General features: G+C 37.7%; 4 protein-coding genes across 4 annotated transcripts; 1 reads left to right on the forward strand and 3 right to left on the reverse strand.

The window, feature by feature from the left end:
• Positions 1–30,727: 30,727 nt before the first annotated feature.
• On the reverse strand, positions 30,728–35,197 carry LOC124161600 (E3 ubiquitin-protein ligase RING1). The gene is made up of 2 exons (XM_046537989.1): positions 33,880–35,197; positions 30,728–31,917 (listed from the first exon to the last, which is right to left on the reverse strand). The coding sequence occupies exons 1-2, from the start codon at positions 34,976–34,978 to the stop codon at positions 31,706–31,708; spliced, it is 1,311 nt and encodes a 436-aa protein (XP_046393945.1). The 5' UTR covers positions 34,979–35,197; the 3' UTR covers positions 30,728–31,705.
• Positions 35,198–35,225: 28 nt separating this feature from the next.
• LOC124161582 (zinc finger protein 271-like) lies at positions 35,226–50,621 on the forward strand. The gene is made up of 14 exons (XM_046537965.1): positions 35,226–35,305; positions 35,498–35,654; positions 35,731–35,929; positions 36,031–36,210; positions 36,294–36,420; positions 38,346–38,494; positions 40,305–40,793; positions 42,155–42,271; positions 43,440–43,547; positions 43,816–43,939; positions 46,904–47,121; positions 47,868–48,033; positions 48,985–49,140; positions 50,291–50,621. The coding sequence occupies exons 1-14, from the start codon at positions 35,275–35,277 to the stop codon at positions 50,440–50,442; spliced, it is 2,373 nt and encodes a 790-aa protein (XP_046393921.1). The 5' UTR covers positions 35,226–35,274; the 3' UTR covers positions 50,443–50,621.
• A 1,547-nt stretch (positions 50,622–52,168) lies between these two features.
• LOC124161592 (sodium-independent sulfate anion transporter-like) lies at positions 52,169–69,290 on the reverse strand. The gene is made up of 12 exons (XM_046537977.1): positions 69,102–69,290; positions 63,076–63,334; positions 61,588–61,783; positions 60,641–60,861; positions 58,695–58,857; positions 58,297–58,461; positions 57,539–57,700; positions 56,757–56,897; positions 56,510–56,655; positions 56,005–56,202; positions 54,590–54,743; positions 52,169–52,902 (listed from the first exon to the last, which is right to left on the reverse strand). Exons 2-12 carry the CDS (start codon positions 63,310–63,312, stop codon positions 52,805–52,807), a joined length of 1,881 nt encoding a protein of 626 aa, XP_046393933.1. The 5' UTR covers positions 63,313–63,334; positions 69,102–69,290; the 3' UTR covers positions 52,169–52,804.
• Positions 69,291–77,575: 8,285 nt separating this feature from the next.
• Positions 77,576–108,488, reverse strand: LOC124161608 (protein rhomboid). Its single transcript, XM_046538000.1, has 10 exons — positions 108,370–108,488; positions 102,304–102,327; positions 100,714–100,878; positions 83,854–83,966; positions 81,871–81,988; positions 81,497–81,639; positions 80,521–80,633; positions 79,301–79,401; positions 78,940–78,994; positions 77,576–78,229 (listed from the first exon to the last, which is right to left on the reverse strand). The coding sequence occupies exons 4-10, from the start codon at positions 83,964–83,966 to the stop codon at positions 77,994–77,996; spliced, it is 879 nt and encodes a 292-aa protein (XP_046393956.1). The 5' UTR covers positions 100,714–100,878; positions 102,304–102,327; positions 108,370–108,488; the 3' UTR covers positions 77,576–77,993.
• Between the last annotated feature and the right edge of the window lie 5,974 nt (positions 108,489–114,462).

Genomic DNA, 114,462 nt, shown 5'->3' on the forward strand with positions numbered 1-114,462 from the left:
TAGTTATCAATTGAAAAATCCTGCCCCAATTTGCCACCCCGCCTCTCCCATCAAGTTACGTGCATTAATGTCCAACCGCCCGACGCGGTGGTTAGATGCTAACCTTTGTTCAGACTTAGCTTTAATGGACGATAATTCGCCAAAAGTGAGGCAAAATTACATTTGTCTACTCTTATATACTCTGTATACATTTAGTATGCCATATTAGTCGTATTTTTCCAATTTTTCCAAGGTCACATTACGATTTCCTTCATAAGTCATATAATGGACTCAACGATTGCGCCGACAAGTCAGATTCTTGTCCCGGGAAGCGGGCGGCTGCAAAGAATTATATATTAATTCTTGGAAAGACCAATTCTCAACACTAAACACTTGCATATTCTGCTATCCGTACTCTTCTCGACCTTTTATAACTCCCATCAGCTCAAACACTGGAAAGGGCACACGTGTGGCGGAGCGCCGCCCGCGCAGTGGCGGCGGGCACTACCCTGCCGACCACGTTAATCCCTATTGTACCCGAAAACCCAACCACCGTGTTATGATTCTTATCTGGCGTTAAAGAAGTTCTGTACCCGTTTCATAACTGTCCCTTTGTAGAAATGCCGCTTATTGCTTTATTGCCTCGATCTATGAAAGGGTTATTGCACTTTTGAGGATCGCTTCCCTTCGCACGGGGTTTTCCACAAATGCTTCTCTCCAATTGGTTGAAAACTATTCTCTTCCACAATTTTACCGAGAAAATTAGTCAGTTTGTCTTCGTGAGTGCGAAAGAATGTGCGTGCTTGTGCTATGGAAGCGAAGAACGAGGATTTTTTCCCCTCTATCGTGAAATTTCAGCGTTGAGGCCGAACTACCACTAGTGAAGGATATCTCGGAACGATATAAAGGTACGTTTTCCAAGAAAAATATCTCTGTGATCGTGTGTATTATTTAGGGAAATATGTTCTAATTTCGCTTTCCTTACGCGGTGATTTAGATTGTTAATATTTCGGATGAGAGAAAATGGAGCGCATGAAAGTAACCCGCAAAGAAATACATGACGTTATTGTTAATGAAAGTGGAAATTCGCTGTCGTCAAAACGTGAATTGGCCCTTCAATATCTTTAAGATAAGTTAAAATTGGGAAAAGACGAAAAGACAAAGGAAATCTTGAAGAATGTCATGGATTAATACGTTTTCAATGGGTATATCCAGATATGGAAAGAATGCAAGAGAACCAGTGTCAGGTTTGTAGTAAAATTTCGATGTTGTCTAGAGAAGGATATACCGCTCCCAACAGATATGCATGAATCTCTTCTTGAGACTCCTTGTCAAAGCATGGTCAAGGCACGACTAATGATGGGAACATTGCCCGACATTTTTTTCTGAACCTAAGCTAACATCAGAAATTACCGGTATGTTTACCATCAAAAAGTCATATTATATAGATTTTTATTTATTAATTCCAAAATTTGTTATGAATATTTAAAATTTTTTGGAAGAAGGATTTGGTGAGGACTTTTTTTTTCTTTTTTTAAATAGGCATTAGCGAGGAACTCATCTCAAGGTTTGCCTTTGTTTTAAAAGCTCTGACATCTGGACTTGAGATAGATTACGCCAATTTCAGCGAGTGCTGCTCAGAAACTGCATCCCTTTTTGTGGATATGTATCCGTGATACTACATGCCTCCCACGGTGCACAAAGTGCTGTTTCATGGAGCGTCGATTGCCAAGGTAGCAGTGCTTCCAATTGGCCAATTTTCTTACGAGGGCTTTGGAATCTCTCCACAAAGATATCAGAAGATTCGGAGCGTACCACACGCGAAAAATTTTGCGCTTAGAAGAAATGGGAGATCTTTTCCGAAGGCTCCTCCTTACTTCGGATTATCTAATATCCAATAGTTATGTATGTACAAATGCTAAAAGAAATGTTTCAAACGATATACGAAACTTACTTGTATTAGAGGAGCCAACTTCTGATGAGGACAGTGACGGCTGGGAATCCGATGAAAACTGGTAGTGGGCTGGTAAATTTATCCCTAATGTTTTCTTATGTTTTATATATTTATGTTAATATATTATGGTTCATAAATAATTTTATGTGGCATTTTGGTTTATGGTATAAATTTTTTGCCAGGTGATTTCTTATGTGTGTCCTTTCAAAGTGTTAACGCAAAATTAGTTGACTAAATCATTAATAATGTTTAAAAAAATAATGTATGTATTTTATATGAACATTTTTATTTAAATTATTAAATTTCATGTTAAACTACTTACATTTTTATTCCTAACTATTAATTTCAATTAAAAGTTCCCTCTTAACTGAAGCCGTCCAAATAGTCGAGTTTTGGTTTTTTTCCGTCTCCACGAATTTGTTTAAACATTTTCCCAGGATCAATTTTTCGGCAAAATGTCTTTATATTCATGTTATATAACCCAAATATGAATAGTAGGAAAAATTTCGTCGAGCTAATTACAAAAATATGGAAGATATGATTTTTGGCCAGCTTTTTTCGATTTCAGCCCACTGCGCGCCCTGGGACGCGTCCCAGGCATAACTCTGATCAAGGGCGTACCCAGGATCATAACTAGGGGGGGGGGCAAGCCATGGGATTTATGAGATTATTTCCTTGAAAAAATAGTTTTATTTTAGTTACATATCTTATATTAATACATAAATATCATTTTTTGTGGGTTAAAAGAAAATTTGTTGAATAGTTTCGTTTCAATTCAGTACTGATTTTGCTTAAAGACTTAAGCAATTTTTGCTTCTAGGGGGGGCAGCTGCCCCCACCTGCCCCTCGCTGGCTACGTCCATGACTCTGATCTTTGAAAATTTTTATTGTAGATCATGTTTCACCACTTGATTGCGTAATAATGTTTATCATAGTGAGTGGTCTTATCGGCGTTTTCTATCGTAAGACGTAATCGCCGTTTAATCGGCATAAATCACGGAGGACATTTTTATCACTTTCACACAATTGAATGATAGCACCTCATTCACTGAACGCCATGCTCCATACAGACGTTGAAGCTATATTTTCTCACTTTCTACCACTTGGCTCTCGAGCCTTGATTCTGACAGGGGTGTTCTGAGGTGAATGGGGGCCCTCGGCTGGAGCTTATGATGGGGCCCTTCCCCGGCAAAATTTTAGGATATTCTATGCCGGGAAAGGGATTTTGACGCTCTTCTGGATCTTAAAAACTAGATAAAAGCTAATCAAAATTGCAGTTTCGTCGGAGGAAAATACTATAAAAATTTCACAGCTTATAAATTTGGTAGAACAAGTCTAAAAACCCTCTAAGATAAGCTTTTCGAATAACCCTTTCAAAAATAATCAGGTTGTCTTTATTTTTGTGACTTCTTTATTTTATTTATTTATACAGGCCCTTTTTACACTGAGTATGTTGTAAATTAAGAAAATTAATGAAAACTTATAATTTTATAATAGCAAAAAAATTGGTTCAAGTAATTTGAGTCTTTCCTTACTACACCACTCATATACTCTTCACCGTAGACGCAAGCGTTGCGGGGCCCCCCTAAGCTCTGGGCCCTCTGCGTTCGCCGACCTGGCCCCTCCCTGGGATCTGAACAGAATTAATGCATGTAATCTTACTAATTTTTCACTCCGATTTGATCATCATCAACAGTCATCAATCGTAAGATTGGTTTGACATAGCTCTCCTCTCAGTTCTCCAATCAGCCCAACTTTTGGCACTAACGCAATTCTTCTGCTTTACACCCTTCATCGACTGCTCCATGCATCTAATCCGTGACCTGCCTTTGCCGTTCCCCCATTCCACCTGTCTTTCAATGATAATTTTCATCCAACTCTCGTGTCTCATTATATGGCCGATTAAACTGGTCCATCTTCTGCCCAAGATTTTCAAAAGACTTCTCCTCGCGCCGTTTTACACGGGGCACCTAATAGGGTGGTTTCCTATTATTTTTTTATTACCTAAATCGAAAGATTATTGCTCCTGGAGTACGTATTTCACGCTTTTAAATTTTTAAATGACGATCTATTTTTCGCTATTAAATGAAAAGTGAAAATTTTCAAGCGCGCAAAAACGCGACGGCTAAGTATGAATGCTGGGAAAAGCCGTATTTCTGGTTCCCGCTGCCGTCGTGTGAGGTGACCTTGGGACGAGGCTTTGAGAGCCGCTACGATGCAGGATGCTAGCAGGTAGCAGACTATCCAGCTAGCAGGTGTAAGCGCTTGGCCTAAATAAGGATTATTATTACCCTATCAAACGGAGGAAACTTTCCGACCTTAGGCAATTTTAATAGGGGATTATTAAGAGATGTTTCCCTGAGCTCTGTGACTCATGCATGCATTGGTAATCTCAGACGATGTAAAACTCCTATCAACTCGTATAGAAACTAGGTCCCTGTGACGTCACGTGGAGTGGAATCGCATGGGCACCAATCTGGCCTTTTTCAAATGAGGTTAAAATTGACCATTGCCATTCGGCTAAACTGTGATTTCTAAAACCAAATAATGTGTATATTATGAATACACTAATTGTGGGTAACGAATCGCAATCAATGCCTTTCGTTTCCTTTGATGAAGGAAACTACCCTATTGGGCCTCCTCTATGCAATCTGACGTATGAACGAGGGCGCAATCAAAACTGCGTCGTGTAAAGCGGCGAATTGCTAAAACGCATGCGAGATGGCAAAAAAGCCCCTGCTGTAATTCCGAATCCGCAATATCGCAATTTCAAAAAACGTTTACAGCGCTAACCTGCGCAATCACATGCTCTGTGTAAAACGGCCCATAAGGACTTTACGGCCGTTGTACATGGGGAACCTAATTGCGCAATCTAACGAATGTACGAAGGCGCAATCAGAAATGCGTCGTGTGAAGAGGTAAATTGCTACAACACATGCGTGGATGCGAGACGGCAATATAGCCCCCGCTCTAATTCCAAGCTAGCATTCTCGCATTTTCAACATATTTTAAGTGCTAACCTGAGCAAAGAAGTGTCTCATGTAAAAGGGTCTTTAGAACCTCTACATTACTCACACGATCTTCATCGTTCTTTTATAACACCACATTTCGAAAACTTTCAAACCTGATATCTCCTCTGCTGTCATCGCCCATGTCTCATTTCCATAAAGAAGCATTTTTCAAGTATAAAGGCCGTTTTACACGGGGCACGTAATTTCGCAGGTTAGAGCTGCATTACTTTCTAAAATGGCGTGGAATTGCGCGAATGCATGAACGAAATTAGAACAGGGGCTATTTTGCCGTCTCGCATCCACGCATTCTCGCATGTGTGCTAGCAATTCACCGCTTTACACGACGCAATTTTGATTGCGCCTTCGCACGTACGTCAGATTGCGCAATTCCGTGTACCGTGTAAAACGGCCTTAAGTCCTAATAAATTGCTTCCTAACTTCTATGCTTATATTTTCAGTAGTTTCCACTAACTATTTCCTTCTGGCTTCGTCCATCGTTGATCGTTCGGATTCCCTGGTTCCCTTCACCTCCTAAATTTTATGGTTTCCTAACTAGGAACTAGTTTCTAGACGAAATAGAAAAGAGGGAAAGACCAACCTGAAACTAGTTTCAGATTGGTCCTTCCTTCTTTTCTTTTACTGCATACCAATACTTTTGTTTTCTTTGCATTGAGTCTCAAATTATATATAGGTAGTCATTATGTTTTCCATAGTTAATGCAATTCTCTTCAGGTCTCTCTCACTCTCTCTCTCTCCTATGACTGCTATGTCAACGGCAAATCGTAGCATGCTAATTTTTCCACATGGATTTTCACTCCTGGCGCTTTCTCTTTCAAATTGTTGATAGCTTTCTCAAAGAACACATTGAAGATTACAGGATGCAGAGCACAACCTTGTCTCACTCCTATCCTTATTCTTACTTCCTTGCAGCTGGATCCAGATTTCATCACTGCTACTTGGTTTGTTTGTAGATTGGGTATAATTATAAAATTCATTAAAAAACACTCATTTATTTCAGGTTTGAGAGTATTTAATTCCAACCTACGTTATCAAAAGCCATTTCTAAGTCCACAAACACGATGAATATATATTTTTATTTTCCATGCTCTTCTCTACGCGCCAATTTGGCCTCTTACTTCCTTATCTTTATAGGTTTCAGGAATAGTGAAAAATCGGTATCACGGTTATTTCCACGGCATTTTCCGTCCTTTTCATCACACCGCTCGCCATATTTAACGCCAAAAAGCTTTCTTAAATTTTCCCTGATTTTATAAAGGCACCATTTACGGAAACGGATTGAGGGATAAGTGCTCCAAATAAAGATGGAGGTATAGAAATCTAGGATACAGTCACTATCTCTGAATTAATCAAATCGATCAATCATTCATGTGGGCTATTATTTGAGACACTATCCCTGACAAGTAGCAAAAGGTTATGTGATTCCGGTACAATATAAGACCGTAATTTTGTGAGTTATCAAACCATTTTTAGATAAAGTTCATGCGGTTAATATTGCAATTACAAATATGATTATTGCTGGGCTTGTCTATGCGAATGAAATCTCACTTATCCTGTGAGTGTATGCAACCGCAATAGTCTTATAGTGTTTCGCTTTGTTTATCAGTTCGGATAGAAGCCATGAAGTGGAGAAGATTGAGTTCGAAAAAGTCTCATTGATGTCCTTTCTTCAGGTCTCTGCACTTGGATAAGCCTCCGACAGTGCCTCGCGGTTGTGACATTCCTGATTGTGAGACAAAATTTCATAGTTTTTTAACCACGCAACCCGCTCGACGCTAATGTAGCAAGCTATCCTCTAACTTCCCCTGTTCTTCACTCTGACTAGAGCGCGGAAAAAAGTCCTTAATTTTGCCAAAAAAAGTAACCTCAAAAGAAGCAGTTATTTTTAAAAATTCTCTCCCACGTGTCTCAAAACTCTTCAAGTTTTTTTGTCTGAATGTTGCTAGTTGTAAGTAGAACTTAATTGACGGAAAAGAAAGAGCCCAGAGACACGGGTTCTTCGGTTTTTGATGTTTCTATGACCTTGATTATAGGAAAAATCGTTACATGCTGTTAATTTTTTAATTCTACTACTGATGAAAATATTATCTGGGAAAGTCCATGGAAGAGTTAACCTCCGACGTAAATTTTGTTGCCTCAAATTACTAAATAAATTATATATTTTTACAATCTATCACCCGATTTTAATAAATGGTATATATTCTGTGATTGGCATTTAAACCTTAGAGTCCTTTTTTCACTTTCCGAGAGCTTTTGCGACGAAACAGCCTTTCCTGTTGTAGATGCTCACCGTAATAATTATCCAATTTATCGTGATGTTTATAGCTAGTATATGCGCCAAATTAGTAGTTTATGTGATTTTAAAATTTATACACATCTTAGTTATTTCAACAGATAAGGTCTAAGTTATGTTACTAAATTTTCTACGCCCGTAAACAAAACTGTTTTATAAGGAAGCAAAAAATTTCATTGCTAAAAATTCATTTTCAAAGACACTCAATGCACAGAATTTTAGGGGGCTTTAGTACGAGTGAAAACTAACCTCCAAAAGTTTCTTGCAATTCTGGTATAGAGAGTATACTTTTTAAAATTTCAGTAGTATCGTTAGTCCTCAATTATGCATGGCTACAGCAAGAAAAGCGGAGGGAGAGAATTGAACGTGGTCGGAATTGATGAAATGTTCTGTTGGTGAAGCAGTTGATTATGGAACATTTTTCAAAAGGAAGCTTTTGCAGCAAATAGCGTATTCTTAATCCTTCATGTAGATTTACCGATTGTGTACTCAGCTAGAATATCTAAATTTTACTCATCACAAGATTACTTAATGCACGAAAGCCAAAAAAGTCTCGTCATTAACCATACCAATTCCAAATCAATTAGTCAGCGGATTCAAATTTAATTGTAGGTGTCAAACATATGAATTTGAAAACAAAATTTGGAGGTAATCACGGTAAACAGTATTGATGGAATAGATTTTTATGAGATTTCAGCATCTTTTATCAAAATGAAAAACTGCTGCTGGGTTAGAAACATGGGGTTGAGGGCGGGGTCGTAGGGATCATGGCCACCCTCTACTCTCTTGTGATAGCCGAGGGATAGTGTAGTGTATAGGACATAGAGTATCCTTTCTAGACATACTTAATCCACTTGAGAATTATAAGAAAGGTAGTCCTATGCACTATTCAGGGACGCAGCTAAGAATTAAGGCTAGGTTTTATGCGCAACTAATATTTAAGTGTGTGGGGGTATTGCATGCCCTCCAGGGGAAGCGGGAGTTGCGGGGTCTTTTCCCCGAAAAATTTAAGATTAATGGTTCAAAATGGCGAGTTTTACGGCTTACTGAGGAATATCTGATTAATACTAAAACTATTCTATAATTAATACTAATCCAATTAAGCATAATGGATTAAACTTGAAAATTTCTCTGAGCTCTGGGGGGGGGTTATCCCCCAAAACCCCCCTCGCTGCGCCACTGGTCCTATGCGTGTTCACACTAGAACTGAGGGAGTAACGTTTTTCCTATTCGAAAATTCTTTGAAATTAAAAAAGTGTTCTATCACCTTCAATATTGTTTGTAGGAGGATGAGACGAGGTGAATATTAATTAATATCGGGCTACTCCCTTAGCGGAACAAAAAAGTTATGATTGAGCTGTATAAAAAAAGAAATAGATACAAATAAACCTGCGGATGGGGCATGCGGCGACAGTTCATAAGATATTATATTTGCCTCTATATTTGCTGATTTTTATCTCAAAATTGGCTCATTATTTTTAGTGCAAGTTTTTAATTAAATTATGTTTTTTAACGCTATTTATGTCCTACGCTGCCAAAACGTAGGTATTACGAATGCGTTTACTGTTATAAATAGCTGAACATTTAATATCGAGGTAGCATTTACACTGAAATATGTATCAGCATATCCTGATGATTTATTCATAAAAACAAGCCTACTAGGTGAGATCTCCCAGTTGGTTATAATTGGCATTTTTCACGGTGTGTGACTCGGTGTGAAGTCGGGAGGGTTGTGAACGCTAAATGTTTTGAATTTCGTGTTGTGAATCACATCTTGGTCACTAATAATGTCTAGCCTATTGCTTTTGGAGACACCAGAAATCATTCTTCTCTTGCGATATCCGATGGGCAGCCATAAATCATGGAAAATCAACCTAAAAACATGGTTGAAAAAGAATTTTAGTGATTTATAAATTTTCCACCGCACCGAAATGCAAACAAACATGTGCCTTTGCGGTCATGCAACCCGCACTGCAACCACAATTTCACCCATTTTTATTGCTTTCGTGGAGCTTTACAAGTAACCATCAGCTTTCTTATCAATCACATTCATCCCCTCGATCAGAGCCGAAGTAACTAATATTTTCCTGGTCCGCAGACGTAGTTGTGGAAAAAGGAGAGATTGTTTCTCCGCAACGCAACAACTTAGAAAAAGAGGATAAAAGAGAGGGTTTGGCCATTTCCTTGTTTCAGTCTCACAACCATTTCGCATGAGATGATTGGCCCGGGGGGTGCGTTTTGTTTCATATAACGGTGGTTACCACACCAAATATTAACTTATATAACGATAAAATAAGGAGTTCAAGAAAAGCCTTTTTATCAGATAGGCACGCCGAAAAAGTTCCTTAAAAAATTTGTCATGAATAGTTCATTGTTGAAATTGATTAGCATAAAAGCCTCACTTTAACTGATGGCCGAAAGACTTTTTACGTACAGTGAATATCAGTACGGAACCAATGCGAACATTTCGCGATAGCCGAATTTCTTGCTAAACGGATTTCTTGCTGTGAGTCCTTACCGCTTTCAATGAGGAAGGAGTATTATAAACTTTCCTTTACGCTGAAAAATATCTCACTAGTACGTTTTTAGTAAAAATAATGTTTTATTATCAACTTTACTCTTTTTCCCGAAAATTTTTACAAAGAAATTATCGTTAGAAATCAAATATTTTATTAAGTCTTACATTAACACGATAATATTTTTTGTGCTGAATACGACAATTCATTTTTCTAATTTTTGATGAAATTATTCGTAATTTTTTACGAGCGAATATGGGATTATGGGAAAATATTTTGTAATGGGGCGGACCCAAAAAACCTGCATGCTACCTTTGTTTCCTGTTTAAGCTATTCCGGACAAAACGAATTATATTTCCTTTTGAATCATAAAATTAAGAACGAATTTGCTTTAGAGTTCCCAATAACTGACATTTCGTGCTGTTTTCGTGTTAAATGATAGCGGCGGTATTTGCTCATGCCTGTATAAAGTTATTGTAAATCAATATTAAACAGACTCTCCTTAACATTATAATGTGACTCTTTCACAATCTCATAAGCCAATATCCTGATGATGAAAATTCCCGAGGCAATAAAAAAATATCCTCCTCGAGAATGGAAAATGATCGACCATCAGATTTATGTGCATCATAAATGTTGTGTGGTCGGAGCATACGGAAGAGACTGAGAGAAGTTGAGTATAAGCCTGTCCGAGAAACTTGCTTGTGATAAAAGCAATTGATTGAATTACTCTTTGTTCTGCATTTATCCCAGACATGACATCACTGAAAATAGTTTCTGTTGTATTCGGCGCTTAGTAGTATTTTTCATCGCTTCGTGGAATGTTATAGTGCGCAGGAAACCATGAGAATTGAGCGTGAAACTGCTTTCGCGAAAATGAGAAAGTGGTTCTTTCACATTTTTATCGGTGTTTCTGTGGGTTTAACTGTTCATGCGATGTTCATTCACCTGGAAATCTATTAGTATTTTTAATGGGGCGTTGTTTTCAAATGGACGAGAAATAGGAATTTTACTATCAGCCATTTTTAAGACAGACGAAAGGCTTACGTGCACCTCTTGCTAAGAACAGGATTTCTGGGCTTAGCTAGGGAGCGGTATGGTGGAATTACTGCCTTCTTCCCTCGAGAACGGATTTTGACGAAGAGCCACATTCCCAATGTGCCATTTAATGCGGATGTCCTTCCCCAGCACCTTGCCATATTCGCTTGAATTCATTTTTTTAGCCTAGGAGCGAATATTCCGCAGAGGAATAAACCATCTGCTAAGACTCGAGCGGAGATCCTCCGCTTACGCGTCGATTGCTCCAACATATTAAGCTACCATGGATGCCGACTCTAAAGAGTATTTTGTTAAGCTAACTTCTGGCTGTTCCCTCATTTTTTGTAAAATCTTATTTCCTTACGAGAAATTTTCATTATCGAATGAATTAACGTACATACATTGATTGAATCCGCGAATAAATACTTCTAAACCGTATCAGTGAAAGATAGGAGACCGCAGCAGGTTTTCCACGGTGCTCAATAGTGGTGTCATGACAAAATTAGAAGAGCCGGAATGCACTTTCCTTAACTTTTTTAGAAGTGAAATATAACTCTGTGTGTTTTTTTACAAGTTGCCATTTACATTTTATCACGTATTTTTTGTTACGAATGCATAGGGGAGACCGGGGTAATACCGTACAGCGGGGCAATACATTTAACTATAATTTTAGATCCGCTGGAGAAGTTATGTAGTGAGCCCTGGAAATGCTGCTGGGAGCTTCTGCCTTTATGCACGTGCATATGACGAATGTTTTTCTGTTTTTTCAACTTTTCTTTTGATTTTAGAGACTGACTCGAACTGAGGTAAGTGAAACATGTTTTAAGTGACTATATTCAAGCAAGTCAGTGGCGGATACAGATGGGGGGCGCAGGGGGCGCGCGCCCCCCCCCCCCTTGCGGGTCCGCCTGTATTACCGAAAATTGCAAGACCACAATTGTAACTTTTTTATATGATAAGATGGCATTGTCTTTTACGTGTTAATAATCACTTTAAATAAAATTTTCATATACTTTGCCTGTGACTTGATCATCTTTCATTACGATAAAAGTAAAGACAACTCAAGATATGTTGTGCCCCCCCTTGAGTTTTTTCTGTATCCGCCACTGAAACAAGTGGTTATGAATAGCCCATATGTCTTTTGTTAACCAGTGCCGGAACGGCTATCCGTCGCGTTCCGGCACCATGACACCACTGGTGCTCAATGAAAATGGAAAATATAGGACTAATCAAATTTCATTTGAAAAACATACGTATTTAGAAATGTGAGAGGAATGTAAATCAATCTACTTTAACTTACTTAAGTCTAAATTGATAAAATTAAACGTGCTTACGTCGCTTACAGGTCGTTCATATAATGACAAAATAAATATACGATCAGCATATTCAGGGAGAGTTAGCAACCCCAGACATCAGGCAGTAGCGGATAGAGAAAAAAATCAAGGGGTGGGGGCGCAAAAGATATCTTGAGCTACCTTTAATTAAGTAGTAATGACAAATAATTAAGTCACATGAAAAGTCTGAGAAAGTTTTATTTAAACTGATAATACTCATAACAAGACAATGCTATCTTGTGATATAAAAACAGTTACTATTGTGGTTCTGCAATGTTAGGCAATGCGTGCGCCCCAGCAAGGGGGGTTCGCCCCCATATGTATTCGCAACTGACATCAGGCAGGTGTCCAAGATATTTTGTGGTACTCATGGTACCGCGGGAGAATTGTCATCATCATGTGATGGTGGACGTGATATTGTTCAAGTATGGCCTCGCCTCGTATTCTCAACATCCGACGCAGTGCGTGGGCAGTGGGAGTGGTCAAGGGGGAGTGGTCATGTGACCCAGCGGACGACGGCTTTCCTCTGCGGTGAGGCCTGCCTGCGGCCTTTTATTTTATATTTTTATTTTCCCTCCGGTGAACCTATTACTCTCGCACACTTGCCGATGCATTTCAGGGAGAGCTTTCCACCAATGAGAGACTTGAGCGCTCAGTGCTGAGGGGTTGGGAAGACGCTGTTAATGTAATATATATGTGGAGGGAAAGCCCCTAGCGTCTCAGTTGACAGGAGGAAATACGGACATTCTAGAGCGTCTTCCAGTTCTTCAATCCACGTGAGTTTTATTTATTCATTTTTGGGGTTCGTTAATTTAATGTATTCTGGCTGTATATTCTGTATTTATAATCTATACTCAATTCTTATGGCAGATTGAGTTGTTTAAAACTTGTGGATTTCTCACTCGGGCAATAGTGTTTACCCTTGAAAAGGATCATTTTTATAATTTCATTCTACGCAAGTCGAAATGTGTCATTATCTATCACCGTATATTTCTATACCGAGTTCGTATATTTTTCTTTTTCTGTGGGCGTGTGATGTCGATATAAGACCTATTCATAGTAATATCAATCTCGTTAATCACCAAAAAGTATATTTTTCACAATACGTCGCATAAAGTGTCGAGCCAAATTCTGAGATATGATCAATTTCTTTCGCGTTTTACAAAAGGAATGATGGATTTTTTTTAACATTCTTTGAAATGATTATTCACTTTTACTGCAGTAAATACGAGATATAGCAAAGACTGTGTGTTTTTTATTCGAGCGACATATCATCATTAAAAGGTGAATCGACTAAGGAAAAAACAGAAAAGAAATAACCCCGAAGGAACAATTCATAGTTTACTAAATGCGAAAATGAATAATATATTTCTCTTAGTTAATTATAAAATCAACTATCGCATAAGCTAAGATATAATTTCATAAAATATAGCAAATCATAATTTAGACCTCTAATATCAAATATGAATATAAATACACAAATGATTAGTGATATTTATTTATTATTTTAGAAATTTCAAGATTCAAAATGTAATTCATAATGCAATAATTAATGATGAATTAAAATTGATGCTTATTCATCATTTTATTTTCTTTCACCTTTTTAAATAGGTAGGAGGGTTTTAGTGGATTTTTTTGGGATTGCATTTTTATGTTTCCGGTAATTTATCCCAGAAATTACATTATATTGCCGAGAATGATTTTTGAAAAAAAATTGTATTTTGCGGCGGTAAATATAGGTTTTCATTAAATCTTATTTTTCTCAATTGGATTGCTTTCGTTTGCGTATTATTAGCGTATAAGATAGGTATGTAAAAAATTGTAAAACAAGTCTACCCTCCAGAGATAATTTGCAGCATAAGGACATATAATTTTTATAAAATTTATTTTTTTACTTTTAGGTGACTATGATTAATAGCTGATTAGCGTAATTATTAGACTTATAATGATGTATTTATACAGTTTTACCATTTAAAACGGTTCAATATTTATTATTTCGACAATTTTAATACATAGCTCCGACATACAAGTTTTCTTTGACGGTGAATCGCCAAAATGACGAATGATTAATCGTAGAATTCATGCATGCATATCAATATCGATTTCGTTTTCCATTTGTACGTGTTAGTTCAGGCGACGGCTCGTGATAAAAATTTCTACGAATGGAGATAACTGTTGGGAGTACTTGAAGGAGCGCGAGGTCACTCACAAATCAACCTTAATGTCAATTACCGTTGAGACAATTGTCTCATCCGGTTACCTCCGTCTCTTCCCAATTGACAACCGACCAAGCCTTTGTTTCCGTACGGAGAGTCCAGGAGAAAACCATACAAGGACCTTCCTACTTTACCAGGGCCGAACCCTTGCTGGTGACCATGCTCTGCGTGGCCCCAGGGCTGAGGGCCTAGGACGGTCCCCATTTTTTCACATTCTAACTCATTGGTTTCAGCACATTAAAAATATTAATCTGCTTATTCTAATGTTTCGCATCCACACGACTCTCCTTACACAGCATTTCACCATTCTCTTCTTCAGCTCTAGGTTCATGCTGCTACCATGCTCTGCGTGGCCCCAGGGCTGAGGGCCTAGGACGGTCCCCATTTTTTCACATTCTAACTCATTGGTTTCAGCACATTAAAAATATTAATCTGCTTATTCTAATGTTTCGCATCCGCATCTGTTAGTTCAGGCGACGGCTCGTGATAAAAATTTCTACGAATGGAGATAACTGTTGGGAGTACTTGAAGGAGCGCGAGGTCACTCACAAATCAACCTTAATGTCAATTAACGTTGAGGCAATTGTCTCATCCGGTTACCTCCGTCTCTTCCCAATTGACAACCGACCAAGCCTTTGTTTCCGTACGGAGAGTCCAGGAGAAAACCATACAAGGACCTTCCTACTTTACCAGGGCCGAACCCTTGCTGGTGACCATGCTCTGCGTGGCCCCAGGGCTGAGGGCCTAGGACGGTCCCCATTTTTTCACATTCTAACTCATTGGTTTCAGCACATTAAAAATATTAATCTGCTTATTCTAATGTTTCGCATCCACACGACTCTCCTTACACAGCATTTCACCATTCTCTTCTTCAGCTCTAGGTTCATGCTGCTACCATGCTCTGCGTGGCCCCAGGGCTGAGGGCCTAGGACGGTCCCCATTTTTTCACATTCTAACTCATTGGTTTCAGCACATTAAAAATATTAATCTGCTTATTCTAATGTTTCGCATCCGCATCTGTTAGTTCAGGCGACGGCTCGTGATAAAAATTTCTACGAATGGAGATAACTGTTGGGAGTACTTGAAGGAGCGCGAGGTCACTCACAAATCAACCTTAATGTCAATTAACGTTGAGGCAATTGTCTCATCCGGTTACCTCCGTCTCTTCCCAATTGACAACCGACCAAGCCTTTGTTTCCGTACGGAGAGTCCAGGAGAAAACCATACAAGGACCTTCCTACTTTACCAGGGCCGAACCCTTGCTGGTGACCATGCTCTGCGTGGCCCCAGGGCTGAGGGCCTAGGACGGTCCCCATTTTTTCACATTCTAACTCATTGGTTTCAGCACATTAAAAATATTAATCTGCTTATTCTAATGTTTCGCATCCACACGACTCTCCTTACACAGCATTTCACCATTCTCTTCTTCAGCTCTAGGTTCATGCTGCTACTTAATGCCTTTCTCTTCTTATTTAATGCTTCCTTCCCCAAAGCTATTCTTGTCTTTATCTCTGTATCACTCCTCCAGTTTTCAATCAGCAAGCTTCCTAAATATCTATACTTTCTAACTTGCTCTATCTTTTCTCGATTGATCATAACATCACATTTCCGCCGTCATTTTCTCTCATAACTTTCGTTTTTACTACATTTACTTTCATTCCATAGTCTTTCATTCCTTCCTCGAAACTTTTTATCATTCTTTGAAGTGCCCGGTCGTCATCGGTAAGAATCACTATGTCATCGGCAAACCTGATGCATTTTATCTCGTGTCCTCCAATCCCTATTTCACTTTTTATGGGTGGAAGGTTGAAATTGGAGTGGGTGAAGGGCAGCAGCCCTGTCTTTCACCCACTTCTTTCAGTCAATGATGATATTAACATCTTCCTTTGTTATAAATTAATACTGTCCGCCCCGTGTACCCAAGTGTTTTGTAAGCGAGTGTTCTCAACTCCAAATTATAAAATCCAGGTTGCGCAGGACATTGTCACAAGAAAATTTTGAGATCCTAGTTTTTATGAGCAATGACAGACTTCCAGCTATTAAGGTAGATAAAATATAATTATTCCCATAATTGCTTATACGTCAGAAGAACCGGAAAGACTTGCATTTAATTCTAAATTGAATTGTGTTTAAACATTTTAGTTATAATAAAAACACGCTTACCTAAATGTGTTCGCTCACTTTTTTTTAGGGAGGGAGGATTTTCCCGTTCGCTCCTATTATCACGTTGCCGCCGAGGCCCTTAGACAATCCCCCCTGAACATTACCTTTACATGCCTCGCCGTTCTCTAAATAATAATTTTGTTTGTCCTTGTAGATTTTTTCCCAATATTTACATGTATACTAAAATCGGCAGATATAATAGACCGGTAATAAAATTTATACTCCTTTAATTCCTATTAGAATTTACTTTTTTAACTTGTATCCATCAATGCCCGTAAGTAACAGGTGCTCACAGAAATCCTACCGGAACCGCTCGTGGAATTACCGTCCATATAGTAGCTTGGGACTTGTAAAGCAGGATTGAGGGGTCCTCAAAGTTGATTTTTTTAATATATAAAAATTAAGAATCCTATTTCAGTTAGTTATGCATTTAATTCATGATTATTGCTATCACATTTCATATTCTCCGTGATCTTGGGAAATATTTTAGCCCAGTTTCTAATATCGCTGGGTAAGTAATCAATTAATTGGCTTAGGCTGAAAATTTTTCCTATACAATGCTGTCCCTGTTTTTTTAGATAATTTTGTTCCGATAACATATTGAAAATATGGTAACAGCGTGGTTTTTTGGCATGGAATTTTTTCTGTGAAGCACTCCATGGCTGGTATAACCTTCAACGGGTTTAATTTGGTTCATTTGCTGCTTTTCTTACTCCCATATATTTTATGACAATGAGTCGACAATGCAGTCGTGAAGCGAAATTGATGAGGTTTAATCTGAGAAGCATCTTCGCTTTGAGTCTTTCCTCAACAAAGATGGAGTCGATCAGTTTTATCCGACAGATTATTTTGTATGAAGCAAGATGAAAATGTTATTTACAGGTCCAATATTTTTTGTGATTCGCGGCTGACGCGGATGTATGATTGGCTACTACATATAAAAGTATAAAAAAATGCACTCTGATGATGGCTGAGGGAACTTTTTCGTAAAGGCTTTTGGGGGCAAGAGAGCTCTGCAAGCCTTCATGCGTTGCGCTAAAAGTTGGAATTCCTGGAGATAAGGAAGATGTGCCAAAAGTGACTACATGTACGGTTTGAATAAGATGCCAATAGCTAATCTAGGTTCTGCGATAGAAGCCTCTGGTTAAATTTTTAGGGTATAGAAAAATAAATTAAGAAATTGCATCGCATCCTTCTGCGGTAAATTTCAGTTTGAATGATTATGAAAGTATATATAAGTCTGAGACTTTCGTTTCAATTTTAGTCAGTAATAATATAGTCATTAGATCTGATGAGGTTAATCCATCATTTGCATTCGCCAGGATTTTGGCAATAACCTATACTTTTGCATTACGATTTATTACAATGAACGCAAATGCAATGATCAAGGTGTCACGATATTCACGGGCAAGGGTTTAAGATTTAAATTTACCAGTGAATGGGTGATTTTGCACTTACTTTTTCGCCGAAAATTTGCCTTTCCATCTACCATGAAATGTAAGATATGGAGTTGATATAAAAACCGATATTTTTTCAAACCAATAATTTTAAAAACTAACAAAGCTTTGTCATAATTTTCTTAAAATTTTGGTTTCATTACATTTTTATGCGCTAAAATGTTACTTCTTGAACGACCACTGTTTCCCCCCTCCCTAATTTTGATCCTGGGTACGCCCCTGCCCCAAACAAAGAGTATTCTATTCATATTTATTAGCACTTTGATAGCCTCCGTTGTGATAGTTGTCTCACAAATTCTGCGTGTATCAATTACATGTAACTGGAGTGATGTTCGAGGATATGCGAAAGACTGTGAAGATTAGTGAGAGTTCTGAAGCAAAAAATTGAGAGTTCATAACCAAAAATGTATCACCTTTCTATGCAGTGACTTAATGCAACGATAAGTGAAGGATTTCATTATTGATCCAGTCAAAGCGTTTTCGTGAATAGGGTAGTTTCCTTCATCAAAAAAACGAAATGCATTGATTGCGATTCCTTACTCACCATTAGTGTAATCATAATGTACAAATTATTTGGTTTTAGAAATCCCAGTTTAGGCGAATGGCAATGGTCAATTTTAACCGCATTTCAAAAAGGCCAGATCGGCGCCCATGCGACTCCACGTGACGTCACAGGGGCCTAGTTTCTATACGAGTAGATAGGAGCTGAGATTACCAATGCATGCATGAGGCACAGAGCTCAGGGAAACATTTCTTAATAATCACCCATTAAAATTACTTAAGTTCGGAAAGTTTCCTTCGTTTGATAGGTTATTATTAATCCTTATTTAAGCCAAGCGCTACCTGCTAGCAGGGTACTCTGCTACCTGCTGGCAGCCTGCGTTGTATAGCGCTCAAAGCCTCGCCCCAAGGTCACCTCCCACGGCGACAGCTGGATCAAGAATGACGTCACACGAGGTTTTCCCAGCATTCATACTTAGCTGTCGCGTTTTCAAGCGCTTGAAAATTTTCACTTTTCGTTTAATCGTGAAAAATCGACATCGTTATTCGAAAATGTAAGAGCGTGAAATGCGTACTCCAGGAGTAATAATATTTCGATTTGGGTAATAAAAAAATAATAATAGGAAACCACCCAATTTTCCTAGATATACCGTGCTCGCTAAAACGCAATTTTAATTTTTTTTCCAGGTGATATCCGATCACGGCAAAATATGCAGAAGTCTGACTGTCGTCACGGCCAGGAGGGTCGCCAGCACAACCACTGCTGGAACAAGGACAAGGATGGCAAAGGAGATTCGCAAGGATCGAAATGCCAGTGGTCGAAGGACTCGTCTGAGAAGAAGTCGGGCTGGGGATCCTCCTCGCACGGCCATCACCACGAGCATAGCCACCATCACCAACACGGCCATAATCACGGCAACGAGCACAAGTCCCACGAACACCAGTGCAGCCACGTCTCGAAAAAGAACTGAGCGCCTCCCTTGGGGGACGAAGTTCATCCTTCCCACCCACTCACAGAATTGCTGAAAATATGTTTCCATTCATTTTGTACTCTTTTCCGCTCATGCTAATCGTTTGAAATAAAAATCATCTTTCCATGCCTTAAATTTGAGATTAGAGAATTTATTCATCCATAATAGGGTGGTTTCCTTCATCAAAAAAAAAAACGAAAGGCATTGATTGCGATTCGTTACCCACCATTAGTGTATTCATAATATACAAATTATTTGGTTTTAGAAATCCCAGTTTAGATGAATTTTAATGGTCAATTTTAACCTCTTTTGAAAAAGGTAAGATTGGCGTCCATGCGATTCCACTCCACGTGACGTCACAGGGACCTAGTTTCTATACGAGTAGATAGGAGTTTTACATCGTCTGAGATGACCAATGCATGCATGAGTCACAGAGCTCAGGGAAACATGTCTTAATAATCACCTATTAAAACTGGCTAATGTCGGAAAGTTTTCTTCGTTTTATAAGGTATTAATAATCCTTATTTAAGCCAAGCGCTATCTGCTAGCAGGGTACTCTGCTACCTGCTAGCATCCTGCATCGTAGCGTCTCTCGAAGCCTCTCCCCAAGGTCACCTCACACGACGGCAGCGGGAACCAAAATGACGTCACACGGGATTTTTCCAAGCATTCACACTTAGCCGCCGTCTTTTCGCGCGCTTGAAAATTTTCACTTACCATTTAATCGCGAAAATAGATATCGTCGTTTAAAAATCTAAAAGCGTGAAATGCGTACTCTAGGAGTCATAACCTTTCGATTTAGGCAATAAATAATAATAGGAAACATCCTATTGCGTGCCTTTTTGTGTTCATTTCAATATCATTTCGAGGGAAAAAAATTTTAAGAAATAATTCTATCGCGTGTCACCTGCGGCAGTCATAAAATATTAATTTTACTCATTTTAGTTCTTAAATACGTTCATATCTCGAGGAAAATTTGTTTCAAATTATATTCCTCAGTAAAGACAAAACGTCCCCTAGACTTTATTTCATTTTTATGGAATCAAAACTTTTTCCGTAACTAATGGCAAATTTTGAGTCGGCATTTAACATTTCCAAGAAATGTGTCAGGGTCGGGCGGGGAGCTAGGGGTCAGGTCCGGGGCAAGGATGCCGTCACGAAGTCTGAATCGCGTTAAATGGAAAAACAGTTATCGATATTTTTTATTTCCATAATATTGGATAATTTTATCAATATTCAATAGCTAAACTAATTATCAATTGTAATTCATGGTGCGTCCTTTTCAATTTTACTTAATTATCGAATCATTTTATGTATAGCGTGAAATATTTTTTCTCCAAATCTTCGGAATAGTACGGAGGTCTACATTCCCTCTTACCTCTACCTATTACCTATAATGGAATTTCATCAGATCTCGAGATGTAGATTCTTTTGAGCAAAGTAGGTAATTACAATGCATATTGTTGTCAGAATCGGTGACGTCATGGCAAAATTAGCAGTGCCGGAACGCACTTACCTTAACTTTTCTTACTAGTGAAATATTACTCTGTGTGTTCTTTTATTACAAGTTATTATTTAAATTTTATTGTTTTTTGTTTTGGTTACGAATGTACATATTAGAAATTTTGAGGCAACAAAATTGATAAAAGTGTTATTTGACTATTATGTATTTTGTTAACCATGACACCACTGGTCACGACCTTTCCATACATTTGGTTAAAGCCCAAGTTGGAATATAGGAAGCTATTTTGATTGACCTCTTTGCATACAGAATGACTGATGAGTGTAGTGGATACATTTATGTTACATGTGTAACGATTGATAGAGACAAGGCTAACAGTAGTTCATTAAATATTCATAAACTGATTCGTCTTGACAGATAATTGGAAGGGTAAGTTGCATTCAGCGCAGGGGTATGAAAATCTTTGCTTCATTTATATTTGTGATCGATGCCCCCCCTTTGACGCTTAAAAAATAGACAAGATTTTTAATACTGTTATTATTACGTTCGTTTTATTTTAATTACGGAGCCTCAATCAGTTATTTTAATATTAATAACCTTCACATCAAAATAAAGAGAATATTTTCGACAGTATTTTGGTTTTAATCTCAAATATGAAAAGACCTGTCAGACCCTTGTGCCCCCCAGAAAAAATCCTGGATTTGCCACTGAATTCTAATGCGTGCCCCCGCCTATTGCGGCGGCTTGCGTGGTAGTATGTAGATGTGCCATTCATCGAAATTAACCGCCGAAACAGCCCGATTCCAGCAACGAGTGGAAGAGATTAATGGGCTGGTGTTGGTAAAAAAAACGTAGATAATGAACCTAGAACGATTAACCGCATTATCCTGGGCCCAAAGTATTTCAATTTTTTAGACAGAAAAGAGTATCGAAAAATTTCTAGACGTCAACTACTATTGCTTTTCGTTCCCGTATCGAGGTCCACACGATAGTTAATCCCGTTTGATCATGTTAGGGACTGACAGAAAGAAGCCCTAAGCATGACGCTGTCTGCTCACACTGCATGCTCCTCCAGGCTGAGGGAAGAATCGCTGGAAAAGCGGACGTGTCGCGTTGGGGCAATAGGGTGCAGGGGCGAAGCTAGGAATTAAGTCTAGGGGGGTTTTAGGTGCAACTAATATTCAAGGGGGTGGTATACCCGCTAGGGTAAGCGAGAGGTGCGGGGGCCCTCACTCAGAAAATTGTTAAGATAAATGGTTCAAAATGGTGAAATTTACGGCTTTCTAAGGGATATTTTATTAATACTTACACTCTACTATAAGTAATATTAATAAAATTAAGTAAATTGAATTAAAATTAAGAGTTTCTCTGAGCTCTGGGAGGGAGGGGGGTTATCCCCCAAACCCCACCCCCTCGCTGCGCCACTGATAGGGTGGTTACCTATTTTTTTAATTGCCTAAATCGAAAGATTATTACTCCTAGAGTACTACTACTCCTGACTTCTCGTATAGCATCTAGGCCCCTGTGACGTCACGTGGAGTGGCATCGCATGTGCGTAAATCTGGCCTTTTTCAAATGAGGTTAAAATTGACCATTAACATTCGTCTTAACTGGGATTTCTAAAACCAAATAATTTATATGCATGTTATGATTACACTATAGGTGGGTAACGAATCGCAATCAATGGCTTTCGTTTTATTTGATGAAGGGAACTACCCAATTGGGTTAGAGGGTAAAATCTACCAACGAGCTCCCACACTTGGTAATTCGGATAACCAAATTAACCCGATGGAGTGAAACGAAAAATTTGTATTTTTTAGATAAAAATTAAAATTGAGTAGGATTTAAGCATGGCTCCTGTAAACACTACGCAACAGCGACACAGCGTGTTGCTTCGATCGGTGCTTGAATTTGGCGCCCTCCGTGCCGCCAACGTCGCCGGTACGTCGTCCAGCACGCAAGCCTTATCCTCTCTGGCCTCATTTAGGCAACATAAATTACCATAACGTATCCGGGCAAGCAGGGTTCATGGGACCATAATGCTTGCTCGTATATTCCTTTATTATTACTCACTTCTCCAGTGGCGTAACTAGGAATATTATTTGGGGGGATGGGATGGATTAGGGTGGCTACCCTCCCCCCATGCAACAGGGTTTCAGGGAAAATGGCATGCCTGGTAATACATTTTATATCATTTTGGCAGTGAAAATTTAAGCAGATGAATTTATAATGTGTCAAAACTAGACAATATATTGATTTTTTATTTTATCTGAGGCTTTGGGGGGAGGGGGGATTTATCCCCTCATCCCCCCCGTAGTTACGCCACAGCACCTCTCTCTTTGACTGAATTGCGTTAATACTCTCCCTAAAAATATTGGCTAATCATAATGCTTTTTTGATCTACTAATTCTTACTTTTAAAATAAGTTTAACAATTATTTACGAAATAATTACGAGTTCCGCTTTTCATTAAAAGTTTTAAGGCTAAATAAATTTGCCCTTCGGCCGAATTCATTGACTGATAGTATAACCGTTTCATTTCCGATAGATCCATGTCCGCATGTATCAGGACCTCAGTTGCACGTTCTACGTTTTCACTTGTAGCATAATGTTTCCAGAATTTACTCTCCGATTCGTATGCATACGACACACAGAAACCAGTCATAGAAAACGCTTAGGCCCGGCCCCCTCACTTCAGCCTAGCTTCGCGATTTTTCGCCTTGCAAATTAGTTCGACTCTGCGGCTTCAACACTGATAAACAGAGACGTTAAATCATCATTTTCCCTTGAATGTCATTCAAAAATCCATACATATGCTCACAGAGCAAAGGCCCCAGTCACAAGACAATTTATTTTCAGGGGAATAGGGACTGGCTAGGTTTTCAATTTTTCTCGGATTTTCGATTTCAACCTCTTAAAATTTCTTGTCGGGAGTGGAAAAAAAATTCGCAAAAAATCCATATTTTCAATTTACCTAACCGATCTAATCAATCGATCAATAATCATTAGGTCAAAATTTTATTTATAAGGGTAAACCCGCAATAGCACGGCCAAGACCACATGGAGTGATGTGGAGCAACCCGCACTAGTCAGACGCACGACCACAGCTGTACGCTCTGGCCGCACAGACCGAGCGCCAGACCCGCTTATCGTTGCGGCAGGCTGCCTTCAGCTACTATGGAACAAAGCGCACATCTACGGCGAGTCTGCGACCACCAGTGGCGCAGCGAGGGGGGGGTTTTGGGGGATAAACCCCCCCCAGAGCTTAAAAAATATTTAAGTTCAATCTATTTTACTTAATTAGATTGATATTACTAATAGAAAGCGTAAGGATTAATAAAATATCCCTCAGAAAGCCGTAAAACTCACCATTTTGAACCATTTAACTCATAATTCCGCAATTTACTGATCTCGCACCTACCGCTTATCCTGGTGGGTATACCATACCCCCACACACCCCAGTATTACCTGAACCTCCCCCAGCCTTAATTCCTAGCAGCGCCCCTGGCGACCACGAATGGTAGCCGAGGTTGTGCCGCGTGATTGACTTGCCTGTGGTTTGTGAAAAAGTGTAATAGACAATGCTGAAAAATTGTAGCCGAACCAATGTTTGATTACGGGAGGTAAAATTTAGGCCTTGTTAGTGAGATGTCGTCAGATGATTACGCCAATAAAATGATCAAGAAGCATAAATGGAAAGAAATTACGTTGCTGACTGTAGTTTTCCTCGACATCCATACTGTCTTGGTCGTGCTAGAGGGCATTTAGGGTAAGAGGTTGCTCATGGAAACAGGCCATCGTCTCAGAGGGCTGGAGGACTATTATTTCCCGCAGTGCCTTGTTGGTATGCAATACCTATAAGCGTTAATACGTCAGATGTATCATATGCGAGGACAAGCAGCTTTCAGGTATTTAGCGTTAGTTGTTAGGTATTGTTTGTTAAGTTGGTTAGTTAAAACTTTAAATAGATTACCACCTTAGAGATTACCAAATATTGAAGATTATTGTTTAAATTTCTCCAAAAACTACGAGAGGGCCTCCCTCGACTTATCCACCACTGGTCACTCAGGAGTCCTAAATACACATAATTTTCCCAAATCGACGAGATATGTTTGCCAAATTAAGGAGATGTAATCCTCAATTTTATTTTGGACAAGGAAGATGGCAGGAGAAGTCCACATCTTACACCTACCACACCATGAACTCTGGCAATAAATCCAACATAAGTTATCCATCCTTGTTGAGAGAGAAGAGTAAAACTAGGCAAAATCTTGCTTGAATTTTTCCTATCTTCTTATTTGTTACAGTCAATTATGTGAGGCATTCAGGAATGAGGGGAAGAAGGGATCTCATGTGGGGGAGGAGTTTACTCTTCCATAATAACATTTTTTCCCTCAATAAATAACTGCAAAATTGCAATAAAACAAGGTAAATTAAGCAAACCATCATCTAAATTATTTTCATTCACTTCTTGTGGTTGTTCATTCAAATTTGCCATTAATTCAGATAATTAGAGTTCATCCTTGGAACCGAGTATCGAGAACCAATGGGGGAGAACCAGACCGGTACCAAGAAAATTTAAGAACCGACTCAACCTTAAATTATGGAATTCCTTTACCCTAGTCAGCAATACACAGTTTGGAAAAGAAAATGAATCTTTGCTTAATAGTATCAAAAAATCTGTGCAACTTCCCATGTGTGAGGTCCTGAAGCAAATAGGCGTAAAGACTAATATCAAGTTGTCATTCTTTGTACATAAATAGTGACACAGGGAGGAACATTATTACAGCCATGGGAATATTATTTAACTCAAGGTGTATATTGACAACTGATGTGAAGGACTTAAACACAATTGTTGCTAATGTCCTCATATAATCATCAACAGAAACTCAAGAACTTTTTGGCTATTCTGTACTGAAGCATTCTGTTAGATCAGTTCAGGAAGAAGGAAAAGAATTTTTATTACTTCCAATGATTCTTGCCCTTTAAAATAATTTTCCCCGTTTTGTAGAAAATTGCGTGAAAACCCTGTGGATACCTGCGGCAAATGTAGATGCAGAAAGAGGTTTTTCCATGCATGGAAATATAAATAAGAGAACCACTGAACTTCCAAAAAATGTAGAATTAAAGTGTTTGACCAATGGATCTCAATTCAAGTAAAAGATGGATTCAGCCAATTCTAAATTCCAGTGTGAATAATTTCAGAAATTTTATAGATAGTAGATAAATACATACTTGCATGTGTTGATATTATATTTTTTGTGTAATACCTTAAAGACTTTTGTTATCAATGTGTTAAGTGAAAACTATACGTTTTTTACATCATGCAGGCTAATGAGACAGTGAAATTTAGACAATTCAAAAATATTCCCCACCTGTACAACTCCCGCATTCGTCTATCGTTATGAGGTTGAAATACGTATATAGCAAACAGTGTTTATGGTATGTGTATCTTAAAAATGCTTAACTTATTCCTTTAGCATTTGCTTTGACCCTTCTTTATCAAGATTAATAAAAATACATTTAATTTGATAATAAGCATTTTTATATGTTAAATTATTGTTCTTGGGATAAAAAATAATATTTGTGACAAGTGAACTTTTATGACGAAACTATTTTTTATGACAAAATTGCAATTTTATGACGAAATTTTAAACCGAAATTGACAGATTTTTATGACAAAATTCAGTTTTTATTCACCGATAATCTTTGCCTCTATACATTACCTACCATTCCATATAAAAAGAACAACAGAAAAAAATAATAGAGGATTGGAGCACAAAATTGAGTCAAAAAATCAACTAGCGTAATAAATGAGGGGAGCGAGGATGAACAATAGGCAGGGGGGAATGCACCCCCCTTTCAGACATTTATAAAACAGATAAGATTTTTAATACGGTCCCGTTATCATTAAATTCGTTTTGTTTTGCGTATTCAGTAGTAGAGTAAAATGTAGAGGGCACTTGAAACGCTTTTCTTTCACACGTAGTCAGGTATCAAAATTTATATCCCTAGTAGAATAAAAAATGAAGTTAGTGAACCGAGATGGTACGACTCAAAAGTCAGAAAAATCATTCAGGCCACCGAGAGTTACCATGCAAAGATGAAAATAATCTGTACTGATTCATACGCTTTGATTGCGAGTTAATAAAAAAATATAAGCAGTCTGAAGGACACATGACAGAAAACTGAAGAAAACAGTAGTTATTATATATTTCATATTAATAACTTTTATATTAAAATAAAAAGTATACTTTACACAGTAACTGTTTTATGTTTTTTGTAATCCCAAATATAAGACCTCTAGCCTGTCAAACCCTTGAGCCCCCTCCAGAAAAAAAATCCTGGATTCACCCTTGGATGCACACCCACACAACCAAAGTAGTGGCTTAATAGTCATTTATAATCCAAAGGGATGAAATTTGTCTCCTAAAAACTGGAGCTTGGCAATATCTATTGAACAAAGATATCAAACTAGGCATTTTGCTATTTTCTACCCCACTCCTCATAAATACTAAAAGCACAATGGTCAGGGGGTTGATCCATTGGCCACAAATTTTATTCAACCTTACACTGAGTCAATTTCAAAACTTTTTCACGTGGGACAAGTTTGTCCAAAAAAATATGATTTTCTGACCCTAAATTGTAGGGTAAATATATACAGGGATTATTAAAGAGGGCAATATACTAGAATGGCCACATATGTGCAAAAAAATTGGTAATTGGCAAGAACAGTTCACAAATGTTTTCTCTAATAATATTAAACTGATCCATAAATTTTGTTCCTTAAAAGAAGAAATTGCTTCACAGAGAGTCTTACTTAAGGGCATGGTTTACATATAAAAAGCCGGATATAGGTAGAGGCATGCAAGCAGGCACAAGCAGACATAAATTATTCTGAAGTACCCTGACAGGTTAACTCTTGCCACTGGGAACAGATAATAGAAAACAATGCATTCTCACTATCTTCATGGCTAAGTAAGCATGCTGCAGACTGAGCAATCAGAAGGCAGTCATTTGGAAAGTGAGTACAATCAGTCAAGCCCCTGCAGTGCCTGGACCTGGGCATAGCCTCTTCTGAGCAGCAACTTAGAAGGGAGTGTGAGCCCATAAGGCAAGCACTTGATTAATTGCCTCAATGTAGAGGTCATGGAATGCAGTTGAAGAATAGATGGAGAAGAAATAACCAGGATGGAGTACATTGTAAACAACGCATTGCTCGACCACAAGTAAATAGGTCCTGTGATGGCAATGGCAGCTGTTTACAGTACGTAACTATTGATGGCACCTATTATTTGATTCACCTAAAGGTACAGAGCTATATAAGTTACAGAGCCATCAATGGCAAAGATAAAAATTTGAATGTCCAAAAGTGGCCTGACAATGGGTAGCCAATGAATGGATAGGGAATGCTTACCCTAAGAAAGGATGTAAAAAATGCACAAAGAGGATGAAAAAACAAACAACTTGGCCCAATACAAGTCACAGCATCCAACGATTGCTAAGCACAACTTGACGCGACCCAAAAATGTACCCTTTGACTGAAGTGCTGTCCAATCAGCCCCCAGTTAAAGGACGGCCAGTATGGAGGCGAAAAATCAAGACTTCTCACCTTCGACCCGAAGACGTTTGCATGATGGTTTTTGAAACTGTTATCAATCACAAACGACAAGCGCAGCAAGAGAACCCCAAATTTGGAAGTTATCATGAGCATCTCCGTGGAAACCTACACACCAATTTCACCATCCTCTACGGGGAGGAGATTCTCAGGAAGTCCAAGAGATTTGAGAATTTAAGGAAGAAGAAAGGGAAGTTCTTCTCCTCATTTTCCTTCCTCCTACGCTGCCGTGACACCAACTCATAACCATTGTGTGTAGAAGTGAAGCACCACGTAAACACCTATGCAGCCAAGAAAATACTTTGCTGCACTAGCAAAGCACCCTTGAGGGAATGAACCCAACACAAGAGGCTGGACCTTCACCGATTATCCGAGTTACTCTACCAAATTCACTTGAAACTTGCAGCTTCTACACTTACTGCTAGAGATTGGGTGAAAATTGAGAAGCTATGTTACAAGTCATCGTGGGCCTTGGAAACGGCTCACAGGGAAATGCAGATAAAGCAGTGCGAGAAATTTTACTCTCACCAGCATCCAGAATTCGAAAATGACCCTGAAAAGGATTGCTCCATTGTCAACCTAACTCATATAGTACTCGATGAGTTCACCACGGCAGTGCTAGCTGAAGGATGGAATGAAGGCAAGCAACCCAAGCTTTGGTTGAGGTATGCCAATGACACTTTCATCATGTGGCCACATGGTGCAGAAGAATTGGAAAATTTCTGACACACCTAAACAGCCATAGAATTCACCTGGCATTACCCTTCTCTACCAGCTCCTCATATGAATAAAAACTGATCTTTATGGAATCCCAAAAATTTATCCCGTGAATTTCCATCTTCTGCACGTTCGCTGTGATGTGACCCACCATTAGGATACAACAGGATTCCTCATCGCTTGATGGCAACTATTTTTCTTCATTTGTGGCTGTTGCTACTTCGCAAAATTAGAAGCTGGAGAAATAAAAATTGGTTTGTCTACACTATGTATGGTAACCTATGTCGTGCAACTGGGAGTGAAGTATGATCCAATGATGGGTCACACACTCACCATGCACTAAATGGCCAACCATATGCAACTAGACCCACTACTTAGGATCATAACAAACATGTCAGCTAGCTATTTAAGGTGAAACACATACATTCACTGTGTAACACAACCCTACTGATTGAAATGACCTCTGAATGGAGTTTTGCAGCCAAGTTGAAAGAAATGAGATAGGCATCAACTGTGTGGCACTTCCAGGCGGGTAGCTGGGTGGAACACCTTTCAGTGGCTTTAGTTCAACCCCACGGTAGCAAACGCACGGAAATTAGGAATACCAAGTCCCAGTAGTGGGCATATCCCAAATTCTAAAGGCACAGTGCTAGGAGGGCCTCACAATGAAGGACCTATAGTGTAGTCCTTAGGTGAAGCGGGCCCGAACGGTGGCAGCCCTTTGTTCCTCTCCTCCTCCAGCTTCCATTGGCAGTGGCGTAGCCAGGGGTGGAGTCCAGGGGGTCCAGAGCCCCACAAAATATAAAAACACAATTATTTTCCTTCATAGAAGAAAACAATATACCTACATATTGAAAAATCATGAATTTACAAAATATTTCTTTAACAAATGAAGTTTTTCCAATTACAAAAAATCTTTAAATTATGTAGGTTAAAACCCTCTACTTAGTACCATGTATTTCAAAATATTTCACCCCTAGTTTTGGACCCCCCTGAATGAAATTCCTGGCTACGCTACTGCCCATTGGTTGTAGGCCACTGGGTGCAGCGCCTCCAGGTAATGGCTAGAAGATGAACCTAAGTATGACCCACCGGTGGGTCCAGCAACAGTCTGAACCTTCAATAGTATCAAAGATAGAGATTAAAATATGCAACAGTATTTTTTCTATTTTCTATTTCATGAAATTTATTCACTTTGTATGAATACCAGCAACTTCCTACAAATAAATGTGGTTTATACTTCACAAGCCAAACTAGAGAAGATACCATTTGCCATTGGAAAAAGGGCATAAATATTTTGAATAAATCTGATTATTTTACACATGTATAAAATTTAAATAAGCAAAAACAAGAATGAATAATTGATGCATCAGAAAAACCAATTGAACTCTCTTGGTCCGTAAAAAAGTAACCTTAAACTTTTACTACACCAGACCATAGTATCACAAAGTCAGAAACTGAAAATAACAACTAAGAATCATACATCTGACACCTGGATTTAATCATTTTCTGACATATGTATATACAGCACCATTGTACGCACTTATCCATGTTTGGTATTACTGCTGGAGATAAAAGCCAGATACTTATTTGCTCTGAACCATCAACTTTTCAACCACTAGCATCCCTCTGGTACTAACGGTTTCACTTCCAAGATATATATTTACATGTTCTTTTCGAGTATGGAAAATAATGCTATTTCATTTTAACAAACAACCGTTTTTTTAGGAATAACAATTTTCCCATATTAATCATACATTCATACTGTAGAATTACATTGATACATGACACAAGGCCTATAATATATTGCAGTCAACTTATGAATGTATTTTCAATCCAAGAAATCAATGTTATGAGGCATAATGGTGGAAACACAGAAATATGTTGAATACTAAAACTTTCATACATTTTTTCATAATTTAGGATATATTTCATACATCCTCAACTATGAAAAATTCTAAGCACAAAAAAGCATGAAATAGCTAATTCAGCAATCGTAATTATATTCATTTGGAAAGAAAAAATTGAACAAAGAAATGGAAAAATTAATTCAAAAGAGAAACGCAATCTAAAAGAACCATTCATATTCCTTACACACAGTAAAAAAATATCAAACAGCAGTAATACCAGAGATTCTTCGACATCTTCTCAACTTCTATATATGTACACTTAAGCATGCTCCATGGGTAGCTCAAAGTACAAAATTAGGTTTAACACTATAAGCTTTGGTCCTGGAAAAGAGATACTGTATATTTGTATTACCAAAAATTCATTGGTCCATTCTTTTACATAGCTCATGATTGCAAAATACTTTCCGGCAAAAAAAAATTTGATAGCTCAAGACACCGTCATCTCACAATTCCCATGTCGGAGAGTCAATTCAGAAGAAAATATGAATCTTGAGCTAATCACATTTTGATGAATTTCCAGATGCGGCCCGCTGGGGGCCAGCCCTTCCCTAGGTTTTCTTCCATGAGTAGTACATTTCCAAAGGTTTATTTACCTTCCAAAATTTTTCATTTACTTGTCTAAGAGTTTGGTTTCCATTCAGCACAACATACTGCCCTGGGGTTGGAGCAATGTATATGCAAAAGTTGAGTGGACTGTTAGGTATTTCAGAGTCCAGATCCAAGGTCAAACGGACGGCCAAATACTTGCTCAGATGGTCAACTGCATAAAAAAAGCAACACTAATTAGAAACATCATGATTTAAGACCTACTTTCCCAAATAATATATTTGCACTCATCTGGGGCAGCATTTCCTTTCCTTCCAGAGTTAAAAGGAAAATTGAGCATAAAAGTTTATGGATAAGAAGTAAAGATTTTTCCTCTTAATTGGTGATTAACAATTAATATACAAGTAGTCACAACTTTTAGAACAAAAAAACAAATAAAAAAATGAGTTTCAAAGGATTCCATTATTTCTTAATACCATCATTTATCAAAATTATATTGTCCATTTGTTGAATCCTAAAAATGGGCAGGTCTGTCTTGAGTTATGAATATACATCATGAGAAATGACATCTCAATGACAACCAAAAATTAACCTATGTAATTCCAAATAAAATCACCAGTATCAACACCGATATATCCTCAAGTAATAAACAGGATATTTCCTCCCACTTAAACAAATACCTACCTAAATCAAGAATTATATTGGGATACTAAGTTGATAAAAGCAACCAACCATTTTCCCAAACATCTCTGGAATACTTTCCAACTGAGAGATACGAAGGTAAAACAAATGGGGTATAGGTAAATTAAAATGACTCCATTATTTAAAGAGAAAAGAGTTTTTCAAGGATGATGGAAAAATGGTCACGTACAAATCCAAATGTAAGCGAAAGGAATTTTTTGAAAGGACCGTCCCAGATTTAAGCACCAAAATATTCAAAAGATATTATGACTGTGATCAACTTCCATTTTTGTCTACGTAATTTAGTGATTTTATTTACTTGAATTATACAGTAGAGTACATTATAAAGCCGTCAAAAGCATTCAGTGGTTGAGGAACCTTGAGACATTGATGTTACAATGAAAGCACTGTACGCACAATAGCATGATTGACTGATACTACCTCCTCATATCCCTGAATGGAGATGGAAGGGATTAATAACATTTTTGATAAACATTTCGATTGAATTGACAAAAAAATTAAAAAATCACAGAACAAATGGATGAAAAAGCTACTTACCTCCGTTATACATTTCTACAGAGTTAATAATTTCATGAAAAAATAATTTTTATAACTGTGCGATACTAAACAGGTTTAAAATAGTCAAGTTTTAGAAAGATACCATTAGGTAAGAGGACCTTCAAGCCTTTTCAATAATCATATTCAGAAAAAACATTACGTATGCAAAATTATTTTTTTCTTTTATATATTATAACATAAGTTTTTTTCAATTAGTACATAAGTACTTTTGTGCATATATTGCCTAATGACTTATGCAACGCAAAAATAGCCGTAGAACAGTCGTAGTAGACTGCTCAAGCAGTCAATGGTTTGACGAATATGGGTTTTTCAAGGAATGAAATAAGAAAATTGTGCATTCTGATGAGCAGCGCAGGATCGAAGGGGGGGGGGCATCAGACCAGGGCAACCCACCAAGAGCCTTCCGTCAATATTTACTTATTTCCACACCTCCGAAAACAGAACTATTCCGCCTTTACATCGTTTTTTTATGACATTTAGCAATTTAACGTTCACAAACATCCATGCCCTGGATAAGGGTAGCTTACCCAGGCGGGACTCGAACCCAGACCTTTGGTTTGGCAGTCGAGGACTGTACCCCGTCGCCACCGAGGCCGGCAATATACAAGAGGTATATATATATTTTTAGAGGTAAATCCCATAAAACAGGAAAACAGAAAAAAACATAATGATTTATGAGTTGATTCGAAGTGAAGTTGGGTTGTTTTTTACCATGTGGTCCTCTACATTGCAGAAAAGCTGATCGAATGCTGATTACTGAAAATTATGTAACTTGTATATCCTTTTATTACTTTACAAATTGCAACACCTTGGAACAGGGAGCCTCCCGGCCTACCACCAAAATGGGCCCCGGGCCCATATGCTAAATCTGGCCCTGCTTACAATTAGACATAAGAAGGTAAAAAAGGCTACTTACCAGTAGCATTAGCTGTTGTCTTGATGTATCGAATAGAATTCTCTTTCAATGCTTTAATGAGGGAGTTGTCTCCAGCCATTTCCGTGGGGTGGGGCTTGAACACAAGCTCTATATCCTCTCTAGCCGGTTCTGAAGGCCCTTCTTCTGGGGAATCATGATCCACTTCAGCGCTTGAACCGGACTCGTTCTCTGAGTTATGAGAAAGCTTCATCCGTTTGGCTTTGGGTTGTCCCAGGCTTTGATGATGACTAGACGGCACTGGCGATGGAGTTTGAGTCGAAGAAGACGGTGTGGATGGTTGGTGAGAACTGCTTTGATGAGGAGATTGCAGCGATGTCTGACTTTGAGATTGAGCGGGGGACTGCAAAGATGACTGAATAGGTGTTTGAATGGGAGTCGTGGCAGAGCTTTGGCCTGTTTGTGTATTAAGTGAAGGGGTCTGATTTCCTCCTTGTACATTATTTTGAACCACACCAGTAAGCGGTGTAGATGCTACTGATTGTGATGAGACTGCGTTTTGACCTGGAGTTTGAATTAAGTTTTGTGAATCATTTTGCATCGGTGTGGGTGTAGATGGAGCACTTACATTCGGTGTATTATAAGGAGTTGTTTCCGCATCGGTTATTGCTTTCCTCGACCTTTGAGGCCTGTTTTGGGATTGAAGTTTAATACCCTCTGTAATCGAGTTCACTAAAGCTGCCTGGCTATGACTTTTGTTGAGTTTTGCCAAAACCCTTTCCTGGTGGGCTTCATATTCATCGCGGCTTGGATAAATTTTCGAAATCAGCAAATCGAAATTCGGATCAGGCCGCAAAGATCGCTTGGATACTAACTTTTTCCGGCACGTAGGGCACTCCTTATTTCCAGAGCGTAAAGCTGTGATGATACAATCAGAACAAAACCTGTGCAAACACTCTTTCGTAGTCATTGTTTTCTTGAGCATATCAAGGCATATTGGGCACATCAATTCACTGTGAAGGCTCCGTGGAGATACAGCGATTTCTGTGTTGTCCGTAACCGCATCTTGAGGCGTCCGGTGAAGTTCATACAAAGACAATTCCCATGTCTTATTCAACCCTGCTTGATCGGTCGAAGCCATCTTTGTTGTGTACAAATAGTCCCCGCTTCCTCGGACTTAGGGCAACTACCATTGGAATTATACTCGGTATAACTGCCTTCACCTACATTGGTACACACAGAAAATTAACTAACTTCACCACAAAACCTTAAAATAACTTCAACGCCCTTGTTTACGATTTTACTAACACCACAATGCTTGAACGCCAAACGACACCAACGACACACGCGAAGGAAAAGTATTTTGATACGCGTCATGAAATCCGCATTCTAACAAAAGAATAGCGATTTGCGTTACAAGAAGAAAATATTTGAGTTATGGCGAATTTTTCAAGTGTGTTGCTTGGCAGTAAGTTTTATGATGATGATTAATCGCAATTCAATGGTCTTGGAAGCGTTATTTATCGTGAATTCTCCCATAATATGCTAAATGAACAATTTTTACTCATTAATGTGGATGGATGATCCTTCTAATTATGTTGAAACGTATGCAGTACAGTAAGTACAAACTCATCAACGAAATACCTGTTATTAATTTCAGGCGTGAAATTTTCTCTTGATTATCATCGTTGTGGCAAATGTATGACTGAGTATGAGTCATTGGAAGATTTCATTTGCCATAAAGTCACTGTCGAAAGATGTAGTCTGGTGTTGTCCGAATCAAAGAAATTACTGGGAATCCAGTTGAAAATACCAAGGTAGAAGAGTGATGATCTATGGAATACAATGAGATGTATAATTTAGTTCTATTTTGAAGTGGTTTTTCTATTTTAGTTTCATTGAAAGTGAAGAAACTGGGCAACGTTTCGAGGACAATGCATTGCCGACCGCAGATAGAGAGAAGGGGAACGACAGTGACAATAAATTAACCTTGAAAAGGCGGAAAGGAAGACCGCGAAAAAACGATAGAGTTGCCCCCAAAATAGCTGATAATTTAATCCACCCATCTCCCGGAGATTGGAATAGATATTCGGTCAGTATATCATCTTCCCTAGGTCTTAAAAATGTGTCATTCACGCTTTTATTACTATTTTAAAATGGAGCTATATTTTCACCATTTTTATTTGATTCTAGTGTAAAAATCTGAGTGAGATTACTGAGAAGAACCATTACAACGATCTCCCTGCCCGCGTTAGACCTGATCGTAATGGTAAATTGATTATTACCGAAAGTGAATTAATGACTCAATTGAGGAAACCCGATGAACAATCGAATGAGTGTACTTGCCCTAAATGCGGGAATAAATACAAAGATGTGAGATTCTGTGTGACGTAATTCGTTAATTTTTCCGTGAACTCAAATACTTATTAATGTATTTTTTGTCCCTTGCATTTCAGGCTATAGTGTTAAAAACTCACATAAGAACTGTTCATTGTGACTTGAGGCCTTTCAAGTGCAAGTTCGACTGTTCCCTTTCATTTAAAACGAAAGGATCTCTAATGCGTCACATGAGACGACACACTGGTAAGATTTTCTGTTTCAGGTAAAATGGTGTACGAAGTGGTCTAAATTGTATGCTACTCATGGTTTTGGCTCTACCATAAAGATTCACATCAAATGATCTTGACTACCTTTGTTCTGATATGTTATCAAATCCCAAGATATATTAAAGTGTAAAGTTGCATTTGCAACCGATCCCTGTGATTAATTTTCAAAGAAGCTCTCTTGTTGTGAAGCCACTTTCAGACCAGAAAGTCATCGTTCTCATTTTCCAAGGTCCTCTGGTTATACACACTGTCCCTTTACTTATTCAAGTGTCTAATTTTGGTACGTCTTGGCAAACAGGCACAGCCCAGTTGTCATAATGAGTTCCTTTTTGCTATTATTAGCCTTTGGCATTATATTTAAACCATCCGTGTCTAGCCTTCCCTTTATCTTGTGTCCATATTTTTATTCCTTTGTTTGACACATCAATTGGTGCCATTCGTTGCACTGTCATAACAACTCTCTTGTCTCTCAGTATCTTTCAGATATCATCTCTATTGCTAAAATTATTGGCTAATGTACATACACCAATCTTCCTTCAGTCGTTAATCAAATTATGCTATCCTGCCAATGTGATCTCTTGAAACTCTCTCAGGTCTCGGAATAAGATTTCTTCACTGATCCTCTCATTCTTCCTGAAGGGCATTTGTGTGTCTGAATGTAGTGAAACTTCTCTCTTCTTCTCCTCCTATTCACAGTTTCCAACCTTAGGTATTGGACATACAAATCCTTCCAATCTGTCGTCATTCATCTCCTAGACATCCCTGCAAAACCTCCAGAAGAGGTGTTAGTAAACCTTCATCTACCCTTATTACTCCAGAGGAGCCAGCTGCCTCTCCTCATCATAGGAGTTTATCACCTTCACCCCTAAATGAACCCATTCACATCCTCAATGAATCAAAGCAACATTTTAGTTAATGTATGTATTTTAAAAAATTTACAGCATTCTTTTATATTTTCTCATAGCCTTTTTAATCATTTTGAATCATCATAATGAACATGCCATTTACCCTAATGATAATCAGTTGTATATACAAGAGATTGTATGTATTAGCCCAGTGATTGAAGCTTAAAATCAGCTGTAACCTCAGAATTCTTTGAAACCAATTGACTTGGAATTTTGTACATAGTGATAGAATGTGCTAATAAACATTAGTGAAGTAATGCAGATTGATGCTTCCACCCTGGGGTGGTTGCCACTCTTTTTCAGGGGTTGACATATTATCACAAAGTAATTACAGTGAAACCTCTATTTTACACTTTTGAATGGACCACTTACAAAAAGTGCAAAATTGAGAATATTGTAAAATAGAGTATCATTTTCTAAAGGCAGTATTGTTTGGGACCTGATAAAAACTGTGCAAAATCAGGGAAAATGTATAATGGGGGAATGTAAAATCGAGGTTTCACTGTAGTGGTATCCATTTCTAGGGTTATTTTGAGATAAAAATGTATACCTCTGTGAAGGGGTGGGCACCACGACTAGTGTGGAAGTGTCAATCTGCACTATGTCAATTATAATGTATGTTGTCACATTCGCTAGTTTTGTACAAATCCTAAAGTCAATGAGTTTTGTTCAAAATAATGCAGAGGTGAAAAGCTTCAATGGCTGACTATTTAGGCATAAAAATATATTGATGAAGATGGAAGAAAAATGATGCAAGCTCTAAGGGGTGAAACGTACATTATTACCCGCATTGAAGGTGCATAGTGTTTTCACTGTTCATAAATACCTTTTGCCAATATTGAGGTTTTTTTTTTCTTTTCAAGTTTGGAATTCCAATTTGATTTCTCTTTGAGCCATTCTTTAGGAATCTGTTTTCAATTAGCTATCTCATCTGAAAAGATACATCACTGCAATTTTACCTCAATCCTCAAAATATTGTTTTTTTCTATTATCACAGGGGAAAGACCATTCAAGTGTAAGCAATGCAACCGGTCATTTAGAGAGTCTGGAGCCCTCACTCGTCACCTTAAATCTCGCTTTCCCTGTTCCACAAAATCAGACAATGATCTGGGTCGATATGGGAAAACTGTTGGAATTAATGAATATGTAAGTATGTTCATTATTTCTACTTAGTTTTACTGTTTGTGGAATCTGCAAATGATTCTGGAACAAGTGGATGTCACTAATACCTTTTTACATGGAGAATTCATGGTGGAGAGGGTATGGTTTACTAGTTGCAGGAGGCTCTCTATGATCTGAAGTAGACACCACTAGCATGTAATCAATCTGTTCTCTTATTTCTATTGGCTTCATTCAGTCAGAAGGAGATAAATTCCTTTATGTTCTGGTGTTAAAAGAGATTATCATTTACCTTGTCCTCTATGTTGATAATATTTTGATAGAAGGTATATAGAGAAAATAGCTGGTTTTGCCATGAGAATATCTGTCTAATGAAACTTAAATCAAAACTTTAGAGTCAGTGAGGAAGTTCTTTTAGCCTGTGGAGGACATAACTTTGATAGTATTTTTTCCAAATTTATTGATAACTTCTGTTTGAAATTACTGCTATTCTGTTTTGAAATTCGGACAGAAAACGATAAAATTGTCATTAATTCAGTATGCTACCCATAACACAAGATCTACCTCTCTAAATGTACAGTTGAGGACCTACAATCCAGAAATCTGGAAAACCAGAATGTTTCAAAATTCCTCTGCATAATGCTTCCACTTGCCTCCTCGTGGCACAACTCTCCGAGCCTTGTTCTGGGAAGAGTAGAAAGTTAGCAGACGCTATGAACACATGGGGATCTCAAACATCGACCACAAGAGCCTGAATGCATTCAAAAATTAATGTATTAACAAAATAAAGAAGCATTTGCTCAGATTTACTGTCCGACTATCTACTGATTCGATCGATAGATTTTTCTTCCTCATAGGAAAATCTACTAGAATTGGTAGAATATTAATTGCATATGCTTGGTTTCGCTAATAGTAGGGCCCTCCCCCCTTGTGACGGTGCGGGACTCCTTGTCCCTTCCCTTCCTTCCCCGTCCTTTCCCTGGAGGTATCGTCGGGCTCTCATCACGGCGATGCCTCCAAACCCTTTTCCTTTCTGTCCGCCCCCTTCTGGGTGCAAAGGTGAAAAGCTCGCGCTTATAGACCCTGCCCCAGGAGTGTAACCTGCGAGCCCGCCCCAAGGGTTTCGTTTACACTGTCCGACTAAGGAAGGTATTGATAGATATCACAATGTCTGCTAGAGAATGCTATCAATGAGAGCTATTGAGCATGAAGAAAAAATGTATTTATTGCTCGTTCTCATCCAGTATTAAGCACATATAGTTTATGCTGCGGTGGCTACAGTTGTGATTTGACGACTTAATTTGGCAAGTTTTTTGACTTCTTCATTTTTCTGAGTTATGATTTTATTGTATTAAAATTCTCAAAAACAAGTGTACCACTTTTTACACAAGCTGAAGACCAGAAATACAGAAACCCTTTGGTCCAAAGCTTTCTGGATTTGAGGTCCTCAACTGTATTTATTTCTGTGGCATAAAACTGGCGATGGCATGTTTTCCAGTTGATTCTGCAGAAACCAGTGAAATTTTTTTAAATAAATAAAATCAGAGAGGTTGGGATTTATGGCTGAGCCTTTATTAGCCAATAACTTGAATGGCAATTATTTTCAGAAATTTAAAATTTTCCTCGTGAATTTACTGGAACTTTTGAAATATTCTTGGACTCACAAAAAGTAAACCACCCATCATTAGTTTCTCGACTAAAGTTTGCTAACAGTTTAGGAAAATTAGTAAAGGAGGTATTTCTGAGTTTTTTTTTAATTTGTTCATATTTATTCTATATTTAACAGGTTTTGCATCATCAACATCATTAACTCTTAATTCATGGTATTTCATTTCAGGATTCAGTTAAAAGTAAATCTACTTGCCATTTACCTGGAAATATTTCAACCCTTAAGGTCATAATAACTGATATTTCCAACCAGTCTAGAGACAGTTTTACTGAGGGGCAAGACGTCTCCTATTCATCAGATGTAGAATGTGGTTCGATTATAAATGACATTACTCCTGAGGAAAATAGTAATTACCTTGTTAGGCTGAATGGGGAAGAAATGAATGAAACCACGAAGCAAAATTTAAACAGTTGCTCCAAATTTGAAAGGAAACAAGACATCTTGATCAGTTTTGGTGATCAAAGCCATGACTTTGGCTCAAATGAGCTATCATGTAAAGCTAGAGCTTGCAACTCAGGAGGTGTGGAAGGCGTTCAGGCCAGTGAAAAATCAAATGTCAATGTGGATGATGAACTCCTGTGTGGCAATGAAGAACTCAAGTGCCTAGCTTGCTTGGAAAATTTTACAAGTAAGCCAGATCTAAAAAGTCATCTAATGGTGAGCATTTCATATTTAATAATGCTTATTATATGCATTAATATTTTAAATTATTTTTCCAACTTAATTGTTGTTTACTGATCTTTTGTAAAAATAAGCATTGGAAATGATTCAAACTATAGTTAAGTACCAATTATCCAATGTAGGTAACTAATTGACCTGTAAAATAAATGGACTCATGCAAGCTATTGATGGTATTTTTTATATTTTCATTAATATTCACTCCAATGATTTAACAAGTTTTATATTCATAATCAGCGTACTATAAAAGATAACTGTAAATAAATGAAATATTCTGACATGCATTTTTTCAGTTCATTTCTGTTGAATAGGCATTGGAGTTGTGGTACTAATCATGATTGTCTCTGAATAGATGAATGTAATAATTTAATAGCTGGAAAAATGGGAAAATTATTTTAATCAAGCAATTCGAGATTGTTTAAGGCATTACATTTTTTGATATTTTAAATAAAATTTAGTATTGGAGCCCAATATCTACATTAGGAGAAAAGGTGTTTGACCCATATCTCCTTCTTAGTCATTAGTAAATGTAATTCCCTGTATAATTTTTACATTTTTCTGCACATGTGCATATTTTCTCATCATTATTTAAATTGAAATTAAAACTTTCCTCGCTACTAAAGTTAACAGAATAACAATTAATCTAGTCCGGAATTACTTATTAACTTGTATGTAATGAAGTAGAGGAGAATGACGTACTATTTCATTATAAACTGGATTTTATGTATCGCATCGAAATCTTGAGGCAGTTTTACACGATGAATAATCATGCACAAAATTATGCGCATGAACATCATTTGCTGCGCAAAATGGAAAATTCAGCGAACAAAGCCTTAATAAATAACCATTGCCTCACAGAAATCTTTCCAATAGGTAGTGCAGCTCCTAATGAATTCAATTTTTAGACACTTTTTCATCTTTCATATAGTAACTCACTAATATGCTCCTAAGTACCTATGTATGTAACCTTATAAATTAAAAAAAATATTTTATCACTTGAGCCCTTTGGTGTATTGGTTTTTTTAATAAAGTGGAAACAGAAATTTAGAGGTAGGAGAGAGGGAGGGAACGTCATTGGTGTCTAAAGGTTGAAAAATGCCTATGAAGAAGAAAAATTACATTTTTGAGAAAATTGTTATTGCATTTTTAGAGTTAAATCATTGGGCTGATTTTTAAATATCAATTCATAACCCATCGAGTATTATTAGAAGTTTACATAGAAATTCCGAAAAAAATATGATGTAAAACTAATAGCATGTTCTGACAGTCCAAACAGCTTAAATTCACTCAAATAAGCATAAAAATAAGTGTATAGCTTCCTTTACCATTTCCTGTTACAGAGTCATGTGGAAAGATTGCCCTTTAGATGTATCCAGTGCTGTTTCATTTGTCAAACAAAACAGCAGCTTGTGAAACACCAAAGGAAAAAGCATGGGATTCTTGCAGAGTGTACAGTGGTAAGTAGTAACTTTTGTCCATCAAATTAAACTTCTTTCATCAGCAGACTTGGTATGAGACTTTTGTACAGTTTTTGAACCCAAAATGCTTTTCCCTGTTGGGCATAAGTACAAAAAGAGAGAAGAATATTTTGTCTACAAATTGAAAGCTATAAAAAGTAAACTCAGGACTGAAGGAGTGATCTTTTGTGGTTATGCATTCAGAAAAAAATTTGTATTGTGATACTTAATAAAAACACTATTTGAATTCTGATTAGAAGTTATGTTAAATATCTTATGAGTTACCCATCATTATTTCATCTCCCATTTATGGGAAAGAAGTCATGTGTCAGTTGAATTGATTATTAATTTAGTGTGTGTTACAACTCTCTCTCAAGTATTCTCAAAATTAATTATTTTTTTTCGGAAAAGAGTAAGAATGATAACCATTCATAGGTTTCACCCTGTTTAGCATTTTACTGTGCAATTATCTCTGAGAACAACCATTATAATGAATTATATCTTAGCATTAAACCTCTTAGTGTGGGATTTATTAGTTTGGTATTTAATTGACACATTGCAAATAGGCTAATGACATGGTGGCTAGTAACAAGCAACTAATATGGTAAACTCTTAGAATGCTTAGGAGTGTAAAAAACACATTCAAAAAGAGTAAAGTAATCCTACACCCATCAAGTGTAGCAAATCCAAAGTGAACATACAAACAAGGAAAAAAATATTGGGCGAAAGAAAATAGCAAAAAGTAAGTAATTGACTGTTACCCTAAATTTAACTAATGACAGTGTGGTCTTTTGAGCTCCTCAAATTTATGTGCTGTCTTCAGATAAGGATTAAAGGATAAGGTGGTCTCTATTCTCTTTTCCAATTTCATCCAGGCTCTCATGTTTGCACTCAATAGATATCATGTACTCCTTATAAATGCTGCTTAAACTAGTAACTCACCTACAAGTCTTTAGTGTCTCTGAGCCTAGACCTTTCATGATTTTGTTAATCCAGGAAACTTAGGGGTGATGGAAATGAGTGTATAGTGAAGATAACTTTGATTGAAACTAAATGCCTGCTTAAGAACAAGCCTCTCACAGAAATTCAGGTCTGGAATGAAGAAGTTTGTAGCTTTAAACATCTATACTTGATGCCTCAATAATTCCCTTTTTTCTTTGATATTAAGGAAAAGAATAGTGAATATTTAATTCGCTCAATGGCAGAGCTGGAGGAAGAAGACATTAACATTCAAGATGTTGTGAAACAGCTGTTCAGGACCCAAAACAGTATTGAGGTTAGGAAAATGAGATCATTTAGGTGTAGCTATTTGGTTTTATTGCCTCATACTGCTATGAGTGTGCCATTATTATTATACATTGCTGCAAGTAGACTATTGCATTGTTGTTAGTTATTGCATTTGCACATGTTAGTAAAATAGACTGTGAAACAAGTAGATTTAATGCATAATGAAATTAATTATGATGTGAACTGTATTCAAATGGATGATAAATATTCCTCCATTTATTTGTAGTTATATATTATCATTGACCTATCTTTTTCAGGCAGAAGAGTTAGAATTTTCTGGGCTCATTAAGAAACCAGCCAAACATTCTTCCAGGTGTCATATATGTTTAAAGAGATTTAGTTGCAGTTTGTATTTAGGATGTCATATGGGAACACATACAGGTTTGTCTTGCACTCAGCATATTACTTCACATCTGCATTGTTGTTGGTATTTTTAAAGTGATAAAATAATCAATATCGCATTGTTTAAAAGCTGTGGTTTGTGTAATAATATTGCAAATATCAAATATCGTTATTCAAATCTCTGCAGAATGAGAAATGCTGTTGAGTAGAGATGCTGTCCTCCTAAAATAAATAATATATTTTGAAGCATACTAAAAAAACATCAGAATTACAGTTAGTTTTTGAAAACACATTTTTGATTTAAAATTTTTTGGAAGGAATTGATGTACATAAAAAGATGCTTGATGGCTTCTTTTATGCTACATTTATAGAGAAATACTAAATTTTGATTGTTTTCACCTCTAAAGTATGCAATTTCTCCATCCAAAAGTCCCTTGGCAAGAAAACTAAGCTGAAAAGGTGTTTGCAAAGATCAATATGGCTAAGTTTGGCCATGGCTGCAAACCTTGACGTCTTGTATGTTAGTAGGGAGTATATTTTAAACAATACATTCATGATTACAATAATTGGCTGATGTAATATAACTTGCCTCTTCCAGCATCAGGTGATGGTGATCTAGGTTTGTTACTTCTTATTAGGCTATTTTATAAATTTCAGTTATTTGCATTTGGTATGAGTGAAACATAATTGTCTTTGGGGTACTAGAAATGCTCGGCTTATCTTAGGGAATTATATGTTTATTTGATTCAGAAATGCACTGGATGCTTAGGAGGTTTCCCCCATCAAATTTTTTTTCAAGTAACTTGTGATTTCAGGCTTTATAATGTATAAGAAACTAGCTGACCCGGCGAACTTCGTACCGCCTAACATTCAATGAACTTATAGTTTAGTTGCACCATTTATAAATAAAGAGCGGCTGTATCGTTTTAATCATATTTGATTTATTGTAAATTAAATGAGAAAATATTGATGAAGTAAAAATTATACGCATTCAGTTGTTGGCTATTTGTGTTATTAACTGCAAAAAAATGTTTTTACGTCTAAGTCCGTAGCGTAAACTTGGCTCGTTCACGGGGCAGGTTAACTCATCGCTAGACCGACGCTTGACTGATGCTCAAAATAGTGTATGAAAAGCCCCTATTAAGCAACATTCGTATCAAATGACTTTAGGTGCGCCAGTTATAGTATCTCTGTTTGGAAAAAATGTACTGCGTAAACGTGCTGCATGCGTAAACGCACCACGGTGTCCCTACACATTCGGGTTTAATGAATTGCGTCAAGCGCCTTTTGATAAACGACAGTTTTTGTTTTCTTATCAGGCGCAAGATAAAGCGAATGAAGCTAAATAAAAATAGCGAAGCGAAGCAGGGACGCAGCGAGGGGGGTTTTTGGGGGTTAAACCCCCCCCCCCAAAAAAGCTCAGGAAATCTTTTTATAAAACATTTGGTTATTAATATTAGGGGGACGGAGGAGTCACAAAGTATTTAACTGTTCACACAGCCGCAAAACCTACCATTTTGAACCTTTTATCCTAAAAAATGTCTGGGGAGGGCCCCCACACCTCTCGCTTACCTTGGCGAGTTTTCTATACCCTACAGACCCGCCAGTATTAGCTGCGCCTATCCTTAATTCCTAGATGCGCCCTTGAAGCGAAGGAAGAAATACAGCGGATGGTTTACCGACTCGTTAACATACCACATATTATTTACCATGAGAAAATCATGGGTTTTCACTGACACATGAGAACAAACATCACAAAATCTGAAAGACTGACCATGCGATTTGTTAATCGTTATCACGAATGCAACACGAATTGGAAATTGAATACGTTTAAGCTCAAAAGGGCATATAAGTTGGGATCATGGAATCTTTGGATTGAGAACTTCCTCATCCCTGAATTTTCCTTTGAGTATAGTGGCGTGAATCACTTTCATTATCAGTTTTTTTAATAACCATACACGTTCCGTTGGATAGTTTTGGTTGGTTTAGGTTTCGAAAGATCATGAACACAGAGCCTACCTTTAGCTGTAAATCGTGCCGTGGTAAGCCAGGTGCGTCCAAGGACTTTAAATATTCATATAGATAGTTGGTGACTTCGTCTTCGTTTATTACAAAGTTAAAAGATTTGAATTCATGCCGAGTACACGGACATTACTGATAATCAACAATTGCTTGGAGATTTGTTTACACACACGGTAGATATGTGTTTATTGACAACTCAATTCGAGCTGAGCTTACCTCTAATTCAATTATTTAAATACTATTTTAATATTACTTTTATATTTTTAACATGTTTGAACATTTAAATTCTTTTAATATTGTTAAAAAGATCAGTCAATACATCAGCAAAAACGAAAAAAATCTTATTTTTTTGACCGTCTTAACAATCAACTCCTAAAAAAATATCTCTAAAGATAAAGTTGAATTTTTTTTTGTGAACTTTTCCTATTTTTAATGTCCTATATGTTATCCGGGGCTGAGACGAATCCAAAGAGCCTAATGTCACTAAAATCGGTGCAGCCGTTCTCGAGTTATAAGTGTTCTAACTAACACGATTTTCGACTTTCTTTTATATATATAGATTATGTGTGATGTTATGAGTAGGAATTAATTTTTGAGAATTGATTGAGAAGAGGAAGCTGATATGTCATTGATTGGGTTGGTTTGGGTTCTCTCGATTGCCCTACCAACTTCGATTACCTGTAGGCAGCGAGGGGTGGATGAGAAGAAATTTGATGAGGGTAAATTATGTATAGGGTCATAACATATGGTACAAAATTTCCAGAAATTGGTTTTACATATTACGTTGCTAAAAAATGGAGTATAAGTAAAATATCCTAAGCAAATTAATAAAAGTTTTAAACACAGCATTTATTATTAAATTACATTAGTATAATCGTATGTGAAACCAGTGCCCAAGTCCATGAAATTAATGGCATCATGAATGCAGTGATCTTCTATTTTCAGTAATGTAAATTCATGCAATGTTCCATTTTTTAATAGGAGATAAGCCATACACATGTGACATATGCAAGAAAAGTTTTTTCCTGAAAGACTCCCTGAAGAAGCACTCAGTGTGCCACTCAGATGAAAGGAGATATCGGTGTGGAGAATGCTACAAATCGTTTAAGCGATTGTCTCATGCGAGGGATCACTTAAGGATTCACTCATCTTCCTATCCATACCAATGTACAAAGTGTGGAAAAGCTTTCAGGTGGCAGGTATGTCAAGTGATGTCTTTAATTTTTAATGGGATGAGATAATTAATTTGCACTATGGATGTCAAGAACACAAAACTTAGCTATTTTTCGCCAATGTGTTAGAGTATTCCTTCATCATTGGTTATAATAAAAACATTAAAATCATTTAAACTTTGCATCACAAAATAGATTAGGTATCATTGTTTCAGAAAACTCATCCCATTTATGCTTGAGATGAGGTAATTTATGTGACATAAATGAAACTTTGTGCAATTTCTGTGAATTAGTTCACTGTTTTAGGCTACAGTTAATGAAAAACTGAAAAACCCTGGATGTATGCAATCTTTCAATTTTTTATGTTTTAATTATTGCAAGTTTTTGTTATCATTTGGGTGAATTGGGGCTGCATGTAATATGTCTCATTGACAGCCCTCAGTAGTATGTTTAAGGGCACGATTGGTAGATGAAAAAATCATTGTGTACTTTTTTTTATGAAATCTGTTGAAAGGAAATTGCTAGCACAAAATTCATGGGACCAGTGATGAATAAAAGGGCTTGCAGATCAGCATATAGAGTCCTTTGAGGTGATCTGAGATAGTACATCATTGGCTTGTATAGTATAGCAGAGTACAGTATTTCTATGTATCATATATGTCAGTCTGCTCAATAAATTTTGTATTTATGCAAACTGAGCCGAAACATTCTCATATTCTTTTGATGAATTGAATCCAAGGAAGTTTCTTTATTGTACTTAAATTTTATTCTAGGCCACTCTCAAATCTCATGAATTAAGCCATGGAGGACCTGCTTTAAGGCTGCATCATTGTGATACATGTGGAAGGAGATTTCCATCCAAGTGGTCCCTTGTGAGACACCAGCGCCTCCATTCATCTGAAGCTTCTGGAGCTACTCAAAGTTGTGTGGCAAAATTTGGTGGGTTATAAATAGCTTCTGATAGATAGAAACAAATTCTTGTGTATGAAATATTTACTAATTGTACATCATTTTGGCACTCAAGCCAAAGCATTGTTTAATATATATTTTTTCTTAAATCAAGTTCAATCTTTACAAAAACCAGCCATTCACTTTTTCACATTATGGCCCTCAGAATGCCATAGTTTTTCCATAAAATAAATATGTAGTCATGTCTGCCATTTACGATCAGGTTTATAAAAATGTAATTCGGATTAAATCATTTTTGTGATCATATCCTCCACCATATAACTCCATATCTGCACCACCTCACAGGAATGTTGGGTCCCCATTCAGGTGCCCAATGATGGGAAGTAAGAATTCAAAGTGTTAAAAGTTAAAGCAAAGTCAAAACGTTGTGATTCAGGAAAAACAGAAAAAATAGCATTATTAGCTACCATGAGTGCTATGGAGAGATGAATATCTTCATTTTACTTTATCACTGCTCACTCCTGTGCATAGAGTAAGATTTTGCTGAATTGTTTTGAAAGAAAAGACATTAGGGAACCTTCACATTCACCTTTAGATTTTAATTTAATAAAACGTTGAGTACCATACAGTTAGTATTATAGGTTTATGATCATATACTCTACCTAACCACTCACTGTATTTTTTTCTGTTAAATCTTTTGGTCTCAAACCAAGCATATCTGGATTGTGTAAAAGCGTTATGAAATTCCTTCTCTTGAATGTTTGCTGAATTTAGAAGCAGTGTGTTGAAAAAGTCATCAGGTCTAACCATATGGGTGTACTGAAATATGAAAAGATGCATGTATTTGATATGGATGAAATTTTGCGACAATATTTTATAGATGGCAGACTTTAGATACCCAAATTTGCTTTAATGTAATGCCATGATGCCCAAAGTGGTACATGTTTGTCTTTTGAATGATTAAGCTCTTTTATATTTCAGGTGCATCCAGTTTGAGTTTGGGTGAGTTTTCTCGAAATGAGGAAAAAGATTTGGCTTGCATATCAGATCAAAAAGTTATAAATCTGGCTGAAAATGCATTTCTAGATCAGAAGCAAGGCAGTATCACTTTTGAAGATCAAGTGTCATCAATTTCAGGTGAGAGAATTTAATAAATGAATGGAAAACTTTGCCAATGAGATACCTATTCCTCAGCATAATTTCAGTTAACTTATGCCTTAGATGGTACATTACAGCCTTTGAGGAATCTGACATGTGATGAGTATGTATCTTGCAAGGGATGGGGATAGGGCATGATTAAGTTACCAGCCATGCGTGTAGCTCATATGAAGCCTTACTTTTTGGGGAGGCATGAACTGCTAGGGAAATATCCCTTCAGTGATTTTTAAAATTTTAGATCATAATAAGATTTTTGGAAGAATTTTTAGCCTTAAAGAGCAACTGTAGGTATGTCGGATAGAAAAACCCAAAGCAGAATAGTAATGCATATGTACGTCCACTTAATTTTTGTTTTCGTTTGGAGAATAGTTTTTGACCAACCATTAAATACAAACATTCATTCTCCATGGCCATCATTCAAAGTATATGTGTACTTACTGGTTTACAACTTAACATACAGTAATATGTGGAAATCATTCAGGGCTAAGGCACTGACAATTGTATTAGAAACCAAATTTTTATTATATTGTTTTGGGACATGGGCATACAGCTGCACCCCCCTAGAAGCAAAAATCGCAAATGTCTTTAAGGAAAGTAATATTTTTTCAAGCAAATAATTTTAAGAGCTGTTACTGTTTCCTTAAAATGTTGATTTCATTCACCTTTTCCATACTTAAATGTTACCTACAACTTGAACAACCCTGGCTTGCTCCCTCGAGTTTTGATCCTGGGTACACCCTTGTTTTAGGACACTAATCGTTAACCTGAATATGTACGAAAACATACATTCAGATGTGCGTTGGAAAGGTTTGTGACCAGCAGTAAAATATGTACATATATGTATTTTGAGTGTAGATATGAAATTACTCTTTTTTACGCTTTTCTTAACTCTCTGCTCTTTGGGTAAACTGATGGTAAAAGAGAATATTTATTCATAATTTATTGTTGATTCGTATAGGAATAAGCTACTTTTGAGTGCTGTTAGAATTCAATATTTAAAAAAATAGACACCCCTGACAGCCCTTAATCATCAAGTTCTCTTTATTTGTGTGGCATTACGTGCATAATCTAAAGGGAGATGTAAGTCCATTATATGTAACTATGTACATCATTTGTTCTCTCTTCTCAGTCACTTCTGATAACCTGGCTCCTGCTGGCCAGACTTACGTCTTGATCACTCAAGAGGATGGGTCTTCTTGTCTTGTTCCCACTGTTGCTATTGTTGAAGAACTTCATGAAGAAACCTCTGCTGTCAATAACATTGAAGGTAGTTTCCAATAATATCCTAGGAACTTTTGTTGATGCATAGTTGCAATGAAGTGTTATTATGCCAGGAGGATAATGCATTATCTTTACTTATACCTTTTTGTGACTAAACTGTACCTGAAGTGAAATGTGGTTGGTATTCAAAGTATTTATGGAACTGATTTATATTGTATAATAAATTAAATTTTATAATATTTAGATTTGTTATATTTTTTAAGCTATACCAGACAAACATTTTCTTTGGAATTATTCATGTTTTGCTAATAGTATATGCATCATGTGTTCAAATAGTTACGTAGCTCTCTTCAGAATGTGGCCCCTATATTGTTGATGTAAGGGTTTTTTTTTCTTCTAAGAATAGTCATAGAGTGTTGGCTATAGTACAAAAATACACTGAAACCGCTAACTTACGGACAATAATGGTCCTATAAAATATGCCCATAAGTGAGAGGTGTATGTAAGTTGGATGTGCCCCAAAGATAATCTCTTTTTTACACTTTCTTTTAGTAGAATATATTATTCCATAGTAATTCAAGGCACTTGGAAGAAATCCTTTATTTTAAATACCACTTCTGAATAACTAAAATTCATCGGAAATAATAAAGCTAAGTAAAACCTTTATCCACGTGTGTACTTGTAATTAAAATTCTTGAAGCATTAAAACATTTTAATGAAAATACACACAAAAAATAGCTTACTTAGGTGTAAAGAAATCCCTGATTTTGGTTTGGTTATTTCTTTTTGTGACAAAGTATTAAAAAAATTTAATTGTACATCAGTTAAACTACTTATTGCCTTGCTGCTGTCTTTTGAAATGCAAGAATTTTTAACTTCCCTTTGATGCTCTGCTTTGGTATATGATACCATAAGCATCTCATCCGGTTTAGGTTCAGTCTCGCTTTCTTCACTTTCACTGATGTCATCATCTCCTTCAGCAAGAGTACTTCTAATAAATTTTTCTATGTCTAACTTATCTGTTGACAGTACAGTGAAACATAAACTATTTCATCTGTCGTGAAGAATAATATGAATGAACTGGACTTTAAATCACAGACATATCAAGCAGTGGAAATGAGTAATCAGGTCAGGCTCGTGGGGTGTCACTCCTGAGGATTGGGTCTGCAAGTCCGAAACTTTTCACCTGCACACCTCAAGAGGGGAAGGACAGAGGAACCAAATAGGATAGGAAGTGCCACCATGATGAGAGTCCGACAACACCTCTAGAGAAATGATAGCGATGGAAGGAGTAGGATAGGGACCCCAACACCATCATTAGGGTGGCGTGAGTCACTACTAGCGAAACCATAATTTAATGTTTCTACGGAAGGGAAAGATTTTTCTATGGAGAAGAGAAACCCTGCAATTTTCCGTAGATAGACATATCAAGCAGTGCAAAAATTCATTAGAATGAATGGTCTGAAATTTTGATGCAAAAGCAGTTGAAAATATCAAAAATTAAATTGAATGAAAATGGCTCACACATTACATAACCTTAGCAAAAATTTCTTATATCATAAGATATCAAAAAGGTGCTGCTACCGCGTGATGGAAACAAACTGATGGGAGTGAAAACTTGCCATAATTCATTATTGAGTATTGGTTGGTGGAAGACTTGGTAAATAAGCCACTGCTAGCTCTCACTACCATAAGAAGTATTCCGAAAGCTGTGGAATTATTTTTCCATAGAATTTACCTGCAGCATAAAGCTTAAAGTTAAAGTTCATTCAGAATATTGCACAAGTTGCATGAGTAAATAACTATTTATTCAATAAGAAAATTCATAAAAAAAGATCACCAAGGACATTACATGAGTTCTTTCCACCAATAAATGGTGTGATAAAGTATGAATGAATTTTCTTATATTTTCAAATTATCCGATTCATATTTCATTTTCATTCCTGATGAGCGATGAGATAATGGAAAAATGCTTCAAAACACAATTTTCTATTGGGATATATGAATTTGTATTTAATAACAAAGCCAAACTTTATTCAAATACGCCGCCACAGTAGGTATCTAAGAATTTCATTGGATATAATTTTCAAAAAAGCAAACTTAGAAGGAACTTTTGGGGATGATTTTGTGAAAAATACAATACCTACACCTGTGAAAATTGAGCTAAAAATGAAAGCCACAGTTTGAAAAGGTCACTGGGGGTGCTCATGTAAGTGATGATTTGTCAACTTCTGGTGAGTCATGAAAAAGACCAAAGTCAACACAGGAACATTCGATCAGGGATTTTGGTCACACATTTCATAAATATAGATTGAGCACTCATTAGTTCAAAGATGAAGTTCTGATCGATCAATCACTTCACTGATTCATGTGCAGGTATTTCACCAGATACCATTAAAAAGACACCTGAATCACTCAACAATCAAACACCACTGTCTTTTATTGAAACCACTGAATGCCGCTTCACTGTTTCCATTTCCAGTTTTGTATCCACTGATATTCTTTTTCCAACAGCAACACCTGATATAGTAAAGAAAATTGAAGTAATTTATAATTATGTACTATAAATATATATGTATTCTTGAATGTATGCAGAAATGTATCAAAAAGTTTTTGACTCTTGTAGAGTCTATGAAATTTAATCAGTACTGGAAATAAGTATTATCCCACTCTTCAATTGCAATCACTTAAAACTTAACTTCTTGTGATATTTAACAATACCATGTCACTAATTTACAGCAACATCTCAGATTGTCTCACCGAATCCTCATAATGCTGGATTCTCACATCTCCTGCTAAGAGATTCTATGAAACTCTATTAACCACTTGATAATAGTCAGTCACCTCCTCCAATTTATATGATAATGTTAAGACAGTGCCATCAAAACTTTGTTGTAGTTCAGTGATGTGACCTTGTAGAAAACTAGGGCATGTTTATTTTCATTTGATTCAAATTTTGTCTTATTCTCTGTCCTCCTTCCAGTTCTATTCTTGGAAAACTGGGAAATTTTACGGTTACAATCTATATCTATTGGCACTGCCCCAAGCCCACGACATATAACCTCCTTCCACAAGTATTCCATGAAAATATTAGACTCCTTCAAAATAATACATACATCGGATTGTCACTCACTTTGTAATCCTTTCACTGAGTCCTTCAATTTCCCATGGCTTTATTAATGCTCATGACACAGCCTATTTTGGTGGATATTTATTTCTATGAATTATAAATTTAATTTTTGCAGGAAAAACACTCTCAAAGCCATTACATAAAAGAAACCAAAATAATTTATTGAGCATGTCTTTTGAGGTGACTGTTTTCATATGAAGTTTTGTTGTGTTGTTTCAGGTAGGTTTTGATTACCAACAACTGAAGTTAGCAGCAGATAATGGACCCTGAGGCTTTTTGTATGAGCATGTCCTGATCAGATGAAATTTCCTGTCCTGATGAGTCCTGATAAAAGTTTTTCCCTCTTCTCTTCTATATCCCCACCTCTAACAATTCATGTGCTTTTATTGCCCCCACGGACATAGAGAGTGGGGAGGTATAGGATTTATAACCCCCCGCAGTGGTTCAAAGATACCATTTACAGTTTTATGCACACCCCCTCCAATGGGACCCCTGCCATGTACCCCATCCAAAGGTGAACACCCTAAAACTTTTTATGAATACATAATGCCTTCACTCCTCCCTTCAAGCGTGAACCCAGTACTGACTTCAAGCTAGAGTTTGACAGAAATTGGTGACCAGATCTGAATGGACCCTCTGCTATTAGTCATTACCATGAACCATAGAGAGCTATAGACCTTGTGCTCAGGTCGGCTTAGGTTGAAATCCTGATGGTAACAGAGATTCGTCATAGGTATTTTATTCCTGCTGGAGTTCCATGTTTAGGGCAATTCAGGTTTTTCAGCAATCCATTCCTCAGGTGAGGCATAAAACCATGGTCCTCTTGGTGTCTTTTTTTAAAGGGCAGACTGATGCCAGGTTTCCCTCCACTCTACCTTCCCTACCCGTATCTCAAATTACCATAGCCGTCTGTCACCTTATCTACATAATCGTATTCAATAATAAAGGCCCACCACTTATCATTAAATTACCTAATTAAAATACTTTCTAAGTCTCAAACATTTTGTTATATTTGTTAGTTTTCAATCCTGTCACAGCTAGCATAAGTATGTGCAGTAAAAAAAATTATCCACTTACCTCTTAAAATATGATGCAAGTCAGAATCAGTAGTGCAAGTCACAAAATCAGGATGAGAGATATTATCAAGAATCTTCATTACAGAGGGATTCAGATTGTGGAAAATCAAATTTCTTCCATTTTTCCTAAAGTCGACAATAAGGGCCTCAATTCCCTGTAATAAAATAATAATGTCTGTAAGAAAACACTTTTGTGTGATACTTCAAATTAGGAATGCTCTGAAAACCTTTGTGTGACTATTTTTTTATTATAATTTTTTATTCAGTCAGCAAATGAGTTGTATATTATGTAAGAAATTTAAGGTCCTCATTTCTGCCTGATAATTCAATATTATTCTTCAGCGGTAATCTACCATAAGATCGGTGGAAATGGAACCAAGTTTAATCATAACAGTGTACACTCTGTTAGCCATCCCTTTTCCTCTGAACTGTATCATTCTTTGTGATACACGTATCCATTCTCTCCTTATCCCATTCATAAGGCCTATACTCTATTTTCCACTCATTCTTACCTTACAACCTTCAAATTATCAGAGAACATATATGTAATATATTGGATTTCTCAGGCCTCTTCAGCACCTATTCCAGAGACAGAATTTCTTTTCTTTTCATCTCCTCACATACTCTTCTCTCCTCACTCTTGAATGATAATTCATTCTTTTCTTCCTTACCAATTTTACTCATTATCCTACACAGATGCATCACGAACAACAGCCGGCTATTCTAATTTCCCTATTCAAAGTTCATGTTCATTCACCACAAAATTTATACTGTAATTAAGACTTTTTGCCCACATACAGTTCACATTCTAATCCAGAAATTTTCCTAGAACGCTTCTAGCCTTCCTCTAATAGCTTAAAAAATGCTTTTCACATTCTGAAAGTACAAATGCTGCAATACTAAAAATGGCTGTTTTCCATCAAATTACTACCCATCATTAGATTCATTAAATCAGTTAATTTTTCAGACAATTGCTTTTATGCTTGATATCTAGGTCTTTGCCTTAGAAAACTTCAAAGCAATTAGAAGCCACTCACAACTGAATACACTAGGCATCCAAATCTGTCGTACAGATGGTGTCTAGAATTAACTGAAGTTATCCATCACAATTGTGGGCTGCTACAGTATTTATTAATGAGGGTAAGTTGGACCTAAGTAAATCTGGACTCTGCTGGAATAATTTCTCTTAAAAAGGGTACCCAAATGTTAGATAGCCTTCAACCCATCTGGTCCAACCAATGAATCACTAATGGTCATGATGAGAATAAAATTGAACGAAATACCACAATCCCTATCATTTCCCACTAAAAACTCTTCTAGCCTAATTTCCCAGGATTTTTATGTGCATTGAGGTACTCCACCAATATTTCAAATGATAAAAATGAAGTATTTATCTCTGCTTATAGTAAAACTAACCTCTTTTACTGTGTAATCTGCTAAAGAAATGTGTTTGCAGTCGACAACCACTGGTATTGACATGAGATCAGCTTTGGACATCATTTTCTTTCCCTTGATTTCAGTGCGGGAAACAACATCACGAATAAAGTCGATAGCAGGAAAGAGAAGACCTGCACTTGGAACTATGAGAATGTGATCCGGTGTTCCATGGCTATCCTGAAATAAGCATAAATTTAAAAATTAAGCAAACTGTAAATAAAATTTATGACTTCTGATTTGCATGGAAAAGAGGCCCACAAAATCAATACTTTTGAAAATATAATTTTTTGAAATTTCTCAATTTTTAATGGCAGCTGAAAATGTTTTAATGTCTTCCAAATTCTATGATAAATTAGAACAGGAATAAAATAAAAATAATATCATGCTTATCAGAGATTTTTTTGCAAATATTTACAGCATAAAGAATGTGTAAGGAATCATAGGATGGTCCACACAGACACTGTTATCATTATATAATACTCACAGGAATAATTTCAACCAACACTTTTGGCCTGGCATTACTGTAGAGAAGGAATGACATATCAACAGCTATGCCAACCAATATTCCATATTCCACTCCAATAAGCAGACAGGCAACAAAAGTCACCAGAGCTGAGAGCAAATCTCTTTCTGGAAGTAAAATTTTGAGATATTACATAATTGACAATCAAATCTGAGACCCTTATTTCATTATAAAAATAAGAATTGCAAATTTTTAATGAGAAACTTACTATTTGTCCTCCACATGGGTTTAATTTTGTCAACTTCAACCATGAATATCACAGCACAAATGATAACCGATGCCAACGTAGCCTTGGGTATATAGTAGAAGTATGGTGTCAAAAAGCTAAGAGCTAGTAGTACCATTACACCTGGAAAAGGTAAAAATGATAAATAGTGAATTATAAGGAATGAAAAGTTTATGTTAGAGAAAGAACACTTCAGTGTCATTGTAATTAAATTATCCCTGAAATCATCCCTATACAATTAGATGGACATCTCATTACACATATCGATGACTAAGTTCTAACAACATGTATTTCAAAAATAGCAACTTTTCAGGAGAGCAAAAAAAAAAACGATTTACTTTTTAAATTTCATATAATTTTAATTGAAATTAAAAACCAAAAATACATAAAACTCAAAAAGAAGCATACATTTGTAGCATTTTGAAGCATTACAAAGAATTGTTTTTTGCTTCAATTTTACTTTTTATTAACAGTATTAGCAATACATATTAACTCAGACCGGCCAAATTTTGAGAAATGTGTTGATAGAACTTAGCCATAGATATACATTTCAGTTATGATGACTTAAATGTCAGAAGTATATGGAATTTGTTATCAAACCAAAAGCAAGGTAAACTTCATATGTAATGATGATGATTTTTTTTTAACTTTAACTTATCTGATTTGCAAAATTTTACTAAGTAAATGCAAAGCACTTACGATAGAAATTTTAATTGAAATTGATATTTCAATGGATTTTCATGAAAGTACATATTAAGATTTACCTGTGTAGAGACCAGCTAAAGGTGTCCTAACTCCACTGGCATTACTTACAGCACTTCGTGAAAATGATCCATTCACAGGCATTGAACGGAAGAATGAGCCAAAAATGTTACAGAAACCTAAAGCTACCATTTCTTGCGTGGCTTCCACCACTTTACCGTTTGCTGAAAATACAAGACACTAGGCATAAGCATTACAAGTTAGCAAAACCAAAGTGAGTTTAAGGCATCACTAAAAATTCTCTTTGGCATTAAAGAAAATTGGGTTAAAAACAGGGTGAAATTAATGCTTGTATTACATCCAATCATGAATTGCAACAAATATCCCAAAATGACCATGTAACTTGATTGATAAATTTATTTATCAAGCATTTCTGAAATGAAGTTATACAATTCACATTTTTTTTGGACTCAGAAGTATTATTTCAGAATATTTACACTTCAGTTAGATTTTCAATTGTACTTTAATTTGCTCAAATCTATTGTTAACCATGATCTGACAGCCATACCATTTAAATAAAAATATGGATTTTCATTTTCTAAATGATAAAAAAATTTGTAATTGTGATTATTTTCGTTTGAGGATGAGATATAGAATTGAAGTACAACTTTGATCCAGTGATTCTTCTCCATTCAAGAATTTTTTAATATGTGGCTGGAATAATATACAAGCATTCGTCGACTTAAGTTTATAAAGAGCATGCGCAAATACCTGATTAAAACTAAATAAGGTAATTTGTAAGGAATTAGAAAGGACATACCAAAAGCCTTCGCTATCGCAACATTTCCAATTATACCAATGATGGGCGTAACAAGGATACCACTTCCAAGATATTGGCACATTTCAATAAATCCGTAAGTGGTATTTCCAAAGTGTGTTGAAAATGGAGGTGGGCCAACAGGTGGAATGCCAACATCAATTTCACCTAAAATAGACAAAACGATTAATTACTATAAAGCTATTTCCAAACCACAAGATCTATGAATATTTCATATGATATTCTTCCATTGCTTTCCAAAAAGCTTTCATTTCTCCACCTGAAAAAATTAAATAAGATGAAACCATCTTTCATAAGTTCCCATATTTATTTTCTAAATTTATTTTACTTTAAAAATATTGATAGAGCATATTACAAAAGCAGGCCATCATGTTACTCACCAGTTAAAACAAATGGAGCAGAGCCGTTAGCTTGGAAAACTTTGGCAAGGCAGGCACATACTACAACCACCAAAGCATTTCGTGCATTGGAAAGATACCAATAAAACTTTCCGAGAAATCTTCCTCGAGGAGTATTCTCATCTGTTTTCACTTCCTTGAGACGCTAAATAAAGGTAAACGTTTTTGAAAATTAGAAAAAAGTGCATTTCTTATTACTCAAAAAATAATTTACGCTAACTAGTAATCGCATACTATGGTTTCGTGATCGTTAATTGTTACATCATCACTCTATAGCAGTGGTTCCCAACCCTTTATGTCTAGCGACCCACCTTTTAATTTTTTCCGTTTTCGCGACCCACCCCTACCCCACCCATGATTACACACACACGCACATAAAAATACGTATGTATGCATTTTGTACACTTAATTGGTATTTATATACATTTATATACGCAATTGTTTTCGTTTCAATGTAATAGGCAAGCATTGCACCAAGATTTTTTATTTTAAAAAAATAATAAAAATGACTCATACATAAAATTAAAATTATCTGGTGAATCATTTAAATTTGGTACATTTTCAAGAGCCCCGCCGCGACCCACTTAAATTCCGCCCGCGACCTACTAGTGGGTCGCGACCCACTGGTTGGGAAACGCTGCTCTATAGCCATCTTTTTCGTGTTTCCGTGTACATACTCAGAAAAAAAGAGCGCCTGTTTTTCCTAACTTACGCAACATGTACACCATTTATGTATCTATGGGAAGGCTACTTTCAAGGGGCAAGCATCGTTTATGCTTGAATGGCTGAAGTCTACTGGATTATCGTATTGACTATCCTTGGGCAGTTGACTGATATTTTCGAAGCTGAAAGCGCCGAAGGGCTTCAGCAGCGAACGCGTAACCAATACGACACAGTCGGGACGTAAGATCGACGTAAGGTAAGTCGGGACGCCGAATACTGTGTTTTACACCCAAGTCGAAGAAAGAAACCAACTGTGACATTAAGTCACAACAGAAATGGTACTTGGGCGATGATGAATCTCGGATTCAGGCAAAATTTTAGTTATAATTTTTTTTAAATGACTTGATTATTTCACCCTGGTAATTGATAGATTGAGGGAAGATAATTTACTATAGATTCTTGTTCCACCCTCGGTTCCTCGATTTTGCTTTAAAAGGCCGGAATTCCAAGATGTTCGATAGAAAAAGTCAAATTCCATTCTGTCATACTCTTTCCTCAATAAGACGAAAAGCGATTATTCCGCTAAAAATGTAAAATAATGAGTGGCACCACGAACCTCTATTCCATTTGGAGGGTAAATCTGGCCCTGGCTGTAATGAATAAGCGTAGTGGGAATGTTCATATGATGGTGATGATGAAAATCACTAAAAGTATGAAAATATTAATTTTGCATGATGTCGGAAAAGTTTGGCACCAGCTACTCCGTGGTTATTTCCTAAAATCCTAAACAAAGATACTTTTCCACATGCCTCTCGCTTTAACGGAATCCACAATCTTACAAATTTATTAGATATTCACGAAAAGTATATCCCCATCACGCCAAATTCCGGGGAAAAAATTCTTTGAAAATCTTCAAGCGCTCACGTTCTCCGTAGCTGTGATTCAGCTAATCTAGAGCGAGCTTATCCATAGCCTAATTCGCTGAGGCTTCAATGTTCTTAAAACCGGGGAAGGGAAAGAAGAACACTGTTCATGGCCTTATAATTTCACCGAACTTCCATGGGCACTAATCGTCATTAATGGAAATAAAAGTGATATGTTCCCTTCTTCCATAGCGAAGTATTGGATTCGGAATGGAGAGGTTTTGCGAAGAAGACTTTGCATATTGGTCACTACAGATGTTAAGTAGGGGTTTATTTAATACGTCACTTTAGACTAGAAAAAATAGCACGTATTAACTATCTCCAATTGAATAAGCAATTCACCTTCAATAGTAAGAGGGTCGCGACGCAAAAGCAGCTTAGAACGATGTCCCAAAGGCGTGACTCGCCAATGTGATGATAAAGCTGGACCCAAATCTCCTTGAATCCTTCTGCTTTGTACTTAACGCCCAAAAGGCCCTTAACTTGCGAAGAGGCGATGATTATTGCAGCGGCGGATGTGAAACCTGATACAACAGGTAATGACACGAACTGCACAAGAAATCCTATTTGGAGAGAAAGCAATTGTAAATGATCATGCTTATGTGCAAAATCAATTTGTAAATACGATGATAATGAGAGATATAATTCCATTCATATCCAAAAAACATAAAAATATATTTAAAAATACGTACGGAAGATGGAAATTCTTCCTACAAACTTTTAAACAGTTTGAATAGCCATAAGCCGCGGTTTTAAATAAAGAAGAATTGAAAAAATATGAATAGGATACGTGAAATCTTGAACATGGTGTCGAAGTATCTATAAAAATGTATAACACTACTTAAAAGTATGCATACTAATAGTTTTGTAATCCTATTTAAAATATAATTATTTTGGAAGTATACCGTCAGCTCGCATTGAGCTAAAATCAGAAACACGATTTCAATATAAGGTTGATTTTGATAAGTGCCCCCTTCCAGATGTTATGGGGAGAGAAAATTTCACGTCCAGGGAGGGAGGTTCAGTTCCTATCCCTGAGCCAATGCCTGATTTTATCATAAAGTTATGACTGTTAGAAACTCTTACTGAGGAAATCATTTGCCTCACTCAGATTCGAACTCTGAACCATTCGGTATTCCAGCGCTTTATTCACCACATCTCCCGTCATACGTGAATGACGATATTTAGTAGAAATGAAAAATACAATCCGAAAAGTTGATTTCAATAAATAATCGAAGTCATTAACTAATAGTCTCTCTCAGCAAAAAAAAGTCTGAATAAAATCCCACCGAGTTGAAGAAATCCGCATATCAATTCGATGATCCCAGCGAGGAAGCAGAGCAGCACAGCCATGTCAGGGTTCGAGTCATGAGTGTAATTGAAGGTCAAGAGGGAGAGCAAGGCTGATGGCCCGATGTTGATCTCCGGAGTAGTCCCGAGGAGAATGTACACAAGGCTTCCAGCGAAGGATGAGTAGAGCCCATACTGCAAGAATAATTACAAACGTTAAAGGGAAACGCACAGTAAAATAGAATAATAATAGGGCTTTTCATGCTCAAGAAATGGCGAAACTTGACTACCTCCCCTGAATGAGCCCAGGAGGTATAAATTAGCATAGACTATCTAGTAAATTAAAAAGCGCACCGAATCGTGACTGGTGCCGAACAGGTTAAGGTAGTAAAAGTGCACAGAAGCTCAGACATTCATATCGTGAACGACGAAAATATATGATTAGTACAGTGATGATAGGACTTTTTTTTACAAACGCTGAGACCAATAATATGTTTAAAATAAATTGTTCAAACAGGTCTTCGGAAAAAGCCACAACAAATAAATAAAAAAAATATGAAACACAAAACTCGATACGGTGGTCGATTACAATTAGTTGTTAAGTCATGCTGTTATTGTTACTAGCCCTGTGGGAGATCCAGTGAGGGGATTATAGTTACCTCTAAGTATCCAATTTACACTAGATAAAATGGTATTTTTTCGGACCCCCACTACTGCTGGAAGGTTACCTTCCCTCTCTCCCCGGCCCACCACCAAGCCCCCCATTGTCCCTATCCTGGATTTGCCACTGAACTAGCCTATCATGAGAGACAGTCGCAGTTCGTTTTCCTTAAAGTATTTCATTCGTGAATCAAAATAATAAGTTAGCCAACAAGAGAGACTTCTATCAATGTAAAATAAAATCCTCAGCAATGAAAACAATATCTATTGAAAGCGTATTTGAAGAACGTGAGAGGGAAGCCTCTAAGACTTACTTATTCAAGATAGATCCAGGGAAATCAATGGGGAGAAACTTCTTCCTTGGTTATGAATTTCTTCCGAGAAGAATGAAATATTCACCCAGAAGTGACCATGACGACCCACTTGAAAAGAAATGCGATGCTATCGGAACAATGTCACCATAGAGTTGGGTTGCGATCAATTAATGTAACGAAATATTGAAAGCTATCCGAAGCTGAAGAAATCGGCAGATATAATTGGCGAATTATTCGCGTGTTTTAAATCAGGCCAGGATGCCCACATTGGTCATCTCATCTCAGGCCATTCCTCATCTGAACCCAAGTGGGTTTCGGAAAATATTCCTCAGGAAACTATGGCTGCTATGGATACCCTGAATTGACCCTGACCCGTGAATTACACACCAGTTGAATTTCTCTGACGATTAATACGGTATACAGAGAATCAAATTTACATAAATTACGTGACACAGTTTCGACATGTAGATAATTCGAAATTCATATAAATCGGGAGTGAAATGAGAACATTACCTGTGGTCCCAGACCGGCGAGTCCCGCGTAGGCGATAGCTTGAGGGATGAGGGTCAATCCGACAGTAATGCCAGCGACGAAATCGGAGGCTGCGACATGGGGGGAGTAAGTTTTACCCCACCGGAGCGGCGGGAAACCTTGGCGGACGATCTCGCCGGTCCTCCGGGCGAACCGACGGCTCACAGCCACCGCTGCCTCCGACTCCCTCCGGAGGGACCAGCGCGTGCTTCCCACCATGCCGAAGACAGCTGATATCCGACTGCGAAAAATAAAAGGAGGAAACCGTGTGCAATGCATTGAAATATAGGCTTGTCTCATACCGTATGCATGGATTTGCATCACGGAGACGATGAAGACAGCGGCAAACAGATAGCTCAGAAATTCGAAATTTCCACAGCGGAAAATCAATATCCTTAACTAGAAAACGACCCAGGATCCTCCAAACTAATTGTAATATTTATGGCGAGTGTGAGGTTATTTCTTTAATACCGATCACTGCGGGGGTTCGGGTTGGTGTGGTGGCTAGTTGACTACCCAACCCGTGGGCCCGAGTTCATATCCCGGCGGTGGCGGAGATTTTTCATAGATTTCCCAAACCATACTTGAGTGATGGGCACTTCAAGTATAGCACTCCATCCGTTGGAGGAGACTTTAATCCGTTGTCCCATTGGCGATTTTCATTTAGAGCAGGCTTATGCCGACGCTGGGTTACTCTCCTCCCTTATTTCCCACCATATCGCGTAAATAACCACAGCTGTCGGTGGCCTCCGCGACATATCACGCCATACCTATCACTGGATGGAGAGCGCATTCAGCGCAAATCTCCAATTTCCCACCCAGATTTGATTTGGATGGAATAAAGTAAGAATCTTTTCGCGCCTATTCGCAACTTTTAGGGGATTACGATGAATTATTAGCAACCAAAATTGGTGTTATTTTAGCTTTGAACTTATTCATCCATTGCATAAATGGAATCAGGAATGTATTAAATCTTTTAACCCGTTCTAACACAATAAAAGATATCTGGATGAATCAATACGGCTACGTTGATAAAATTTATATTTCCATCGTCGCCGTCTACCTTATAGGAAAAAATCTGCCACTTTAATTGAAATTTTCAGTTGAATTCTGAAATATTCAACTGAATTTCACAATAGTCAATGTAGTTCCTAAATATCCAATTGAATTTACAAAAATTAAACTTAATTTCCTATTAAATGAACTCTTAAATACGCGAATGGACTTGTAATTTTACAATGGTTTTTTCCCAATATTCAATTGAAAATAATTCATACAATATAGTTTACCATAGTCAAGTGTTGTAAATAGCGAAATTCAACTTTTTAGCTTTTCCTTTTTGCGAATTTGCAGTGTGTGACCAGGGCCGGATTTACCGTAGGGCAAAATAGGCACGTGCATAAGGGGCATCGCAGTCCAAGGGGCGCCTTCTGTTAGGCAACCGCCAATGATCTGTACTGAAGGCGCCTCGAAGTTTACCGCCGTCAGCAGGCTTATTATGTGGGTTCCGTGCCCTCCTTACTAGGGCTTTAAATGTGCTAAGTTAGGATTATAGCAGAACTTGAACTGCGATGCCATAATTAATGAATTTGCCGAAAAGAAGACAAGAAGGAAACTTATGAAGTAGTTCTCATTGGGCTTGAGGCAGACCCCGTTATTTCATCATTCATGTTTTTTATCTGCACTTTAATTTCTCTAGAAGATATTGCAGAAAGCTATGCAGTTGGTTGTACTTGTATTTTAAAGGCTTTGTTCAATTGAAAATGTCGTTCGTACCGCTGCTCTTCATGCGTTCAAAAATTAGTTAATTTATATTATATTTCGTCCTACCGCAGTTCATTCAGTTATAGCAGCACGTAATGTTTTTACTTTTGAAGTTACTCTTATTTTTTGTTGTATGAATAAAGGCTAGACATTTTTGGAAATGGTATTCATAAAGTGTTTTAGCTGCATAAAAGTGAAACTGTTTCATATAGTTTGACTCCAAGCTGTTTCAAAAATTGAATTGTCTATGTTTACCCTGCGTAAAAATTCAAGCGTAAACTTGTACTGTCAGCCATGTATCTGTTTATTCCTTTTTTCCGAACCTTACCTCATGCGAGTGGCTATGCCTTATGATAAAAATAGGAGGGGCGCTCAATGGAGAGGTGCCTATAGCGTAACTTTGGGTAAATAGTTGGTAAAATCCTGTGTGTGCCTGTGACAAAATGAAACATACACACAAGGAATCACATAGAAGTCAAAAAATTAAAATTTACATGCCCGACTTAACTCCATATATTACTGCTGATTGGATGAGCAACACCCTTTACTTATATAGAAACAAAAATCGAGTAAAAAAATTAATTTTTTTACAATTTTGGTCACGAAATATCTTTAACGGATGAGATTGATTTAAATACTGGATGCGGAGAATTCACATGACGAAGCTACAGAAATTTCTTAGTTTTCATTACCTACTTCCTGAAGATAAAATGCATTTATGCGAGTTTAGTAGTGCATAAAGATACTATAACTCAGGAATATAACGACGACTCAGTAGAGTCAATGGAAAATAGAAATTCTATTTTCATACATAAACTTGTTCACCTTAACGAAATATAACGAATAAAGTCGCTGATCTAATACTTCAGCACACAAAGAGCGACAAAGTTTGCAATGTTGTCGGTTAATTTCAGCCAAGTAAAATTATAATTCTAACTAAAAATTACATACTCAATACCAAGAGCATACGAAAGAATGCCAAGGAAGTCAATAATTAAAGTAAAATTGTGAAAATCAAATCGCTGGAAAATGAACATAACTTCATTTTTCTTGATTCCAACAATTTCAAAAAAGGCAAAATTAAGTTAATTCCTCTTCAAAATTAACATCCGGAAATACTTTAAGCAGGTAAATACACCTGTTTACTCATCAACAGGCTAACTGGAAATTCGAAAGGTACACTGCGCTAAATGCTTGCGTAAATAATGACAATTAATGTCTCAGGTTTCTATGCTTGCTTTAATCATCAAATGATCGAGCCAAACAACCTTATAAATTAGCAGGGACATGACGTTGTTGCCCACGTCACACGATTCTCTCCCCTCCAGAGGTTTGAGGGCTATAACCGGCCCCAGCTGAAGTTCGCCTCCTGTTTTCCTTCCTGCTAATTTTTAAGAAATCGCTAATTGCCTCATGGTAAAAATGTTTGAATTCGACATCAGCTTCCAATGACAAACATCACTGTCTTGTGAAAACGATCTGTTCGTGACAAGGCACAGTCATTACCGAAGGGCAAAAATTTGCTCACATTATTAAGGCTCAAGAAGTCTCCGAAGAAACAGCGTGGATTAGGATACGTCTGCAAAATAGAAGTCTGAGAGTCAAATTCGCGGTGGGAAATGTTTTCCACGATATAATGCACTACTATTTATAGTATTTAAATTTATAACTCCCCCTCCACCATATGTACAAAATGCACAACATTTTAACGTTCTTTTCATTGGATTCATCTAAGTTTTGCAACTATCAATATAAGTAACTCAGTTGATTTCTTCGCGCCTAAAGAGAGGTGAACGTAAAATTCTATTTCGTGCAATAAGATATTTTCTCGGCCCGTTTTCAGTGGCGGACACATATGGGACGCCCCTTAAGTTGCCTATAATATAATAAGTTTCCTTTGCGGAGCCGCCAATATTGCCGAATATTGCAGAACCACAATTGTAACTTTTTTTCATAAAATGGCATTGTATTGTATGCGTGCATAATCAGTTTAAAGAAAACTTTCTTAAACTGTGCATGTGACTTAATTATTTTTCACGATAAAAGTAAAGGTAACTGAAGATATCTTTAGACCCCCTTTTGAGTTTTTCTGTATCCGCTACTGCCCTTTATTGTCATTTATTTGTAATTTTGAAACCCAGTGCATTACCAATTTACTATATCTGTTCCAGGATAAGCTTTCTGATTCAAGCTAATGATATACTACCAAGATAAATAATATTTTCGAATTTTTTCCGTGGACAACCAATACAATATCTTCAAGTTTTTTTTCCGTGGAGCTAGGTAGCGGGGAAGGAAAGGGCTCCATACCTGCTAATTTAAAAAATATTTTCTATGGCTTTGACTCTGATGCGGGTAAAAAGTTCTGAAATTAACAATTGGTTCAAATTTTAGGATTCACTGATAACAGAGGTAGATTCGAGAACCCTGAATGGAACCCGTCCTCCAAATGTACCCCCATCCCAAAATGATTAATCCCCGATTGACCAATATTAGCCACAACCTTGAAGTGGAAAATCTTGTACTGTTGAGGCCCTGAGGTCCAAAACCGGTGCTTTTTCCAAGATGTAAAGTATCGAACAAAAATTTAAAAGGAGCAAAACAACTCTGAGATTGAAATCCCAACGATGGTGCTCCCATATGGCAATATTATCATAGAATTAAAAATCAACCAACGATGTGAAACGTTTTATACTAATTTTGCGAGGACGCTAATTTCCAAGAGCCTAGTTAGGAGGATGGGGCCTAGAACAACCGTAAGGCCCGAATAAGACTTTGCTTATTTCTTTCTACGCCATTTTGTAACGGGTTAACAAATGAGTAAACAGAATATCACTATAGTTAAGCAAAATGGAGTATTGGAGACTGATGACATGAAAAGTACTTCATGGCCATGCATGAAAGATCAGACTATCCGCAAAGTAACCAAGCAGCTGTTTGTAGAAATATTAATGGGTACAAGTTTGCAACACTATTTAATATACTTTAATGACGTTAATGATCACATAAAATTCGAATATAACGATGAGACAACGCCGTAAATAACGCTGCGACCAATATCTAACAAGGTATCATTCTCAAAGTTCATCGTTCAATGATGAATTTTTAAAAATTGAATCATTCGTTGTAATTAATTATTTTAACACTTCCTTGGATGAACGGAATTTGAATGAATTTTCTGTCTTAAAGTTACACTAACAAATACAAGAAAAGGTTGAATTTTGGAAGATTGTAATTACTACGGATTGTAATCGCTTATTGCGAAATTCGAGACTGTTGTGCATGGCATAGTATTGGTCACCCGTGGATGCTTCATTGCGGATTTTATGCACCGAAGAGGTTATTTTAACCCCTCGTGTCCATATCGAGCGAAAAAAAATCTCGACCTGGGAGTATTTTGCGTTCTAAGTTCTTAAAAACCCCGAACGCACCAGTTTAGTCCTCCGAGATCGAGTTTCTCTCGCTAGGTTCAAACGCAGTCCCAAAGAGACAGGAAATGCGACCTTCCCGAGCCAAATCCGATTCAGTTATGTCAACATCACGATAATCAGATGAGGAAAAATGGAATTGCTTAGAATCATGAATTGATCATTTTTTATGTTCACTAGGCTTTCCATTACAAAAGGCAAAATATTTCATTCTTGCCAAATAGAAAAATAACTCATCAATCCATGCATTATAAAAATTCGCTGAAATGGGCAGATGCTCCGTGCAAAATGTAATTCACGCTATCTTACCGGATTGAAGCAATATCCACCAGTCTTTTGAGAAGTTAATCACACTAAGATAACGCAACGAACACATTTATACTTATTTAATTATTCCAACTTCCTTGTATTAGCTATTTCCGCCGTATACACTCAGAAACACTTGCGTCGAATATTATTTTATTCAACAGAAGCACTAATCTTCATCTTATTCACCATTTCACAGTAGTCAATGCACTTCCTAGTGTTCTAATAGAGGTATCCCATCCCGATTCCTGAGTCACATCCCATTATGTTACACCACCACTAACAACACCTCTTATTGTCTCCGAGACGCCATTAGCCTGAAGAAAATGGAGGCATCTCTTCGTCGGAAGCACACTCGGAAACCATTACCGCATTATTATCCACCAAGACATAAAAAGAGGCGCAAGTACCCATTTGCGCAGTCGGTGAAGTGTGGACTGCTTGACGTAATTTTTTTTTACTATACAAGGCATTAAGTTGAGTATCGGTCTGAAAGATTTTGGCACTCACCTGCCTGTAGAGATACCAAGGCACAAAACCAAAGGATGAGTAAGAGCACTGATAAGATGGTTTTCTTTTTGAGTTGTGGTCGGAATTGGATGAGTCTCCTCTTATATACTCCCCAGCCCAAGGGACACCTTTCCTTGACGAGAAGGCATTGGACACGGAGGTGGGGGAGTTTGAGGAGACTCTGGAGACAAACTGGCATTGGGGAGAGGGGGCGGGGATGAGCGGAGGGAACTAATGACAGGGGGGGCGCGTGGGATGGAAAGAGAGGAGAGGGCGAAGAAAGAAAGGAGAAGAATTGCGAGAATTGGCGATGAATTGTGCGGGGGACAAATAAAAGAGCTGCCGCAGCAAAGTGACGCAAGGCTCTTGTTTGGGTCATTCCATTATTCCCCCCCTCCTCATTACGACGCTGGCCGCAGGAAAATAACCATTGTGGGCTCGCTCACCCGAGGGTCGCGGCTCCATATGGGAGGGCGGGGGGAGGGGGAGGGGGGAAGAGGAAGGGGCTGGCTACCAATTGACCGCCCTGGATTTTATTTTTCCACGCTCCCCTCGCGGCCCTTCGGCTGTGCCCTGTCGCCAGAGGCCTTGGGTGCTCGCGTCAATCCGCAAAAGAGAGGGTCACGAACTATTTGGATCGGTGCTAACCATACGGTCCTTGGAAGATTTCTCGAACAGACTGCGCGGCACCGCAGGCTCTCGCCCCATTCGCCGCGATGCCGCGGATTCGGTAAGGCCCGGCCGAAGGGGAGGGGATTTTTGCAGATGGACGTGCGGGGAAGAGGGTCACCCACTTGGCGTCGGCAGTGCCCAGCACAAAGCTCGCTAATTGATCAGTTTACGGGCCAATGATTGCTCGCAATTTCTCCTTCTATTCTGTTTGTTCTTCCACCGTATCACTCCGATGCGAGGGCATGAGAGATTCATTAATCAGCACGAAGGGTGGAGGAGCACAGTCTCACGTTTCAGAGTTTTCGAAAACGATTGCGACGGTATTGAAACCAGCTAACATGAAATTAATTCATTTAAACACGCAGGGTGGCCGTCAAAAGGACATCAATTCATCAACAGGTCTACTGTAGCCTCAAAAGCTCACGACTGACCGTGAAATTGGGGATTCTCGATTCTTGACTACCCCATTACCATTGCTAATAAGTGGCAACGATGCCTACGCGATCTTAATCACCACCTTGGACGAAAAAGCGTCGAAGGTAGTGATTACGAACCTAAAGGTTCAATCAAGTTCCATGGATTCTTTGAACATACACGGCGAGCGGTGGATCTATCGGGGAGGGTGGGAAAGGGAGCTCCCCTATTAGATCGAGACATACACTAGATAACTTGAAATTTTTGGAGGTTACCTCTTCGTACAAAAATTTTTAGTTATATTTTCCGGTAAATTTACTAACTATTACGAATTGGATTGAAAATTGTTTTGAAACTTAGGGCATCTTTGTGTATGTCGAGCAGCTGTTTTTTATCCTTATAAATCCCAAATTCAAAAAAATTTCCGAACCCCCCTTCGGCTGGGAGGAATTCCTCAGACTCCCAGTTTGCCCCTTTGGTGTAAACCTAGATCCGCCTCTGCACACGGGTAGTATTAAAAGAGAGAAGAAAATTATGCATTCGTTAGTTTTTCAAGGCGCAACTAGCCTCCAAAATGTAATGAAATGCACCCTGTCAGCCAGCAATAATGGAGAAACTAGTTACTATTCTCTAATAAGAACTCATATAATTGTAAAAAAAAATATAAAAAAATAATTGGCCTCACTGCTACCATCGAGCGGAAATCATCACAAGAATGTCTGAGCATGACCAAAGCGATAGAATACTCTTTTATTTGTTCCGGATACAGCCAATCTTTTCCGCGAAGTAGCTGCGAAAATTACCGCAATGAGAGCGGCATAACAGCGGAGAAACTGAGATAAGAGCAGTGCTTTTACCTACGATTCACGGCAACACCGAATGACTGGCAGTCAGTGGCGCCGACTCCATGGGGACAGAGAGGGCCCGAGCCCCCTAAAAATTCGTTACGGGTGTGAGGAAAAATTGAGTCAGGCTTGTCGATTTTCCCCGGAATGTACAGATATCGGGATTCGAGTTACCAGGGTTCTAATGTAGATCATATGGCTCTTCTAAAATTCTTGAAAAACTAAAAACTCACTACCTACTTATAAAATTTCGCGGGGCAAGATCCCCAATCCCCCCCCCCCCCCCCCCCAATTTTTTTGTACGTTGGCATCCCTGCTAGCAGTCACCACTCAGCGGAAAAGTAGTTTGAAAAAATAGCCTCCGCTAAGCTAGACGAAAACTGTACACAGCGTTAGAATGTAGGTTTCCGCGGCGATGGTTTGATCTCTGCATTTCTTCAGCTGCGGAAGGAAACCCTGAAGAAATGCAGAGATCAACTGTACACAGCGTTGAAAGAACGACAGCAAGAATATTTGCGGAAGATTCACCATGAAATTGCAAGGTACGTCAGGAGGCCAAAAGTGACTATTTACTGCAAGGCAACGATTCGATCATAAACCCTGATTGGAGAGAATATAGCTTTTTCATAGATATACCTAATTGCAGTCAAATATCAGAGAATCCAACACCGCTGTCATTTATTTTAATTATTTGGATGCGCGGAGAATGGAGAATAACGTCCTGGGTTTTAGTGGCCATGCTGAGTGACTGAGATTCTCATTGTTTATGCAGTACAAAATTTGGTCCATGGCATCTGTCTCGGATATGTCAAATAATTTATGTAAAAAATCTCCAAATACTTTCATCGCATGGGTTTCGGTCATTCCTTTTGGCGTGTGTTAAAAAGTAATCGACAATGATTATGAAGACTTAATACCTTATCAATAGCCCTAATTCCCCGTATGAGAGGCACCTTAGTTTACTGCCAAACTTTAAACACCATCCGCACCGCTGTTCTGGAGTCATACCTACTGTTTGTAGTACCCGTTTTTTGCGCGTAAAATCAAGTTGCCCAACTTTGAGCGCTCGGTATTCCCGTGGTTTTCGTTCCATTAACTTGGAATTTTGTTATAAGAAATCCGGATCTATTATTGACAATTTGCAGAAAACAAATTGTTTTTACCACGAAAATTGACGGTTTAGTAACATCAGGCGTTTCCGCATGTGGTAGAAAAACACCGTAAGGGCGCCTCTCGTAGGTTGTTTCAGGGAGCATGGGAGGACTTCTGATGCACCTCCTATCAGGTTGATTTCACTGTCTTTCCGAAACTTTGACAACATTTACACTCGTTCAAAAGCGTTCACGTTCACTTTAGAACTATTGCAACTAAAAGTCAACTTTTATTGTTGGGCATGAAAAGAACGAGATCTCATACATCAGTTTCAACGTATTTACATAGTTAAAATCCTAGTTTCCCTCTTTGTTTTCGCTTAAAGTGTACTTTTCATTAAATTCCATTGACATATTATTCATATTGTCCCTGGCTTATCATTATCACTCACTCTAGATCCACTCTACATCTACATAATACCCCGCAAGCCGCCTAAAAGGCGTGTGGCAGGGGGTGTTCGGACTCTGCCAGCATGTAAGGGGAAGGAGGGAAGATCCACGGGACTATAGAGCGTTCCACATTTAGTTGACAGTACGGGCCTTATGGATAACAGTGTTGCCAAGCTTCCGCTCCGCCGGCAGGCATCCTAACAGCGTATGCAACCACACATAATAGAGCGCCAAAATGGTTTAGTTCAAAAAGGAGTTAGGGATCGCACGAAAGACGATTAATTAAAGGAATTTTTTAGCGTAAATTACAATACCTTTGCTGCAGTATAAAAGGAAAAGTCTTTTGTTATTTCATGTACGTACTTATTCAATGCACAAACTGAATAATGAATAATCTGTAATGTAAAAAATAACAATAAATTGAAGGATAATAAAAATTATAGCCGCTCCTGAATGAAACAAAATTTCTATTCCTTCCATATTATGCAATATTTTTTGGCTCTAGCTAGTATTACATGAAAGGCGATGTTGTATAAGACATCATCAATCTTTAATTTTTCAAAAATTTCCCGTACTTGGTTTATTGTAAATTAAAGATCTCTTTTCAAGCTGACATCTTCAAAGCTAATTTCCTTAATGTTCTCTTTCCTCCACCTTTTAGTAGGCAAGGATTCCAATTTCTTTGAGTAATAAGAGGCATTATCTACCAGTATAATTGATCCTTCGTGTAAGTTTGCAAGATGTGAGTGCTCAAACCATCTCTCGTAACACTCGCCACCCACTTCTTCATGCTCATCCATTGAGTTCTCTTTGTACAGAAACACATGCGAGGCTCCTTTTATGAACCCATTTTCCGTTCCTGCGTGTATAATTGCAAATCGTCCTCCTCGGGAAGTGGGGGCCAAGCCCAGTATTAAGTCCAGCAATGAAAGCTTGACGCGGATTTTCTAATTGTTTGTTTCGCAAACTAATGTTCACTATTTGTCCAACATTAATCCAACTTTCGCCTGTAAATACACTCGTCCTGTGTTCGCGACGATATTTTTTTAGCTACCTTAGATAATTAATTGTGCCACCAACTAATAATATTATTCCTTTCGATAAGGATGAGTCTTTTCCCCCTGCGTTCGTACACGAAGCCTATGTCCAAAAGAAGACGATATAGTGTTGTCCTTTTGTAATCTGGGAGAATACTATCCATATTCACCGGGTTTCAGATGGATTTTAAAGTCGGAGGAATAATTTTCACGAAGGATTCATGTACCTTCCTTTTAATTCCCGATCTCACCAAACCGTCGAAAATCACTGCCCTCGAATTTTTGTAAGGCTGTCTAATATATTTAGTTTTTGAAGGAGTTACCAATGGACCACGGGAGCTTTCCTTTCTCACTCTGTAAGTAGTGAACTCCTAGCACCCAGTAGCCTTCGAAGCTTCTCGACAGGCCTCACTAATGCTGAGAGATTTCCTTACGTACGAGAAGACTTCGAGCACCAACTGTCTTTCGCGGCTTATGAGCTTCTCACCTTTTCTCCTCTTCTTTGTATCGGACATATTGATTGGGCGTGTTACAGCAGAGATACGTGTAAAACACACTTCACAATTCTCAAATTCAGCAGACCACACAACACTTGTTCACTCCAAAAAAATGCAATGACAAACTGAACGCCTTCGTAAATTCTTCCCTCGGCCCCTTCGGCCTGGGTCGCTTTTGGGGCAGGTTTTATGGTACCCTATGAAAGGAACTCAGAAAAAACCCAAGCCCCCTTTTGTAAATGCGTGCACTGGATGGGGTAGTGTTTGGTACAGATTATGAGATATTCTTTTTCTTGGTTTCCCCGATGGGACCTAAACACCAAAGGCGAAAGAGTCTTACTTCCAAGCCCCTTGCTTACTTTCGTCTTTCAATGTATTCAGATAAATACACTGCTGTTACGACTTATGAGTAGGTAATCTCTGTTTATGATATCAAACAAATACATAAATACATTTCATAGTATGCATTGACAAAAAACTCCTTTTCCGCCCGAGAATTTTCCCTCTGCGCGCAAGAAAAAGCAAGAAGCCCGCCCAGCGGCACCGTAATATTTTTTCTTAAGATAAAAACCTTGTAACTCGCTTCAGAATTGATGTAAGTTAATGATTTTTTCACCAAAAATAACCTTGTAGTTTTCTTCATATTTGATACGCAGCATATAGGGACCTATGACGTAAGAAACGTAAGTTAGTAAGCAACTACTTTTTACCTTGCAAAAATCAAAATTTTCTTGTCCTAAAGTGTGTTACGTCGGCATAACAACATTAAAACTCAATATTTGTACAATTGGTGAAGACCTTCAAGGAGAAAATAGTGTGAAGAATTTTTTTCACAAAATTCAATTCAATACAGACAACGGTCAGGCAGAAATTGCGAGAAGAAGATAAAGTAAAAAAATACACGTTTCTGACGGAAATTTACGGAAATGTTTTTTATAGCTTTTGTTATAATTTTTACCGAAAAACTATTGGCGCCTATGAATGCTGCACCTTTTCCTACATTAGAGTAAAATTTTTAATCAGTGCATAACGCAACTTTAATTTTCGTGCTGTTGTTGACAACACCGCGCTCCTGGCCTTATGGAGATTAACATGGGAAACGATTCTCCATAAGAGCCCATACTGTCAACTAAATGTGGAACGCTCTATAGGAGTGTCGCGAATCAAGAAACGTGCGGCGCTGATGGTAGGCGGGGGGCGTGCGGCGGGCGCCTAAGGAGCAGCGTTTCGGCATGAAGGAATCAAGATACGACTAAACGGTTGAAAATTTTGACCCATGACCTCAAAAAGTAGAATGCTTACCCATAAATACGCTTATCCGGATCGAAAAACTCAACATTCAAAATAACTGCATTTAGGTCCTCTAGGCGCCTGAGGCACGGCTGTCCGACGTCGCACGAACCTGGAAATTTTTTTCCTCACCGATTCGCAGAATTTGAGACCATGAATTCTTAAATCCGATACTTTTTTTAAATAAGCGCCGACTTAATATGGCACTTTCTCCAAGGGTACTACAGGGTTTCAGTATGAAATTACAACTGCCACAATCCCAATACACTTGGGGAGTGAAACATAATTGAGTAGGTACAATGGCTGATCTAGGGAGGAAAAAAGAGGAAATTACCAACCCCAAAATCAAAAGTTTTTTGCTAAGGCTTACAAATGAAGCTTTAGGAATCCAAGCATCATCTTTAAAACTGTGCGTCATTTAAAAATAAACTAATTACAGTAATTTGGTTTCAACAGTATGAACTTCGATATCAATGGAGATTTATCTTAGAATAATGATGACATGTGTAGTATAACTGCATATTGAGGCTCTTCATTAGGATAGAAAGAAAATACATCATAATATTAAAAACATACTTCTTAAAGCACCTAAAACTCTTCCTCAAGCACCTTTAATTTGCATTCCACATAACCTACAGTCCCATTAAGTTGCCATACAAATCACTGGTTGATTTAATGGCAGATTCATGAAATATCCTGTTTTAAACAAAAGAGGGTCACTTGAAACCCTTTAAAAGCAACAACACACATCGAGGGATGTGATGACCTGAAATTTTGTACCCTTTTCTCTGAAACATAGGATAAGAATCAACATGCTGTATTCCTCTGGGAAAGGAACAATGAAATTATGGCTGCTCCACTTTCAATACACGCAAGAGAAGAACTAATGACAGTTATTTAGTTCTGCCAGGTTAAGATTTGAACTACATACATGAAAATGATTTCAGAATTATGATATGGAATAATGACACCTGCTTGAAAGAGGTGCAAGTTTAAAAGTATCAGAAGTCTGCAGGTGGAGAGACAGACCGATTAATCAGTGGGAAGTAATAATTTGCAAAGGCACCACTGAGCTGTGCAACAGTAATGAGACTACATAATATCAAAATTCACACACCTGCCTGTTTTTTTAAATCTAAATTTAAGTACTAGCAGGCCTAAACTTCAAGTTTTTTAATGGAAAAATGATAGAAAGATGTTCCACACTAAAGATGAAGTAAGCCACAAGCTGCTTGTTTCCTACCAGATTTTATTTTCACAGGAATTATGGCATTTCAATGCACTGGATAAGATGAATGAATTATGGGAGAGAAATTTCAAAAAAAAAATTACAATTTCCACTGTTAGGGCCCCACTAAGTAAACCATTGATGATAGATTACCAATAAGTAGACAATCCATTCTCCTTTGTAAGTTGGTCAAGCGAAGATACAGAATTAACAATCCCAAGTGACTCACTTGAATTGATTTCTCTTTCCAGCTGCTTTCCAAGTTGATTTTTCTCAGAATGACTTCACTCGAGGAGAATTACAGTACATACAAGGACTTTGGTACCCACATTTTAGAATATAAGCTTTTTGTTTTTACTTAGTTTTCCTTCATAAAAGCCAAAATTTCCTGTCCAACATCAACCTGTAGACATCGTACATAGCATACAGAAGTTTAAAGTAAGCTAATTCAAATAAATTCTACTAATAATAAAAACATAACATATAAATAAATCAATAATTCTATCAGTAAATTATAAATTCCAGTATTTATATCTATGGGAAAGGAACCTGTTTAAATCTATTTCTACAAATGATGAAGCTTTACATGAATGGATTTTCAAGAAATCTAATTAATAATTTTACTTAAGATCATGCTTTTCATGACTATCACTGAATAAAGTACATATCGTCAAACAATAACAAATTACAAAATATAGAATTTATTACATAAAAGAATTATTTTCAAACCTGAGAGTTAGAAAAATAGGGCCCAATACTAACTAATTTCAAACTTATTGTGTGTGGTCAAAACTAATTTAAAGGGCTCATGCAATCAAAGTGTACACAACTGGTTTGCTCTCACAACCTAAGCGATACCTAAGATCATTAAAAAGGAAATGCAGAAAACAAAAAAAACCAGTCCTATTTTCTTATACCTTCCTGTACACATAAATAAACACAATGCTGAATGAATGAGAAATTTCATTTAATAAATTACTCATAAGAAATACCTTCGGCTATTACAGTTTTCTTGGTCAGTCTGTCTTCTTGGTAGGATTTCAATGGTTTTTCACTTTCTCAGCACGTAGTTTGTGCTTTTAGTTCATACAGCTGGAAATATAAAACCATTTTCACAATAATAATCACATAATAAGGCTTCTGTATCATATATCACAAAACTCATTAACAAAACTGGCAAACAATTGTAAACTGGTGCCCAACAATAATCAGTCATCATCACACTCACAGGTTCAGAAACAACAGCACTTCACCATACAATCCATCCATGGAGATATATGTACACGCACATTATACACATCCGTTGTCAATATGACAGTCAGAAGAAAAGGAAGACAGCAGTTTTCCTTTTTGGCCCCATAACCATAACTAATGGGCGAGGTTATAAAGAATGGCAAATAGTGTGCTCGCTGTATAAACACCCAGTGCAGCCCACCAAATGAGTTGTTCATGAAGTTTCTGCTCAAAGTTCTTCAGGACTAGAAGACCAATAGTTAGGCCAGCTAGGGCACCAGTCAGATGTGCCACATAGGAAACCACCACTTGAGGTCCCATTTGCTCGGCAGCATATCGGTCGTATACTGCAAAACCAACATCAGCACTAGCTACAATGAAGGAAGAGAAATTATTAATATGTATTGCAAGGCTATGTGCTCATCTCCAAAATGAATTACCATTGATCAAAGACATCACTGACACTGTCTTAGTCATAGATTCTTAGTTTTTACATTCACTAAGACCCAATACATATTTCTTTGTGGCAGAAAAGTTAACCAATTTTCCACGGGGTAGTGATTGTTTATCCTACTTTCCAGTTGGCATTAATTTTTCCACATTAGGTCCCAGTAGCAGCATTTGGCCAGACCAACAATCCCTGGCTAAAACAGGCTACATATATGAAATCGTCAGCATGTGGAGTGGTATTCAGCAATGGAATTTTTACATCAATTGGACAACTATGTGAAAAATGGCTTTAGATAAATAATTCTTTCAATCATGTAATTAAATTACTACAATTACTTATGATTCAGGATTTATTTCTTCATTCATACTTGTACTGTGGATTAATACTTTAAACAGCAGTCTCATGTTTCCATCTGGATGAGATTTTTCATGGAGGAATCCATTTTTAAGGTTCAACACATTGCTTATCACCATCCCCTCATGTAAAGAAATGTGTTCCCGCTACCACAAAATTTATGTAAATTACTCACTGGTTATACAAAAAAAACATTTCATGTTGATTCACACAGAAAACTTTAATTTTTTTCTAGACTTGATTAATACTCTAGGGACTGATGTCAAATACACTCACCAACAATAAAGATTCCAATTAATCGGACGACACCAAATTCCATGCTGTTATAATTCTGAAAAATTAAAAGACTTCAGTAAATATGGATTAAACAGCAGAAAACTAAAAATAACAGATGCAAAATAATATTTTAATACATTTTAATTAATTTTATAATTAATACATTTAATTAATTTTAATACATTACGAGCTAGTGAAGCTAAAGTACAGGAAGTCAAAGAATGGGTATTTTCCTCTAAGACACATTTCTATAATGACAGCCTCAGAGAAAATGTTAGCTAGGGAAATAATATATAAAATAAATTCCAGACACTAATCTACAAAGTATAAGAAATCAAAAATAGGCAAAACTAAAACTTACCAGAAGAACATTCGCTAAATGCGCTGCCAGAAGAGCATAAACACCTCCAGAAGAACCCACTAGATACACATCTCCATCAAAAACAGATGTCCCTAAAGACCCTGAGAAGGAAAAAAAATCAGTGTCACCAAGTGATACACTTTTGTACTCTTTCGTGGTATGATTTAAGAAATGTACTGTTACTGTTGAGTTTTACCCCAAACATATGCATTTCCTAGGAAAACAATTTCAAAAGAATTCCACTCAGCTTATTCAGTTCTATACAGGGTAGATGCAGTATTTATGGCCCACATGCTTTTATGCATTCGCACAAGAACTATGCTACTTCAGCATCCAATCATGGAAAATCTTCACCAAACAGACGAGGTGCATAAGTTGGCAAAAAATATTGCATTTACACTTCAACATCCTAAACTAGCAGACAGCAACACTGTCAAAGGTCCCATAAAATTTATAAACTTTGAATTATACTCTGAAGAAACAGTGTGTCACATCAAATGATGCACTACTGTAAAATACAATCAGGCTTGGATGAGTCCATTAGATATGCAGAAATAACAAATGGAATTGTCCTCATCCGTCAAACATCATTCAGTATTTTCACTGCTAAAGCAGTTTAACAATTAATGGTAAATGCTAAGATAATTTCATACTAAGCAAATGGAAAACTAAATTTAAATATTCAAGGTGGAACAGGGAGAGTATTATTCTCATGAACACATACAATGTACCATGTATAGCAATGGGCATACATAACTATGTCAAGTCAATTGAAGAGGCAAAAAGGAAGGGAACAGGAATTATTGGCTTGGAGCATGAAAGAAAGGTACAGTTGAGGCTTGGGACAGAGATATGCACTCTGAGGAAGCAAGAGAAAAACACTGCTTCAATAACAGAACTATCTGAACATGAAGTTGAATTTGTGGAATGAATGCAGTATGGTTTGCTGGGAAGCATATTCTTACTATTATCTATCCTACATTTCAAGCCAATAAAATTTTACAATATATTTATACCTTCTCTAAAGTACCTTCCTTCAATATGTCAAGAAGAAGGTCTTATTAAAACGCTTTTTGCACTTCAAGAATTAGCCCAAGCTCATCATCTCATCAATCAATCATCTTCCCACCTCATATCTGACTGGAGGTATTCTCACTCACTAATGAAATAATAAGTACATACTTGGAACCTAAGAGATAAGAAAACAAAAATTTTCTCACCCGCAAGAACTCCTGCCATATATACAGCACCAATACGCAGAGAGCCATGAACCATCTCCAAGGGAAGACCCACTAAGACTTGCACTAGGATATTGAAGAGCAGGTGAAGCCATCTAGTTCAGAAAGAAAAACAGAAAATAAAAACTTCAGTTATGTGAAAAAGGCACAAACCTTTTTATAGTCAAGATAAACATAAATGCACCAATTACTTTTCAATACCTGGTCTTTATTGTAAGTCCTCGATAAAATTGAGGAGGAAACTCTTGACTTCAAGCACATTCAATTGCACAATGATGTCAATAAAGAAAAAAAGCAGCAAAAGCCCTCAATTCTTTCCCAATTATTTTCAACCTTCTTTTCTATATGAGAATATTTGCCATTCAAAGGAACAGAATTCAAAATTTGCTAGTAACACGTAAGAGAATGAAGGGAAGACCAAATAGAATATGGAGGGACTGTATTGAGAATGATTTAAGGGAGAAGGGTTTCACTGAAAGGGATGCCCAGGATTAAGTGACTTGGAGGTGACTAGTTAGAAACAGCAACCCCTCATGGATATTAACCTTTATTGTTATTGCAGTCCCAAAAGCTCATTGCAAAAGCAAATTGCTCATAATCCAATTCAATGGAGAGTTAAGTTTCTTTTTCTGAGTAGAATGAATTTAAAGATTAAATTAAGAACCTTCCAAAATATTTTTCAGAAGTTGAGAAATTTATGACAATCTTACCACAGGATTCGCAAGAAAACTCTAATTATAGGAGACCTTAGATTTTACAATTAAAAATAAAATTCAAAACAACAAATTCCTCACATAGATATTATAGAATGACGGTTTAAGAAATGCAACAAAACTTTTAAAATATGTTACAATTGCTTTCATTGATTAAATAGCATGAACAAATAGTTGAGGACCAATATTTGAAAGAACAGAGGAACGCTATAACAAGTCATTAAAACTCTAAACATAAATCTCACCCTGCATGAAGGACCATGTACAGAAAAAAGCGCCATATTTCTATTCGCTTATCGGGACGGTAGATGAAGGGGCTGTCTATTGGCACAGGACCTGAGGCACTAACTTCTCCCATGGAAACAGCATAGTAAGCAAAACATAAAACCTGGAAAATAAAAAAAAAACATGTTATTCAGAGTATTCATGTACTCACTAGCTGATAAACAAGAATTATTAAGTTAGCAACAATCTGGAAAACACATCAAATTACAAAATAAGAGAGAGCAATAAATGCAACAATTCTGCAAACAAAATATTTCAGGATAATCAATTTAAAACTAAATAAATACTTCAATTTCTAGTTAGTAAAATAGGACTTAAAAAACTTCTATCTTACTTCTAATAAGGTGATGAGGAAAATGAAGAAGGGGGGTGGACAACACTTGTAGTGATCAGCATAATACTTGCGGTCTCTTTCATCAGTAAGAAACTCATCAGCAATAACTCTCACCATTCTGAAATAAGAAAATATAGGAAAAAATTAGATACGGGGTAGTAGATTTTGAAAAATCATTTAAAAATAGTGGATTCCTGCTTTGCCCTGTCAATTCACTCCACAGGACACCTTGTAATTGAGATTCTTGCATAGAGATAACCACCATTATTTGGGACAGAAATTGCATTTCAAGCATCAACACATGGATATCCAGATGCAAAAATATAGAAATATGAAATAAAATGTATGCTGGAATGAAAATATTTAACATTTAATTATGTATTATTTAACCATTGGAATCTCATGGGGCTAATATATTATTATTATTATTCTATGACTTAGAAAACACTTGCTAACTACTTAAAAACAGTTGATGATGTCAAGAAAGTGTTAAGCAATATTGAACCACTAAAGGACCTTTATATTAACAGATACTATAAATTGGAGAGTAGATTTTTTTCAATAAATGGTATTCAATTGGAATTCACAAGTCAATGTAGTTTATGCTTGATATTCAAAATTATTTTCTACAAGACTTTGGTGTTAAAAACTTAGGTGTTTGATGAGTAACTTTGTCGATCCATTAAACATTTGAAAACACAGATTGGGATGGATTGGATAAGTGAAGGCTTTAGTTACAGGATATTTATTTAGTATTTCTATTGCATTCATAAATATTTCTTGGCTAAAGAGAATTAATACCATAAAATGAACTAGATTTTACTATTAAAAGGGAAAAGAAGGCTATAAGATCACAAAACAGGACCAGAGGTGTAAGGAATTTTGACTGTGCCAAAGTATTATAGGATTAGGATAACGGAGTAATGAGGCATACTTATCGATGCCATATGACTGGATACCTCTTTATTTGACACACCTGGAACCTAATTCAATGGTGTAGAGAAAGGGGAGGTTCCGGGCCCCTTTTCCTACCAAAATATAAAAATACAATTACTTTGCTTCATAAAAGAAAACAAAATATTGAAAAATCAGTAAAGTGCAAAAGATTTCTTCGAAAAGTTCAATTTTTTAGACTTTAAAAATTGTTAAAAATTTGTTTCAACCCCTCTAATTAGTACCTCGTTTATCAAAACTTTCCTCCCCTGGTTTTGGACCTCCCCCCTAAAGGAATTCCTGGCTACCCCACTGACCCTCTCCATATCTTTACCCCTCATTGATTAAGGATGCTCACTCACTCAGTGCTTCCACCCATTAACTGGTTTGCTTAGATGAGGATGGAACTAACTGAAGACACTAGTACCATCATGAGCACAATCGTTAGATGTCGTACAAGTTGTGACCACTCAATCAACTATTTTAGATTAGGTCTGAGTGAAGTACGAGGCAGAGCACATGATGCATGAGCAGATGACATGACAACATATGTCTTTTTTTGGCCAGGAGTTGCTCACGACTAAAATTCTAAATGTTTTCTCCAATAGCACAGGTTACAGCAATGAGTCTCTTTTTTCTTGGAGTGAGTCATTTCCTTTACTGCATTTATAAAAATTGCCGTTTGCAAAAGGTTTGGGTTGTGATAGTGCGCACCTTCCCTAAGAGCATGACTTATTCAGAATTATGGTAGAGCGGTCAGTTCTTTTCCTTGGGCTGCCACCGCCTTGCACATTGATTTTTGTTTGAAATTTGAATGAGTGTCTTTACGTGGATTTGAATATGCAACCCTTAATTAACAAACTGAATGCTCAACCCACAAGAAAAACACCTTCGCCAATTTTTCCCCTCCATTATGACCTCTTGACTGTAGGTATATCAGACACCTACTACATAGATTGCATATCCCTTCCCCATGGATTTAAAGAAACTTCTAAGGATATTTCGATATTACAAGCATAATAATACACTATACTGTGATGAGGGAATTACCTTTCAAATAGAGGTGGTTCCCGTGTCAAAATATGGAAATCGTTTTCACTGCAGACTTCTCGATCACGTTGATGAACAGCACATTTAAAACTCCGAGTCCTCTTGCCACTCATCTGAAAGTCAAAAGCAATTTTAATAAACTGAAATGCTCATGAAAAAATGATGACCCTCTCTTAATTAAAAAAAAACATTATAACATAACTAAAACATAATAAAATGGTAACTTTCCACACAATTATTGTGTGGAAGGTTACCACTTTAATTTATTCTCATGGGTATAAAACATTTCCACTAGATATCGCCGGACACTGTGAATTATTATAACATAAGTTTCTAATATCAACCACATTTATTATTAAAATTACAACTAATACTGTGCAATTAAAAAACATTGCAAATACGAATAAAAAACGCAAGTGCCTCAATAAATCCACCTTCAAGGTTGGTAAATATTTTGCTTTAATTCCTTGAAATAAAATAATGTTCACTTCCATTTCAGGGTATCATCTTCAAATAATTAGTAAATAACTTAGGAACATATCACAAAAAAGCTAACCTTACCGACTTCCTTAGAAGTAGCTTTATGGCTTAAGCCACTTTAACTATTAACTTAAGCCACTTATGGCTTAAGTTAATTAATTTCAAGTTACGGAAATCTCATCTCGTAGCCAACCCATTCGTTAACTGCGATTTCTCTGCAGAGAGAGAATACACCCTCTTCTTAAGATAAATATCGGCGTTTTCACGGGATGCACTCAATAAAATGATAGGTCTCATAAATATTCCATACTTTGGTTATTGCGGGAGAATGTGGATGAGTCGACCCAAATTAAAATCGAAAGATAACGATTTCCCTAATGTTTCTCGATCTCCATAAAACATAAGAGATCATAAAAATTATTAGGGTTCCCTCGAAGATATTTTGATTGATAAGAGTTTTACAGTCGGGAGAAAAACATTCTCTAGAATTCCAAGTACCTATACACAACCTCATGCAAAAAACGTTGGTCTAATGACAGCAGTATTCACTATTTCATCCACTTTCAAATTTGTACATAAAACCTAATACCACTTTGTACTTAATGACAAAAAAATTAAATTGGATACAATAGAGATTTTGAGCACCACTACGTATAAAGACGGTACTTACTCCATTTTTCACGCATTATTATACATCCATGAGCTGGCATCAAACGGTAATTACATGTGATCATTTGAGCACAATACAACCGAGGCTTTCCCAATGTTCACAAGCTGAGGCGTTATGAAGGATTCGATGGATATAAATATTACATTTCGTGTTTACACTTCTAAAGTTAAAATTTAAAACCAACGAGTTCTGCATACCCTAAACAGAATCCTGAAAACTACCCTCACCGATGTAAACATTGTGCACGTGAACGAGAGTATCACAGAAATGGCAAGACACGGCTATGACTCACCACATACAACTGACACAAATCAAATCAGTAAAATATAAATGATAGTTAGACAGTCAACGATGCAGTGATTATAACTTAATATTCAATTACACGATTAAAATATATTTTAAATCACACCCTCATGCCGAAAAACATTTGCCGGTCGTGAAGAGTAACCTTTGCTCAGCAACCTCGGCAGTGACACCCAATGCCCGGAAGGCCCGAAAGCACTCTAATTCGAAGAGCAACAACACAGAAGTAGGAATTTCCGTTGAGAAATTGATTAAACTGTTACACTTTTAGCGTATTTTGTGAGGAGACGATTATGGAGTTAACTGAAATTAATCGTTATTTCTATCATGACTAAACTAACGGGGAGCTACGATCGAATGAGGACAACCAACTTCTTCACTCGAATAACATCGGTGGACTCAATGATACTTTGAATTGATCCTCGTTTTGACTGATTTTTACCTGACTACCTTACTCCCTTCATTCTCGCACCTCCTTCCAGTATTTATCTTCCGTCGTCGTCAGTAGCGTAGCAGGAATTTGAAATGTGGGGGGGGGGATTTCGGGGCCCTTCCGTGGTGTATGGAAAACACTCCATGGCAAAGAGGGGTCCGGGGTCCTCCCCCAAAAATTTTGTGACTTTTGATCTTGAAAACGTGATTTTTAGGACTGATTTTTTGCTATCTTACTCGTTTTTGGCGCCCCTTGTAAAGGCTTGAGGCGGGGTTGTTACCCGGAAACACCCCGCGGCTACGCCACTTGTCGTCATAGCTCCTTTTCTCACTACTGGTCTCTTTGACCATTGAGCCCATCAATTTTTATTACCACAGTTCCATCTAAGAAAGGAGTGGATCATGCATGGAGAATCCAGCCATGGGACATCTCTCACAGTAAGGTCGTCAAACTGTCATGATTAAAAAGCATCCACCTAGCTTTCAAGACCATCATGAGCTTTGGGTAAACGTTATGTCCCCATATCAGTACTCGCCTTTAGTCCCAGTTGCACCTTTGGAGGCCCAGAATCATGGGCGGAGTTTTGGGGGTCCAGGGGAAGCCGCCCTCAACCTCAACTTAAATGCTAATTCGTCCGAAAAAAAAGTGCGAAACCCTTACATTCAAGTACAATGAAAACAAAAAATCAAAAGTTGAGATACATTTTAGTCTTCTATGTAGTACCTACTTAAAATGCTATTTCCAGTTACTAATTGAAACGAATTTACCATGGGAGGGCCCGGGGATTCCCCGTTTCACTGGGGAGTATCTACCTATCTGGGGAGCCTCTAAACCTCCGGCAGAACTGTTAGCCCCCCAACTAAAAACTCCAACCATGCCCAAAATGCCTTAAAACGCTTAAAAATGGCTTATATTACGCGCTGTCTCGTGTACCTCCTTCATCCGAAAAGTTTATTCATTCCTCCCATAGTTAGAGTTACGAGGTTGGGGAGGGGCTCTTGTGGGGAGGGGACTAGCTAGTCAGCTAAGATGGCTGAGATCATTTGCGTAAAAGGAGGGAAAGGGATGCTTGAAAGAAACCCGGCGTCGACATTATCCTACTCTTAACGAACGGCGCCAAGGGGATCACGGCTCAACGTCCCATCCGACGGACGGATTGGTGCGGTTGAAGTGACCTCCACAATGCATCTCATAAGGAATAGGGCTTCTTTTGAAAAATATACCAAGCCCACGGATTGAGAAGCCACCACTCTAATAGAACCTTAGTGACCAAACGAATCACTAGAAGGGGTGGCTGCGCTCTTTATCTTCGCATCAATATATTGGTGTTTTTAAAATGCAAGTAAATTTGTTTACGCTAATTTAATCGTTGAAGGCAAAGATACTGATACGGTAGTGAAATAAATACAAATAATTATCAGCAAGTGGTAATTTATTATTTTATGTTTTTTTCGGAATTTACCTGGAAACTCAGAGATCATCTGAAAAGTCTGCTACCTCAATAGACAACCGCGATCTCTCCCATTTATCAGCTTCTTCCTGATCATGGCAAAGTCATTCCTGGGCACAGGAAGTTCCTCAAAATTTCCTCCATTTTCCTACTTCCTCAGTCTCCATGCTTTCCCACTGCTGCACAAATAGATGCATTCAGTGTTTCAGGTTTTGCCACCGTTTTACAGTGGTCTGTGGAGCGCTTTTTTCTGGGAAAAAATCTATTGTCACATGTATAGAGGTATTGGACAACCCGGGGCGGAACGGGGTAAGCGATTTGTAAGTGCGAAAAAAGTGGCAATACTATAACTAGTCCAGATTCGTGTTGCTTAACTTATAAGCAACACCAATTTGGATGTAGTTATTTCCACTTGCGTATCACCATTTTGGCGCTCTTAAAAATTCGCTAACCCCGCTCCGCCCCGGGTTCCCTTACATGGGTTTGCTTTACGGTGTCTCGTTATGTTCAATCTTTCGTATCTAATGTGTTTTAAAAAAATAAACATATATTCTGCATATTTTCGAATATTTAAATCATTTACTGAGATGTGTGGCGGTCTTGAAAACGTTTCTTTGCATTATTAGGTCGACATATCTAGTTATCGTAGAATAAATTTTTTCAAAGGTCAATTTTACTGAAAATATTTAAAAGAATAAATAACTAATTAAGCATTATTAAGTGATGCCAATAAATATCTGAGACAAAGCAATTTCTCTTCATAAAATATTTCTAACAATCCAACTAAATCAACGACGAAAGTTTGATATTTTGCACTCCTTTCACGAAAACTTATTTTCTCCTTTACTCCATAAAATTTCCATTTCTTAATGTCCAATTTACACGCTATAAGGAGAAAATATTCTAAATCCCTTTTCCACGAGTGAAGTAGAGAAATTCCAGATACTAAGGCACTGGAATTGATCTCTATTCGAATTATACTATCTGTGTTGTTCGTATCCCGCGGTTTACCGCCTGCGCAAACGTGGTTCTCTCCTTAGCTTTGCACACTTTTTCGTCAACCATGGTTAGTTGCAAACCGTGATGAACAAAATCATCCAGACTTGTACTATGCTGGAGGAATAAATAAGTCAATCGCCTCTTTGCAAGGCATGCGGTAGGGTTTTTATGGGATGTCTCATTAAAGATTTGTGATTTTAATGATCGTACCTGAGATAAAAATAAATCCTATATTTTTCATTGCCATCGGGATTTTTGGGAATTGAAGAAAATTCAAAATAAATATATAAGTCATGCCTTGAGAATGATGTCCTCACATTTTTTCACAATACATTCAACTTCACGTTGCGCTAATACAGTTTCAGGGAACGACAGAAATTCCAAATAAGCGAATATCGTCAATTTTTTAGTAGCTCTTAGTTTGTGCAAACACTACCCGATATTTTTGTCACAATCCTATTTCCAAATAGGATTTTTGTTATTTTGATGATGTAGATTGCTTGAGGAAACTCGCTTCTCGGTTTTTAGCTCCGTTGGGGCTACCAGTCTCAGCGCGAACGGCATTTCTCTCATTACTATCGCGAAGACTTGCATTCACCTCATAAACCAGCCCTCCAGATGTTTTGTGTCGAGCAATGCCGTGCGTGTTCTCCTCTGCTTTGATCTCGCTAGCTCAATGTCTCAAAATTATTGCACTGGCGACCAATGCACAAATGAAATAAGCGTTTAGCTGTTAGCATTCCCTTATTCAATGAGGTATTCCGGAGATAATTTTGAACTTACCCGCCGAGGATTGAGGAGTTCACTGGCCCGATTTATGGGGATCGATTTAGTCCGACAGAAAATCAATATCTGAGTTAAGCCACTAACAATAAAAGTTATCGTGCAAAAATGGATTAAATGCTCTTCGGAACATTTCTCGTTTTAGTAACACCCGAGTAATCAAATAAATCAGCCAGCTTCGAATGCTTGTCGTCTTTCACCATGTGAACTTCGAGTAACTTCTTAAAATTTTTGACGCGAACGTGGTTTGAGCTAAATAATGCCCTATAGTAGGTTGCACCTTCGAATCAAATTATCCCTACCTCAAAAGGTACTCGTACAGATGTTATCCCTGTCAGCCCGCCTGTAATTATCACTAATTAAAAAGAGTAACTTTTAATGAAAACAAAAGCAGTCGCACCACGTCAGGTCGTAGAATGGCACAAGCATTGTGGCAGCCGAATGGTCAGGTTTGAAGTGAATACTTTCATCGTCGTTTCTGAGCTGGTTTCTGCTTCATACGCAATGGCTAAATATGTGCTTACATAGTAGTTGATAATGTTCATCGAGTGATTGATTGTGTCCGCCAGTGCCACACGATGGAGGGCCGTGTTATCAAGAGGAATATGCCGATAATGTCGTTACGCCAAGCGGCATTTCAACAAATTAGGGATTATAAATAAAACAGGCGGCCGAATCAGATATTTCTTTACAGATAGCTTCAGAGATAGTTTTTGAAATTGAATTATATGAATGCGCGGTGGTAGGCGGTGGTTTTTTTAAATATCTCTTATAGTATGTAATTAAATACAAATTCGTATCATAATGTTATCACTTTTTGTCCCAAGAGCTATATGATAGCCTGCTACCATAATAAATTATTTAAATGGTTCGTTGAGAAGTAAAGTTGCTCAAAATACCCGGAAATCGTTTTAGAATGTGTAAATACGCATTGTAATTTCACATTAAAATAATGCTCAAAAACGAGAAAAATTTTACACAACTAACTTCCAAAAAAAATGTTGTATTTCGAAAGATGGGCTGTGAAGGAAGTCGAAATATTCCATTTGCAATGCAATGATGCTTTATGTTCACTTTAAGGTTTCAAAGAGGGTTCCTGGTTATTGTTTTGGGGCAGCTTGAACGAAATCGAAAAGTCGACTTTAATCCGTGGAAAAAGGCATCTCAGACCAATATTCGTCGTGCTACTGGTTACTTCGGAATGAGATACGATTCTAGCAATACTTTTCAAACCATTCAGTATTCCATCTCCAAATGTTTGTCCCTTTCTCTTTCATTTACTCAAGCACCGGTGGACTTCAGGCTAGAATTATATCTCGCTCTCATGTTTCCTCCATCGCCTTAGCTGATTTTTACACCTTTACGATACCCTTACAATTTTAGTCCAGGCTCTCATGACACTAAGCGGCTTAACATCCCTTGCCATCTGACTCACCCACCGTCCTTGGAGGGCTACCTGGTTCACTAATCCCCGTAAAGACGGACTACGAAGCTTGAGTCACCTACTTGAGTCTACACTATTAACAATAAAGTTTAATACTTTGGTAAACAATTGCTTACACTGCATAGGGTTTTATCTGTATCAGATTAAAAAATAATTAATATCTAATAAGTTTTAAAAAATTATTCTTACTACGTTAAGATGATATTAATTTTGCTGGTAAACATGTTTTCGTAATCAATTTATTCAAGATTTTTCGATGAAATATATCAATACAAAGTTACGAGCGTGATGCGCCCACTCCCAGCGGGCTTCCCCCGCTCTTTTCAATGCAGGTCCATAGAGGGATAGGCGTGTTTCTAATTTTTAAATGTAGAAAAAAAGGCTGGGTCTTATGTACAAATTTAATTGGAATGTTCATGTACAAATTGAGGTCAGAGGGTCTCTTTAAACACAACATTGGAAGTAATTACACTATCCTCTGTTAAACGCACATGATGACTCATACTTACGTATCAACAGGAGACTTGAAGGTGGAATCAGCCGCATTTTGATAAAAGTTATTTAAAGAATGCGAGATATTGTTGCAAATGAACAAATGCATCAGTATGTGCCCCGTTAACGTCAGGAATATTTACCGGTTTTTGCTTTTGTTGTTGTTGTTGTTTTTTTTGTTGTTTTTTATTTAATTGTTAAAAAAACAATTTTAGGAAACAATAGCAATTTTTAGGAAGTAAGATATGCCGTCGCATGTTCTCTAATAAATTCTGTGAATTTTGGTACCTCATTTGTAGAGTATGGTTGCGTATAAGTTGAGAAAAAGGTATCTATACAGTAGAAATAATATAGAAGATTTATCCCTGGTTACTTGACCTAGGATGGTTAAGGTCGTTGTTTTGGAAGGGGGGAGGCGATAGACCAATTTCCGCAGCGCCTATGTGGTATGCAATACCTTCAGTCATGCAAATAGTGGCAGTTGCGGATGTTTTCAATAGACTGCCAGATGCCTGATCGGGTGCTATGTGGTGACCACTTCAAGTACAACACTCCGTCCGGAACGGACATTTTACCGTGGTACCTTTCACACCTTTAGGGTGGGCTAATGCCCACGCCGGGTTCCTCTCCACACTTCCTCCTCGATGACGCAAATGACCTCAGCTGACGGTAGTGCCGGAACTAGGAGTTTTGCCATGGAGGGCGACGATAAGTTTGCCCCCCACTCTCTTAATCCCCCCTCGTTCCCTCCCACCCCAACCCCCACCACTAAAATATAATACATCCGCAAGCTATTTTCTTTGAGATGCGGTGGATGAAATTACACACTGTATGTTTGCTATTAAGAAGTTTTATTGATATTATCTTTTAAGAATTTATAAATTAATAATAACTGTAAAATAATTTTATCAAAAAATTAAATAAGTTTTTTAAACAAGCACTCCAAATTTTGCCGCCCCTGAAATCTGGCACCCAGGGCATGTGCCCCCCCCTGCACTGCCCTAGTTCCGGGCCTGGCTGACGGTCGCCTCCTCCGAATACCATTTCAAAATGAGTGGATGATAGAAAATTAGCATTGTGCGTGTTCCGATTCCTAAGGGGCAAACATTTTGCGTTCGGTGGACAGAGGGGAGAGAAAGGCCAAGGTCAGGCGCAGCCGAAAGGCTTTTTCCGCGAGTGTTAGGGCGTGGTCGTCGTTCCGCTCCTCTTACTTCCAAATCCTTCACCCGCAAACCCCTCTCTCTACCGTCCGTCATGTCACAGCCCTGACTCATTCATCGCCCTCTCAACGCCACCTTCTTCCTGTCCTCTGCCACCTTCCCACAGAGAACTCACTCCCGTGAAGGCGCGTTCTGATACTTCGGAACTTCAGAAACGTCGCGACGAGCGAAGCATCCTCATGAAACCTGAATATCAGGAGAATGTCACCAGGGATTTCATGGTGCAAAATGCGACATTGAGATTTGGGGTTGGAAGGACTCGTAAAAAAATTTACTGAAGACAGAAAACAAAAAGAACCAATTCAAATTGTTTGAAAAATACACCAAAAAATAAATATCGGGCCACACCATCCTCACCACGTTGTTAAAAAAAACTGTTAGCCACAGTTAACGCTATTTATTAATACATGATTGCTTCTTATTGTTAGTCTCATACAGAGCTATTGAGGAAGGAGGATAGATTTTAGGGGCATTTATGATTCTATCTTTTTATGCTAAACTGGGTGGGGCATCCTTCTGAAAATTAATACCTATTAAGCTTGCGTCATATATTTTAACAATCAACCAATGTTGAGAAGACATTTATTTTTAAGGTATCACTTATACCCTTCATTACAGCGCATAGGCGGATCTAGAGGGGGGGTTACGGGGGCACGTGCCCCCCCCCCCCCCCGACCTTTAAAAAATATGCAAGATTTTTAATACGGCCCCTTTATCATTGCGTTCGTTTTGTATTACGGGTTATCCTTGTGCCCCCAGAACAAAATACTGGATACGGCCTTGCTTGTGCCCCCCCCCCCCCCCCAGAAAGAAATCCTGGATCCGCCCCTGTTACAGTGTTTTGTAGCTTCAGATTTCACTCGTGAAGTTTATGACACTCATTGTAAAATAAATGTATTGGATCTCTTCTAAAAAGTATATTTATTTGCAATATGCCCCCCTCCCCTGTCTTCCGGCATCGTCAGGTGCATATTTTTGATAGGTCTAGGCCCGGTCCCGTGGGCTAATAAAGTGGAACGTAAATCAGACCAATAAGTATTCACACTCAAGTAATTTTGTAAAGAATGTATTATTATAAAATAATCGAATATTCACGATGCAAAGTATTCAGTCGTACTATTAGATATCAGAAGCTCAGCGTCACAACATCCCTTTGAAGTTAACTTTAAAATACGCAGCGCTGGTTGCCAACTGTTTGTCGTTTCCAGGAGCTACATCGTGAGGAGATTAGTCGTCCGAGCTTAGTGTCCTTTGCAGGCAACGATCTGGTCCCCATTCATGAGACCTGCATTGGACGGGAAAGCTTGTGACGACTAAGTCTCTGACGCAGCTACTCGCGGAAATATTAAATGGAAAGAAAACTAGTATCGATAGCGTATTTATAGAAAATTTAGCCCTGAGGTATGTGTCATCCCTTTTTTGCGGACCATCTGTGCCGACAAAAATAATACTCGATCCAAAGACGAGATATACCTATCACTGGGCTGATGGATCGTTTCCATAACCGCTATTGATTTTGAAATAAACTCTCTCAAATTCGAACTTAAAAATTCCTGTTGCTGTTTCTCCCCCTCCGCAGATGTCGCAGCTTGAAATAAATATGTTTTAAGATGCCAGCTGTGAAGAGGTGAGATGTCACGACAATGTGGCCGAGGCAGCTGTAAACGCATTAGGGATCCTACCAGATACCGCTAAAGCTTCCGCTTCAATATGTATGATTCCTATATTTTCAAGAAAGATACGCATAATTTCATATTAAAAACACTCTAAACACGCGTTTCTCCTTGAGCTTGGGATGGGCAGATGAAAAATGAAAGTATGGATTTAAAGAAAGCAAATGCTATACAAGGAGCGCTTATACGTGTACTGAGGACCGAGAGGGTGCTGAATACTGATAAAAGTATGTAAGGCAAGCGGGGATGGTACATGAAAGGAATACGGCTCGTGTATAGAATGAGAAGAGTAAAACTTCAGTCTGTTCTAGAGAAGAAATCGTGTTGTACGAATTACGACCTACCGGGGCCCTGAGGGGGTGAATAGAAGTAATGGTGTATCACATCCCATCTGAGCTAACTTTAATGTTAACAATTTTATCTGAACTGTACAACAATATCATTGATGATATGGAATGTTTCTATGATAATCCACTTTGACGCTGAATAAGTCAAAAATATCGTTTACACTGCTCTTACAAACAGTAACGACTGTTTCACGAGTTAAAAATTCTCAAATGAACTGTTGATGTGACTTGAACTTACGTTATGCTTAGTTAAAAATGCATCACTATGTAAACAAATTAATTCGTTTCTTTCGATTAAAACCATCTCTTAAATCTCAGAGAAATTTTGAAGCTATCATGAACTTGTGGCCAATTTCCACGTTTGAGATTGTGACAGTGTGCGCATATTAAAAATTGGTATTTTTCATTAATGTCATCTAAGTATAAATAACTGAAAACAAGAGTTTTATTGTTTGCAATCAAGTAATTTCTTCCAGCCACTGATTACATATTTTAAATTTTTTCCAACTCAGTGGTAATACCGCTAACAATAAAGACTCACTCGCCGCATAGTACACTAATTGGGTACAGGAGCAAGACCGCACATATTCATCGTTCAAAAATTATTTCGGCGCCAAGAAAACGGACTTCAATTTGATAAGACAAGCGCAGCGCAGGCTTCATTCATATACTTACCCTCGATTTTTTGAAATGGCAATATCCAAGTCTACATGATGATCGCATCACCGACTTGCAGCAAAAAACTTGCTTTTTTACAGCAGGGAAAATATTAAATCTCGGAATCACACAGATGTTTTCATTTAATGCCGTGTAATATGTACATTTCAACCCTCAAATGGTTAAGTAGGAAGATGATTAATTAAAGTTGATTAGAAAAAAAAACTCACTTTTCAAAATTAGAAAAATTGTTATTTTTTCTAACCAGAAAGACCAGACAGGAGAGTATCTCATGGTGTAACTATTGAACTTTCTTGGAATTAAAAAAAAATTTGCTTTATTTCAATGAGAGGTATGATGAAATAAGTTGTATCTAACGTCCTGGTTCTATACCTCAATCCCCAAACATTTCGAATCCCAATTGATCATCGATGAATATTTCCCAGTTCGAAACGGCAATCGGATGATACGCCAGTCACATTTATGGACATTTATCATTTGCTTCATCCATTTTCTTCGACATTATGTAAACAAACTTAGAATGACAGAATTATGATAAATTCTGAAAAATTCATTGGCGATCGGCGTTCATTATGGTATTACATTTAACATCCTACATTGATACAAAGGGCCCGAAAATTCATGATCTACTTTCATCACGACTGTGTGCCACTACATGATTCAATGAGTAATTTTCCCAGCATTCCACTTTCAGCCAAAGACCTCGAAGCCCCACAACTGCAGGCGCGGTTGGTGGGAGACTTCGCGTGCCGCCCCGAGTGTTCACATGATTGATTACATAACAGAGCCAAAAACACGTTCCAGATACATCCCAATGCCTTTGATCTCTTCAGAAAACGAAAAAGAATGCTCACAAACACTGTGAATCAAATGTCACACGCGGCCACGTTTATAAAAATGTCGAGGGCCTGACAGGTTTGAATCGAATATTTTTCTGGTATTTTGTGGGAAATTTGGCCTTACAAAAACGGTTCAGTACATGGGCGTACCTAGCGGGGGTCTGGAGGGGGCAGCTGCCCCCCCACCCTAGAAGAAAAAGTAATTTTAGTTCAAAACAATTTTTTTAACAAATTATCTTTAAATCCAAGAAAGTGAAATTAGTATATAATATGTAATTATAATAAAAATATTTTTTCCCAGAAAATAATTTAAAAACTAATAAATCGCATTAATAATTTTCTTGGAATTTCGGTTTCCTCAACCTTTTCTGTGTTACTACTTGAACAACCACAGCTTGCCCCACTCTAGTTTTGATCCTGGGTACGCTCTTGGTTCAGTAGTTCGAAAAATGTTATGACACACGTATATTTCAACACAGCAATCATAATAATAAAAAAGGATGAATACCTTCCTACCATCGTTGAGTGATGGAAGTAAAATAAGGCATTATAAAATGTCATAACTATAGATACGATTCTTGTGTAAACGAATCTGATGTTAAATATCTATTTCTGACTTCAAGATCTATACGCCTAAACCTAAAAACCGACATTAAAATACGTAAATTCATTCAAATAGCAGGGTTAGGAGCAAAAATGTGCAGAATTTCATTCAAATAGCAGGGTTAGGAGCAAAAATGTGCAGAATTGATGTTAACAGAATTGATGATAACAAAACCAAACTTCGCCGGTATGTCAGTCAACTTTTTTGTTAATAACCGCCGCGGTACCTGTGCCCGATGCATCATAAATATTGATATGTTCTCATATATTTGTTTTTACTCATTAAGAACTAACGTATGACTTAAACCCTCGAATACTTGTGGATCGAGAGAGGCGAGAAATGTTTTTCTCGGGCATTATTTAAGTTTAGGGACTATGTTTAAATCACACATTCCCGTTAATTTTTACTTTTCAAACTTTTTGACAGTCAAATCTTACTTCGCCTGAGAACCATTTTTTCCGAGGAAGAAATTTTAGTTTATTTTATACTAGCAAGATAATTTTTGAGGTTTGCTTTACGTTGTGGGGCATTTTACGTCATTAGAGTGCTCATCATGTCGACGTGGATTGAATTTTGTTATTTATTGAGTGGGTGAGGTATTGAAAACGCTACCTCTGGATAATTTAAGCTTAATACATATAGAGGGTAAAATCATAAAAATAAAAAAGAGGGTCATATTTTTCCCTTCCTCATAGATAAACTAGAGCGTTTTTCTGAAAGCATGCACCATGTTCATGTATACGCTCGTATTTCGTACACATTACTGCAATGAAGATTCTTAAAAAAATGCCCATTTACGGCAAAAATCAAGTCACGCACTGATCGAATATACCCTGTCCTTCGGATTGCTGCCTAGTTAGTGTGACAAGTAATCTAAAACAGGGAGATAAATCACCTGATCGTGAAAGCGACCCTCGCGCACCAAGGGAAAACGGTGGCATACGCGTTGGAAAGGAGCAAACTTTGGTAAATGAAAAATTAACTGTAACTCTTTTCGATATTACGAGAAATATTTGCGACCTCAAGTACGGAAACTGAGGAAATTTACATTTATATCTCTTATGTGACCTACGTATTGGTGTATTGTAATTTTTTCCGTATGTCCGCTTTCCGCGTGACAATTGTATGAGAGGTTGACAAAAAATACTGGAGAAAATGCCATACTGTTGCCACTCTTTTAGTCCGAGAGGGAAATTCATGTAAAAACCACCAATCTGTCTTCCACTCATATTATATTTATACCTTTGCGCTAAAGCGTCAATTTTTTAATACATAAGTATATAAGTATAACGGATGGGAACAATGAGAAAAAAATTGTGCAACCCAAAATAATTAGACTCGAGGAGATAAAAATTGACAAGAAAGGCTTTTAATATTTTTCCTTCAACAATCCCTCACCCTTCTCAAAAATAAATAAAAAAATTACCTCTCCAATCTCTTTCGCGTTTTTCCTTTCCCCCTGCGACCACCTGTGAGCTCAACAACAGCTGGCCGTAATAAGGGCCTGGCAAACTGAAGACATCTTCCAGCGGTCAGTAACCGTGATATACTATCGCTAACACCAATTTTCTTTGGCCGCTACGCTACATCTTCCGGGTTCTTGTCTCTCCCTATAGCACTCTATAATCTCATCAAAATTTGCCGGCTGGGGCTGCAACTCATTTTCTTAATAATTCTTTTTGTTTTTGGATGGCAATTTATACCAGATATTCACTATCATCATCATAATGACTATACGCGATAAAATTGCAGCTTACTTAAAACAGTTCAACTTATAAATCAAGTTTAAAAGTGACGGCGCATGTGCATGCGGCTACTTAATATCAGAGAGGAGAATATTTAATAATCCTCGTTAATATATACGAAAACAAGACCAATTAATGTAACGATAAAATGGAAATCTGACATCCCTATTAAAACAAGGTGATGACAAGAGGTTTTGAAATTTTTAATATGATTTCATGCCTCTGAATTTCAATATATAGTTTAAAAACTAATTTTTCACGTAACGAAATGAATTGAAATTGATCGATCGACCAATCAGGAGAAAATTTAATTTTTTTTTAATTAAACACGCATCAATTACTGGAAACAAATCTGTATTGCTAATTCCTCACGTTTTTCAAACTATACACACTCCGTCACGGCCAAAGAATCAGGCTGGAGAAGAACGTCGTTTGGAGAGTAACTTAGTACAAAGCACATTTATTAATTACAAAAAAGAAATAATGTCACCATAAAAAAACTAATTTCACTTGAATAGGATTCAAATTTGGATATTCCGTCACCGGTTGAGCCATGTTACATAACCAATCTATCTGCCTTCAGAAGAATTTCAGCGGTCGTTCACCGAGAAAAATCCGCTCAATAGTCACTCATGTATTATGCAATGCTTTTAAAAACGCTATAAATTACATTTAAATTGTCATGATACGAATCTCCCATAATATTACTACCACCGTTCAAATGTTACACGCTGCTATCTGCGTTCCCTGCAATTAACAAGCAGTGAAAATCTCAGAGGAGATGCTTACCAGAGCACGCATGATGGCTCATGTGTAGTAACTAAAAGCCAAGGTCAACAATCAAACCTCAACTTTTTCGTATTATATTGGCAAATGAAAACAGCCAGCGAGGTAATTACTTCAAAAATAAATTTTATTGAAATTCAAACTTGATCCTATTTCTTAGCGGCGGCGGCGAGCATAATCGCTTGCCGCCAGTGGCGGATACAGAAAAAAACTCAAGGGGGGGGCGCAACATATCTTGAATTGTCTTTAATTTTATCGTAATAAAAGATGATCAAGTCACAGGCAGAGTATATGAAAATTTTATTTAAAGTGATTATAAACATGTAAAAGACAATGCCATCTTATGATATAAAAAAGTTACAATTGTGGTTTTGCAATTTTCGGCAATACATACGGACCCGCAAGGGGGGGGCGCGCGCCCCCTGCGCCCCCCATCTGTATCCGCCACTGCTTGCCGCAATATATGTTGGACGCATATATAATTTACCCTAGGTCTGAAGGAAAAGAAAAAGCATAAGGCTGAATGACGGATGCATAATCACCGTCGCCATTACGAAGTGTAATCCATTCCAGTCGGGAGCAAGATCCAACATACTCCTTCCATTTTTTTTTATGTTGACCAGATCAGATAATTCAGGACCATTCTTCGCAATACTTTAATATTTCGCAAATAATTCGGGATTGAATCGATCGGGAACATACACATTAAAGGCAATACATTCACCATTGAAATAAACATGAAAATAAATCGCTATCGTTATAGACAGCCAATTAGATCTGCTATATTCGTAATTCAATCGCGGAATTTGCCTTTTCAATCTTAATTACAAGGAAATTCGCGCAAGTGTCACAATCAGATCTCGTTTAATCTTCCCTAGGAGATAGAAAATGAATACTCATGAGGTATAGTTTTTGTTTCAGACGCCAGTGCTCAATACTCTCCGAGACATTTGCGACGGAAAGTACTAGTAAAACCTTTAACTTTACGAAACCCACAGCACAACAATACGCCGCCCGTGCTCCTACTTCATCCCAGCAACGGAGTATAGGGGTCTTTTGTTGTGCTTCGGGTTGCATTAAGTTAAGAGTTTTTGTGGTACTTTACGTCGAATATACAGTAGATTCCGGTTAATTGGGACATATCGGGACTTGTGCACTTTGCCCCAATTAAGCGGCTGCCCCAATTACGCGAACTATACTGTATATGGGCATAAACAAACGTTGAAATGATAGAAAGAAGACTGAAGAATGTTTAAAATGCAATATTAGTTTATTAAACTATTAATTTGATCAAAAATCTGGGTGTTTAGTTAATTTATGATAATTTTTTAAAATTATAACAATTTAGTTAAAAATATTTTTCACAGCCTCGGGCGACGCTGAATGAATGTCTTTTACTAACAAGTCCTGTTAAAGAAAAGTCCTATCCTCTTGCGGATAGTATAACAATAAGAGCTTATAAAATAGGGAAAAAATAGGAACATTTGTGAAAAATAAGAGTAAATCAAAGGAGGAAAATAAAAAAATAGTATTCTGAAAACTAAAAATTTTAATTTCGTCGCGAGTATTGAGTCTATGCCGCCGACTCATGGCCCAATAAAGCGGCATGCTGTCCCAAATAAGCGGAGAATACTCTGGGATATTCCTTTATTGGGTTCTGTTCTTCAAGATCTGCCCCAATTAATCGGCTGCCCCAAGTGACCGGTGGACCCATTAAACGGAATCTACTGTATCTCGAAAAGTATTGAGCGTTTGCAGCTGAAACAAAAAATACACTTCATGAGTATCAATTTCCTATCACTAAGTAAAGTTTGAACGATATCTGGTGGTGACACTTCCCTCGTTAGTCCCATGCGGAGATGATGAGCGCCCTTGAATATATTTCCTCTGAGGTGAAAAGTCGGTGACACTTACCACGTTCACGAAGTCCTGGAATGTGATGGCCGTCGTCTTTCGTTCGGCGGCCTTCTCCTGGAGAAGTTCCCTTTTGTGAGCATCCACTTCGTTGCAGAACTCCTGGCTGTGCAGGGCGACGATGAAGTCCTCCCATGGGATCTCCCCAAACCCCTCGGGATCATACTGGAAAGTGATATGCATCCTCATCAGCAATGGAGTGTGTACAGCAGATGAGGACCCAGGGTGGGTCCAGGGTACAACACACGATGCCCGGGAACCAAGTTGTAACAATTAATTTTGACTTAAATGTTAATGTAAAAATTAATGGGAGGAAAAATGAGTCAAGTGAAAATGGACGGTAATTGCTGTTTACGGCGCGGAAGAGAGAATAGGAGGGAGTATGGATGTGAAAATGGTGGCGTGCGCGTCGTATGCGACCCGATGTTTTCGCCGAAAGAACTGATAAAAAGTGTGGATTAACCATATTTGTGAAGTATGATCTTAGGTTTTCCCGGCGTATCACTTGCGTAGATCCCCTGAGGATGATCAGCAAGTCGCGGATCGAAACGTCGGGAGACATGGACGATATCAACCGGTGGAAAACCCGAGAAACTTTTCTGCATTCTTGTGAAGTTTACGAGGAAATTAAAACGTTACAAAGTAGCTCAACTTATTCGCCCAGTTATCCTCGGGAGGGGTGCGGAGAGGAAGCGTAAAAGGAGGGAAGCGCTGCCGCGATCGGGAGCCCGCCGAAGCCTTAAGGGTAATGATAGGGGTGGAAGTAGTGGAATAGGGATATCCCACGCCATCATTAGGGCGACGTGGGCCACTATTAGCGAAGCCATGATTTGATGTTTCTGCACAAATGGAAGAATATTCTATTTAAATCAAAATATTCCACAGATTTTTTTCTGTAGATAGCAACAAGGCACACATAAAGAAGGATCTCACAGCCTCGTGGGCTTCTATTTATCTACATAGATGGACACGCGCGGTGCAGTGGTGGATACATATAAGGGGCGAGGGGGGCGGCGCCCCCCCTTGTGGAGCCACCCGCATTTGCCGAACATTGCAGAACCACAACTGCAATTTTTTTATATCATAATATGCTATAGTCTGAACAAGTATAGTTAGTTTAAATAAAACTTTCCTTAACTTTGCATGTGACTCGATTAATTCTCTATTACGATAAAAGTAAAGGTAGCTCACGATATCTTTTGCCCCCCTTGAGTTTTTTCTGTATCCACTACTGACGCGGTGCATATCACGTAAGCCTCTCGGCTGAATCTTCACCACACCGCGAAAGCCTACACAAGGATATGAAGGATAGTTTTCCAAAATCGAATACCAAAGAATGCACAGTCCGCAGCAAGAAATGATTGTAAGTAATTGATGAATAAAATAATTAATTATGCAAAGTTACCGTAAAAAGATTCAATATTTATATACCATTGGATTAGAGCGATTAAAAACAGGAAAATAAAATAATAATTTAACTGAAAAAATGCATGTAATTATTAAAATTAAGTCACCAGAGTTGACAACTACAAGTAAAATAGTTGTTATTTGAGGAATAAAATGCTATCAAAAATTTCAAAATCTACTCACCTTATCAAAGAGAGTTCGCCATTTCTGAAATTAACAAAAAATAAGCATTAATAACTTGTTATATAGCAATAGTTTTCGAAATATGTGAAACCATAAAAATTTTTCTCGATAAAAAAGATATATTTCAACCTAAATGGCAATTTATTTGTCTCACTTCTGTTAATTACTGTGAGATACAAAATTTTGGCCCTTAAATTTGAAAAAAATGATTCCATGATAATTCTATGATTTATAGCAATTTTAATTAACTTCTACTAAGACTATTGCGATAGAAAGACTTGAAAAGCTGGAGCACATTGTCTCGGCACAAAACTTTTTAAAAAATTCTTCGTAGGTCTATGAAGTTAGGATTACCTATGGGAATTCGAGTTATCCATCGTGAGAACATATCGATTGCACAATATGAACTCACCTGTTTTACATATTAATTATAAGAAATACTTGCGTATACATAAGAGTATGCCTGATGAGGAGATATCTGAATGTTAACGTATTTCACAAAAAGGCAGGAGGAAACAAAAAGGGAGGAACAGCTACTAAGGAGGAGAATGAAAACTAACCTTAGACTGAAACGCTGATTGGGCTGTACATTATTTTTAGTACCAACATACGTCTAGTACATCATTTAATTATTTGTCTCGGTAAATAACAAGGGATAATTTATTACGAGTTATATATAAAAACTTGCGAAGCAGCGTGCGCTATCAGCTGCATCGCATCGAAGCTACCGAAAACGAATTAAAACGCTATAGGGAAAAAACATACACCTTGTAAATTGAACTTTCAGAAAATTCAAAGATAATGCATCAATACTAAAAATCTTTACCACCAAAATTAGTAAATTAATTCAGTTGAATCAATAGTAATTGAACTGCATCTCTAGAGATGTAGGCAAATTCCGAAACCTTAGCCTTATAAATAAAATTTTGTAAAAAATTGAAATAGACTCGAGATGGGAAACTAAATTAAGAGAGGAATGAAACCTCTTCGCATGAAAAATAAGAATCATAGGAGGAAAATAAAGTAGATAAAACTGGGTAGTACCCATTCAGGTAGTTAATAATGACCATGAAAATAATTCAGAGGACCATCATCAACATCCAACCATGAACCTGGGACACTATGAAGATTGAGAATTCCGCCATTTAGATTCCACGCTAAGTTACCTCCTCAGAATTCATTGCAACAGGGATATTCTCATACAATAAGCATTTTTAGCCTACTCCCTTCAGTACATAACTAAACTGCAAACGAGTGCCGGACGCAGGGGAGCAGACGCTCTTATGTGCTATTTCAGGAAGCGATTTTTCAGACGTCCAAGGAGAGAAAGAGGTATTTGACGGTGAGCGAACATAAGCCGTCAGAGACTTCCACAGATTGACATTCTCGCAAAGCTAATTTAAAAACCCGTCTCTTAAAGAGAGCATTATATACTGATACAAAATTACGGCTCCCTCCCAAATACTTACGTTTAGCCTCAAGTAACGAGGGTTGGAATTTTACATGAAATACCCCGGAATGAGCTTTTAAAGGAACACTACTCTAGAAGTAGAGTTTAGAATCTTTTAACAAAATCCCAACATAAAGTCTAAATTCTATACTGCTGTTAGTTAGTGGATCTAGCCTCTATTTATCAAGCCACTCAGAAATCGAATATGAATTAGGTAAGCAAGAAAAAAAGAACACTCAGCACAGCGTCCATATAGTTACGCACATGTTTGAAGATAAGAAGATTTCGCTGAATTTACACAGTGAAAAGTTCATCTTGAGTCTTAAGCGATACCCAATTAATTGATACTGATATTTATGCAGATATTGAGACCGTATTCCTGCCCTAGAGTACGGAACACGACCCTAAAATTAAATTCTATCAAAGAAATGTTTTGAGAGAAATTTTACTTTTTCTTCAAAGACATCGATTAATTACGACAGCAGAGAGAAGAAGAGAGCAGATAAATATTCTGAAGCGTAGATCATATACGTAAAACAATCATGAACAAAAAATAACTTTGAGTCCGTACTTGTACTTTTAATCTCAATTGTATTTCCACATGGCAGGAAATTAGTATTACCATATATGCATCCTCCTTCGTCCCTCCTTCCGTGTTTCCTGCCTTCGGTTATGTTCACTCAAAAACAATCTCGACACACTAAAGTAAAATTTAAAGTTATTTTTTCTATATCAAAATGAAAATGAATAGAACGTAAGGAAATGATGGACTAAAATCATCGACAGTAAAAATTATGCATATGTATAGCATAAAAAAACGATTTTTATATAATTATATTTTTTATTTTACACTACATTTTATTTTTTGTATAATTAGGCAGACGTGTCCGTCTTCGAAAATAAAATTTTCCCCCATTCTGAGGGGGAACACTTGAGAAAAGTTAGTTAACAATTTTTTAAATAATAAAAGCTAACTCCAATACGGAATAACATAAGATACATGCTAAAGATGTTCTTTTAAGTAAATTTTTAACTTTAACATCAAATAAGAATTATGTCTGTTAGAAAGTTTAATGGATGGATGTAATACATTTTACAATGTTGTTTCAAATGGCCTCGGGATATTTGAGGTAAATATTCACACAGAGACAGAAATTTGATTCTTGACATGGTCTATATTTGGTATCAATCTGTGACCAGGGCCAAGAGTTTTTTGAAATTAGGTGGAATGACGCATGTGTTTATTTGCTGTAGGTGTAATACGCATCATTTTAACAATTCTTTTTGACAAATACATAAACAATATTCCATTTCTCTCAGACTTTTATTTCATTGTCTTAAAAAACGAAACTAACGTCATACACAGGCTCATACCCAATGAAAAAGCAATTTTCATTCCACCAGTACAACCGGATAGGTTGATTTGGCCACCGCAATAGAACAGCAACAATAGACGACTCTTTATTCTTCTCTCCGAGCGATCAAAGGTTGCCTATGGGTCATTCCATGTCAACTCAACCAATTTTTGGAGGATCCCACGCTCACCATCTCAGATTTTGATCATTTTTTCCCTGTTGTTAGTTTCAACCTTAGTTAAGAAAAATCCAAAATATTTAAGACCCATTGCAAGTATTTTCCAATTTATGATTGTTTGAAGTCAATGAGGCACACAAAAATTCTGCGCACGTCAAATTATTCAAAACTACCATATTTGTGCCCCTGTAAACCAAATGAGCGAAGCCAGTAAAATTTTTAGAGGTTATAAACATGCTGCTATAGTTTTCAAAAATGTTATCAAAAAGAGTTTCACTTGAAAAATTTTCTTTCTATAAATGTTCACAAATTGCAGTTTTGACAAATTTCGGCAAAAAAGTGACATTTTCAAACACATGTAAAAATCACATGAAAGCCATAAAAATCTCTGTAAATATGGTAAAGACCGACAACATTAAAATAGAGTGAGATTTTGAGCAATTTTGAATGTATTTGTTGATAAATATTATGAAAATGATATTTCCGCTAATGTTTTTCGTTGAAAAATGCCACTTTTTCAACTTCTAATAACAAAAAGGGACACCAATTAGGTGTCTGAGTTTTTTAATATAACTTGCACTATCCTCCCTTTTTCAGGAAAATTAAATCTGAAGTTGTTCCCATGATTGATAGTGCTTCTATGATTTATTTTAGTGATGGTTGTAAAATGGCGGGCTACAGCACTTACGTTTCAGGGCTTCCCCCAAAAGGTGAGTTGAATTTGAGTATTGAGGTTCCTGTAAACCCCTATCATTCTTTAAATTTAGCAGCCAATCTATTTTTAATTTCCAAAGAGTATAAAATGGCAACATTTTAGCAGATATATGGACCCCTATACTATCGGTAATTCAAATGTGATCGAATTATATTGAACCAGGGTAAAGAGGTATATGATTCACAGGAATTCGAAATTTTTGTGTCGCAATATTGGAGAAAATGGGGATGTTCAGCGCTATAGAAGGGAGCGGAAAACTGAATTATACCAAGAAACACAAAAAATCTAGACCGAAACTGCCAAACAATCACTTCGCTCCAATACTTAAAAAAATATTTTCTCCTATTTTAAGAATGATGCTTCCTCATATACCTCATGTTATTAACATGTCGAAACTAAACCCACTGCGGGAAACGACAAAGTATATACTACAAGAGGCCGAGAGCTGGAACGAAGAGGAAAGGTTTCCGTTTCCTTGCTTCTGTAACCGAGTCTGAAAGTTTCAAGACCCGTTACGCGCGTGGTCACGCTAACGAACTTCATTAACTAGAGTGGAGGCGAGGTAATAAAATAACTCCTAATTCCTCACTTTCCATGCGAGTGTATTCTCGAAAAAAATATAGAAAATTCTAGAGAAGAATGTAACCAATGGAGGACACGAAAAATATATTCCAACTTGAGAGGCCCATGCCCCACCTCTTTCTTGGTGGAGTGACTGCCAAGGTCCTTCTGGACACCAATAAGAAGAGTGCCGAAAGTTTGGTTGGTATCGTAACGCTCCGACACGCGCCAGTAAATGAACATGTCTTTCAGTGAAAAAAATATCCGAGACAGGCATAACACATTCTTTGAGTTATAAGCATATTTTTTCTGGAAGAGAAATATTTAATCCCAGGGAATCTCTATTGGGCAACTTATCCATCAAAATATTTTGGAAATTATGTCAACCGAAGGAAAATTCATGCAATAAATGTATACAATATTAACATCTCTTCACTGTTCCAGCAGGTTTAAACATGTATTTATAGTTTTATGCGACTGATTTAGTCTAATAAGAAAATTGCTATATAAACAAAGCGAAGTTTTGGTATCTTATTTTCTTCCAATTGTTCACTCGAAACCACAAATGGTCAGCAAATATTCGTCCCGAATCATTAAAGAAGCTCGTCGTAATATTTGAAATATTTCATTTACCTGAATTGTTTTCTCTGCCTTAACATGCCAAAAATATGCATGCTTTGCTTGTAACTATTACAATGTATAAGACATGACGAAGACGCATTAAAATTGACACAACGGCAGATTTTTCGATGGAGGAATTTTCTTTCGATATGCAACTGCTTAGTTTGTACGCGCCAAAAACGTTCTCGTTCCGCAAGTTCTACTCCGAGTTTCTAATTCAGATTTCGCATTTTCAAATATTGGGATTTATGTTACAGCAAAATGCTAAGTTAAAATTTTAATATTACACTCTATTTATTTATTAAACCGACTTTGAAAAGGTAGAGCCACCGTCCTGGCAAATGATATAGAGCATTATATCAAGACGATGATCCCTGGAAACACCGATTGGAATGAGTTAAATCTAGTAGGTACAAGTTACGACCGAGAAAAATTTTATGGGCTAAGTGGAATGAGGGGATATCTCTCAATTCAGACATACTAATATGTGAGTTTATTCGAAAAAATTATAAATCATTTAATATAGGTACATTATTAGTTGCTTAGTCAAGGAGACATCAATGTATTGGGTAGATAGTTTCCAGATTAAGCACTTAAAATCAAATAAAATTCTCAATTACACAAAAACGCACACTCCACCCCATCAGTAACTCCAATAACCTCATCAATTGTTTTTATTGGAAGAATTTCCCCAACGCTGCAGTTACCTTAGTGCATCGAAGGCATTTATGCGGTGAGTTTTCACTTTCGACTCAAAAACTCCTTAACAACTCAAAATCTGGCTTCCATAGGAAAATAAGGAACAAGTCCTCAACATAACAATCCGCTAGAAGTGTAACTTGAGGAAATTGGATCTGAGGTTTCCGCGGCGTTTCTCCACATTAGTAACGGCTTTCGGGTGATCCTCCGCGTAGTGTAGTCAAAAGGGACAAGACTGTTCCTCGAGCCATCCTGCTGGCGCCTTTAGACAACACTACGCGGAGGAACGCCCGAAAGCCGTTACTAATGTGTGATTTGAGGAGTTCCATCACAGACCACCCCCGCCACCATGTGTTCCACACGCCTCCGCGATCCGGAAGTGAAACGCGGCGCGGGGAAACCATCCCGAGGACTTGTCACGCACGTCAACCGGCCTGCGAGAGGCAAACCATATAGCAAAACCACAAAGGGGTGTGTGAGTACTTACGTCCCTCAGCAGCTCCCTCCGCAGCTCGGATTCGTCCAACTCGGAGTGCGCGTCCTCGTCGCCATCCTCCTCGGCGCACACCCCTCCCGCCTCCGGCTTGCCCCCTCGGCCGACGGCGGCGGCGGCCGCGCACTCCTCACACCCCCCGCGCACTCCCCTCTTCCGCCTCTTCTTCTCCCCACCTTCCCCCCCGCCCCCGTCCGCCTCCCCAACGCCCCCACCCCCGAACGGAAACGGTCTCCTGGACACCGAATATATGGATATGGGCCATGAGAGTCTCATTGCCCCCTTACGAACTTCCCCTCCTCCTCCCCCTCCTCCCAGGAGCTTTTAAAAGGAAGGATATATACCCGGTAGCCTATCTCCCCTCTTCCCCCTCCTCCTCACGCACACGGCGGATAAGCAACCCTCAGCAGTCGCACGCACACCCACATAAACAGGCAAAAGCCGCCACCACCACCATCGACACCGCACAAGGCTCGGCCCCTGTTTCACTCCCCCACAACAGGGACCTCTTCAACAACTCCACCCTCGGCCCCCACAACCTAACAGACAGGCAGAGTCGCACGAATCCCTCTTTCCTTCTCCCCTCCCCCCTTAACTCACACCCTCTGACTTCTTTTCCGGTCTTAAAAACTTCCCTTCCGCTCCTAATCCTCCACCTTCCCGCAGCCCCCCACACACTTTTTAAAAAAACCACCGAAAAAAACGTACACAAGGCTCGCGTGCCGTTCCCGCTTTCTCTACCCCTCACACAAACACACTATATAGAATGTATATCTCCCTCTCTATCTGAGGTTACTTCCCTCTTTTCTTCTCCCCCGCCCGTATCTGCACACCAACAGAGCGTGCCCACGGCGGCGACGCCTCACTCCATCACAAGCACGGGGCCGGAAAATTACCCATCCTTCCTCTCCCTCTTCAATCCCCACTTCTCCCTTCCTCTCTATCTTTCTCGCACTCCGCTCTCTTCTCTTTCTCTCCTCTTCGAGCTCGTCGCTTAAATGTCGGAGCCAGAGGCTCAGACGCCGCGTTCACTTTCCCGCGCTCCGCCGAGGCTCACTTATCCGTGACACCCGGCGCCATTATCCCGCTCCGTCGTTGCACCCTGGCTCCGTGCCGCCCGATCGAATGGGGCCTATTGTCACCTTCTTCCGACCGCCTCCGGCATCCGAGCGAGAGTTTTGGAGCACGGATTCGACAAGACCCCTCCCCCAAACGATAAGCGCGGGCACGAAATCGTGGAGAGGCAAATGAAAAGGTGTCAAAGTTCAAAGCGGCTAGGGTGCCTAAACTCCTAGAGAAATATCTCTTTTCATAGAAGGAAAACGAATGTTAGTAAAGACAACAAAAAATAGAGCGAAAGGCGCGTTTTTTTACTATTTATACCCCTTTGATTATCAAGTGGGGATCTCTAAAAAAATTAAACAAATAGAGACTTTACTGAAAAAAATATAACAGCAGAAGTAGTGCTACGAGTCACTCATAAGTCCTTCAATGTCCTAAATCGAAAAAGTTTACCAAAAAACTAAAAGCGGAAGATGTGGGAACTACCACAAGACCTCAAGAAGTAGTTTCTCCCTCTTTTAGAGTATCAAACAATGAATTAGATTCTTCTTTCGGGCGCGAAAGAATTCAAGGCAGTGTATCCGCAGGAGATGCCTATCGGATGCAATCCTGGGAACTGGTATCCGCGACACGGTGCCTCACTGTCGCGGTTATGCGCTCACCGCGGCGACCGACTGAACCTATTGTCACCTTCTTCCGATTTCCCCCGGCATTCGAGAGAGGCACGGGCCCGCAAGTCCGCTAGCTACCCCACCACCAGCCACAAAGAAGCCCGCACTCTACGATCCAAATTCCCTCTCTCTCTCCTGCCCCACATCATCTGCCCCCTTTCCGCCTCCTCCAAGCCCACCACAGCCGCCTCCGGCTCTCCCCCGCTCGGCCCCCAGCACAAGGCGCCTCGTCCTCCAGAATCAGTCTTCTTCTCCGCTGTACCTCCACGTCGCTCCTTATTATCTCCGGCGTCCGATTGTCTTGTCTTCCTCCGCTAATGATGATCCTGGATTCACTTCACACGAGACCCGCTGAAAAGAGAACCAATCGGTTGTGTGAGGCACGGGCGGATGGAGATGAATGGCCGTCCCACCAGCCGTGACGGTTGGGATGAGAGAGGATCGTTAAGGTGCTCTTTATCGCCAAGGATTTGCTAGGGCAACCACGTCAATCGGGTCCCAGATGGAGTTGCATGTTGGGCATCGGGATATACGTGTTTTGTGTTATCACAAAGGTTTCATCATGAGTATTCTGAGCGTTGCTTTTTTGCGTTAGTGTTAACCACAATTGAAAACACACCGAGGGCCGGAAAATGCTTTTCCACGCATTTCCCCTCAACCGAGATTTTTTTCTGGATATGTTCCAGGATATTACGGAGAGCATGTTGTATAGAGTATAAGAAAAATATGTTGATTAATATTTATTTTTAAATGTTATGTAAAGAATATTAAAAAACTATTAAAGATTTATGACAACTTAATTAAAGCATAATTTAAAGCTAAATTCAGTAATTGGGTGGTTTCCTATTATTTTTTTATTGCCTAAATCGAAAGATTATTACTCCTGGAGTACGTATTTCGCGCTTTTAGATTTTTAAATGACGATATCTATTTTTCGCGATTAAATGAAAAGTGAAAAATGTCAAGCGCGCAAAAACGCGACGCGTAAGTAGGAAAGTCCGTGCGGCGCATTTCTGGTTCCCCCTCTCTCCTTGTGAAGTGACCTTGATCGAGGCTCTGAGCGCTGATAGGACGCAGGATGCTAGCGGATAGCTGAGTATCTTGCTGAATGGTAACGCTTGGCTTAAAAAAGGTTTATTAATACCTTATCAAACGAAGAAAACTTTCCGACCTTAGCCAGTTTTAATAGGTGATTATTAAGACATGTTTCCCTGAGCTCTGTGCCTCATGCATGCATTGGTAACCTCAGACGATGTATAACTCCTATCCTCTCGTGTAGAAACTAGGTCCCTGTGACGTCACGCGGAGTAGAATCGCATGGGCGCCAATCTGTCCTTTTTCAAATGAGGATAAAATTTGACCCTTGCCATTCGTCTAAACCGGTATTTCAAAAACTAAATAATTTGTGTATTATGAATACACTAATGGTGGGTAACGAATCGCAATCAATGCCTATCGTTTTCTTTGATGAAGGAAACTACCCTATTTCGAGGTTCGATGTTCAAAAAAGGCATAGCAACACGGAACGCGAATACCTAAACTTTCATCGGATATTTCCATACATAAATAATTGATTAAAATTATGAAATACACTCACACCACTTCCTCTCCGCTGCACCTCCTCCACGTGCGGATGTTTCACTAAGCCATTTAATCATTTTAAATAGTGAATATACATGTATAAAATATTTGTGGGCCAGATGACATTTTTTCGGGTCCGCATGCAGCCCGCGGGTTGACGACCCCTGACCTATTTTATACCTCAGAAGCGTAGACAGATTAGACAGACATATCTTTGCGGGGTTAAGGGTCAAAGACCAATTTAAGGTTAGGTTAATTAATTCTAATTGAGGACACACCATAAAATTTAATTTAATAATTTACTTCAACGAGAAAAAAAAAACTTTTATATCTGATGCGTAAAACAATTTACCCGATGCATAAATTATGTATTCCTACCGAAGGAAATTAATTCTCTACGTGCGTCTCTTTATTCCCCGCGAAAAATGGCCAAACTACCTATATTTTATTCATAAAACCTGTCCTTCTCCTAGTCCATCCGCGGTAAATAAAAACACCCTTTCATGTACAAACTCAATTTTGTGCCACTTAACGGTGTGGTAAATCTACTACTACTCATATTAAGAGTATATTTCATTAAAAACTTCAATAAAAGAAATAAATAATACGGTTGGTGATACGGCATGTATTTACATTCTATTATCTGAAAAACTCCTTCCAGCAGCCACTTCGTTATCATCTTCGAAGGTAGAGGTCAACGTAACACGACGTAAATAAAACCCGCAAGTGGCAAACTGCCCTTGATCAATCTAAAACCAGCTCAATGTCGACCATGAAACGGTAGCGCAGTCAAATTAGCTAGCTTCAAAAAACACCCGTCGTGTTTCAAAAGGAGCATCGTCTTCGACAATAGATATAATTTTCTCTGGCTTTCTATCAAGAGGCGAGGCAGCTGAAGACTAAAATGTAATCACGTGATCGAAACGGTTATCTATGGGATAATAACACTGGTCTACAAGTTGTACATGAATATTTGCAGTTCGTGAGCTTGGCAATCCAAATGAGTGGTATCATCTGTGAAAGAATTTGAGAAAATAGGCCAGAAAAATGCATGCGAATAAATTGTGAAAGGAATTGGTGGAAGATCACTTAGTTTGTTTTACTCTCACCTTTTAAATGTAGAAAGTACACACTAGCCATGGTTCGCATAAGACAAAATAAACCATAATATTAAAAAGTGGAGATTTTAAGGAATAGGTGTTAATAATAAAACAACAAAACATCCAAAGATGTGCAAACATATAAATCCATTTTAGCAATTAAATATTTTTCCAACTCGATTTACATCAATAGGTACCATTAAATCTATACTAAATGCGGCATGAGAACGTACTAACTGTTTGTTTCGTCAATGGAAACAACGTTATCTCTTTTCATGATACCGGAGTATGATTATTGAAAGTTAACACGAGCACGTATTAACACGAAGTTATGCAAGGGAATATCGATCGGTATTTGCATTTTTTTTTTCATTTCATCCTCTTTGAAGCCGTACTTGAGCACGGAATGCTATTGAATAGATACTCGGATAAACTAATACTTAGGCTAAAACGTAAACCATCACATATTCAATGAGGCCTAAAGCTAAACCTTACCGTAAATACTGATGGCTCTAAAAAAAACGAGGAAAATTTAACGTTATCAATTTTTTCCCCATAGAGAACCAAGCACTAGCTTACACGATTTTTTAAAATTGATATTAACTGTCTTTGGTTTTTAATTTCAAAGCCTTGTATATTTTGAAAAACAGACATGCAATAAAATGCATGAAAGTTTTCAATGATAATGATTCCGAATGTAAAACCGACTACCCACGATATAGCAATATGTACATATACCTCGCGCAAATTGATGCATAGGAGGTTATATCCAGGTATCATGCACAGAGAAGAGTGGTATTCATTGACGAAACAGTCCGATAGATAAATTCACATGCCCCTCAGTCTAAAAGCGGAGACTCGCATCCAGACGTAATGAGTTGTCAAATTATTTTCCATCAAAGCTAAGGAAGTACTTTGCTAAAAGTACTTTTTATTAATTTTAAACGAAACTTAAATAATTACGTTACAAAGCTAAGAACTGTTAAATATTTAACATTGGTTTCTCAAAATCGACACTTCAGTATTGGGGTAAGGGATGAGTATATAGCAAAGATCATTATAAAATGTGACAAATACACTAAGACTAAAAACGGAATTAAATTATACACTAAAATACCTCATTCATTACCTAACATGCTGTTTTCACACCGGAAACTAAATTTTATTTGCGTACCCTATTTTCCCTGCACAGCTAGATCTGAAGGATATACGTCCACTTTAATGCCGTCCGTGCTTCTCAAATCCCTAGATGTATTGATTTTGTCCTCTTTAAATACCAGCGAAGGTATCCTATTTCTCCCTTGTAATTTAGTTTCCACACATATCGTATAAAACACTTGCCAACTTACTTACTGGAGTCAACCACTAAAATAAATACTAAGAATTAATTAGTTCAAAAGAGCTAGACATAAAATTGAAAATAAGTTGCAGACGAGTAATTTAAGACATTTAATAATTTAATATTTCCAGACGAAATAATGCCAAATGGAAATTTTATCAATGGAAAATACTTTAATTTTATCAACATGGTTCCTCGGGAGTAACAAAAGATTAATTAAAATTCATTCAATTAGTTCCTAATGATCCAATTATTGGTCCAATAAATTATGTATTACTTTCCTCCTAGACTGGTAAAGAAAAAAATGTTTTTAATGTATTAAAAATAAACAATA

Source organism: Ischnura elegans, chromosome 1 (assembly GCF_921293095.1).
Source record: "Ischnura elegans chromosome 1, ioIscEleg1.1, whole genome shotgun sequence".
In the NCBI taxonomy this organism is placed as follows: Eukaryota; Metazoa; Arthropoda; class Insecta; order Odonata; family Coenagrionidae; genus Ischnura; species Ischnura elegans.

What these genes read in the sequence shown, in the direction of transcription:
- LOC124161600 (XM_046537989.1), bottom strand. Translation starts at nt 34,978, where the DNA reads ATGGCTTCGACCGATCAAGCAGGGTTGAATAAGACATGGGAATTGTCT. An exon ending in GACAACAGCTAATGCTACTG is followed by an intron (nt 31,918 to 33,879) that starts GTAAGTAGCCTT and finishes TTTTTTATGCAG; the next exon opens with TTGACCATCTGAGCAAGTAT.
- LOC124161582 (XM_046537965.1), top strand. Translation starts at nt 35,275, where the DNA reads ATGGCGAATTTTTCAAGTGTGTTGCTTGGCA. An exon ending in GCGGGAATAAATACAAAGAT is followed by an intron (nt 36,211 to 36,293) that starts GTGAGATTCTGT and finishes CTTGCATTTCAG; the next exon opens with GCTATAGTGTTAAAAACTCA. An exon ending in TCACATGAGACGACACACTG is followed by an intron (nt 36,421 to 38,345) that starts GTAAGATTTTCT and finishes CTATTATCACAG; the next exon opens with GGGAAAGACCATTCAAGTGT.
- LOC124161592 (XM_046537977.1), bottom strand. Translation starts at nt 63,312, where the DNA reads ATGGTGGGAAGCACGCGCTGGTCCCTCCGGAGGGAGTCGGAGGCAGCG. An exon ending in CGACCCTCTTACTATTGAAG is followed by an intron (nt 58,858 to 60,640) that starts GTGAATTGCTTA and finishes ACCTTTATTTAG; the next exon opens with CGTCTCAAGGAAGTGAAAAC. An exon ending in TGCTCCATTTGTTTTAACTG is followed by an intron (nt 58,462 to 58,694) that starts GTGAGTAACATG and finishes TGTCTATTTTAG; the next exon opens with GTGAAATTGATGTTGGCATT.
- LOC124161608 (XM_046538000.1), bottom strand. Translation starts at nt 83,966, where the DNA reads ATGAGTGGCAAGAGGACTCGGAGTTTTAAATGTGCTGTTCATCAACGT. An exon ending in TCCTCATCACCTTATTAGAA is followed by an intron (nt 81,640 to 81,870) that starts GTAAGATAGAAG and finishes TTTATTTTCCAG; the next exon opens with GTTTTATGTTTTGCTTACTA. An exon ending in TACATGGTCCTTCATGCAGG is followed by an intron (nt 80,634 to 81,496) that starts GTGAGATTTATG and finishes TTTCTGAACTAG; the next exon opens with ATGGCTTCACCTGCTCTTCA.